This window comes from Poeciliopsis prolifica, unplaced genomic scaffold (assembly GCF_027474105.1).
Source record: "Poeciliopsis prolifica strain line A6 unplaced genomic scaffold, Auburn_PproV2 SCAFFOLD026, whole genome shotgun sequence".
Lineage (NCBI taxonomy): Eukaryota > Metazoa > Chordata > Actinopteri > Cyprinodontiformes > Poeciliidae > Poeciliopsis > Poeciliopsis prolifica.
Genome location: NW_026562401.1, coordinates 2187730 through 2331562, shown reverse-complemented (window position 1 = coordinate 2331562; position 143833 = coordinate 2187730). Strand labels below are relative to the sequence as shown.

The 143833-nt window shown below is 37.4% G+C and overlaps 8 protein-coding genes across 11 annotated transcripts; 7 read left to right on the top strand and 1 right to left on the bottom strand.

The window, feature by feature from the left end:
* The first annotated feature begins 9855 nt into the window (after positions 1 to 9855).
* On the top strand, positions 9856 to 11627 carry LOC129371492 (uncharacterized). Its single transcript, XM_055048094.1, has 2 exons — positions 9856 to 11142; positions 11502 to 11627. The coding sequence occupies exons 1-2, from the start codon at positions 10309 to 10311 to the stop codon at positions 11625 to 11627; spliced, it is 960 nt and encodes a 319-aa protein (XP_054904069.1). The 5' UTR covers positions 9856 to 10308.
* A 37197-nt stretch (positions 11628 to 48824) lies between these two features.
* On the top strand, positions 48825 to 67097 carry dgat1b (diacylglycerol O-acyltransferase 1b). Its single transcript, XM_055047915.1, has 17 exons — positions 48825 to 49573; positions 51681 to 51768; positions 52700 to 52740; positions 53244 to 53329; positions 57550 to 57602; positions 58080 to 58185; positions 61180 to 61308; positions 62148 to 62216; positions 62312 to 62415; positions 62875 to 62913; positions 63090 to 63131; positions 63213 to 63257; positions 63426 to 63538; positions 64348 to 64413; positions 64691 to 64778; positions 64907 to 64969; positions 66012 to 67097. The coding sequence occupies exons 1-17, from the start codon at positions 49353 to 49355 to the stop codon at positions 66159 to 66161; spliced, it is 1503 nt and encodes a 500-aa protein (XP_054903890.1). The 5' UTR covers positions 48825 to 49352; the 3' UTR covers positions 66162 to 67097.
* Positions 67098 to 70087: 2990 nt separating this feature from the next.
* Positions 70088 to 76647, top strand: gpr20 (G protein-coupled receptor 20). The gene is made up of 7 exons (XM_055047916.1): positions 70088 to 70297; positions 73751 to 74022; positions 74262 to 74528; positions 74640 to 74884; positions 75077 to 75161; positions 75730 to 75855; positions 76023 to 76647. Exons 2-7 carry the CDS (start codon positions 73825 to 73827, stop codon positions 76206 to 76208), a joined length of 1107 nt encoding a protein of 368 aa, XP_054903891.1. The 5' UTR covers positions 70088 to 70297; positions 73751 to 73824; the 3' UTR covers positions 76209 to 76647.
* Positions 76648 to 78341: 1694 nt separating this feature from the next.
* LOC129371469 (solute carrier family 45 member 4-like) lies at positions 78342 to 91000 on the top strand. Of its 4 annotated transcripts, none has more exons than XM_055048069.1 (14): positions 78342 to 78479; positions 78918 to 79087; positions 81067 to 81337; positions 83100 to 83288; positions 83383 to 83568; positions 84749 to 85410; positions 85618 to 85767; positions 85911 to 86159; positions 86634 to 86753; positions 86894 to 86993; positions 87145 to 87225; positions 87655 to 87785; positions 88439 to 88507; positions 88612 to 91000. In XM_055048069.1, exons 2-14 carry the CDS (start codon positions 79046 to 79048, stop codon positions 88783 to 88785), a joined length of 2424 nt encoding a protein of 807 aa, XP_054904044.1. In that variant the 5' UTR covers positions 78342 to 78479; positions 78918 to 79045; the 3' UTR covers positions 88786 to 91000. The 4 variants fall into 4 exon arrangements, with proteins under 4 accessions (XP_054904044.1, XP_054904046.1, XP_054904047.1 ...); XM_055048071.1 differs by having other exon boundaries at positions 80613 to 81337; XM_055048072.1 differs by lacking the exon at positions 78918 to 79087.
* A 327-nt stretch (positions 91001 to 91327) lies between these two features.
* Positions 91328 to 106324, top strand: LOC129371355 (DENN domain-containing protein 3-like). The gene is made up of 28 exons (XM_055047919.1): positions 91328 to 91922; positions 93622 to 93707; positions 94089 to 94254; positions 94458 to 94550; positions 95478 to 95593; positions 95837 to 95961; positions 96161 to 96272; positions 96559 to 96678; positions 96762 to 96860; positions 97323 to 97442; positions 97622 to 97737; positions 97833 to 97988; positions 98074 to 98170; positions 98291 to 98394; positions 98874 to 99058; positions 99663 to 99822; positions 99899 to 100094; positions 100195 to 100363; positions 101496 to 101755; positions 101836 to 102006; positions 102119 to 102248; positions 102447 to 102554; positions 103169 to 103308; positions 104664 to 104824; positions 104932 to 105068; positions 105216 to 105334; positions 105504 to 105641; positions 105911 to 106324. Exons 2-28 carry the CDS (start codon positions 93624 to 93626, stop codon positions 106127 to 106129), a joined length of 3801 nt encoding a protein of 1266 aa, XP_054903894.1. The 5' UTR covers positions 91328 to 91922; positions 93622 to 93623; the 3' UTR covers positions 106130 to 106324.
* A 237-nt stretch (positions 106325 to 106561) lies between these two features.
* tbrg4 (transforming growth factor beta regulator 4) lies at positions 106562 to 113737 on the top strand. The gene is made up of 11 exons (XM_055047918.1): positions 106562 to 106634; positions 107511 to 108001; positions 108082 to 108402; positions 108869 to 109043; positions 109196 to 109353; positions 109456 to 109566; positions 109648 to 109792; positions 111062 to 111304; positions 111400 to 111511; positions 111604 to 111718; positions 113243 to 113737. Exons 2-11 carry the CDS (start codon positions 107579 to 107581, stop codon positions 113342 to 113344), a joined length of 1905 nt encoding a protein of 634 aa, XP_054903893.1. The 5' UTR covers positions 106562 to 106634; positions 107511 to 107578; the 3' UTR covers positions 113345 to 113737.
* Positions 113738 to 119455: 5718 nt separating this feature from the next.
* On the top strand, positions 119456 to 127982 carry nacad (NAC alpha domain containing). The gene is made up of 8 exons (XM_055047751.1): positions 119456 to 124141; positions 124307 to 124555; positions 124792 to 124883; positions 125922 to 125990; positions 126969 to 127115; positions 127194 to 127328; positions 127419 to 127541; positions 127838 to 127982. Exons 1-8 carry the CDS (start codon positions 119470 to 119472, stop codon positions 127850 to 127852), a joined length of 5502 nt encoding a protein of 1833 aa, XP_054903726.1. The 5' UTR covers positions 119456 to 119469; the 3' UTR covers positions 127853 to 127982.
* Positions 127983 to 129710: 1728 nt separating this feature from the next.
* glipr2l (GLI pathogenesis-related 2, like) lies at positions 129711 to 133629 on the bottom strand. The gene is made up of 5 exons (XM_055047848.1): positions 133259 to 133629; positions 132608 to 132716; positions 131512 to 131615; positions 130995 to 131072; positions 129711 to 130389 (listed from the first exon to the last, which is right to left on the bottom strand). Exons 1-5 carry the CDS (start codon positions 133269 to 133271, stop codon positions 130223 to 130225), a joined length of 471 nt encoding a protein of 156 aa, XP_054903823.1. The 5' UTR covers positions 133272 to 133629; the 3' UTR covers positions 129711 to 130222.
* Between the last annotated feature and the right edge of the window lie 10204 nt (positions 133630 to 143833).

The window sequence follows — 143833 nt, the reverse complement described above, 5'->3', positions numbered from 1 at the left end:
AAGCAACCTGTTGCTGCAAGTTACTAGCCAGCTGTGTTTGATTGCTTTGTAAAGGAAAAATCTATCTTTCATGGTAGTTAATGGAAGTTTGTCTCAAAATAAATGTTTACAACAAGGAGCAAGAATCTATGCATGCATTGATTAACACTGTAGGCTCGCTATGCTTTTATGGAAGCTAATTCAGCCAGATAATAGCCGACTTTAACCTCGGCAGAGAATACAGAATCCAGGCAGATGTATTTTTAACAGGATATGTATAAATATATTTAGAAACCATTAGATCTTTGAAGGTCTTCAAACGTGGTGTTAAGACGCTTAAGAAAATTTATCATATCTTTAAAAATGACCAAAAGGCTCTGTGGAGTTTTAGTTCAATCTACTATCAATTAAGGAATAAATTAAGGAAATTTTAACACACAATACTACATGTGCAACAAAATAGTTTTAAACCTAACCATAAAGATCCATTAAATCAGAAGTTTAATGGAAAGAAGCCAGTAGCACTTGTGTAAAACTTTTTTTTAATATTTTTTATTTAGTGTTATGTTCTATATTATACCAAGCAAAGCATATTTTTTTATAAAGGAGTGAATAAACAAAGCTGAAGTCATTATAACAATCAAGATGTGGCTTTTCTTAATCAGATGTATTCATCTGATGCACATATAGTTTCCTTCATCTCCTCTCTCAGCTATAGTCTTGATTATGACAGTTTTTGATTAGATATCACTCCAAGAGCGTACACACACATCTGTGCACACACGATGACACGTTCACTTCTTCAGGCCTAATTAAAGGAACTGTGATGACAGGGCTTAAGGTGTGACGTACAGTTATACACCAGGCTGGGAAAGGCAGAGCAGCGATCTGAGACAACTGTCCACAACGTGGCTTGAAGTTCATGAAGAGGTGTGGGATCACTGTGTTTGCTGGAAGAATAAGAAATCTAAATGAGAAGAAAGTTTTAATTGGCAGCTGATTTTTAAACCGTCAGATGAATGTAAGAATTAATTGTGGTTGTTTAAGTGACAGTGATGCATGATTTTGTAAAGTCGACTGCGAAGAGAAGAGTGAGAGATCTCTGCTATTAAAACTGAAAGTCTAAGATCCTGTTTAGAGATTTCTCTTGCATTATGTACAGGTTTTGATTCTCTGCTCCAACGAGGTGTTTAATAATTACTGTGTTTATTGTACAATGACTGCATCGAGGTCATACTGCTTGGTTGTGAAAATGCGTAATGTGTTGTTGCAAATCTGTAATACTACATATCTCCCTACATTATGCAGTCTTTCAAGTAGAGGCATTAAGTATCTGACGGTGAGTGCGGACTACAGCATATTCTCCGTGAGAAAACTATGCCTCATTTTCACAATGCAGAGTGGTGAAACCTTGTCAGGCTCCAAAAAGGGAGAGAAGACAGTATCCAGGCAGAAGTATTTTTACAACACTTAACTATACCTTTGGGTTTTTTTATACAGTGTATGTTGACTTAAATAATCATAGTTTTCTCTTCAATTTCTCTTTCTTTACTAAAAAAAAGGTTATAAATTAAATAGTAGAGTTCCTTTGTTTACCGTTCCTTGCTGGATGGATAAACAAAATCACAAAGGCACCAGAAATGTTCAGGTTTATATCTCCTGTCACTCATTCCCAAATACTTTTTTTCTCCTTTAACTTGATTTGACTTTCTCCCCACACCTCTTGCAAATTGCATATGCAAATTTCTGGTACAGAACCTCAGAAAACTCAGGGGTGATTCTAACTGCGGTCAAGCAGCCCAGAGCGGGGCGGGCACGTAGCATCCAAAATGTTCCCTACATGTTTTGCTTCCAGCATCACTTGGCTCACCACATATTCACTCTGAATAAATCAGTGGAAACAGTTGTGCACCAGACCCTGTGAGTTCTTGAGTTAAAGCCCAGTCCAAAATAACCTTTGGCTGTAGAGCCTTTTTTTTCCCCCTCTGAGTTGTTTTGCTTCTAACCATCTTCCTTACCCGTCTCAATATGACTCAGCATCTCCAGACTGGCACAGATGAGGCATCAGATGGTACAAAGGCATGTTGAAAGGCAACTGTTTCACATCTTTCAACCAAGAATCTAAGAATAATTCACCCAAAAAAAATGTTTCGTAGCTACAAGTCCAGCACAAATGTGCAGGGAAAACTCTCCCTTCCCAAGTAACTTGAAATAGACTGATTTATTAAAAAATGATTGACTGTTTTCCATTGTGGTCAAATGTTATCAGCCACTGTCACCTCAGTTGCTGAGCTTACTATCAATGTAACAGAGATAAAGAGGAAAATGTACACTCAAAACTGGAAAATTTTAGATTTAAATATAGGTTTTCAAGTTATTTGTTTTATTATTGTTTTATTTGACCAACTATAACTAGTCTTAACTACTGGAAGAGCAATAGAACCAATAAATAAAGTATTGAAAAGCAACAGCTTATCAAAAAAATTCATATGAACAGGTATATGTTTATAGCTGTTTATATACAGGTATTAAGATACCTGTATATAAACAGCTATAAACATACTTGTATATAAACACAGGTCAATGGTCACTATAGGTTTGGGACTCAGATGAGTCCATATAATTAACCACAAATCAAGTAAACATTGAACAGTAAATATTCTAAGGAGTGGATGGCCAAAAAACCCAAGTTACTTCCACAGAGTATGAAAATTAAATCAGCATAAATCCCCTAAAATTTGGCTGCACTAACTTTGAGCTACACAAAGCATGATGGACCAAGATGCTTCTGTTGTTCTCTCCAGTTCAGGAGCAGCTTAATAGTTTTACTCTCCATCCTGGATACATCTTTGTGTGGTGACTTTTGATTCCAGTAAACATCTTCCTAGACTCCCCAAAACTTCAACATCTCCTCAAAGTTGAAAAATGTCTAATGTGTTTGAAACACATTAGACATTTTTCAACTTTTTTCAACTTTAACAAGGAGCTCCTTTGGTTTATCCTCAGTGTTGGTCATTGTCTGCTGGACAACTCTTATAGTGTCAGGCAAGTGGAGTCAAAACTTTCCAAAAGTCCAAAATATATGTGTTGTGTTCTAAACTCAGGTTTGGGTTTTCAGAATCAGATGTAAGCTATGATTATCTAATTGAACAGTTTTGAAATTTTATAAAATATGTATCAGTCATTACAATCAAACACTGTAATAAATTGACATTTGCACAATAATCTGAGTTGTTTTTTTATTTTTGTTTTGGTTTTTTCTAGACGTGTCCAAGTAAAGTGTTTTCAAACTATTTGAGATGAGTATTTCTCCTCATGAGTGGCTCTTTGACAACAGTTCAAATATATAATATTATAAATACACAATCAATGCATCCTGCCAGGCCATTCTGTGTTGCTGATCAAGCGTTTGGGTGATGATTGATCTGTGGTTGATTTCAGCAGACAGGTTGGTGGGAAGAGAAAACAAAGAAGACAAAATACTGGAAGGAAGCTGAGAGTTACGATCCAGTTGGGGAAAGGAAAGAACGAGATAAGCAGCATGTGTGAGCCTCTAACCACCAGCTGACACTCTTCATCTGTTGTGTTGTGTCTACACGGCTGTTTCACCACCAGAGTGCTGCAGGTTTGTCTGAATGCAACAAAACAGCCAGAAAAACAGAGAAGGAAAGGAAGACAGAGCGAGATCTTCTTAGAAAGACTGAAGCATCCGCTTTCTGTCTCGCTTTCTGTTTCTTCATTTCTCTTTGTAATATCATTTCCTCGCTAGTCTTGCTTTTATGACTCTGCCCAACCAATTCAATCACACAAGCACACAGCGAGACACACTGTTCTCCACTCAGAAGCTGAGTTGGGAGTTGGGAGCAAAAGGCAGGAGACAGACAAGATAAAAGCCGTTTCCTGATTCTTCAGCTCTCAGCTTCTCTGCTGTCAGGCACAAGACAGCCAGTCAAGATGGAGAATTTCCTGCTAGATGTATCCCTGCACAGCTGCTGTCGCTAACAGGCAGACAGGCAGAGAAGGAGAAGGAGAAGAAGAAGAAGACAGATGGACAGATTCAGCAGCAAACTGTGAGGAGGAGTAAGGAGTAAAAGATGATTTTACAATGATACTGCAGAACCTCACTTTCTGAGCTACTTTTTAGATTGATAAAGAAATATACAGCAAACATACGATCAAACGTCCTGGGGAGTTGGAGAGTTTGTTTCTGAGTCAGCTGGCTGGAGGTGTGCTGTATATAAACGCAAAAACTCAAATTCAGAACTGACACATTTTAACATGTGCTTCTGCCAAGACAGGAAGTTTAAAGACCTAGCCTCAAGCTTGTTGTCTTGCACTCTCTTTGTTTTTTTGTGTAGCATAAAATTGCCTTGAGTTCTCCAAACAGATATACATTTACAGTCATACCTGTCAAGTCTCTCTTTTTGGCTGCGAAAGTATCGTATTTTACCCCAGTTTCCCGTCGTCCTCCTGTATCACTATATGCCCGTAAATTTCTTGTATAATAATATAGCAATTAAAAAAGAACAAAAACATTTTTGTGCCTCTCCAAATCTGTCACTAGCCTCGTGAGAACTACCACTCAGGCTGCTTCGGGTGCTGACAGCAGGAACATATCAGGTGTTGTGCCAAAATGTGATGGTCTGCTCTCCCATGTAGGAGCGCATCGCGGGATCAGACTCGGCCTGAGTCAGTGTCTTGTTGAGAGGTTTTCTTTCTCTGTCTAGTTCTTTTAGTGAAATTATGTGAATACCAGTAGCATGTATATTTTGCGCCCAATGTTGCCACCACGATTTGTCTCGTTTACCCAAATGGCTTTGTTTCATTCAAAGGGATCGTATGTTACTGTTATAATTGAATTCAATAAGTGTCACACTGGAAAACTGCCCGAGAAATGCTAAAAATAGTTGCTTTTTATCAGCCAAAAAGTGATTTATGCCTATTCCCTGCCCAACAAAATGCAATTTCTGCATGAAATGACACTCAAAGGGATTATATCATATAAATATGATCTATATAAAAATGTGCTCCAAATCTCTTTTGTGTTTTCATTTAATCTCCATCATAGAAATTTCATAGAAATGTTCACAGCATTTCAATGCCAGCAAAGGTGGGCCGACCAGATTCTGAGCACATCATTGTAGCATGTAAGTGGAGGACAGATAGAGAATTTAGTCTTGTTGTAAACCTGTCCTATAATGCTACACATACTGGATCAAGGTTGGGTTGGAGGGTCGGCTTGAATCGGGCGTCGGAAAATTTTTCTTATTTTGAAACCCAAAACTTGACACGTTTGCAGAACATAGTGGTGTTGTGATGAGGCTTGTCGATACTGTTAAAATAATGTTGACATGCTTGACCTCTAAAGTTTCTCTTTCAAAGGCATTTTCATTTTTATTTAATACACTAAGGGCTTCGAATAAAGTATTTTAGTGATTCAAGTTGATATAGTGTCTTCTTTCTAGAGTTTTTTTACATCATGTTATGTGACTCCCTCATCAAAAACATACCTGGAGTGTTGCCTCGATTTGTTCTTGCAGGTTTTAGAAAACCTTTAATAGAGGAGCCATGTTGTAACGACTTTTTGAAGCCTGAGATTCAGAAAGACCAGGAGATTTTAAAGAGATAGACGCCCAATTTCAAGGCGTTAAATTACAAAGGTACATTTTCTTTAAATCATCTTTGATATATATAGCACAATGAAGTAACATAGTAACATAGTTATTTGATTGTGCTATGAAATGGTACTCTGTGCCATTTCATAGCACATTTAGTGATTGAAGTGAAGTCACATACTTGAAATATACATTGCATTTTGTACAGTGGGTATGTATTGGGAATAAGGATGTAAAATGCATCCTGCATCAGGATGGGGTGCCTCTTCTCTGTTCTTAATCATCTTGAAATAAAAGTTTAATGCACTAAACATAGAACATGAGAACCACCGGTGATTAAATAATTAAAGAGGGTAAATACTTTAAGTAATTCAGGACTGTCAGTACATCTATTTGTGATTCTTCTCTCATTGTACACTGTGGGAGGACATTTAGAGAGACTGCTGAGGGTTTTTTCAACTGTGTGTGTTTAATTTTCTCATGTGTCACTAAGAGTTTTTGAGTCCATCTAATCAAATTCAAAAAATCTAATTTTATTTGCATAGCACATTTTAGCAGCAAAGCATTTCAAAGTGCTTCACATCATAACAAACATAAAGTCATGCAACATAGAATCAACAATCAAAACATTTCATTAAGTCAAGTGCCATCTTGATTAATCAATTTGTGATTGATTACATTTCAAATACCACTCTAAACAGGTGAGTTTTTAGTCGAGATTTAAAGGAAGTCAGTGTTTCAGCTGTTTTACAGTTTTCTGGAAGTTTGTTCTTGATTTGTGGTGCATATGCAGAGTGTGTGCAAAGCAGTAATCACAGCAACAGGTTGCTACTTTGAAGAAACTACAGTATCAGGAGTATTTTCAGTTGTTTTACACTTTTTTGTTTAGTACATATTCCCACATGTCTTAATTCATAGTTTTGTGCCTTCAATGTGAATCTACAATGTCAATAGTCATAAAAATAAAGGAAACTCATTGAATGAAAAGGTGTGTCCAAACTTTTGGTCTGAACTGTATATACTTTGGTATTTTTCAAATATACTTAAATTGTGTCAGTACATTTTAAGCATACTAAGTATTAAGTGTACTACCTGTAAATATATATGAACTATTCTAAAATTATGCTTGTACCAATTTTGACATTATAAATTTAAACATACTTAATTAATCCTAAGTGAACTTGCAGTATACACATGATAAGTCTGACTTAAACTATGATCAAGTATGTTAAAATTTAACATCGTATATTAATTTTTCACCAGGGTTATCATCACAGCCTGAAGAAGCTTTTCTGTCCAAATGAGCAACAGATTAGGTTTCTCTTCCAATCAGCAAATGTATAATATTACGGCTCAGTGACCTTCTAAGAGTCACATGACCTGTTTTGCTGGTTATGGATGCGACTTTGTGTTCCTCATAATGTGAAGGAACACCACTTCCTCCATGTAATGTTCACTTTGTTCTTTCTTGTCCTTTCTGACTTTCTTTCTTAAATATTTCTCAATGCTGAACATATGTAGAACTGAAAAAAAAAAATCCCAAATTATATGTACCCTTTATATTTTGACATGGACTATTTTGGTAATTAATTGGATAAAATGTTTTGATACGGTGAGTTTATTATTTTAATTTAAAATGAACTGACAGCCGATGGGAAAAGATGTGGACCTGTTCAAAAACTAAAATCAGGAATGAACAAAACGTCTGGATTGCTTTTCACTATATCAATCAGACATAGTGGAGATATCTCCTGTAAAAACACATTTTCAAAATACAGTTTGCCTCTTCAGACACTCTGAGCCCGAGCTGTTAAACGTGAAGAATATTGTTCCATAAGTCAACATAGCCTTTTATCCTCACACACACTTGGTCTTTCTGTCTCGCGTGCCTCTGTATGCCTCTAACCATGGACAGTTCCTGTTTGCCTCTAGGATGTGGACCCTTGTTATCTCTCTGTTTGTGTGAAATGTGAGTGTGTGTGAATCTATTCCATTCCCACAGGGACTGGTGTGCAAGTTTGGCCGTCTCTGCCTCCTATTGTTATGCCAGCTTTGTGCCTTTGAGCAGCTGTGAATGTGTGTTTCTGCCCACGAAAATGCCCATGTGTGTGTCTGTATGTGACCATGCATGTGTGTGCGGTAGTGTGCATTTGTGTGCAGTGATTGTGTGTTGCTTCTCCTTGCCAAGACCTAGCTTCTCTCGGTGCCTGTCCATTGTGTCCAGCACTGTGTTCAGTGGCCCTGGGCATTTGGCCACAGCTGAGAACAATGCAGAATAGACAATAGTCAGACAATGGCACGGATACTCTATGGTCCAATGGGATCAGGCACCTACCTTGTACTTAAAGCATTAGGCGTCTGAGTGCACATGACCATTTTTTCCTCACATACCACGTCTCTAAACCATAATTATCATGCTGTCTTTTACTGCTATGACGCTCATCAGGTGAATGTCTGTGTGGGGGCTAACACTGTAGGATGAGTCTCATGCTGAGTGCCCTCGCTTCCCGTCCAATGACCCCGTCGCCCAGCAGAAGCCAACAGGCAGCCTGACATCCTGTGTCGAAAATCTATTAGTCATTCCTTCTCAGGCGTTCCATTCATCTTGCTGTCTATCTGTGCCATCAGTGGTTTTGGTTCGGATCCAAATCAATCCTGGACTGACACTGACCTGAATCATTCATCTCTCCCCACTGTCTCTTTCTATCTTTATGTGTCTCTAACAGTAGGAGTATGTAGCCAGCTGCCAGCTAGCATCAGTCATCTTGTCAGGGCCTGGCTCGGAGGTGACTGTTGGCTTTGAGGGCAAGACTTTCTCTTCAGCTCTGTCCCTAAGCAGCCTTGATGCTCTGCTGGCATTTAGCTGCGCTGCCACCGGATTTCTGATGCCAAATTTTAGGCTCTGCATGCAGAAGTAGTTCAACGTGTCGAATTTGAGAAAAGTCGTTCCTTGCTTCTCCAATGAGGACATTTGTGATTGTTTAGCAAATAAGGAAACTGTTGACTTTGGCTTTTCTTAGTGTTTTTTTTTCTTTTCAATGTAAAAAGAAACCAACTTGGATCACTTCACTAACCCAGTTCTGGGTCAAATATTGAAGTGGGAGAACTATTACCCCCTCAGAGACAAAACAGACAATCCCTCCTGGGACAAGATTTTCAAATTAATAGCAAAAATTACTTTAATTTCAAAAGAGGACTGACAAAGCGATTTAACTTCTCAATATTTTTTTAGATTACAAAGATGCTTTATCCTATTAACACAGGTTTCTCCTGAGGACTCATAAACGACAGAAACAAAAGTGTGCAAGCATCAAATTTGCAAAAACAAAACACTAATGATTTTATTGCTATTTCAACATGATTTCTATGTAAAGACTGACTTAACAGAATACTGTTTTAGTTTAAGTAATTATTTGCTTGTTTTCTTGCGTAGCCCTCAGTTATTTAAAGAAACCTCCTCTGTCTTTAATCATCTCCTGATGATTAAACACCTCATGTTGTTGAAACTTATAACAATATGGTTAAATTGATTTCTTCAATTAGTTGTTCATGCTAGTTGATGTTTTTTTTTTTTTTTATCCATTTGTATTATACGGAAGAGGATTAGGGCCACTGGAAAAAAAAAAAAATGTCCGAAAATTTTTTTTCAGTGGTTCAGAAAAGGTTAAAAAAGAAGAAAAAAATTTTTTGTGGCCCAGAAAAAAAAAAAAAAAAATTGTGCCGCAGAAAAAAAAAATCTGACAGAAAAAAAAAATTGTGGGCCAGAAAAAAAAAAAAAAAAAAAAAAAAAAAAAAAATCAGTGACAGAAAAAAAAAAAAAATTGTGGGCCAGAAAAAAAAAAATAAAATTTGTGGGCCAGAAAAAAAAAAAAAAAAAAAAAAAAAAATCAGAATTCGGACTGATGGGCGCCAGCAGCAGCCACACAGACGCAGGTTGAGTTACGGCGGACAGCCAATGTTCTGGAGAAAATGTCTGATTTAAGCGACTTTTTACGTGCCAGAGAGTACCAGAAGCGTCCATTGCACTAATGGAAGAACAAAAGGTGAGTAAATCAAATGGGATAGTTCAGTGTCTAAAGCCGAACGGTTATAGCTAGCTGTTAGCATGTTTGTTAGCATACGCGGTTAAAGGAATAAGCTGATTTACAATGTTAAATCACACGGATGAATATAGGATATAACAGCTGTTAATTGCTGGAATTGTCTCTAAAGTGTTTGGGATGTTTATTTTATTGTTCTGTTTGAATGTTTTACAATTAAACTAAGGTTAGCTGTATATGTCAGCCACCTTCTAAATAAGATGTCTGCTGTGTTAAACTGCAACTTTTAGTTCAGTAGAGGACAGAAACTATAGTACAAAGTGACAAACGTTTATAAACACAGCTAATCAATCCAGTCCTTCCTCTTTTTCAGTAAAATAGAGGACTGAACATTTACTGCTGCTATTATTGTCATTCTCCCCAAACAGTAAATGGCTTTAAGCAGAAACGTAAGGATACAATCTTAAATGTAACTTTGACGTTGATTTGCAGACTAAGTAATTGTCCTTTCTCATCTTTTTCTGTGCAGATTGACTGTGATGCCGCAGCAAAGCTGAAAAATCACGGCGATGGATTTGCTGTTTTAAACTTCTACTAAATCAACAAACTGTCCAAGAGGAAAAAAGGCCTTCTGTTTAAGACTGTTCCCTTCTTAAAGTGAAAGAAGCTCGAAAATGTCAGATTTGGATGATATCATTAGGCTTTACTTCAGACTCTCTTTAAATAACAAAGAAATCCTTCAAATTTTAGCGCACAGTCATCATACTATATTAAGTAATCGAACTCTAAAAAGAATTTGCAGAAGACTTGGGCTGTTTCGAAGAAAGAATCAGTCCGACCTTGAAGAAGTGCTAGCCTTTGTCCAACAACAAATAATGACTAATGGACAAATGCAAGGTTATCGGTGGCTACATCTTCGTGCGATTCAACATGGATTTGTGGTGTCACAAGACACTGTGAGACAATTAATCAAATTGTTTGACCCAGAAGGTGTGGAACTGAGACGAGCACGACGGTTGAGAAGACGTCAGTACAATTGCAGAGGACCAAATGCGCTCTGGCATATGGATGGCTACGATAAACTAAAACCTTATGGCATTGCTATCAGTGGCTGTATAGATGGTTTTAGCCGGCATGTTTTATGGATGGAGGCTTATACCACGAACAATGACCCAAAACTGATTGCAAGTTATTTTTTGAAAACCGTTTCATGTGTCAAAGGATGTCCTGAAAGGATACGTGCCGACAGAGGCACAGAAAACATTTGTGTTGAACAAATGCAAATATTTCTGAGGCGAAACCACACAGACAGTTTTGCAGGGGACAAAAGTTTCCTTTACGGAAGAAGTACATCCAACCAGCGCATTGAAGGATGGTGGTCCACCCTCCGTAAACAGAGCGCACAGTTTTGGATGAACTTATTTCAAACCTTTCTGGATGATGGTCACTTTACAGGAGATTTTTTGGATAAAAGCCTTATCCAATTCTGCTTTCTTAATCTTATTCAGGTAAAAAGTATATACTGGTACACTGCAATGTTTTTTTTTTTCAAAAAAGGTATTAAAAGCATATCTTCTGGTATGTTTACTAAAAATAAAAATGGTTTAAATTACTTGGGAATGTGTTCCCCTAAACTCCTTTGGTGTAGTTTTAAAAATAAGTTCTATCCGTAAATTACTAAGTTTTACCATACGTTGGGGAATCATTTTATGTGCAGAATAAAATGTTTTGGAATTGCAATTTTGTTCTTGCTGCTTGGTTTTGATTAGAGGTCACTTTCTATGTATGCTGAGATTAATATATGCCTCATCTTTAGCAAAAGCTACAGTTACAATTTTAGTTTTAAACATGGTTTGTTTTTATGCAGGATGACCTTGATGATGTTGTGAACACATGGAACTCACACAAAATCCGGGCAAGTGGAGGTGCAGTATCGGGCCGACCTGTGGTGATGTACTCATTTCCGAGCTGCACAAAGCTGAGGATAGACTGAAACCTGTTTCTCTGGATGAGGTCACTGTGTGTATGGAAGAGTGTACACCAAAAGGTCCATATCCCTGTGATGAAACAGTCTTTGAACTTTGTTGTCTGCTTATGGTAGAACACAACTTGGAGGCCCAAGAGATCCACTTATTGCTGCTGATTTGTATATAAGGTTAAGAGAAGAAATTCTTCAAAGTATTTAGCAACTTTCAGTGTGCATAAAGATCATTTAAAAAGTGTTGCTATTTATCTCCATCATGCCATTGGATAGTGTTTGCAATGTGATAGGTGCCCTCTAAACAGGGCTCCCTGCTCTACATCTAATTAAAGAATGAAAAGTATGCAAGCAAACAGAACCTTTTTGACGTCATTTTACCAGAACATGAAAGTTTATTGCTGTCATTATTTATTTGTAGAGTTCTGATGACCTGACATTAATGTACAAGCTGTTACTGTTCTGATAAAAATTAAAATTGCAGGTTGTTTGACATGATTTCCTAACCCATAGTTTGTTTCGCTTTCAGTCATTTGAAGGAACAATGCTGATGCAAAGTTATTCAATGATAATCAGTTATGAGCCAAATGTCAGTCCTTTTAAACGGGTATGCATTGTGATTCATATATATCTTTTTGTTTAAAACAAAATGCTGTTCTGTTAAAGATATTGTAAGTGTATGGTTGAGATGTGAACTAAATGGCAGAAGAGCAAAAAGGATGTCATAAATTGAACACATGGAAAACAATTGTCTGTGAAATAAAAATGAACTTCAATGTTTTGTTTACCAAGTCTTTTCATAATACAATTGATGTCAAATATTTAGGAACAGTTGAAAAAAGTCATTTGTTTTTATCACTATCTGAAGTTAGATAAGACAGTGGTCAGACAGGAAAGGGAGCAATAAGAGAGGAAACTGTGATACTAAGGTCATCAGGCCATGACTCGGAACGTCTGATGTCCACATTCAGGACTGCGGTCTCCACACAGGACTTTTGCTTTTCCACCACAGCACCCCAACTGTTGTTTTAAATGTGTTAAAATTAACAAAATTGTATTTGCTAAATTCCAAAAAAACATAACATTTCTTAGTTTTTATAACTATCTTCAAATTCAACAATTTCAATACTTTTGGTTATTAGACCTTTTCAAATAAAAGCCAAGCTTAGCTAACATATTGAAAACCATAACAGAAAAGTATTTGGTAAAGTAACATTTTATTAGCAAAATATAACAAATAACATTTCTTTTGCTAATCCAAAAAAAACATGGTCATTAGAATGACCTAACTTTTAAAACAAACTTTCAGATTGAATATAACCTTGTATACAGCCGTAAATTAGTATAAAACATTAAAGCTTTTGTTATCAAAAACAACATCATCTCAGATGCACAGATGGAATAAGTGCTAATTGATAAAATACACATACAAAAAATCTATCTTGTCGACAGGTGTTAGATCAATACCTTGTTTTTGAACATGACAAAATGGCATTCAAATAACCTCAGCTTTTCCATTGCATTGTTTTTATTTCTAACATTAGGAACAAGTGGTTTTCTTCAAAACATACTGAGAATCACACAGCTTGATTGATGACAGATTAACAGCACATATGCTTAGTGACAATAACATTATAAAATTAAGGAAAATGTAGACGAATGTTTTCTATAACTTTAAATTGTATGTTTGTATTTAACAGCAAATACAAAACACTAACACCTCAATGCTCCTTAACAGATGCGTGGTTTGAAAAACATTTTGCGGACATAAAAAGTTCAAAATAAACTGGCCCGTATTTACAAGTTTCAAGTGTGGACACACTGTACAAGATTTTCAATATAAATCAATTTTTTTGTTGTATTCTACATCTATTGTAGACCCAATTATTAAATAACAAATGAATTTGAAAGTCTTACTTCTTATCTAAGGAAAGCTTAAAAGCAAGTTTTATTTTAATTTTATAGCTCTCTAACAATATTTTTATTGTTTCCATTTAAGGTTTCTATTCAGCAGTTGGAGATCTGAGATCAAGTCAAGATGCTTTTGGATGTAACAAACAGCTATTAATTTGTTTTGTGGCAACTTCTTTGTATGATGTAAAACTAGTGAGAACAAAGGAAACTTGTATATTCTCAGTGAAAAACTGAGCTACCAATAGAAATGGCTAACTTCCATCAATTTCTTTTAAACAACAATAATTTCTCTCTGTTGAAAATACTTTTTCTTTATGTGTCTTTGTAGTTCTGCTGTACTGATTGAACATTTCAAAAGTAATGCATTGCAAGATGAATCAAACAATGTCCATTACCCAGACATTGCTGTCAAGAACTGCATTGAATTCAGATCTAAAATCTGGGAAGTTTTCATAGCTATCTGCTATTTGCAGAGTACTTCCACATGTGTGTCCGACTGGTCTTCTTGTGAACTCTGTCATATCTTGAAATTCCACAAATATGCAGTTTGTCACAATGAGATCAGATCCAGTGCAAAATCTCATAAATTTCTGAAGCTTTATGTCATCCAGCTATCTTATGAATCTTTTGAGATGACTCTGTACTTCCTTTTGCTTTGGAGTTAAATCTAGAGCAAATTTCAGCAGCTGACAGACTTTTTTGGAAGTTGGTTGCAGGTCTGAGAACAGCTTGGTCAGTGCTTCTGGGCTGAGGGACAGATGTGGGTAGATGATCTCCCTCCAGCAGTCAATGACGAACATCGATTTTTGGATGAGCTCTTTGTGAGCTATTTCATCAAGGATTGTAGGGAGACTTTCAGGAGTGATTATTTTTCTACAGCCATAATTGTCAAGAACTTCCACAAGATCATCAAGGTCAACAGCAGAAAAATTCTTAACTGCCTCCCTCAAAACTTCACATTCTTGGCTGCTCACAAACTGTAGAAAATGTGCTTTAAGATCACTGTAAACATTATTGAAAAGCACTTGTTCAAGAAAAGGGATTGCAATTTTATTTGGAAAATACTGACAGTCTTGGTAACCTTTCAAAAGGATTCGTCCAACTGCCTTCCATTTCTCAGCTTGAAAGTCATGGCGGATGAATGGCACTTTCACTGTTGTACCAAGGGTGCATCGCTCATAAAATTCATTCCAGAAGCAAGTGAGTACATCTCTCAGTATTCCTGAGCCAGTGCCTGCTTCTTCGGTGTTGTCTGGAAGTATGCGCGTTACGTTCAGTGTTTTTCTCATAATTTCTTCATCAGAGAAAGCAGTAATAAGGTCATGTAAAGTGTCAGCATTGCGTACAGTGATCATTATTGCATCTTCTGGATTTGCTGGACTGGGGGGAACAACAAAACCCTCATAGATTAATGTGTCATCTGTATCTTCTTCAGCATCAAGAATGGGACCAAAAGTAATTTGGGAATCATCAAAAACTTCTGAACTCTGTTGGACTTCAACAGATGGATGTAATGGATTAAATTCGCTGCTACTGCTTTCCAAAACAAACACAACTTCAGATGCGTCACTGTTATCTTCTTCTGCATCTTTTGGTTTTGTTGCAATGTAGAAGCGCAACATTGACAGTCTCACTGCTTCATACATTTTCCCAATAGTTAGGCTGGTGTCTTCTGTAAGAAGGTTCTGTTTAAAGTCCCAAACCTCAAACTCAAAATCTGTTTCAGGTCCCTTAGGAGATGTTCCATCAGGAAAAAAAAGTGTCTTTCCTTCTTGAAGAATGTCTTTTAATCCAGAATCACTGGCCATTTGAATTTTTCTAGTGCCACCTCCCTGCTTTGCTCTCACCTGTTTGGTAGTTTTTCCATCACTATGTATCCATCCAATCTCAACATTTTTTGTTCCTTTTGGCCTCTTTTTCTGTCTTGTACTTTCATGTGTCATGGTCTCGTGTGGACTTTCCTTTCTGTTCTTCATTTTGTCCCGAAGCTTTTGAAGAAGTCCTTGTTTTCTTTTGGACAATGGCTGTTTGCTTTTGCAGTAGTTGAAAACAGCAATTCTGTCTCCATATGAAGGTAAGAAGTTTTCAAGTGTTGCATCGTCCATGAGACCTACGGCATCACAGTCAATCTGCACAGAAAAAGATGAGAAAGGACAATTACTTAGTCTGCAAATCAACGTCAAAGTTACATTTAAGATTGTATCCTTACGTTTCTGCTTAAAGCAATTTACTGTTTGGGGAGAATGACAATAATAGCAGCAGTAAATGTTCAGTCCTCTATTTTACTAAAAAAGAGGAAGAACTGGATTGATTAGCTGTGTTTATAAACGTTTGTCACTTTGTACTATAGTTTCTGTCCTCTACTGAACTAAAAGTTGCAGTTTAACACAGCAGACATCTTATTTAGAAGGTGGCTGACATATACAGCTAACCTTAGTTTAATTGTAAAACATTCAAACAGAAGAACAATAAAATAAACATCCCAAACACTTTAGAGACAATTCCAGCAATTAACAGCTGTTATATCCTTTATTCATCCGTGTGATTTAACATTGTAAATCAGCTTATTCCTTTAACCGCGTATGCTAACAAACATGCTAACAGCTAGCTATAACCGTTCGGCTTTAGACACTGAACTATCCCATTTGATTTACTCACCTTTTGTTCTTCCATTAGTGCAATGGACGCTTCTGGTACTCTCTGGCACGTAAAAAGTCGCTTAAATCAGACATTTTCTCCAGAACATTGGCTGTCCGCCGTAACTCAACCTGCGTCTGTGTGGCTGCTGCTGGCGCCCATCAGTCCGAATTCTGACTTTTTTTTTTTTTTTTTTTTTTTCTGGCCCACAAATTTTTTATATTTTTTTTTTTTCTGGCCCACAATTTTTTTTTTTTTTTTTTCTGTCACAGAATTTTTTTTTTTTTTTTTTTTTTTTTTTCTGGCCCACAATTTTTTTTTTTTTTCTGTCACAGAATTTTTTTTTTTTTTTTTTTTTTCTGGCCCACAATTTTTTTTTTTTTTCTGTCACAGATTTTTTTTTTTTTTTTTTTTTTTCTGGCACAGATTTTTTTTTTCTGCGGCACAATATTTTTTTTTTTTTTTTTTTTTTTTCTGGGCCACAAAATTTTTTTTTCTTCTTTTTTAACCTTTTCTGAACCACTGAAAAAAAAATTTCGGACATTTTTTTTTTTTTTCCAGTGGCCCTAATCCTCTTCCGTAGTATTACTTATTTAGTTGATTTGAGGGTTTTTTGTGATGTTACCAGAATATAAATGCCGAGAATTAACTATTATTTTCAATTCAAAAGGCACAAAAAGAGATTTTTGATTAATGAGAATTGTTCTTCATTAAAGTCTTCTGTCACTCGACTTAACCACTGTCATATTTTCACTCTGTCAGCATAAAAACCTAAAGAGTTAAACAAATCTATTTTTTTTTGTAAAAGCTCCAAGTCTTCTTTCAATTTAATTGGCCCTGTAGCTAAACTACTCTTCTGCAAAAGTAATTTAAATGGAGAGATAAAGGTCAGAGCCAAAAAAAAAAAATAATAGAGTCAAAAACATAGAAAAGATGGCATCGGTAGCAACAAACTAAAATTAGGATGTGAATTACGACAACTGATTCCCAAAGTCTGCACTGAAGATTGACTTCCTAGATGCAGACTGACAACATCATCAGAGCAGCTGAGAATGGAAAGAAGGAAGGAATTTGCATTTGAGCAGGAGGAGGATCAGTGTGTTCTTTAGATGGAGGTGATGGAGCAAAACAGATGCAACACCAGAAAAACAACAAATTGCAAAACACAGAAGAAAAAAAGATGGGACGAGAACACAATGTTTACAAGTCTCTTTGGGTGTTTTTGAGAAATCGACACGTTGGTAAACAATATTCACATTCACATTTTTGTATTGTCACGTTAACAGCAGCAGTGATGTTAACGTAATCACTGCATTAACATCACTGCTGCAGTGGGGGTTTTCAACAATGTAGAAGTATTTTAGCCCCTAATCTTTATGCAGGCCCACCTTTAATTACTAGTTAATTTGTGACTTAAAAAAAAGATAAAGAAGGTGCAAAAACAAGTAATTTAAAATGGTCCAAATCCTTTGGTTCAAAATGCTGTATGGGCATAAATAGCTCATTATTACCTCCAAGACGAGCTGTGACCTAAAGTATGGGCTATACTCAATGCATTAGGCGGCATTCACATCTGTAAATCTCAGCCACCTGTTTTTTGTAGCCATCAACAGTCTTTGGCCTTGGCAGTGTGTAGAGTTAATTTAAATTGGTATGTTTCCCAATCTATGTTCGATAACTAGAGTTTCTCCTTGGTAGATACCTTTCTGATTGAATTTTGAACTCCAAGCAAACCTCAGTGATCTGAAGCTGTAAAGGAGTAAATCTTTGGCAGCTTAAGGAAAGCTGCCACTTTCTAGTGGAGTGTAGGCTCACATGGCTTTATTTGAAGGTCCATGCTTTCTGAATAAGTTGTCCAACAATCCTGGTGAGAGATAACACTAACCCTGGTACAGTGCTTTACACTAAAATAAAACACTATCACATTTATGTGGTAACATTTTGGCAGCCAGTATTTTACCATAAATAATTGTGGTAAAATACAATTGTTGTTTTACAATGTACACGTGGCCATGTAATTTTCTCAATAGTGTTAGAATTCTGTTTTTTTATTTTGTTAATGACATTTATGGTTTTGAAACAAAGACAGAAAAAACTAAAGAAAACAATGTATTAGCTAGGTCTGTGCGAATGAAATTAATTATTCTCAAAAGTAGAATCTCTGAGCATTAAGCACAGTTACCAGCACGTTCAAAATGAAATGACTGTTTAACTAGCAAAGTAGTTCATGGAAGAAGATGGAAAATTCTGTACTGTAACAATGTAAAAGAAAGCAAAAAGTAAATCAAAATCCATAAAAGTACATTTCTGGGGAAATTTTTTGTATAGAATCAGCACTATTTATGTAGAGTACAAACTGCTAATTTGCTTGTAAAAAAATGGTCAAAAGGTTTCTGTATGTGAGAGAGAAACACGGTGCAATCGTGCCATGCAGAGGTGTTGACTCCGCTGAGATTTGCCGCAACATGGCATCTAATTAGCAGTGTCCTCGCCCAAATGAGGCTGGTTCCCACAGCCTAAGCGGCCGTGATGAAACGACAAAGAGAACGGGAAACTCTTCTTGTCCTCTCCAGCTACCTCTTGGATGATTTCCCCGCACACAATAAGACATCACATCATGACCGGAACTTGGGCTCTTTTAATTCTCCCTCTTGTCGTCCTACTCTGTGACCGAGCCGTTCTCGCTTTCCCGAGTTTCTCTCTTGTTCCCTTCATCTGCATTTTTCTGTTCTGCTCCTCTTTTCCAACAAACACTGGCCCTCCTTCCTTGCGTTCTCACTCCTCTCACCCGCTCTGTATGCCAGGCTTCACATCAAAGCTGATGATTGGTGCCTAACTGTTCAGCAGGCAGTATTTTATCTTGCTTTGTGTGTGAGAGACCAAAATAATCAGCATGAATATGGAAGAAACCTTGCTTTTATGCTAATATCCAGCACAGTAATATCCATATCAGTCAAACTAACTTGGCTTAATTTGACTTACACATGAACGGATGGCAACGCTTAACTCCAACGTCTCCTTGGCTTATAGTCACATCCCAGACGCTGACTTTGACTTATAAATACATAAACTTGTCAAGGTTGTTGGCTCAGTGCTGGGACTGACTGATGCGCAAAAAAGCAACAATTTACTTTCTTTCTCCTTTCAAATTTTCCAAGCAACTATCTCTTTTAACAAATGTAAACACATTTCACCTTTGTTTGACTCTAATTATCTGTGTTGACCACCCAAGGTTGTTGGCTGTTTTAAGAAGTTTCACCAGCAAGGTCTCCAACTCTAATTTAAAAGTTAAGCTGAAATAAATTAGCTTCCTGTCCTCGGGCTCAAATATACTCATTGGAATTTTATATCAGGAATCGTGAGACAATATTTAAGCTTTTTATTGTGGCATAAATCCCACAAACCACATTAATGCCTACAGCGTTGGGAGTGCATTTTGGAATCAGGATAAAGATTGTTGAGATACATTAAATTTCCCATTAAAGGTATAAATGTAGTAATCTTTTTCTTTATAAAGTACATTGCATTTATGTATTTAACTGTTTCTGAGGCTGACTTTTTTTGGTAAAAAGAACAAAAAATCATCAAGAAACAACACCTGTGTTCTTGAGAATTGGATTTAGCCTATGGATCTATTTTTACAGATAGTGCTGTCACTCACACCAGGAACAATGCTAAACCTACTCTAATTTCTACTTCAAATCATTGCAGAAACACAAATGAAATGTAGATATTAGACACAGCCAGAAGTGGAAATTACAGCATGAAAAAGCAGGTAATGAAAAACTCTGGTAAAGTGTGCTGCGGTGATGACACTTTAAATCTGCTTCCTGCAGTGTGACATACAAGCCTGAGATTAGCAGCTATAAATGGCATGTTTCAGTAAATTGCTTCCAGTGTGCTCAGGCTGTACCTCAATGAATACTTCTTTTAGCGGCCCCCTCACAAGCTGTGTTTCTCTTCAATAATTTAGGTTCAGATGACAAACAGGCTGAAAGAACGGAAAAGTATCCGCCATGTCGGGTCTTCACCTCTCCATGCTCTGAGTAAGCATATCTTGATACTGCGGCATGAGGAGAAATCCCTGTGGCTCTGTGGATTAAGCTTTGTGACACGATGTGAATCCTCACAATCTTTGTCACATTGTTCTTTTTTTCTCGTTGCTTAGCGAAATGAATTAAGCAGCAAAGCCTTGATGAGGCAGAAAATCGAGAAGAAAGTGCAGAAGGACTGTAACAGATTGAGGGAGGCAGGGGGGAGGGTGGGAAGACATATTTCTCTCCCAAAGATTGATAAAAGAGATATTTTTGTAACTACGGGCTTATTCAATGAGCAGTCCCTGATCTCACTGGGGATGTACAGGCTGGCTTCAAAACAATTAGCTGGAGAATAAGAGCGATTTAAAAGACAGTGAGATGAGGAGATCTTAATACAGCTCTTGGTATTTCCCATTGGAGGACTCATTTTTACAGCCACTTTCCTGCCTTTTCTACTCTAATACTGATAGTTAATCTCAAGCTCCTGTAGGGAGAAGAAAAAGGAGTGGGGAGATGAAAAGAAGAGGAGACCAGCAAAGACGGGAAGATAGGGACAAGTAAAAAGAAATTGTTAGGGCCAAATGTGTGGTCTGAGATGCTACCAAGACGAAGTAAAAACATAATCCTTCAAAAGGAGAATTGGGAAAACCGAGGTTAGAAATGATATGAGGGATTTTGAGCAGATGTTCCTGCATTGTAGTTATCAATGGAGGTACATTGATGAGTCTGTACCTGCATTGGGGATGTTTGATCAACAATGATTTCTTGGAACTGTTTATGACTTACACATGAACGGATGGCAACGCTAGTTTATTTGCTTGATTGGATGTCACCTGGTCTACATGGTATGAGAATAACAATCTCCAGAAGTCATCTAAATATATATTAAAAAAAACAGAAATAAAGATATATCTATGAACTAGTAGGAGCAAGAGACAAAATGACAAAACATGGGTCTGAAATGAAGGAATAACTGACCTGGAGTCCACACAAACAATGGAAAATCAGCTCAGGTTATTTTTTTTATTTATGTCTTCATAGAAGTTATACCTGGCCCAGCATTTTTGTTGAGCTGTGACACCTTCCTGGAGTCCATTGTCTGACCTATTGCTGCCAACTAAATGTATGTGCTGTCTTTTATCCAACAAGTAGCTCAGGCATTAAAAGCTTAGCTGTGTTTCTCTTCTAGATAATTGCACTAAAGGAGCTTATGCTGCTACATCTGCAGTGACAGTGGAGGTCTTCTCACATGTACCAAAAGTTTAGATTTTTCTTGACTTGTGGCAGTAACTTGATACTGAATGCTAGCTGAATTCACTGGAGCATAATAAACAGTGCAGTACAACCATGACTAATACTATTACAGTGCTTAAGGAAATATTATGTAGGGCCTTGCAAATGAAAAGGATACATGGCTTTCAGTACTTTGCAGAACTCTGTTTTGTAGCAATGACAAGTGAAAGTCTTTTGTCAAGGCAAAGCAAGTTTATATGAAAACAACAAGGAAAACAGAACTATGACCAAATTAGAAACAGACATAATTGATGGTGGCAAAAGAATGAAACAGATGAAAAGTTGAAAACTAAGTTAAATGAGTGATGTTCCAGTTATTATTAATCAAATGCAGCTTTTGAGCAAATCAAGTGTTACCTTTACTTTAAAGGAACTCAGTGTTTCATCAGTTCTGCAGTTATTTTTGGAAGTTTGTTCCAGATTAGAGGAGCATAAAAACTGAATGCTTCTTCGCCATGTTTGGTTCTTGCTCTGGGCATGCAGAGTAGACATGAACCAGAGAACATGAGTGGCCCAGAAGGTTGATTTAACAACAACAGTAGGTCTGTAATGTACTGTTGTGGTAAGTCATTGACTGATTTATAATCTAAAAAGAAAATGTTTTAAGTCTGCTCTCTGAGCTACGGGGAGCCAGCATTAAGTTTGTAGAGCTGATGTAATGTGTTCTGTTTACATAGTTTTAGTGAAAATGCGAGCATTTCACTAAAACTGGTCAGCTGCAACTATCTGACTTTGCAGGTGCACCTGTAGAGTTGTTCTCCAAATTATGCAAAAGTGGCGACCTCTGAAACTGGTCCAACAACAGTATTATAATGCAAACATTACAGAACATCTCTCTTCTGCTGAGTGTGTACTCCTACAGCTTTAGAGTTTAGATGGTGCTCTGTTATGTCTTTTACCTGTTTTGAATATTTCTAAATTAATTCCTTCAAGTTTTTGATTAATTTATTATCAATATATTTTAGATTTAGAGTATACACACGTACAGCGCTTCCCTGCAGTGCAGCAGACCATATCATCGAACTACTCCCACTTGCACCTCCTACTTATAGCATGATGAATGAAGCTCTCCTTCATGCGCAAATAACAAAGTCATCTCACCTCAGAGATACACTCATTGTCATTTCTTGGAGAACAGGTCAAAGGTTACTACAGATGTGAGAAAAGTTGCTGTTAAGACACTTTCCAGTGAAAATAAGGAGCAGAAAATAAATGTGATTTAAAATAACTGACTTGTGATATCTTATTTCTCCTAACACTTTACATGTTGAGAAGTATAAAAAACATCTTTAGAATGTTTTTCAAAGTGAAAGTAGAAGTTGTTGGCACTGGCCAGAGTAAGATTTTCACTCTTTGCACATGTGAGTTAAAATACCAAAGTATTTTTTATTTCAGTGCATGAAAATTTGTAGCTATGTTTTTCCCAATTGTATTGCTTTTACTTAAAGCAGAAAATGTTTTACTATATTATTAATGCATGTATTTATTACTTTGATTTTGATACACAAACTCAGAAAATATAGAATAAATAATGGCAAAGTTTCCTATGGCTCAATACAAAAACCAAGAAAGTCCTCTGGTAATCGCACTGCAAAATGTTTAAAATGTAGAATCTGAATCAATGCAGTTTTGAAACAGCAATAGTTTTAAAGGCTTTGTATAAACTGACATGAAAAATATGCATAGTTTGCTCAAATAGTTTTCATGATGTAATTTGGCTGTTGGCAGCTTAAAACTGATGTATTCTGCAAGTATTTGTTTCTGTACCTGCTGTTTTCTGAGGTCCGTTGCCTGAAGGTTGTGGAGTTGTCTGTAACAGAAACACACTGGGCCTGAAGAGATTTGAACGCTCTCAAAACCAGAGTACCAAAGTTGTCAGCCACTTGTGAATTTAATATCTTCTCTGCTCCTGTATGCAGTTTTACTTCGCAGTTTCAGTATTTCTTTGCATGTTAAGGTGTCTCTCTCACTGGAGACCAATTAAATGATAAAGCAATGCAGTCACAGGTTTATGTAAATACAAGCTGCAAGAGGTTTGTATTGATAAATGGCACAGAGTTACAAAACGGTAAATAACTGCAGGGGGTATACGTTATTTCCTGTTTTTTTTTATTGATAAGGTTGCGGAAGGGAATTCTATGTCTCAGGGTGAGGAAGGGAACCTTTCTCAGTGATTGTTGTGTTAAAGAAAAAAGAAGGAAACAAAATTAATAACAAACAGAAGGTAAATGAGGAAGAAACACTCCAACACGATGGTTCAACAGCTTGTTAATTTCTGGACGTAAGTGAAAAATGGAGTCTCTTACTGTGGCAGTCAGCATCATTAAAGCTGCATTAAGCAATATTTTTTACATTAACAATGTATCAGATGGCTCCCTGAATCAACATTACTTTGCCCTTAGCCATATTTTGAGCTTCTGTATTTGCTTTGCCAAACCACAAGGACCAAAACATTGCTGATTTGCATAAAATCAAGCTCAACTGCTCTCAACACATACGCTCACATTAGTCATTCACATAGCAGATATACTCTAGACTCGGATAAGAAGTGACTCCTTAAGTAGGTTTAAACATTTGGGAAGCCAAAGAGGCCGTAATAATTAAAGCTATAACTTAACACTGACACATCTGCCCAGGGAGATGTGATTTAATTTTTATAAGGATTTGTCATGAAGGCTAACAGAGATTAATACTGGAGTCAATGCAATTACTTTTTTCCTACAAATCACATTTTCAAAATCTGTTGTTTTCAGAAGGCTCAGTACTTTGCTCTGTTAGTTACTTGAAATAGTTGCATGATACTTTCAAAGAGGGCTACAAAATTGTTTGTGCAACTTATGAGGTTTCTGACACATACCAATTTAGTTGTTATAAAAATATTGTATGTATCAAACATGGCATGTCGAAGAAATTTGACATTGTAATATGATGTCAAAGAATTGGCCTCTGTCTCTTTAAGAAGCTCCTACTCTTTTTGACACACCATCATCACAATAATGCTCTTCCTTGATGCAGTTTTACAGCTGTTCTCAGGAGTGTTGGACTGAGAAGTAACTCATGTGCTGAACTCAACAGATGCGCAGCTCCACCAGGTGTTTGCTAATTGCTGCTGCTACTAGTGTGAAGTAGCTGATTGGGGAGTCGCAGGGAATGTACGCCGTGAACACGCTCCCTCAAAGGTGACAAATGGTGATGGCAGTTTCATGAGCCGGGCCTGATTTAAAGAGAGCAGGAAGCTGGCCAGAACTGATGGAAAAATTGGTGAAGCAAAATACTGGAAGAAAACCTGTTAAAGGTAGGAAAAGTCTTGATACGTTGGAGGCGGATAAGCTTCCAGACGGAAATGGCTCTGGAGACGATACCTAAGTATTGCACCTTGCAAAAGAGTATGAAATGGGTTTTTTTTTTGTTGTACACATTTGTGCTTTCTTTTTGTGCTTCATTGTAAGTGTAAAAGATATTTTAATTAATATGATTTAAAAAGAGCGGCAAATATAAAAATAGATTAACTGCATTTGGTAAGACTTCTTTGACTGCTTTTCCTGAAAAAAAGAAAAGAAATTACCAAATAATGTGCGTGAGTACAATAATCAAACACGAGAAAAGATGGGAGTAATTTGTATTTCCTATGAACACATGGGGTGTAGTCTCGTCCAGTCTAGTGCCACCTGTAGTTAATTTAATAAAGATGTGTGTATTCTAGAAATAAAGGTTTTTCCTTTAGGCACATTAACAGCGCAAGTACTTTAAAGTCCAATAAGTCCAATATACTTCCTACTGAATTAGAATCTTCAAACTAAATTGCGACAATTACTATTCATTAATTTTTATGGCAGGTAATATTTTAATTAATATCACAAATAAAAAATGTTACACGTTGTAAAGCTACATTTCACAAATGATCTGGAAGTTTTTCTTGTACAGCCAGGTCAAATGAGCCGATGGTACGAATCGTGCTTTTGGGATAGATTGAGCAGCCACACTTGCCACATTGATCAGGTTTTTATTTAGAAAAAAAATTAAAAGCTGCAGCAGTTTTCCCCTACTTTATAAATATGAGCTACTTTTTATGGGTCTGTACAGGTGTCAAGCTAAAATAGAATAAAAACTAAATCCTAAAGTGAAACCATTGGAGCTGCATTTTAGAAGAGTAGAGAAATGGGAACTGTAAATCCATCTATCTCTGAAGTCTTCTGAGGTGAACAACATGGTTTATTCAGTGGTGGAACATTTTAAAGTTTGCTTACTACATACAGCTTGACATGGGCTGACAAACCCCACTGACACGTGGCCTGAGTGGCTGCCAAAACACAGAGCAAAAACTGATGAGCAGGGATCAGGAAGGACAAAGATAAGAAGAGACTGCCCTCAAAAATATTAAAACGTACATACAGTGTCCTTGAAAATTGTTGCTGCATTAAGATCTACAGAAAATGTGTACAATAAACCTTTAAAGCTGCTCCAGAGACTGTGGAGGTCTTTAAGCTACATGCTTCTGGCTTGTTTTGATGGCACACTGACATGTATTATGCACATTCCCAGAAACTGCCCTAGAGGGCCTGAGGAATGAGAAACCACTGTTTAAAATTTTAGTTTCTTGAGTGACAACTTGCAAAAACTGCACTTTATTATAAAGAAATGCACTGCTGTGAACAAGACAGTCTAGAAGCAAATTAAACATTTCATCAGTCAAAGTTTGGAAATGCCACTTTTTCCATAACATGAATCAACGCATGTAGCAGAGAAGTCAAAGATGATGTAATTAAAGGAAGCAAGCAAGGAGCGCAAACAACTTAATATTAGATCTGTACCTAATGGGCAAAATAATTATTTTACAATTAATCATCTTGTACTGTATTTCCTTTGCTAGCTCCACAAAGAGTCAGTGAGTCAATTTTTAATTATTGAAGCAGATGAACAGTCTTTTACATTGTTGAAAGATGTTAAAATGGAAGCTATCTTGGTGAAATATATTACTCTCCTTTCTTTCTTTATTAACGCCCTCTACTCCCACGGTGATGTAAAACATGCTTGATTGTAGACGAGCGATGTTCCAGCATTTTCCAGCTCGTGAGCAGCTTCAGCCTCTACACTTCTTGAGTTGTTCATCTGAAGGTGACAGTTTAGGTTCGATGGTTGAAACTTTGACACATTATCTAAACAAATCTAAGCTAATTTTGAAAGGCTTACAATACGCCCCATAAATTGTTTTTAAAAGCTTGTTCCTGAGTGCTTTTAAAACTTTGTGGACTGTGCTCGAAAGCTGAATCCATTTTAAATAATTTCTACCAAATTTTGAACCTGTTTGCATTGAAGAAAAACTGAAGAAGTCTACAATAATGTAAGATTTAAAATAACGTTACATTCATCCTTATAATGTTCGTAAACCTCTACCTAGAACTGCATGAGACCCATTTAGTTGACGAAGATAAGTTAATACATAGCATTTATTCACCAAATTACAGCTAAGAGATACAGAAGCAATTCAGAGTTTAATATCTTGCCCAAGGACTTTTCTGCATGTGAAATTAAGACAATAGGACTAAACCAGCAACCTTCTGATAAAAGGAAAACAAATCCATCTCCTAAGCTCGCCGCTCACAGTTCAAGTCCATCACATGATTGCGAGGTTTTCCTATGCCTTATAATATAATATATATGTAAAGAAGGACACATTTGGAAGAATTACACAAGCATTGTTTTTGCCCAGGGCGTCACCTGTGGCATTCCCAGACTGGCAGAGAGGAGGGAAAAGGTTGATGGGGATTTCTCTTATACAGAACAGGCACTTTGGTAAAAGGTAAAAATGAAAAAGGCCAACTAAAGAATTATGAATTCATTAAGTTTAATGTCTCTGCAGGAAGATTTTCTGCTGAAATTTATACCACAGATTCATATGTGCATTTTTTGAAGTGGTGCTTTAGAGTTCTATTGTTTGCAGCTCGTTAACAGACAGGATTTGCTTCTTTATCATTAAACAACTTGATGCATTCCCTTTAAAATGTGAACAATCACATTAAAGGTAACAAACACGCTGTAAAATATCCAACTTTGTGGTGAAAACATGTTTTAAACTAAGGTTGGGTCAAAGTTGAGGTCAGGGTTAGTGAAGCGGAAGCTGTAGTTAGGCTAAATTAGGTCTCAAGGGAATCGACACACTGTGAGTCAGCAAAATGTCCTCTCGAAGTCAGGGATGGACAATTCTCCTTGTGTGTGTGCGCGTATGTGTGTGTACTTTTTTGATAGCATTTTGGGACCTTTTCTTGTACAATGACTGACCTTGTGTGAACCAGTATTCCTCAAGAGGACTGAATTGCAATCCTAATGAGACAAAACATCATTTCTGGGATTCTGGTCAAGGTTAGAGGGTAAGATGTGATTTGACATTGGACTGGGGTTTGCTTTAGGCAAGATCTGGTTAGGTTTAGAGTTTGTGTTAGGATGTCGACAGTGAACGGAAGTCAATACAATGGCCTAATAAGAATGGCTGAGCAAAAATGGTGTGCGTGTGTGTGTGCGTGTGCGCACGCGTGTGTGTGGGTGTGTGTGTGTGTTTGTGTGTGAGTGTCTGTCTCACTAAGGAGGAAACTCAGGCAGACAGTTGCCACCACCATTTCAGCACCCAGCAGTAAAATATTGATTTCTTATCCCAGCCGTTCTCTTTTCCATCTCTTTCATCAGTCTTCCTGTTTCTGTTGTTTATCACTCTTCATCATGCATTGCACTCCTCTGCCATTTTATTTTCTCTATCTTGTTAAACTGAATGACTTCATTTTCAGTATAACTGTATAAACGATATTTACATTTTTCTCACCTCCAAGAGGCCTTATTTGTATTTTTCTTGTCTAAAAATAATATTTTGCTATTTATTTCATCTCTTACTTCCACTCATCATACAGTTGTTATCCTTATCCTCCCTTCTTCTTCTGACTCTTGCAGATGTTCCCCTTGTAGAGCTCTGACTTAAGCTTGAAGTGACACAAGTGGACAGGAAGCTATAAAGAGCTCAATACCGCCACCTGTAGGTGGTGAAGCAAACAGTTTTATCCCCAAAGCTTGAAACTTAATGAAATCAAACCTTGATGATTCATGGATTTTTACCCTAGTTCTGTAGTTGGCTGTAAATCATTTTAGGATATCCTCATAAGCCTGGTAGGGACTCAGCCATGTGCAGACATAGCTGTATGTCACTAGGAGATTTTTTTTGGGGGGGCGTACATTTTCTAAATTTAATTTCCATTTTAAACATCTTGTTAAGCATCAAGTTATAATTGCACCATGCTGTTTTTCTTTAAAGTGTCTCGTAGAATAGTACACATATGTTAGGCCACAAGATGTGAGAATACATTTCTGTAACATCTGTTAAAGCGGCCTGACTCCTTGGAGCTTCTTGCTGTGAGATAATAGAAATAAAGAGAGGACAGACAGGAAAGTGTTTGAGATCCCTGGACATCATTGTTGGACTGCAATTGCTGTCAATTCTTCTTTGCATTAAAATTCTACCTCCAACATTTTGTTATTACTATTCCATTGTTGATCTGATGGTGTGGTGAAGATCCCTGTCCTGCTAAATGTTTTATCTGTTCTCCAGTTTTACTCTTTTGCAGCATCTGACATGATTGCATAATATTCAGACCTCCCATCTGTCCATCAGCTTTCATTAGTTCTCCTGTCCTTTCGTGGTTATGGTTGTTCCTGGATACTAAAATGTTTAAGGCATTTCATTTGTGCTTACCAACACACAAATTTGGAGAATTTAAAACAGATCTCTGTTGGGAATAAATAATTATGTGTTCTCCTGTATTTCTTTTCGCTAGAAATGTCATGTTAGGAATCACCCTCCAAGCAAAGGCTAAAGGAAATGACATTAGGGAACGCTCTCTTTTAGGGCGTAGCTTAGATGGAGGCTAACAAAGAGAATTACAAACTGTTGTTTGATGCCGTTTTGCTCTGTTAGACCATTAGGATAGCAAGAACAAATGGACCAGCTGTAGTTTAGTCTTAATAAATGGAATTCATAAATTCAACTCACTGATTCTTCAACCTTAAACATCAAGAGCCTAAAGGAGAAAGGATAATTCTCCACACCTCGAATCATCTCTTGTAGGATTTCAATGAGTAAAACTGAAACTGCAAACCCCAAAGATGCTGTAGACAAAAAAGTTATCTCACCTCTATATCTGACATACTCTGGGTTAATGTTCAGATTATTAAAAAAAATGTTTCTCTGGCTAAATTCTGCACATATCCAGTTATATCACCTCTTTTTTAGGGATTTGCTTCCATAATTTCCATTATTATTTTTTATTTTTTTAGGTCACATGAGTTTGCTGTGTGGAAACCAGTCAAAACTGAAATAAAAACTTAACAACTTTCACTAATCTTAACACCAGAAGTACATGCACTTATTCATTTCAAATTTAGAGTGGAATCTAGTATCCTTTTGCAGTAAACAATTGTACCTGTGTCACTTTAGCAAACCTCATTACTCTGAACACCCACAGGGAAATGAAGTGTGCTGCTTTTGTTTTCCAAACTCAATTTATTTGATTGAGATTTCTTACAGTTTTTATAATGCAGCAGGAAATGTTGTTCTTGTAAACATTGGATTTCCTTTACTTGTAACACATTCTAACACCCAGCCACATAACACTTTCCTTCGCTGTTCATACTGAATACAAAAATCCCAACAACATGAAAGGCACAGAGACACAAATGAAGAAACATTTTCGCATAATTTCTGTAGATTTGAAGCAGCAATGATGCACAAAATCGTCTGATCTTTAATAAGGATGCCATACCGTCTATGTTTTTCTACTTCAAAAACCTGGAACACACTACAACACGTATACACATACAAAATTTAGACACTTGTAGCCAAAGAACATTTGAACAGAAACAGGTAAAGAAACAAACACACACAAACATAACATGCACACATAGAGGACTCATGCACACACTCAGGCTGGCAGCAGAAGAAAGCTCCAGTCCCTGCATGTGTGTGTCCATGTGTCTGTTTGTATTGTGTCTGTGCTTGTGTGAAAACTAAAAAGAAGCGACTTCTTGGACAAATCCAGTCTAAATAATCATCATATCCCGGCTGTCCAGATACCAACACTGTGTCCCATGTGGCTTCATTACTGTTGCTGCTAATTAAGCTGCTCCAAATAAACACAGTCTTCTGCCTTCATTAACACAAATACGGCAGAATCATCACATGCTTAAACCGGATGCAGGTTTTGATAGTGTTATGAGGAAATATGTAAATACAATATACGCTGTTAACATGAAATTAAAACCTTATTAAAATGATCTATTAACATCACATCCTCAGGTGTTTACATTTTAACATCATTTTACATCACAGTAAAATGTTATTAAAGTGTACATTCATTTATCATTGTTCATTAGAAACATGACTATCATCATTATGACTATGAAATGAGAAATAATTAAAAAAAGAAGGATTGTCTGGACTTTTTGACAGTAGAATAGTGAACTACTCAGGCTGGAAGATGTTCACTGTGTTCATCAGAAAGAGCCTACGAGAAGTCACTGTCTTTCACTGTGGTGGCTGTTTTTCTTGCAAATAGCACTTTATAGCTCCAACCTAAAGGTAAAAATTGAAACGGTTTGTGTCCAAGATGAGTGGGATCCAGAGAGATGTTAGCTGCCCTCAGACTTGTATGACTCCTAGATGGAGGGAAGGTCAGGCCTGATGATCATCTCTGTGAATCTAAATATTTGGTCCTGTTTTGAGGAGGAGTCAAACCACACAGGACAGACTGAATAATGACTGTGAAGAAGATGACCACTAACTCCTTTCCTATGCCTATTTACTGGTAATATGGTACAAAATGAAACAAATATGCATATCAAGCCATTTTTAAACATCACTTACCAGGAAAAGCAACATATTAGAAAGAAAAAGAGGCAGAGGCACTAAAACCACCCAGCTCGTACAGCTCCCCTTTACTGGAAGATAAAGCTGCTCTACATGCCCATTTATTCAGCCCATGGCTGCTAACTCTCTGTATGGATAACAGGAAAGTCACAAGATATCCACCCTGTTGACACCATCTGTGAAGAATACTGAAGGGTTATTTGATTTATTACCAACCAGCATCAAGGCAGACAACAGCTAAAGATCTAGATTAATTATTTGAGTCTGCAGTGAAAATCGTGTAATTAGAGAGGAGCTGAGTCTAGAGAAATCATTGAATTCTGGTGAGTTATATCAGAATAGTTCAAGCAAAACGCCCCATTCCTTACGAATGAGATAAACATTAAATGCTGCGTGTGTATGACACCAAGTAATTGTTCATATGCTTACTGCATTCTAATTCTACATCTGCACAATAGTTTGCATGTGTGTAAAAATAATGAGCAGGAGATAAAATGTAATTGTATGCTGGGAGTCTCTGCGCCTCAACATAGTGCAGCAAAACAAAAGCATCTGATTATGAAGTTGTTGAAAACAGGAACACAATGTAAACAACAGCAAGCTGCCTGATTGAACTAGCACATTTTCCTTTGATCTAAACACAAATGATGCAATATGCATATGATGGTATTTGAATCCAAAAACTCCCTGATATGAGCAAAGACCAGTTGGGATCTTTGCTTTCACTGATTGTGAGCCTGATAAGGTCACCGGATGAGCTGCATTAGTTGAAAGCTTTGATAAAATGCCTCATGATATGGTCACTGAAGAGTCCTTTTCCTCTTTTATGACAACTCTCTGAAATTCAAACCTTCTCCATTTCCAATTTACCCTTGGACACCCTCTGAGGTAAAACTGGGTTAATATCCTCTTTTTGTAATGTCACACCAGACCACTAACATTTATGGATAAAGGAAAAGAAAGTGTCTCTTGAAAGGTTAAAGTATAAATAACACAGTTACTCTATTAAAGGAAGAACATAATGTCACAAGTAGGCACAACTTTCTAAGGCCACAATAAAATATCTGTTATTCTCTTTGGTTAGAATGCAGCATGATTATAGTAGCAAAGTCATCAACTATCTGTCTTTTGTGTAATTAAAGTAGAAAATATTGAGTCAAACAATTACTCTCACTTCAAATGACTCAATGTGCTGAATATTTATCCAATTTCCTGTTCCATAACTATAAATCAAAACCCAAAGTATTTTTGCAAAAATCTACAGTCAGACAATGGGGCACATAGCAATAATGACAGGATGGTATGCATGTTTTTTTTTCTTTTAGTGATTTCATACATTAAAATACATTGCCTTTGAAAAGCATAAATACCTATGACTTTTTCACATTTTGATTTTGCCACAGCCTCTAACTTTAAAGTATTTTAATAGGATTTCATGTAAACAACAGCAATAGTGTATTAGAAATGCTGAAAAAATGGCACAGAGTTTTCAGATCTTTTTGACAAAACTTGAAGTAATAATTTGCTTAGATGTCGATTATTTTGATCATCATTAATCATTTGTTGAAATTTGTTAGATTTGGGGTGTCAAACTCATTTGAATTCTGGATCACATCAAGATCACAAAAAATGTCCTCTAAGGGCCGCTTGTTCCAGAATGTTCTGATAAAACCCAATGATAAACTGTTAAAATATTAATAGATAGCTTTCTCTGAATTTGATAAATACTTCTTAAAATAATATTGCACATCTTTTCACATTAATGCAGTTTGGTGGTACAAAGATTAGAACTGCTTTGATTTGATTGATAAAATAAAATTTAAGCACACAACTTATCTTGGTTTCACTTATGTGTCTCTAGAGTGTAAGGAGCCTCATAAAAACTTATGGTGGGCTGGATTTGGTGCTCAAGCCTCAGATTATATGTGGATTGATCACCTCAAATTTTCTACATTATTTTTCAACTAGCTACCTGCCATAAACATTTTTATTGTATCACTGTACTAATATCTATACAGCATGTTGTATGTTAATGTCTTGGATATGTTCAAAACCTGTCAATATTATTTGTAGAAAATGAAAACAAAGATGCCATACATAGTTTGTGTGTAGACTTTACACAATGGCACCATAAAGTGAGCTATAATTGAAGAATCAGGAGTATAAATTAATGTGTCCATAAAGTGCTTTCTCACCTGGTGGACATATTTCAAAGTAGCATGTATGAGAAGAGAATTAAGCATAAGTGCTTTTATAGTAGACTGACTAATGCTGCCACACAGCAGCAACACTGTTGTCTGCCAGACATCAAGCAGACATTGTGTTTAAATATGCAACTAAAGTTATAGAATATTCCAAGATAATAATACTGATATTACTACTACTATTGCTCACATAATTATATGAATAAATTATTCAAGATTTGGGTCTTAATCTAACTCTAACCTTAGTTAGAGTTAGATTAAGATACTGTCAATGAAACTATTTTATTAAGAATGGTCAGGTCAATGTCTAAGCTATTTTTTTGTCTGCAGAAGAAAACAATTTGAAAAAGTTAGATAACCATTCCTGCTTCCTTTGGCTGAAATAGCATCAGTGAAACACTTCTTGTAGCTATTTGTCATATCAATCTAGGGAAAATGTCCTTCACTTTTCACGTTCAGCTGTTTCAGCATGTTTCATGATGTCCCACAGCATTTCAATTAGATTAAGAGCTGGGCTTTGACTAGGCCAAGGACTTCCTTTTCTTATTTCCCTATCTGTTCTTGGTGGATGTTCAGGGTTCAGTTCTGCTTCAGTTATAGCTTATACTATTTATAGATGGTCTTTTATATTCTCAAAGGACATTCTGTTACAGAATATTTTTAATTTATGATTGATCCAATGCTGGCCAACTCCTGCCGGAGCGAATCATCCCCAATATCATGAGCTCCATGCTTCACCGTTGGTATGAGTCTCTTCCCTGCAACGTTGTATTGGTTTCTGCCAAACATGACCTCTGTTGTCCAATTAATTCAGTTTTAAAACCAATTTTTCCAAAGAAAAGGATTATATAAGGATTCAAACTTCTGCTGTGTGCTGTGATTGTATACTTTAGTATCAATGATAGCTGACGATAGCTGAAATTTTTGGGTTTTTTGAAGACTCCAGTAAGCATTTTGCAATCTGCACTCAGGATGAACATGTTTAATGTCTTCCACCCTGTAGACTATTTTCCATACAGCTGTGGAAGTGAATGTCTGAAGTTTTAAAAAGGGAAAATCTTCAAAATGCATAGTAACACTATGCTCCTATAACACAGTATCCTCCTAATTAAATCCTCCTATAACACATGTACCTATGTAACTTTAAAGTGCAAAACATATGAGGGTTGCCTTAAATTATTTGTCACCAGAAACTTTTATATTTTCTCTTTTCTTTTGAATTGTTAAATTACTTAGTATCAAAATAATAAATACCTGTATGTGTTTTTTAGAAAAACATGCAGGTTTTTGTAAAGTTTCCTAATTTTTTTTACAACTGCATGAGCTCAGCTAAAATAAATGTTATCCCAAAAGACAATGCCTTCACTTCACATTTCATGTGAGGTTTAATGTCCCCTCCAGGAAGACCAGATCCAATAAAAGTCTTACTTTTGGGTGGGGAGAGCAATTTCACTTATTTCACAGAAGAGAAAACACAGATGCCTAAAAATGAAACAGATAAAATGCTTCTCCGTTCAGTCAGTCAGTTCAGTTCATCCAAAATGATTTCTTTTTACATCACCCTCGTATCGTGAATGACATTTCCCCAGGCTAGCTGTTAAACATGCTCTGCTTCATCTACACGCACAGATACTATGGATGTTTCTAAAACAAACCGTCTCATCCCTCACTTTGTGTGCTACTCCCACTAATGCTCCATGTAGTTCAAATAAAACTATTTTGGGATGCGCAAAACCTGCTGCTTCACTTCTAAGCATGTAACAAAAGAGAGAAGCTGCCCTGACTGTAACCTTTAACGTGACGTAATCAGACTGGAATTCTGGCTGGATATTTTGCCTTATTCTTCAGTGATATACAGGCTGAATGAGAGAGAACTGTCTGTGTTACAGAGTGAAGGTGGCATGTGAAAGGTTGTGATTCATACTCGAGTTGACAACATTGTCAACACGATGCATGTGTCTACAATCACAGGTATTTAAGATCAAACACATCGTGATTGTGGACATTGGAGTTACAGAGGTTCACCCTGAAGACAAAAATATTCCAATAAACAACAAGAAGACTCATTAAATAAATTTGAATATTTTTGAAAACTTTATTTGTTTCAGTAACTCAATTCACTAAGTGAAACACTTCATACAAAATATCACAAACACTGATGTTTAGGAGGTTTGTTTCTGTTAAATATGATTATTTTCTGCTTAGAGCGGATGAAAACGTGGCATTTAAGAGTGAATTCTTTTTCACAGAAATGTTGGATTAATGGTTTAATACTGGCTTAAAGGGTATTTTTAAAATATACTTTGAATCAGGCAAAGATAAGTTTTTCAACCAATGTGATTCCATTGAGACAGGTTTGCTTTTTGTTACTAATGTTTGTTATATTTTAGTTTTCATGACGCAGAGCCAAAGCGTTTAGATAAAAAAAAGAAGGTATTCATTAGCTGATGCTACAAGTATTATCAGCTGATGTGACATATAAAAAAACCCAAAAATCTGCTGTTATTCAGCATACTTCATTTGATGAGTTTTCTTTTCCGCTGTCGTTACATGCATATTAAGCACAAGGGATTGCTGCAAAGTCAACAACAGTGACAAGTGACTGTCCTCTGTTGCCACGTGCTCACCCAGGAGGAGTGAATGCAGCAAGTCAATGAATCGATGCAGTCTGCTGAGTTTCCTTATATGGAGAACTCTTTAGCCAACGTAGCTTATAAACTGAACTTGATTGCAGTGTTTGAGTATTAGAATCATTTGGAATGTACATACAATTGGTTTGAATTGACTTGAGATGACGGATTGTGAATTGACCACATGGGCCAGCCTTCACTTCCCATGTGCGTCGTTGAGCCTTGCTTGACTCACCACTGTTCGTTCGCTAACGGCTTTGTCTTGGTTGTTCTAGAACGAGAGAACGGACTGTCTGATCCTCCTAAAAAAACAGGCTTAAGATCATAAAACATGGCGTCCTTTGATAGAATTTCCCACCAATTTTGAAGCGTGTAAATGCACTGACCTGACCACTCGTCACTGTAGTTTTCCATTGAGTTTCTTTGAGCAAAAATGTTTAGCTTCAATGCCAATATTGATCATTCTACATCTAATTACAATTGAGATGATGTCAACAAAGCTAAAGTTTGGTTTATTTTACAACTAGTGCGCATCGATGTCAGTACAACATTTTAAGAGATTATGTAGTCGGTACATAATCGAGTAAACACTATCATAAGTACATAATGTACTTCCCTGATGTTGCAAGGTCAACGAGAACACCTGTGAGGTTAAAAATAAATAATAAATATTTGTTTTCAAAAGTAGCTGGAAGTATGGATTTGTTCCAGATCAGAATCAAAATATACAATTGTTTGGTTGCTGGGGCCTCTAGGTAATATAACTCAAAAATACATATTTTATGAAATTATCAATTCATGTGCAGCTGAAACGCACTTGCAGATCAGAGTGAAAGAGAATTTTTCACTTTCTCTCTCTTTCTCTCCATATATATTCATATATATGTGTATATTTATATACAGATAGTTCATTACACATCAAAATTACTAACAGTGATGTGCCGGCTTTATGTATACTTTTGTTGCTTTAATGGTAGCTATATTTGGGAATTTGTGGCGCTTCCAGCATAAGTATTGGTTATTAAGTCAGTGGAATAAATATTTAAGAATTTATGGCAAACATTAGGAGAGCTGTTCAAATTATGCCACATCAAGATAGATACATATTAGAAAATACAACAAAATGCTGACAGCGCACTAAATAAATCTTCAGATTTATTCCCAGGTAAGTCAAAGAGGAAGGTTTGGAATCAGCCACTCAAATCGCTTTCGCTGATTTTAGCTCTCCTCCTTTCCTTCTTTCCCTCCCTCCAAATCATGGAGATGGATGTACGTGTTGCTTTGGAGTCCTTGGCTGAACTGCAGAAGTGCTGACGTGGTGCCAAGCACCTCAGCAGCACGGTGATGCCTCTATCTGTCTCTGTATCTGCACCTGTGTGCACTTCATGCTCACAGGTGCATGTTTCAATTGATACTTGCCAAAAAATAAAAAAATAAAAAAACTGTGCCGTCATGTATTGATGAACAAACACGAAGAAAAGTGCACACTTGCCTGCCTTGGATTCAGATTTATGTGCATATACTTCCAAATGCACAACAGGCAGTGGAGCATGCAGAAGCACATCCATGTTAACCACAGCACCATGTGCACTTCTTCTTCATTCCTCCCTCTACCTGGTGACACCTTTATCTCTCCAACTGGTCTTCTATATAATCAGCATCAGTCTCTGTTGCCACACACATAAACACACTTGGGTCAGCTGAGTGATGCTAGGCTGTGAGATTCTCCTCTGCCTACGTTAAGAGTCAGTCATCTATCCTTCCATGGCTTCATTACAACCAGCAAGGGCAAACACACATCTCTCGCTCGCTGTGCCTGTCCAGATGGAGGCAGGAAAAAAGATGGAGATATACGGCATGCTGAAAGTGGAATCCTTCTCTCTTCAGATCCACCTATCTTCTTCTTTCTCTCATTGCTCCCTCTTGGCTCTGTATCATGTTTCTTTTTTTCCTATAAGCCAGTATATTCTTTTTTCAACTGGAATGTTTCTCCTCCTCCGCCATCTATCTTTTAGCAACTGTAAAAATTTATAATTATTTGTTACATTCCAGCTAAAAGTGGTAACTCATCAGTGTGCCTAAGAATATGTAAGCAAGCAAGTAGGTACATCTTATCTTTATATATAGTCCCTTTCTAAATACATAAAAGTGGAATAAAAAATATGTGTACGTGAAATAGATGAAATAAACAAAAAGCAAGTAATCACAAATAAAGAAATACATAATAAAGCTCAAATAAGAAACAAGATTACCCCACTATGTAAGCAGATGAGACTTTAGCTACTTTTTGAGCAAAAGTCTTCAGGTAACATATCTGTATGTGCTATATAAAATGTAACATGAGCTTTTATTGTGTAACATCAAGTGTAATGTTTTTAACTGCAAAATTTTCAATTGATGCATGAGAGTAAGTTCTTAGATAAAATCTATATAAATAAAAGAGATATGTTAGAAAAAGTGTAAGTAAAATTAATTATTTAAAAAAAGGAAAAATGTCAACTTTTAAACATAGAAGAAGAGTATAAAAACATTGAATAGTCAGAAATATTAATAAGAAATTTGCTGTGCATTTTATTTTCCTATTGCAGCACCAGCAGACTTTATAAAGCCTCAATTTTAGAGTTCCTACAGAATCGATGAATAATGCATGAATAAAACCTCTTATTCTCTACATTTTAAATGGCTTGCTGTTATCAAAATAACTTGATCCATGTGTGACTCAAAGGCTTGCACGCAACACAGTGTCTTCTGGGAATTGCAGAAGAAAAACGGCACAAAGACCAAGTTCAGCAGACCCTTATTACAAACCTTTTATTTTTAATTTCTTTTTTACTTAATTAGTCATCTTTTAACCATAACTTAAAACAACAATAGTAATGTCATTCATTAATAAATTATGTGAGACAAATAGCGTGGCTTACTTCCTACATTATCTGAGCTGAATTACTAAAATGGGAAATAAAACAACTGACTAACTTCCAAAAAGCTAAAAATAAGATTCAAGCTTTGGACTCCCTCTACTGGCTTACAAGGTGGCCTGACAAGAGACACTGAGACATCCATTCGTTTACTGCATGCTATATAGGACACAAAAAAATTAAATAAGAAAGGACACAAAAAGTAAGCATAGAAGGACAAAAAGAAGGAAGGTAGAATACAAGACTGAAAGGACAAAAGTGAGAAAGAAACAAGGACAGAAGGAAGGAAATAGAGACGGAGGAAAGAGGGACTTTACATCCCATCCCCTTTAGAGAGACTGATAGAGACAGAAAATAAATTAAAACAAATATATTTCCTTACTTCAATTTTTTTTCTTCCACATACCGGTATATCAAGAGTTGGAAAAGCTTGAAATTAAACTCAATACTTTGAGGCTGTGCAGGAACTCTGCCAACTAAGAGTTTTGAGTTAACACACTTGATCAAAAGTTTGCTACTGACTCTTCTCCAAGGTCTCTTATCCAAACAACTGCAGACAGGCTCATTACTCTAAAAGACAGCCTCATAGACAGTAAGAACTGATAAAGTTTGATCAATACTATTGATCACTTCTCACCTTAGTATGGATAAGCATGCACAACCATGATGGACAGAGAGGGCATTCACATTAAACAAAAGATTTTCAGCAACCTTTCACACAAAACCTGTAAAAACACTACAGGGACAACTACCTTTCCAAATGTTTCAATGAAATCATGCTTGAAATTTCACCAGTTTTCTATGGCAAAAGTCATTTAAAACTAACACTTGAGAAAAAGATTCAGCTATGGTTAAAACTGGTCATATTTAATGTAGTTTGGTAGACATTTGGACCAGTGGTGAGTATGTATGAATTGATTAGCAAGAAATATACCCAGCATGGGAATAAGAGATGACACGAGTGCAACTAGAGGTTGTGAAAGCATGTCAGAAGACTGAGGGAAGACAACAAGACACAGAGACAGCATCAGAGACCAGCCCTTGTCAGAATTTGTTGGGTAAAGTGTTTCTAATTTTCATTAGACAAAGTAGTTAAACTGCGCAATTCCTTGACACCACACACTATATGTTGCCACACCGTGTTGTAACCAGCAAGACCAAAATCATTGGTAGCTGCAACCATCTCATCTTGGAAATACAAATTTAAACCCCGTCATAAGATTTTAAATGATTGTGATATTGTTGGATGCTTCAGCAACTTCCTATATCACAACTGCAAGACTGGAGATACCAACATTTATGGTGCTTGTTCAACACTTGGGCTACTTCAAAATGAAATCATTACACTACCTATCGCTAGTCTTGATGTCTACCAACGTGCATCTAAGTCAGAGCCTTCCTTTTGGTGCTCAGCTGTTTATAATCAGTGAGTATGATGATGTTCAGCTATTGCAGATGAAAACAGGGTAATCGTCACAGGAGGGTTGTTCTCTGGTTCAATCCGAGAATGCGTACTTTGGTGCAGACCTCTGGGACGTGGGAGAGAAACACTTATAAGAGTCCAGCTTCATCTGAAAAAACAATAAATATATACTTGTTGTATATAAATAGTTAAGTATTGTTCTCAGTATTGATAGAAGAGAACATAAACAACCCTGTTTCTTTTTAGTACAAAAATGTACGCAGGATCATATCTCTGTGCAGTTGCCTGTACACTCTGCACTATATAATATAATTTTCAGTATCCTCAAGACAGTTATATCACACTAATATCCATGTTAGGCCATGAAGATCATGAATGTGCTCAAAGATATGAAGATCATGAATGTGCTCAAAGATATGAAGATCATGAATGTGCTCAAAGGATCAGTTGTGGCAGAATTTATTCATAAAACTATCCATTAACAAACTGTTAAAACATGCCTTCCTCTGTGTTCAATAAGTATTTCTTAAAATTAACTATATTAAACATATTTTTGGTGTAATTTTGCAGTATGCACAGAAGAACTAATGTTATTTGACTGATAAATTAATATTTAAGCACATAATTATTATCTTAATATTCTTGGCCGCCATATGTGATCATGGAGGCCAGATTTGGCCCCCGGGCCTTTAGTTTGACACACATTTCACTACTCTTCCTTTTGATTTTAAAATGCTTTAAATTAAAAATCTCTATTCTGTTGTGCAGAGATCTAAAAGGGGTTTTTGCAGACTACAGAAAAATCTTCAATGCATCTTTGATTTTTTTTTTCCCGAAATATTTTAGAAGAGCCATACATGTCTAAATGCAAGCAGTTTTTCATATTTGTGGTTGAATGAAACGAGCAAAAAGTGCATTTTGGTTCTTCTTGTCATATTTAAAATGATCAAAACACCAGCAAATAAAAATTGCTACATTGTCCCCTTTGTTGATAGTATCACACTGCCCAGATAAAGTTGAGTTCTTATCACACATCTAAGTGTTTCTAAGAAAAAGTAGCACATATTTTAGTATCGGATACAAAAATATCACCCCCTGCAGTAAATGATGGCTGCAGAGTTAACTGTGACCAAAGCATTAACTAACTGGGCTTTTTTTTTCTTCTTTTAAATCTTTGTAGGTATTATTAATTATTATTACTGTGCTGGCAGTAATTCTTCCCAGCCAGCAGATGGTGGTGTTTCCATGTTGAGTTTGTTTTGATCAGTAGAATGAGTTCAGAAACACATGTATGATGACTGACGCCAGCAGTTATCAGTCTTCATAATCATTCTTCATCCTGTTTTGTTGTTTACAGAAAGCACTGCTTGTAAGTACTTTGTGTTCCTTTATTACTTCTGAGAGAATATTGAGCTGAATTTGCAGGCCTTTATGTTGAAAAAGATTGATGTTTGTAAGGTTGATTGTCACATGTTATTTACACAGTATTAAGTATTTGCATCCTTACTATTTGTATGACTTGACTACTGTTGTATTCTAAATTGTGTTTTTTCATCTTTATTTGTAGTTTCACTCTTTTGGCATTGAAAGCAACGTCAATTAAAGTGACATACGCCTGTCAACCGTCTCAAGAGTTTATCTATCTGCACAACTGTTACTTGGAAACACAGTGGGAGCAGAACAGTGAAAAAGCACAGATCTACACAACAAGCAGTGAATGTTTACGTCGAAGATCTACTACCCAAGATGTCTCAAAAAGCTGGAACGGCTCCCTCAACCCGCTCCAGCAAGACACACCTGTCGAATTCAAGTAAGTTGTCTGCAAGCATGGCTGCTGTAAATGCAAGGGCGAAAGCTGAAGCAGCTCGCACTAGAGCAGAATTTGCTAAAAAGGAAATCGCAATGAAAGTTAAGAAAGCAGAACTGGAAGCTACATTACTGGTTCTTCAACACCAGTGTGATGCAGAGGCAGCTAATGCTGAGGCAAACATTTATGAGGCAGCTGCTAATGAAGATGAGCATATGTCTCAACCAGAGCAGCAAAATGATGATTCTTTAGAACGCACTGGCAATTATGTGAAAGAACAACTTGCCATAAAAGGTAGCCTAGCTCCATTTGACATTATAGAGTACAAAGAAGAACTGGCAGCCACAACATTCTGTCAACCCAAACAAGAACTTGACAGTTCCATAGACACTCTGAAAGACTATGCTCTTCCATCAAACATTTCAACCAAGCATGAAGCTGTTCTTCGACCATCCCAGTGTAAACCTGTACTTAACACGTCACCACGCTTCAAACATGATGTTCAATCAAATGACCAAGTTAACATGTCTGAACTAACAAGGTTCCTGGCTAGAAGTGAGCTACTCACTGGAGGACTAAGGAAGTTTAGTGACAAACCAGGAGACTACTGGTCTTGGAAATCCTCTTTTGAGAATGCAATCCGTAACTTACATTTGTCTGCTAGTGAAGAACTGGACTTATTGATCAAATGGCTTGGCCCAGAGTCTGTGAAGTATGCAGAGCGTCTAAGAGCAGTGCATGTCAATAATCCTGAACAAGGGCTACTTAAAGTTTGGGACAGACTACAAGAATGTTATGGTTCTCCTGAAGCCTTAGAAATGGCACTGTTAGAACGGATGCTACAGTTCCCTAAGATCTCAAACAAAGATCCACATCTCCTAAGAGAACTTGCAGACCTTCTACTGGAGATCGACTCAGCAAAGAGTGAAGGTTATATACCAGGTCTACTCTACCTCGACACAGCAAGGGGGATCCACCCTGTAGTTGATAAGTTGCCTTTTGGAATACAAGAAAAGTGGATGAACCATGGGACTAAATACAAAGAAAAACATTTTGTGTCATTTCCGCCATTTTCTGTATTTGCCAATTTTGTTTCCAGTGAAGCAAAAATGCGCAATGATCCCAGTTTTAGACATTCAGTCCAGCAACCACCAGCACCTATCAAGACGTTTAAATATCAGGAAAGACACTGCAGGAAAGAACCCATCTCAGTAAGTCGGACAGAAGTTGTAAACTCTCAACCAAAACTTACAGCTGAGACAAAGGTTGTGGATGTAGATAAAGAATGTCCCATCCACAGAAAACCCCATGCACTGAAAAGATGTAGAGCATTCAGAGAAATGCCTTTGAGGAGCGAAAGTTCTACCTTAAGAAGAACTCGATATGCTTCAGATGTTGCGCCTCTACCAATCACCAAGCAAAGAATTGTACTACAGAGATAAGCTGTGCAGAATGCGGCACCAACAGTCATATTTCAGCCCTTCATCCTGGTCCAGCAGTTTGGGCAACAACACCATCACCAGCTGTAAAGCAGCCAGTTCACGGCGGGGAGCAAGATCAAGCATCACCCACTGCTACCTCTACCTGTACACAAGTGTGTGGAAGTGAAATTGAAAGCCATTCTTGCGCCAAAATCTGTCCAGTGTTCATCTATCCAAAGGGGTCTCCTGAGAAGAAGCTGAAAACATATGCAATTTTGGATGACCAAAGTAACAGGTCCCTTGCCAGATCTTCAGTCTTCGATGCCTTCAATATTGCAAGGAGATCTTATCCTTACATGCTAAAGACTTGTGCAGGAACGGAAGAAGTAATGGGGAGAAGAGCTCACAACTTCATTGTGGAATCAGTGGATTGCCAGTCACAACTGTCGCTAGAGACGCTTATTGAGTGTGATTCGCTCCCAGACAACCGGAATGAGATTCCAACGCCTGAAACTGCTCAACACCACTCCCACCTACAGGACATAGCTGCAGAAATTCCCAGGCTGGATCCAGACGCTAGCATTTCTCTTCTCATAGGGAGAGATGTTGTCCAAGCACATAAGGTCATTGACCAACGTAATGGACCTTTAAATGCCCCGTTCGCTCAGAAGCTAGCTCTTGGATGGGTCATAGTTGGGGATGTTTGCCTCGGTGGGGCGCACAAACCCGACTATGCAAGTGTCTTCAAAACCAATTTTCTGGATAATGGTCGGCCCAGTCGCTTTCTACCGTGTAAGAATGCCATTCAGGTGGCCGAAGGCTTCGATTCCCCGGTTCCTCAAGGGGTCAGTTTCTGCACTTCTACAAAGACAAAATGGTCAGACGTCACAGACATTGGAGAAACGATCTTTCAACAAACAAGCTCAGATGAAAAACCTGGCTTCTCACAAGAAGAAAGAATCTTTCTTGAGATAATGAACAAGGCAGTCTTCCAAGATAGTTCAAATAGTTGGGTCGCTCCACTACCCTTTCGTTCCCCTAGGCCATGCCTTCCCAACAACAGGCAGCAGGCTCTACAGCGCCTTACTTCTGTTCGCCATATTCTGAATAAACGTCCTAAAATGAAAGAACACTTTCTACAATTTATGCAAACCATACTTGATAACGGCCATGCAGAATTGGCACCTCCTCTCAAAGAACAGGAGGAGTGTTGGTATCTCCCTTTCTTTGGAGTTTATCATCCTCGCAAGTTAGACCAGATTAGGATTGTGTTTGACTCCAGTGCACGTCATGATGGATTGTCGCTCAATGACGTCCTTCTTACAGGCCCTAATCTTAACAACAGTCTCTTAGGTGTTTTAATGCGTTTCAGAGAAGAAAAGTGGCCGTGACTGCTGATATTAAGCAGATGTTCCATTGCTTTTTGGTCAAAGAGGACCATCGGAACTTCTTACGATTTCTTTGGCATGAAAACAATGACATGGAACAACCAATTGTGGAATATCGCATGACTGTTCATGTTTTTGGCAACAGTCCGTCTCCTGCAGTTGCAACCTATGGGCTTCGTTGCGCATCAGAAGACCAGGAGAAACAGGACAACACAACAAGACATTTTGTGGAACGTCACTTCTATGTTGATGATGGCCTTGCTTCCTTCTCATCGAGTGATGAGGCAATCTCTATTGTCAAAAATGCTCAACAAACATTGGCCACATCCAATTTAAAGTTGCACAAGATTGCTTCTAATGATGTTAACGTGATGAAAGCATTCGCAAAGGAGGACCTGGCAAAGGGTCTTAAAGATCTCAACCTTGGAGCAGACCCTCCACCAATGCAAAGCAGCCTTGGAATAAGTTGGGACATCAACACTGACGAGTTTACCTTTCAAGTCTCGAATGAAGAGAAACCTTATACACGCAGAGGAGTGTTGTCGACTGTAAACAGTCTATACGATCCGCTTGGATTTGCAGCCCCAGTGAGTATTCAAGGTAGAGCTCTTCTAAGAGAGCTTTCAACTGAAACCATCAACTGGACGACCCACTTCCAGAGGAAACTACAAGAATGGAATGCATGGAGGAACTCTCTGAAACATCTTGAACAAGTGAGGATTCCCAGAAAGTACACCTCCCTTTCCTTTTATAATGCAACAAACAGAGAATTGTGCATATTCTGTGATGCTTCTACTAAGGCAATGCCGCCGTGGCTTATGTCAAGATTTCAGATGCAAAAGGCAAAAGTGAACTTGGTTTCATGTTTGGCAAAGCAAAGCTTGCCCCACAAAAAGAAGTTACCATCCCTAGGTTGGAACTTTGTGCAGCTGTCCTTGCCATTGAGATTTCTGACATGATATCTGAGGAGATTGATGTTCCCTTCCACTCAACAAAGTTCTTTACTGACAGCAAGGTAGTCCTTGGCTACATTCAGAATGAGTCTAGGAGATTCTATGTTTATGTCTGTAACCGGGTGCAAAGAATAAGGAAGTCATCCAATCCAGAACAATGGAACTACATTCCTACGGAGTTGAATCCGGCTGATATAGCTTCAAGATCCATCCCAGCTAAAGCCTTGGAGAACAGCAAGTGGATCACAGGACCAGATTTTCTGCTGAGGCAAAGTAAGCACACTGAACAAACTGAAGTCTCTTTCAACCTAGTCGACCCTGAATCCGACCCAGAGATTCGTCCTACAGTAACTTGCTGTCTAACAGTACTAACAAACTCTTTCATAGACCCAAGTCATTTCGAGTCATTTTCATCATGGAAGTCACTGTTGAGGGCCATAGCTAGACTGGTTCACATAGTCAGACTGTACAGGAAAGAGAATCAAACAAGCAAATGTCAAGGTTGGCATATGTGCAAGAATCTGAGCCCAGATGACTTTCTAACAGCAAAGCGTGTCATTCTGAGCAGCCTTCAACGCAAGAGTTATCCTGAATTATTTACATGTATCAGAGATCAGAAGGAGATCCCTAAACATAGTCATCTCAGGAAACTGTCACCCTACATTGATGACTCAGGTTGCGTCAGAGTAGGAGGTCGTCTTGCACAAGCTAATCTCCAAAGTGATGAAGCAAACCCATATATCATTCCAAGTCATCATCATCTAACGACCCTTCTGGTACGTCATATCATCAACGTGTTCAGCATCAAGGACTCTATTTACAGAAGGCGCTCTAAGGTCAGCTGGCCTTTGGATCATTGGTGGAAAACGATGCATCAGCTCGATTATTTACCACTGTGTAATCTGCCGTAAATTGAGGCGGAATGTGGAAGAACAAAAGATGGCAGACCTGCCAATGGATCGTACCGCAGTTGCTCCTCCATTCACCTATGTCGGAGTCGATGTCTTTGGACCCTGGATTGTGACCTCTCGGCGAACACGGGGAGGCTGCGCAAACAGTAAACGCTGGGCTGTCATCTTCAGTTGTTTGAGTACGAGGGCCATCATGTCGAGGTGATGGAATCTATGGAGTCCTCAAGCTTCATCAATGCCTTTCGCAGATTCATTTCCATTCGTGGACCGGTGAAGCAACTGAGATCCGACTGTGGAACTAACTTCCTTGGAGCATGCAAGGAACTTGGCATAACTCCAACACACTGCAACAATCAAGCGATTCAGAGTTTCTTAAATGAAAATGAGTGTTCATGGATTTTTAATCCACCTCATGCTTCGCATATGGGAGGAAGTTGGGAGCGCATGATCGGCATCACAAAGCGCATACTAGATTCCATGATGTCAGGTACTCCAGCTCAGCATCTCACCCATGAAGTGCTAGTTTACCTTTCTAGCTGAGGTAACTGCTATTGTGAACTCCCGACCTTTAACTCCAGTCTCTTCCGATCCTGATTGTCCCTTTATTCTTACACCTGCTACACTCCTGACCAAAACTGGGGATTCTCAGTACCTCCTGGAGACTATCAGGGTGGAAATCTTTACAGACGTCAGTGGAGGCAGGTGCAACATCTTTCCAATGTTTTTTGGCATCGTTGGAGGAGTCAATACTTACCTACCCTGCAACCGCGACGAAAGTGGCAATCAGAGAAGCCTGATCTTCAAGTTGGAGACCTTGTGCTTTTAAAGGACTGTCAAGCCAAGAGGAACCAGTGGCCCATGGGTATTGTGGTTAATACCTTTCCTAGTCAAGATGGCCATGTTAGAAAGCTTGAAGTTAGAATCTGTTCTGGAAGTTCATGTAAAGCCTTTTTGAGGCCAGTTACTGGAGTTGTTCTCCTGCTGAAAAACACCTGTGACAGAAGTTAGTTATAAGGTGAATCTTACAATGTCAGGCGGGAGTGTGCTGGCAGTAATTCTTCCCAGCCAGCAGATGGTGGTGTTTCCATGTTGAGTTTTGTTTTGATCAGTAGAATGAGTTCAGAAACACATGTATGATGACTGACGCCAGCAGTTTATCGTCTTCATAATCATTCTTCATCCTGTTTTGTTGTTTACAGAAGCACTGCTTGTAAGTACTTGTGTTCCTTTATTACTTCTGAGAGAATATTGAGCTGAATTTGCAGGCCTTTATGTTGAAAAAGATTGATGTTTGTAAGGTTGATTGTCACATGTTATTTACACAGTATTAAGTATTTGCATCCTTACTATTTGTATGACTTGACTACTGTTGTATTCTAAATTGTGTTTTTTCATCTTTATTTGTAGTTTCACTCTTTTGGCATTGAAAGCAACGTCAATTAAAGTGACATACGCCTGTCAACCGTCTCAGAGTTTATCTATCTGCACAACTGTTACTTGGAAACACAGTGGGAGCAGAACAATTACTATTATTATGATTATAACAAAGAATCTCATTACGTGTACATTTCTACATGTGACCACAAAAAGAAAGGAGGCTTGTTATCTATGTTATTTTATTTTTTCTTAAATACTTGGGAGATCATTTGATAAGAAATATGTCAAATAGTCGCCAAACAGTTACATCTTAAACAGAGCGATTTTCTGACAACACAAACAAATAGGACAGTTTCAGACAGGAAGTGATGTCCAGGAAGTAAAACATGGAAAGCGCCTCGACCCTCTTTCTTCTACTGCATGACATGTTTAAGATGGACGTAAGATAACAAACAGAAAACTTCATCTTACACGTTCAACGCGTAGTTTATTCAACACCCCCAATATAGCGTGCATCCCGTATCTAAACAACATTCCCATCGTGTTTGCTTCACCGCTGAAACTCGTCTCCGCTTGCTGTTTATGAAATGAGTGACGGCCCCGGGACAGGACTCACCTGTTGGTTACAGTTTCCACCAGTCAAAAGAGTTCACACTGCTGGACAGGTTTCAACGAGGCAACCGTAGTTACGTGGCTTCGTGAATCCACTCCCACTTCTAAGCCAACTCTGGAAATCTGAGTCCTGGGTGGAATGTTTTTTTTTTTCTTTTTCTGTCCCTGAAGCTCACTTCCTCCTTTAATACCGAAGCGCTGCAGGCTGAATGTTACTGCATCAACAGGCGCGGTGTGTCCCCGAGCGACGAGTCGGGAAAGGGGGAGTATAGTACACAGGGAAAGTTTTAGCAGTTTTAATTCGGGTCATCATGAGCGACTTGAACGTAAACGGGGCTCTGACTCGCAGAAGAAGGGCGACTCTTACAGCGGGGCGAGCGCTGAACGGGGATTCTGCAACGGGGACGGCGAGCCTGGTGGACGGCGACTCACGCCTCCACCACGGACAGAGGACACGGGAATGTCCCCTGGAGCGGTCCGCCGCAAAGAGCGAGGAAAAGAAACGCAGGGGTGAAGTTGGTGACCGACTGAGGTGAGAGAGACCACCTTAGAGAGAGCTGGACGCTTTCAGGCGTTTGTTTTTAACCTTTAACTACAGAGGATGCAGGAGGTACTTCTGCGGAGATAAGTTTGCTTCATAAATGTCGGAAGTGACTTCAAACTCCACGGGTGTCCAGCAGAAGTAGAATAAGTGGGCCTGGGTGGTCTGATGGACTTTAACACGTCCTCTCTTGACACGCACTTCTTATTTATTCAATGATACTTTGTCGTAAAGCTCCTATGAGATTTATATATTTTTATATATGAATCTAATAAAAATTCTACATACATCACATCACAAAAAGTAAACCTGCCTGTCTGCAGCAACTTTGTTTCTCTCATAGCTCATTAAACGTGAACTAATTCCGCCACACCAGACCACGTGACATAACACTGTTTCCAAAAACAACTTGACTAAATCCTTACCTTTATACTGCTTTACAACTTGCTAAATGGTGAACTGACAAAGTCCTCACTGTTAATTTTATTTAGCTACCACTCCCTTAAGGAATGGCGCAGAAGTTGTCTTTATGTTGTGTCATCCATTGTGCTGCATTAATGTGTTTTGTGAGTGGCAGATCTTGTTTGGCACCTGCTGTTGTAAGATGACCAGAAAGTGGTTTGACGTGGTGAAGCTAAAATCCCTTGTCTGAAACTTAATTAGGTCATATTTTATTTAGAAATGTAACCATGTAATTCTTGATTGTACACAATATAGAGGTCCTCAAGTCTGGAAGGTTGGTGTCCTGCAACCTTTAGATGTGTCTCTGCTTCAACATCGAGACAAATAAGGAGATCATAACTCTCTGGAGTTCTCTATGGCGAACTTGACTACATACTGAGAAGGGAATTCAGCCGATTGATTCTGGTGTGTGTGACAAAAACTGATGGATACATGCACAAATTTGAAGACCCCTGGTCTAGACTTTGATTAGGCCATTCCAACACATGGATAAACTTTGTTGCTGTAGCTTATGTGGCCATTGTCCTGCTGGACTGGGGACAGTCTCAAGTCTTTTGTTGTGTTTTAGGCTTGTCCTGTAGTCTGACAGTTTTTCTTCTCCAGACTGAATAAATGCATCCCCACAGCATGATTTTTTTGCCCATACCATGTTTCTCTGTGGGGATATAGAGTTCTGGGTAATATGCAGGTGCAGCATCCACAAACTGTGTCAACTACACAGGTTGTAGCAATGAGGATGTTCGATTTCTCTAATTCTCCATTCTTATAAGGACCCATTAAATAAATCAGGAAATCACTGAAAAGTTAGTATAGTTCAGTAACTCAATTCACTATACATATAAATTATAATACTCATAGATTGGTGTTTTCAAGCATTTAATTTAGTTAATTGTGTTTTTTATTGTGTACAGCTAATAAAAACACAACATTAAATATTAGAATATTACATCTGACCAATGAAAAAGGCAGAAATGACGGCTTAATGAAAAACATGTATTACCTGCTTGTAGCCTATTTGAATATGTATCTCAATGTATTGAACATGACTATTTTTTTATTGCCTGACCTTAAGTTTCTGTACTTTTGAAAGAGGTTCATAGAATGATTGTTTTATTTCATTGACTGATTTTTTTTTTAATAGAAACTTTTAATGCAGCATTTGCTGGCAATAGTTCCAGAAGTGATGGGTACCCAAAACAGTTTAAAAAAAAATATTTTCCTGTTTATTTTTTTAATGCAGATGTTTGTAAATTGCTGATATATTTTATGCAGTGATTAATGCTGACTTTTGAAATACTCAATCTGTAAAATGTGTTTTTAATTCCATAATGTGACACAGTAAACAAACTAATTGCACATTTTTCATGATGTTATTTGTTAGAGTCAGGTTTGTAGCAAAAGACTTGTGCAGCACAGTATTTTTAAATTATTACATGCTGCCTGTGGTTCTTGTTCAGTTCATTATTTTGCTCTCTACCAAATATGCCTGCACATCTGAGGATGCAGGGTAATGAGACACAAATGTCTCTTCTTCTCTTTAGTAATCAAACTTTGAAACACATTTTAATTTTACTCTAGACTCAGATGGATTTAAATTGCTCTTCTGCTCATCATCTTATTTGTTTGGTTGCTGTAGCTGTCACAAGGCACAGGAGTCTCTTTTGAGTTCTGCCAGTGGTTATAGGAACTACAGAGGAGTAATCAACTGGTGTGTGGTGATGCTGGTAAGTTTTTTTTGTTTGTTTTTTTATCTTCCCTCAAGTACTTTGGCATATACTACATTTAATATATTTCATGGGTACTGCTGCCACTTTTTACTGCTTATGAAATTATTGTGTCCGGTCATACAACCATTTTAGGTGCCAACATTTTCTAAATTCATAACCTATGAGTTTTCAGTTGGTGCTAAAAAATTATATTTCAAACAACTGACGGTCAGCTTCACGTTACTGAAGAATATGAACTTATATTTCTACTCAATCAGTTGCTAATTATTTCCTCTTTAGTCAGATTATATAACAATTGCTTCTATTGACATTTAAATGATACCTGAGTCTGTTTTTTTAATAAAAGCTGCTTTAATATTAGCTTTTAATAGTACTATATAGATAAGATGAAATTATTACAATGGGTAACATGAACAACATAAAAAAAGTACTTCACAATATTTGAAACTAGACTTGATTGTAATATTGAATAGAGAAAATATTCATTACAAAAATAATTAAAGCAGCAAATATATTTTCTGCTCCCAGGTCAATAAATAATACAGATACATTTGTGTTTCTTTCAGTTACTTGAATATATTAAAGCTTCGATTTCTTACCATTTTCTTCTACTGCCATTTTGATTTAATACAAAATCAGAAAAAAGTTCAAGGCATATGCTAATGAGGATAATTTGTACATGTGTACTGCCTCTCAAAAAACTTGCTGCTCATTTTTGTTCTTCTTTATGAGTCAAAGTGTTAAGAAAAAGAAATATTGAACTAGCCACAGTGGAATGAGTAAGTCAGACCAGAAAACCAGTTTTCAGAAGGAAAAGCCTCACAGGTTTTTCTCTGTATTTGTAATCTGTATTACTGCGAAACAATTTGAAACTGTGACAGTGTTTTTTGTTTTCTTTTTTTCCCTGATGTTCTGTGTTTTGCTACAGGTCCTGAATAATGCTCGTCTCTTTTTAGAAAACATTTTAAAGTGAGTATGTTTAAAAAACTTTAAGATAACTTTTAAAGTTGTTTAGGAGTTTTTTTAAACAACTTTTTTGTTGTATTTTTATCTGATGAAATGAGGATTTCCATCTGACTATAGTCTCACAAATGTCATTGAATAACTACTTGATATGTAATTGTCTTAATGTATTTTTCAAATATTTGTGTTGCTCTTAAACAAGATCCTTTTCATCCTGGAAGTACAGATATATTTATTATAATAATTAAAACAATTGAGAGTCAGTTTTGTGCTATGAAACTTTACCTGTTAACTCATTAACAAAACTCACTGGAGCTCTGAATTCACTGCTGCTGTCAGAAGTGGAATCATTTGGTGTTTTTAAAGTCAGTGCTTCAAACTCTCAGTACAGGAATTATTTAAAGTACTTAATTATTTAAAGCTCTCAGTTTTAATCATTTAAATATTGTATGTTTCTCACAGCAATGGAGACACTGTTATTTCAAACATTTCTTTTCATATTCTTCCAGGTATGGTATTCTTGTGGACCCCATTCAAGTGATTTCCTTGTTTCTGAATGACCCGTACAGCTGGCCTGCAGTGTGCTTGTTGATTGGTAGGTTAATATTTAATATTATTGTTTCCCAAACATCTTTAAAGACGAATGCATTTTCTTTGGCAATCTTTTTGTACATTTAATATTGTTGAAAAACAAAGCAGAGTTTCTGGCAGGTTCACAAAATATGCAAAATACATTTTCTAAGTATGTCACTGTTTGAAAACTAAATTAAGACTTATGTATCTGTGTGGGGAAACGAGATCCAGATACTGGTTTTGTATTTCAAAATTTTGTATGTGAGTCTTGGGTCACCAAACCAATAGGTGGCTTGAAGAGTAGTTTGTTGAATGTCTGACATTATGAAGGGGAAAAATCTGAGGAATTTCCTACAGAAAGATTTGTTGTGTTTTGACACCATCTTTGAAATTACTTTCAGTCATAGACACATTCTCTGAAGGATTTGGTGAACTCTTTCAGATCACCATAGCTGAGAAACTTTTCATCACACAGGTCTGTTGAGCAAGTGGATGAATGCATGAGGTAACCTCAGCAACAGTAGGTGAAATATGAGTCTTCACAAAAGAAAAAGAGAGAGAGAGACTTCTGCTAGAGGAACATAGCAAAGTTTTTTTTAAGCAAAATCATATGTCTGAGCTTTTGTTGACTATGGTAATTAGAGACAAAGAGTCGATGATTCAATCATTCAGAAATAAAAGGAGGAATTTAACTCTAGATTTACTGCATTGCAGTTTATTAATGAGTTTTAGTAGTCCTTGCAAAATAATTTTTTAAAATTCTGCTGTTAATAATAATCGTGTTTTTTATTTGTGTAGGCCACTGACACATTTCTTACCCAACTAGACATGAATAGTTTTGTACTTGAAGACAATGGAAAACAGATTGAGGTATGAAGAGTCATAGTTATGGTTGGAGGAGGCACCTAATACAGTCAGGAGATGTTGGATTCCTAAGCTTGGGAACTTTGCTGCATACCTTCCTTCTTCTCTGTCTTACAATTTAAGAGCCACTGGCATTACAAAGATCTATGAAAAGATCTGTCTTTCTTTATTAATGACTTTTTATTCTTGCTGTCTTTTAAATCTGTGTATGTGTCACCAATGATTTCAACCACCTTGTAATGACAAGCAAACATGCACAGCTTGTAGTGTTACCCAAGATGCAGGAGGCACATAAGCTTTTAAGATAAAGCAAAACAGAGTGAAAAAGAAAAGAAAAAATGAGTACAGCAAATCTAACTAATGTAGTAGCTAAGGGAGCAAGAAGGGCATCTAAGAGTCTGTTGCAGGGTTGTTGTATTGATTACTAATGTATATAATTGGAAAATTATTCTGTCAAACTTCCAAGACAAATTAGTAGTCATTTATAATGATTCAGTGGTTCAACTACTGAATAAAGCATGGGTGCAAAAACTAATCAAACAAATGTATACGTTACATGTAGCATGAATTATGTTTTGGGGCCACAGTGAGATTATTTAAGTCTTTTCTTTATAGTTGGGGAAAAATATATTGTGTCTAAAGCATTTTATTAAATTCCTCTCTTCCTCAAGTAGTGCAGTGAGTTCAGCCTCATGTAGAACTTACCTTCTTTGCAGCAGCACACAGGTGCATGCTGTGCACTGCTGCAGTTTCTTCCATATTTATCCTTATGTTACATTGCAGTGAAGGTCTGCAGCAGTGCAGCTCGCAGTGTCTCTAGTGGGACAATCATCTGCCCTATATACTAACACTGGTACTCTCCTGCAGAGAGGGGGGGAGGGAGATGGGTTGTGAGCAACAGAAACTGGAAAGGAGAGGTAAGAGTGGAATGAGGGAAGTGTTTAATGGAAGACTAAATTAAGTGAGTGAAGACAGATGGAGGGCTATGAAAAAGGAAAAGGGGTAAGAGATGGAAAAAGAAGAGATAAAATTCTGCATCAAGACAGGAAAAGAGCTTGAAGAGAAGGGAAAATAGATGGAGGTAAGGCAAATGACTGCAGAGACGGAGGGTAAAGAGACAGGTGAGAATTGGAGTTTCTTAACAGTAGCATGGACAGGAGCAAAGCTCATTCTCCCACAGGGACACCGAGAGTCACTGCAGAAGCTTACACACACATTTTAACTCTCAAATGATGGTGCCTGCCAGCAAAATGGATAAAGTTTGCAAAGCCAGCCTTAAAAAGTTTTACATGTATGGAAGTGGCTTATTAGGGGGATCAGCTTTTTTCATTGCTCTGCAAATGTGTTGCTCTGAAAATACCACACCCAACACGTTTTACACGTAGGAGCTAGACAAGTTATTACAGTTACAGACTTAAATATTTCACTCCAATTATAGGTATCTAACAGTTATTTGTGTTGTGTTCTTTTGCGCAAGAATTATATAGGTTCATTTTATTTGGCTTCAAACAATCCTGTTACAAGCTTTATTTTTGTTATTTTATTACAATGTCATTGAATACATTCTTAAAAATGTGATGTAATAATAATGTTTTATGTGACCTTATATTATTTAAATGTACTTTAATCTGCAGTTCTACACATCTGCATTTATTAACATTGGTGTATTAGAATAATTCTTTATTTGTATTATTTGATCAGTCAATTCAATCAATTTTCAGGGAAAGATTTAAGTCTAACATAAAGTGAGGCATTTACTAAAGACAAACTGATGATCTATCTCCTTTCATAACAAAAGTAATTACCGATATCTACTTTTGTTTACTTGCTTAACAAAGTAAATATCAGTGTGTTACAAAAGTGGCGCACTTTGATATTTAATTTCAAGTTCAAAAGTTCTTTATTTCTCCTTCACTCAATTTAATATTCCGCTAAACACTTCCTTTAGACATCTGTTTTGTTTTAAAGGCATCAAATACAAAGCTTTCAAACGCATATATAGAAACACTACAGTGCATCATATACAAAGTGTGTCATAACAAAGGTCCCAAAGATAAACTAGAATAGAGTTTCCAGCATTAACATTTATATCATTAAGTTGAAACCAAATTAATAAATAAATTGTATAAAATTTGCATCACAAGCTCTCTCAATAGCTTGCTCTGTATTTTGGCCATTCTTTCAACCAGAACTAGTGTAACTGAGACAGCCAATGCTTGTCTGTAGGCATCATTGCTGTCAACAGAATTTCTGTGGAACTGAAATCAGGGCTTTGTGTAGGCCACTCAAAAACTTTGACCAATGTTCGTAAACACTTTTGGTTGTATGCTTATGGTTAGTGTCTGTTTGGAAGACCAATTCACACAAAATTTTCAACTTCTTGGCTGTTGTGTTAAGGTGTTACATCTAAATATTGTAATTTCCTCATGATACTTCCACCTCTGTACTTCAGAATGAAAAGATGGCTGCTGTAAATAAGTCTGCTTTCTCTAATCTGCCGTGCATTTCTTCAGTGACCCCTCAAAGATTCAACATGTTTGAGTGACTTCTTTTTTCAGCTCCAGATGACACTACAAAAATATGTTATCATTCCATATAGGCCTGCTACAATCAGCTGTCATTTGTATAATGGGAGCTACTCAGGATCGTTCTTAACATGATTGGATAATTGTCATTACTGATTGGATCCACCTGTATGTCAGGCACTTCTCAGGAAGGCATTTGCTTGTGTTCTTCTTTTATAGATGTGATCTGTGCTCTGTGTGCATATTTTGCTTCGAACCAGCACATACTTTTTATTAAGAAGTAACAAAAGCTTTTAGGCCTTTATTAATGATTATACTATAGATTGGTCTGTTTAATTATAATGGTGTAGAAATTAACTGAGAGAGATAAATCACTAATTGCAAACAATTGTGTGAAAATTAATCATGTACCAAAACAATTATGGCTGCTTTTTGTGTTGGTTTCAAAAAAGAAAAAAGCTTATTCCTTTATGCTAATGTGCAAAACTGAGTGTCTTTGCTCTCTGGGTTTTAAGCCTAAAGGTGTAAATAGTAATAAAGTGGGTCTCCGACCTTTGACACTTGTTTTGGTTTGTGTCTGTTAGAAAACTGCATGATGAATCCTTGATGGACAGGGATTTAAACAGCCATCCATCGCTCCCTGCTGGTTAAAATTATATTCTTTCTCCCTAACAACAGTGTCTTTTTTTGTGAATTTGGTTTAGTTATTCAGGATTTGAATAAGTCTTTTAAAAAATATTTAATACAATGTGTTAAAAAACAATTTCAGACATTACAAAAACAAAACAACTTCTGTTTATTTTAAACCAATGTCAGTGGGTCTTGACTGCATTGTTTTCTAAATGTGTTTCAGTGTCCAATGTGTTTATTCTGGTGGCTCTCTACACTGAAAGGCAGCTGTCGAAGGTGAGCAAAGAAACTCTATACGCTTCTGAACATTACAGTTTTGTTTATTGTAATTGAAATATGGAAGTCAGAGCTTCTCTATTCTGCAGAAAAAAAATATTAAGACAAGCTGGCTGACTAGCTGATCTCCCTATTTGCATCGGCACATGTTAAATGGCAAACTGTAAAAATAAATAATTTTTCACCATTTGTGTTCAGTTCACTTCTTGGTTGAGTTAGGCTCTGTCTCTTTGGTATCATTGTGGAATATTTTCGGTTTTTCACTCAAAAATCTAAGTAGGCCAGCATTTTTACAAGCGTTATCAGTTCAAAAGTTTATAATATTCATTTTTACCTCCCAATATCAAAGCTGTAACAAAAAATAAAAAGTTTAAAGCAGTTTTTTCATGTAGCGATGCTTAGAAATTTTACAATAATTTGACTTTTTTAAGATTTGATTTAAAAGTGCTTAAATTTCTATTTTTCTTTTTTAACCAGGGTTCATTTAGTGAATTTGCTGGATTTCTGGCCCACTGCGTTAATTTAACAATCCTACTAACATTTCCTGCTGCCATGGTGCTGTGGGTTCCCTCCATGACGTCAGGTAAATGTTTCTCACTACTATCTTAACAAAGACAAATGATGTTAAACAAAACCAAATTGTTATCTAGTTGTTTAGATCGGTAAACAAAACTCTATTCTATCCCTACAAAGAACCGGTTAACATTGATGGCCTGTTAAAAGGTATTTCCCAGAACAAGTCGTAATTGAAGTCGGTTAGCAGCAGTAATGAACCAGTTGGTCATACCTGGATTGTTTCCAGTTGGCTGCAAAGACAAGAGCAGGTCAAGAGGAGATGGAGGAAAGGAAATGAAATGAAAAGAGAACAGATGAGAACATGAGACTTGCCAAAGGGGGCGTGGCTTGTAGCGTAAGGTCATCCAAGGGTCTCTCCATTATGACTTAATCAGACGGCTTGACATCAACATTGGCTGTTTTCCATAAACCATGCAATAACACAATGGGTAGGATTGTTCTGTACAACAGGAAAATGGACAGCATGTTTTTTTATTTTCTCAAATATTTTTTACAACTATGATAACTCTGGAGTTGCCTAAAATGAATTCGGGCACCTTTTTTACATCCCCAAACATGATGCTGCCATACTTCTGTGTAGCGATGGTGTTCTCAGGCATGCAAGCTTGCCCTGTTTCCTCTCAAAGTATATCAAAATTACGGCAAAGATTTATCTTTTAAGGGCATTGGATCACAGGACATTGTGACTGATCGCAGTTTTCTGGCTGCTCTCCGGTTACTGATCTGCCAATTCCCGAATATAGCAAGAAAGTCACAGGCTTGGTAACAGTGGCGTGACTATTGTTAACTTCAAATGTGCAGTCATGACCTGGTGGGTGGGCCTGTCACTCAAACCTCTCTCATGGTAGAGCAAAGAAGGACAGTGGTTGATTTTTAGATTAAATCACTGGATAAGATCAGCTTCCCATGCAAGAATTGGTCGATCTCCCAATAAATGTCTTTGTGTCATTGTCATTTGAAAACTGTAATGTGGTGTCTTGTTTTACCTGGATATTGCAATATATTTTGTATATGCTTGCAGAGTGCAACTGTGAAGGTATTCTATGAAAGGCAAAGTTGTGAAACTTGAACAGATAAATATTTCGCAGAGATTTGCACATTTGGATTTTTCTGCATCCCAAATCTGTAACCAATTTGACACAAACTAGAGTATGCAGTTCTGTAAGTGTTGCATTAGTGCAAAGTTTAGTTTTCTAGATTTTACTATTGCTCTTGCAACTTTACCTGAGTCAATAAACATACTTGAAACTAAGTCTCCTTGTAAAAGCCATTTATATTTGGTCCCCCGATAAATCACTGGTTTAAGACTTTGTTCGCTGTCACGTTGGGTGGCATTCTTTTCTGTTTTTCCTCTCATCTGTTCTCTCCCTGGGAGGTGAAGGAGCGAGGGAGTCGCTCCATCTGTCTGTAAGTTCTCCCATCTCTGCTGCTGCTGTGCACACAGGAAGGGCAGTGGCAGAGGGCAGGTGTGTGTGCAGATATCTGTGTGTGTTTGGTGTATACTGTATTTTCATGTCACAATTTGGGTGAGTCTACCTCCATCATCTCTGGGTTCAATCTGATCCCATTTATTTTGTGTTTAAGTGAATGCTTGACTTTTTTTGCTCCATATTGAAGGACGTCTTGTAATTTATTGGGGAAACTAGATAATGATAATGATTTGTTTTCAATGGTTTCTACAGATATTGTCATCATTAGTGTGCCTTGCAATGACATTAACCGCATTATGTTTTGAAAATAAGAAATGAAAAAATTGAAGCACATTTTTGGGATTGTTTTGAAAAAAATAACATGACTGGTACTGAGAACCACTGACGTTATTCTCATAATAACTCTGAACGCAAGGTTCTTCTCACAAGGATACAAGAAGGCTTTAAGGTAGCAGGAGGGTTAATATGAGCACCCCTGACTTGAAATATTAACTAGAATGAAAAATTTGAGGATACCCATTTCTCAATGTTTACATCATGACACACCATTATAACTATGAGTTATAATGTTATACCATTGATAAGAACAAATCCATATACTGTTTAATTTAAAAGATTTACTAAAACTAAGTGATAATCGGACTCAATAACATTAACGAATTTATTAAAGAGTTGCTGTTTATTAAGAGTGTGTGACTTGTATCTTAGTTCATGAGATATTGTTTAAAACAAGTCTTTCAACTAAATACTTCTCAAATAAGATGTTAAAAAATGCAGTTTTTGTTGCTTTTTTTTTTTTACATGTAATGATGAAGTAGGTTGGATTATTGTTCTTATTAATCTCAAGAAACACGTTTGGACTTGTATGTATTATTTGAGGCATTGCTCTGAGAATAATAATTTGGAAACCTCTGGTGATTTCTTTTGATTTGAGTGGGTGACTGAGAGACAAACTACTGGCTCCTCTGGGATATTTTCCCATTCGAGCTTTGCCCCCGCTGTGTGTTCATGATCACAATCTACAGTTGCTGATTTGGACACGGTCTCACTGTTTAGAGGCCACACTGAGCTGCAGAGGCAGATGGTTAATGGATAAGATCTGTTATGGTTTGATGCCAGGTGTAGTGCAGACCTCCTCTTTGCACTGATGGCACAACAGGAGCGATTTTATTTGTGTTTTTCTGGTGGCACATGAGCATCTGTTTGTTCTGTGACCAGCACTGTCTCATTTTGCAAAACGTATGGTGGCTATTGATAAAGCGGAAGGAGAAAAAACTTCTATTTGTGTGCTCTAAAATGACTGGAAATGTCTGTTTATCTACTTTGAAATCAGTTTTGCCTTAATAACCAGTACTCACAAATTACAATCATAATAAACGTGTTTTCCGTCTCCATTTTTTAAATTCTACCTTCATTCTCAAATGTTCTTTTTTTTTTTTGCCTGTGTCCTGACTCCCTTTGTTATTTTTTTTTACCAAACCATGATTGAGCATATGTATGTTCATGCTGCAACTTTTTTAGGAGAGTTACTTTGGTGTCTCACACTACTTTTTCTCTTCACTTCCTGTCAGTTGGTGGTGCAATTGCACTTGGCATTTACACAATCCTCTTCCTGAAGCTGTATTCATATAAGGATGTGAACTTGTGGTGCAGGGAACTGAGCACTGCCAAGGCCAAAAAACTGTCAAGGTCACTGTCTTGTAAGTCATTCATATACATGTATGCTGTGTGTCTTTTGGAGTCCTCAAAAGTTAGACATATAATATTATATCGATCATATAAGTTATATTTCAGCCTCTTCCCAAATGTATTTTTATATTGTAGCTCACAATGTCACAGTGACATCTACTGGTAAATTGTGTAACCAAAATTACAGTCTTATTTCTTTTTATTTGATAAAATGTTGGATTTAATGAAAAGTATGCTCAATGCCTGCTGAAAGATCATTTTCAAAAGTTGCTTCTAATCTGACAAACTTAATCAAAATGCATATTGTAATTCTTGAAAATGAAGTAGAAAAATATGGAATATCTTGAAAATACCGGATTATATGTACAAAGTGCAATCATATCAACATTATTAATGAAAAGAGCCATTTCATTTCTTCTAAAAATAAATTTTGCATAAAGCCACATTTTATACTTGACTCTTTATTATAAATATATAGACGGTATGGTCTTAGAATATGACAGCTGTTTTTCCATAGCATGTATTGTGAGGAAAATTAAATGAGCCTGGTTTGCTATTACTACATGTACTTAAAATTAAGCAAAAATAAGCAGCAACAAAAAACAATTAAAAAAAATTGCACCTAGAAGGCATCAATGGATAGTAATCATCATCTTTCGACATTAGCAGACCATTGTTGACATTTCCCATAAAAATGCATAAAAACCTACAGAAGAATATTTAAAACGGTCTTTTCTCGTTGTCTCTAATTTCTATTCCCTTTTTGTTCTCAACTATTATAAACCACATGGGCTCTTGAGCTGCAGATTGCAGACCCCTGACCTGAACTCTGTCGTACTGTCTGATGCAGGTCCTTCATCACAGCAGTTTAAAGGAGGCGAACAGAAAGTGTGCTACCCTGGCAACCTTACAATCAAAGGTAATGAAATGCATTGCACTGCAAACTATTTCACTAATGTTTGTGTGGAATGCTTCTCTTTGTCACGTTTTCTGACCTCTCCACCAAATTTGCAGATATGTACTATTTTGTCTTTGCTCCGACTTTGTGTTATGAGCTCAACTTCCCTCGATCTCCTAAAATCCGCATTCAGTTCTTGCTAAGGAGGCTGTTTGAGATGGTAAGACAATGTTTTGCTATGTTGAGCATCTGTCCAGTATATTAGACAAACGTACAGTTCATAAAGTCACAATATTTTAATGATGAATTGAGGTGAGATATTTAATATTCTCAGTAAATATTAAAAATAAATGTTTATTTACTACTTGGGTTTTTTTCTGTCCCTGGTTGTAGACTTTAAGAATCCTATAAAGCTAATGCTTGACCAAAGACATAAAAATAAGCATAAAGTTTTTATTTTCATGTTTCAAGTTTTGGAAAAATAAGATAAATTATGGTAGAACATTTGTTTTCCCAGAGTCTTTTGCATCTTTTAATTGTTTTGCTTTCTTTCCTGTATTATTGATGCTTTACATTCTCTGTGTCTTATACATATATTTTTTTCAGTATTTTTTTTTATTATTATTGTTAAAATCTGTTTTTCACCAATTAGCACTAACTAAATTTTTTCTCCCTTCAGCTGTTTTTCATCCAGCTTTTGGTTTTTCTGACCCAACAGGTACAGTCTGATTCGTATTACTGTTTTGATTTACTCAGAATTAAAGTACAATCAAAACCTGAACTTTTAAAAGTGTTATATCATGTACTAGGATCTGATTGGATTTATCTGCTTTATATTTCTTTTAATTAATTAAAATTCTTTTAAATTTATCGAAACATTTCTTTTTGTATCAGTGGATGGTCCCCATCATTCAAAGTTCAATGAAGCCTCTTGAAGTAAGAAAACTAAATCATTGATTTTAACTCTCACTTTTGCTAACACTGCAAATTTTTAAGTGAGCTTTGAATCTCCACCAGGACATGGATCTGTCCCTGATGACTGAGAGACTTTTACGATTAGCTGTAAGTAAAGTCATTTCAGAAATAAATTAAGGTGGTAAAATGTTGGCTTTTGTTGTCTCCACATCTGCAAATCTCAAATATTTGCGAGATTCACAACAGTCCATAAATTTTAGCATGTATATTATTATTTTTATGTTTGCTTATGTGAGCATTTACTTTGCCTTTCAGGTCCCTAATCACTTATTATGGCTGATGTTTTTCTACTGGTTCTTTCACTCATCTATGAATTTCACGGCCGAGCTGCTGCGCTTCGGTGACAGACGGTTTTACAATGACTGGTGGTAGGTTTATTTGTGTCTGTATATTGTTACTGAATTTTATTGGCGCTTGCAAGCTGTGTGTCATGGACCAGGAGGATTTGTCCTGTTCTGACTGTCGGTGCTACGATCTGTCCGCATGTTAATGGGAATAATTCATGTGAATTGATGTTGAAGATGGATTAAATTATTTTTATTTGTAGGCCTGTCACATTAATCAATAAATCAATTAATCACATGTTAATTTTAAACAAACTCAATCATTTCCATTGGCATGATTTATTGCTTATCTCTTTTTTTCTCTTTTCTTCCAAAAACTGGATGATAAAAGTCTTCAGTTTGGCACATTGGTCTAAACGAGCCCTTTTTTTGATGGACAATTTGAAATTAATTAATTTGAAATTAATTTTATTTGTCGTTTTGTTTATTTGGGGTATTTAAAATGTCTTTTGGTTCCAGTATTAAATATTTATTAGAATTTAAAGGTTTTTTTATGACTATCCCTAATCTCTAGTGTAGAAAAGCCTAAACCTACTGATACTAGTTTTAGTATTTTAGTCTTCTCCCCTCTGTTACAGTGTTCAGACTGAATATAGTGGTAGTTACATAACCCAGTGAAGCCTCTCTATGGTGCATTAACTGATTGAAAAAAGATTTTAATATTTTATTTCTGAAGAGCTTGTTGCCTGTCAAACTTTAAAACTGATCTGTTCTGTCAAAAACTATTTAATCTTTCACTTAATCACAGTATGGATGTTCTTTTATTGCTCAGGTTTTATTCACAGTTCTAAAACCTGTTTTAGGAGATTTTAATTCTTAATTTTTTCCTCCAGGAATTCTGAGTCAGTGACTTATTTCTGGCAGAACTGGAACATTCCTGTACACAAGTGGTGTCTACGGTAAATCATCTTCAGAGCCAAACATATTCTTACCAATATACACTTAATCCTTGGATAGACCTCGCAATGAAGAAAGGATAAATGCATTTTTTCTAATGTTTAAGTGCAATTTATCAAATAATTAAAGGTATTTTCCTTTGTCTGTTTCACTTTGTAAACAGGGAATGAGTGTGTTAAAATTCTAACTTTTCACATTTATTTATTTTCAGTCAGTTGCAACAGACTAAAAATAAACTATGGCAGTATTTGTTTATCTCTGTGTCTGTTCCTCTATTAGTCATTTTTACAAGCCTCTGCTGAGAAAAGGATTCAGTAAAATGGTCAGCCAGTCAGCTGTCTTCTTCCTGTCAGCGTTCTTCCATGAGGTAAGACAATCAGTCTACATGCCTCCTTCTACTTATGCAGAATATTATGTAGCACACACAAATACAACTGGAGCATAGATGTGATGCACATGTTCCACTGATGTTTCCTCCCTCGGTTCTTGCTTCAGTACCTGGTCAGTGTCCCCCTCAGGATGTTCAGACTCTGGGCTTTCACAGGCATGATGGCACAGGTGAGAAACCAGATGTATTTCCAAACAAACACTTATTTTTTTAAAGATTAAACAAAGATGAATATTCTTAATCCAGTGGCAGTACTGTATTGATTTATTTAGCTATTCAGTACATTACAGTAAAGCCAAGTTAATTATAATCAGTATTGCTGATGCAGGAGCTTCGGTATGATTCACTCAAAGTAGAAGCATAATTGCCTTTATTCACAAGGTGGCACAATTTGCTCCATTTTTCCATCTTCCTCACTTTCTTTTACATCATGAAAGAACAATAATAACAATCATTTATCAAGTGATATCAGGAATAGAATATTTGATGTTTGTCATCCCTTAACACTAAGTATCTGACTTTGTGTCACACTACTAAATAAATATAAATGTTAGCAGCCTACTTTATAGGCTTTTAAAAATTTAGTACATTGTTTCAAAATTCATTGTGACCGATGTGTCTTATTATTCATTGAGTTTGGGATTTTATTATACTTGAAGAGCAAGATAAAAGCATTTCTGATTGATGGGAGCCAACATCTAAAAGATTCTCCTTGGAAAAATAACACAGCACTTTTTAGCAGATGTTGGACTTCAGTTCCAGTCTATTTCTGTTTTTGGCTTAAAAATTTAGGTGAATGGTCAATAATTAAGTATTACTAGTTTACTTTTGCTTTTTTTTTTTCTTTTCCTTTTTTTAACCATACCAGAAACTGTAGTGCTCCATTTAAAATCAAATAGTGACTGCTGAGAATTTGCCAAAGAAGAAATTAGAAAAAGCGGAAATGATGCAGTGATTTACATAAAAATAAAAATCTGCTCTGACCTGTGAGTGTGCTCTAGCAGTATCCTGAACAGTTTATTGAATAACATCTTCCCCAACCCGGCCAGATCCAAATGCCTTGACAGAACCAAGGGATTTTTTAGTAATTTGATCACTGAGTTATTTAAGTTTCGGTTCTACTTAGCCTTACAATGCAGACTGCCGAAGGAAAATAAAATTAATTGTTGGTCAGTAAGACACAATGACCATTTATTCCTTTCAACCTCTCAGCTTCCATTAGCATGGCTTGTTGGCCGCTTCCTGCGAGGTAACTATGGCAATGCTGCAGTGTGGATGTCCCTCATCATTGGCCAGCCATTTGCTGTTTTGATGTACGTCCACGACTACTACGTGATGCACTACGGCAATGGAGCAGACTAATACATACACAAACCAGTGTTGCTCGGACATCGTTTTTTTTTTTCCTGATCTCCTCCTTGTGACTCTCCTGGATGAACAAACACATAAACGGTACTAATACACAGCAGTGAACTAATATCACAGGCTACATCTCAGGATAATCTCAGCAGAGTTTTTTTTTAATGATCATGTCATGTTTACGTAAAACGTCTTGTAAAGTTTACAGATGATAAAGAATTTAATAACATTAAATAAATCATGAAGGAACACTCTAACTATAGCAGGGCCATAGAAGAACTGCTAACTGCAGCTTCATACTCAGGTGATCGGTACTTTAGTGTCTTGTTAGAACATATGAGTGGGGGCCAAAACCTCTAGTGTATGCAGAACTTATATTTCAGTGCAGGAAGATATAATTTTGTTAATATCTTTGTGATGTTAATTTGATTCTCTGGCTTTGTAATTACTGAGGAAAATGTATTTCCATCTATCCATCCATTGTAAGGAGGAATGATTGTATGGGGTAGGATTCTGTTGCCTTTCTGTTTTGGGATTTTTTTTTTCACCAGTTTTGTAAAATGAACAGTGCTGCAAAACCTGTTGATTGTGAGATTTATATTATTATTATTTTTTTAACCAAAAGTGCCATCTGAAAACATGTCTAGAGTATTCTAAATCGTTATTTGTTAATCTTGTGGACTATATTTTTAAACCATGTCATATGAAATAAATCTGTAAAGAAACTGGAGGGAACATTTTATTTCAAATTGTTGTATTTTTATTCACTTAGTGGTTATGTAGCGTAATTTGTAAGGAGCAGATTTGTCTATTGGAATGTAACGGAACTGTAAACATACTTTTCATGGCTTTTTTTTAATGGAAATCATATGAAAGTGAAGATGTGCAATGGGTTTTGAATTTTAAGAACCTTGGATTTATTAAAAAGTTTTTTTTTTTTTTTTTGTTTTTGTTTTTTAAAAACTGCAACAGGATTCAGTCCGTGTAGATGTTCACCTCCTGGATGATAACCACTCAGCCTGAGCTGCAATAGAGTGGTTTAAATCAAAGTATAGCAATATTACTGAATGTATTACTGAATGTTCTAGCTAAAGTGCAGACCCAAATCCAAATGAGAATCTGTTGAAAGACTTGAAAATAGCCGTTCCATGACATTTCCCTCCCAGTCAGACACAGCTTTAAATATTTTGCAAAAAATGATGGTCAGAAGTTGATAAGAGTATTAGATTCATACTCCTAGAGACTAACAATTGTAATTCTCTGCAAGGAAAGTTTTTTGTACGTTTTATTGACTTGGGTATAAAAAAACATGCCACACATTCGGTTTAAAAAAATAAATGTAGAATTTTATTATTTAAAATTGTACTTTGTTTCTAATGAAGCCCATTGTTGCTGCAAAGTGACAAAATGTGAAATGTTATTTATGGTGGGATAATATTTATAGCTACTGAGTGAGTCAAATAAAATAAAAACTCACTATCTTTAGACGAAGTAGCTGGAAGTTCACAAGTTTGATATAAGACATTTTCTGTGATTTGGCAGCTTATAAGTTTAAATATAAACAGTGACAAACAATTTCATCTCCCTGTGTTGGAGGGCCACAAAATCAGGTCACATTCTGCTGCTGGTTTAGTTATTCAGAGGGGTGAGAACAGAGCTGCGAACCTGCACTTTGTCAGGTTGACAGAGAATTAAACAGCAACTCTGTGAGAAGCCACAAAGTATCATCAGACATTTGTGTGCTTTATGAAATGTTAACAGTCGTTAATAAGGATTAGTTCACTGATGTAAAAGACATGACTTTAGAAGATGCACAATGCACAGACTGGTTTCTTGTTAAAAATCCGAATGCTGATATCGTAGATGTAAATGAAAAAAAATCTCATCTCCACTGGGAAAGTCATGTGATGTGATGGCTCACATTTCTTTTCTGGAAGAGGAGCATTCTTTTTGATTTTTAAGAGAGTGAATGTTACCCGAGCAAGTAATCAGTTCATCAGTCATTTTACTGCCAAAATAATAGAGGAAAAAAGCCAGGATGGCCACTCTTCTCTCTTATTCTGTCACTCATTTGAGTAAAAAAACCACAAACATCTGAGGTAAATGCCCATCTTTAAATATATGTATTAAGTCATATAAGCAGGTGTGTTTTCCTATCTTAGTTCTATGTCTGTTCCTGTCTTTCTTTTTGTCCCCGTCCTGGGTAACAGGTTGATCCATGGATCTTCTTCAGACATCTGTTATTCCGGATCTTTCCCAGAAACGCTGACAGGTTATGAGTAATGATGATCCTCTTGCCAGGAAACCAGGAGACACAAATCCGTCTCATTTCTCAAGATGGATGTATTCATTGGTTCAGGGACAATTTACGGTGGCAATGTAAAACTCATATATATATATATATATATATATATATATATATATATATATATATATATATATATATATATATATATATATATATATAGGCCCACGTAAACATAAAACATCTTGCAAACCAGTTGTTTCACTTGCATTTCAGATTTAAATACCTTGAATTTATTTTTATACTAAAATCAATCCAATATTAAATTCTTTACTACGTTTTTTTTTTCTTACGTTATAGCAAGCTGTCTCTGTAGTCTTATTAGGAAGCAGTCACTTCAGCTGGGCCAGCACTTTAGTGACTTAGAGAAAAACATGGTTTAAAACTGCTTGTTAAGGGCTAATTTTAAGCATTTATGGAAAACGTTACATTGAATGTTCATTTTTTTATTGTAGTTGTCAGCTATAGTCACAACAGGCTAGAAATAACATGTGTAAAATAAATGTGACCTTTACTGCAGTTGAATAATATCAGGAAAAGGTCACCACTGTTCTCTATCAGTGAGCCTTCATTAAAATCCTCATCATTGTGTGTAGTGGAGTGATAAACACTGGTCTTCACCAAGCCTTATTTCCACAGTTCCATGTTAAAAGTTTTAATCATTACTCTGACTTTAGGCATGGACACATTCACAAAGGTTGGCAGCTTCTTATGAAAACACATTCCTTTCTAGCTTGGCATTCACTGTGTGTTTTCTTGGTTATACAGGACAGTGTAAGCTCTTTACATTTTTCATAAAAATACTTAAATCATTTTTAATGTACAAGAAATGCCAGGGATTCCAATAAGTGTGGCACCACAGATTCTGCCCAGATTTTGCCCTTTCCAGTAAGATTTTTGTAGTTTTATTAGTGTCAGCTTTTACTACTTCAATGAAAGATCAACTTACAAGAGATCGCAATAAACACATCAAGAGCGTTATATAATTTTAGCCCTGCTCTCTGAAAAAGTACTTGTGCAAAACTGCACAAATTGTTGCTCTGTTATTTCTTTGTTGCTCAAATTACAATACCTAAAATATATTCCCTACAAAAACGAATCATACTTAATTGGAAATATCACAAAAGCAAAAGAAAAAAAAAAACGTCGACTATGAACACATTTTTTTTTAACACATTTTTTTTTAAATTACTTTTATGTTTGTGTGTTTTCAGTCTGCTTTTTAAAAACCTTGACGTCATTTATTGTTCTTTGTAAAGCTACGCTTCAACAACGGTTACGCTTACATTGTGTGTGTGTGCATTGTGAACATGTCTATCCAGAATATAAACACTACAGAGACTTCCTGTCTCAGCACCAGAGGGCTGCTTCAGAATTTGAGGAAGAAAAATGAGAAGGCAGGGACACTGAGAGAGACCAGAGACTAAAAATGATGCTAAAACCAGAGGGAACAGAGGAAAAGCAGAAAATAGCAGTAAAATGAGCGAGACTCAAATTAAGAATCTAAGGCAGAAGCATATTGTAAATTTTTATTTGCTAAGAAGTGATACAGTGAGAGATGATCATGTAAGAAAATAGAAATTATATTTTTTTATGCTTAATTTTTTACAGGGAGATACTTTTCATTGCCTCCTTGCAGGATGAGTCAAAATCCTGATAAGTTGTTTGACTTGATGTCAAGTCTTTAGCTACTTAAGACATGATTGGTGTTGAACTGAGAATGATGCTTCCCTGGACATTGATGAAGGATTTTTGGCTTTCGAGGAAAGGACAACTTTATTAGGACAAAGTTTTGAAGAGCCCATAGGTAGCCCGTCGTTTTTAAAACCCTCTGGTAAGTTAACATCAACATGGACGATCTTATTAAGGTATGAAAGTTTTGTGGGTTTTAACAGGAAATTCATCTAGTCACAAGTTGGATGTTAAATGTAGATCACAGCAAGAAGTGTCTTGTTGAAGCGATAATCGGAATACATTAGATCAGCGTGAGATTTCTGTGCCACCATCTCACCGTTTGTTTGTCTTTCTCTCAGTATTTTACTGTCTCTCTGGAAGTTAGTACAATCATCCAAATAAACTGCTGGAGTTTATTTGGACAATGTTGTTTTCAATCTGCCTCTAGGCCTTTTGTTTTCCTCTTAGTATTATTTGACAATTGCTTACTATTAAGGATGCACTATAGCCTGGTTTATGCAGTTCGAATCAAATTTTTGTTCCACCCAAGTTTAAAATTACTAACACAAACTCTGAAATGTTCATAGACCACTAGTTGTATTTGCAAATGCAAACAATAACAAACATTTAAACTTCAGCATGTTTATGTGGTCTTGCTACTATCACAAACTCAGTGAAATTATATCAATAATATCAATGACCATTTCATAGATCTTTATCTGTTTTTCACAACTGTTCTCAAAATGGGCCATTTTTTGTCATTTATTCAGAATTTCCTGTGTTCCACTAATCTTCTTTGAAAGGCCTAAATAATGGAGAGCTGCAAACCTTTTCTTTGCTTGTCACTCATCTCCGTAAAGCCTTTGTTTTTTTGCAGTTGTTTGCCATTTCTCTGTGTCCCAGGACCTCCTTCCTAAGCTACTCTATTCAGCTGGAAAGTGAAATTGTTTTTCAGACTACCAGGCTCCTGTGGGAACACTCGGTCCTTTAGAAATAAGTTCATACCCTTTCCTGATTTGTGCCTTCCCACAATGTCATTGTGAAGGGTGGCGATGTCCCCTGACCTTTTTAATGGGTATTTTTGCAACAGGTCTGTGCTTCTCTATAAAGGACTCAGTCGATTATGTTTCTCAAGTTATACATGTAACAGATTTTAGAGCAGACAAAATGTATCTGAAGAGCTTGATTTAGGCCCAATATAAAATTAAATTCTTGCATCCATATGTAATTATAATAACAAAGATACTACTTACACCAGAGCTTATCTGCAGCAACTTCAAGAAATACTCAAGCCCTTCAAACCTTTTTATATTTCTTGACTTAACAACCACAAAGTTGAATATTTTATTATTTGATATTTTGTGGCAACCCAGCATAAACTACTTCATAATTGTGTGGACTGTATGGTGAGGCAGATTTTTTTTTCACCTATTTCTCCTTGCAAAATAACTAACGCCAAGTAAGTTTGGAAGTAGAGCATCTGTGAACATCAGTGTTCAAGTCCACAGATATTAAACTGGATTTAGATCTGAAGTCAAATTGTGATTATGCTTTATCACTAATAACTATTTTGAAGAGAGGCGTTCCTATAGTATGATGCTGACACCACAATGTTCTTCAGTGTCATTTCAAAGGAGGTCCATTTTCCACATGATAACTCCCTCCAACATGTCTTTAGCAAACTGCAAGCGGGACTTCTTCCAGCTTTCTTTCGACGATGCTCCTCTTCTCAACATTATAAAATAAAGGCCAGACTTCAGAAGATGTTACTGTAACAGTCCCATTCATTTCCTTCATTGGTGTTAATGTACTGTGGCTGGGCTCGTTTTCGTCCTGATAATGAATCACATTATTCATGCCTCACCCTCAGTTGAGCATATTATTCTCATTAGCCTGAGTAACCATATTTTTTATCAGCTGGTGATATTTTGCTGATTATTGGGTAATGGGAATACAAAAGCTAATCACACTCTGTTCTCTCTTTGATTCACACGAGCAATTAAACTGCATTAGTCATGCAGGAACACGTGACATGCTGGCCTTCTCCTGGGGTTTTGTTATTCTTAGAGAAATTAGAATTAATACAAAATTAGAGTAAATCAAACTGTGAAAATGCTAAATGTGTTTATGTTGCATGTTGACATAAGCTGTTCTGTTTGTCTTGCTTTAAATAAGCCATCATTATTATTGTTGGGTGTTTTTTTTCTGTTCTCTGACTTTATAAAATATTATCTGTGATACAATTGGAATCACAGCATAAAAAACTATTTGAGAAGACATTTTATCTTGATAGTAAAATTGTTCTGGAAGTTGCACAAGCCACAGCAATGACTCTTTCCACTGAATTATTGCAAACTAATAGCTTATCAAATTATATTGTGCAAACCAGAAAGCTATAAATACCCTGTCAGCACAAAAACAATTTCTTCTCAATTGCATTTGGTTTAATTCAGCTGTGAGAATCATTTGCCATCTTTCCTCAAGGAAAATAAACACACACAGTCCAACTTGAGATTCACAACTCTGAAAGAGTTACAGAGATGGGTGTTTCTGAGTCTCGATAAGTGAGATTGAAAACACACAAACTTAATAATCAGGGTTTTTTTCATATGAGTTACAGAATACACTGTTTGTCTTTCTGATGAGAAAATGGAAATGCATATGCCAATGGCCCATGAGAGAGTATTCCTACTCTCTCATGGGTAGAAATATAAATGGTATATTTATTTTATAAATAGCTGCACCAAATAGCTCTGATATTGGTTTTAAAGTGGTTCTGTCAATGCAGTTGTGCCAACAACAACAAGCATTCTGAGGTCAAACAAAGAGAGGACACGTCAAGGCAGAGGAATGTAGAAAAAGCTATTCCTCCTCTAATACGCATCTTCAGACACTGAATTCAAAATCGCAGTGACTTGCAAAAGTATTCATAGCTCTTGAACTTTTTTCCCCCTCATTTTTCACATTAAAACTACAAACTTGTTACATCTGGTTTCTATATGACAGATACACATTGTGAAGTCGAAGGAAAACCAGACGATGATTACAATGTGTTTTTACACATACAAAATTGAAAAGAGCGCTGTATATTTGTGTTCAGCCATACTGAGCCAAGACCCAGGAGAATCACCTACAACTGCAAGCCTTTTGGGGGGTTAACTCCTTTGCACATTAAAAGATAGATTCATTTTTGTATTTTTTTGCAATTTAGTCATAATTAAGTAATGCTGGATGCAGAGCAAGTGTGAACCTAAACTGTTGAATTTGGTGTCAAAACAAGCACATGTAATCATAATAAAATATATTGAAGTTTGTGTTTGCAAAGTGACTAAAAGTGAAATAGCCCAAAGGGTATGAATGCTGTAGGGAACAGTTTCATTGAAAGAGCAACAATTTCAGGATAAAAAATCAGCTTAATTACTTTTGTTGTAAGTATTTGAAGTTTTTACTGTCATGCTTGAAGATGGGGGTAAAGTAACACAACAATGGTGAGGAACGACTGAGACTTCGGGTCTGCTACTTAGAGGAATATTAGAAAATGATTGAAAATGTATTAAAAGACATGCATGTTGATATTTTAGTTAATTTTAATGTGTGATCTTCTCTCTTGCAGTGCCGCTTTTTGTCTGAGTTGCCAGTATCTCCATCATCAACTTAACCCTGTCTTTACGCTGGGTCACCACCAACATGATGAACGTCAATAATACTGAATCCTGGGTTTCTATCAACACCTCCTTTTCCACTCTGCCTATAACAAACACACCAGCTAACAGGAGTGGCATGGGAGCATATCTAGAAAGACTGGCCCATTTAGATGAAGGACTGTACAATGATTTCTACGGCCTCTGGATTTCGCTGATGGTCATAAACTCTGTCATATTCCTGGTAGGGTTTCATAAAGCTTCTTTACTGGCTTGTTTTCATAATGTTTATGAAATCCTTCTTATTTCCACTGCTTTGCAAAAAATTGCACACCTTGAACTTTTTCATGTTTTGCCACATTTGTATTCTCTTTGGTGTGCAATTTAAAATACCTTTTAAAAAAACTGAGTTTGCACTTACATATTCTGAAAAAGTTCCAGGGTGATTTGCAAGGCACTGTATCTCCTCCGTTGTTTTTCCAGGTGGGCATGGTGCTCAACACAGTTGCACTTTACGTTTTTTGTTACCGTACGAAACAGAAGACCACCTCAGTGATCTACACCATCAACCTGGCAGTGACGGACCTCTTGGTGAATCTATCTCTGCCAACCCGCATCTCACTCTACTACAGCGGTGGAGCTTGCCTCACCTGCTCCTACATGCACATATTCAGCTACTTTGTGAACATGTACTGCAGCATCTTATTTTTAACCTGCATATGTGTCGACCGTTACCTTGCCATTGTGCAGGTGAGTTATCACCGGTCATTTGTCTTAGTAGGTTTTCTAAATATCAGTGCTCCAACCTGGAGATCTTAAACCTAGATGTTTTAAATGTCCTGATTTCCTGTGTCTTCACAGGTTGAAGCTTCACGTCGTTGGAGGAACTCCAGCGTAGCCAAGCTGGTCTGCATTACAGTCTGGCTGTTTGCCATCGTGGTCACATACTCCTTTCTCTCCACTGCATTCCAGCACACAGGCTGCTGCATTTCAAAGCTCCTCTTCCTCACAATCACTGAGTTCTTTTTACCCCTCATCGTCATTGTGGTTTTTACTCTTCGCATTATGTGGGCCCTGACAGACCGTCGACTCATGCAGCAGAGCAGGTAAAAGGCAAGCATAAGAATAGAGAAAATCAGAACTTTTTGCTAGAGAAAATCAGAACTTTTTGCTACCACTTCACATGCATTAACCGAAGCAAGTGAAATATATCAGAGAATGAACTTACTTCTGAAGCTTTGGAAAATCCCTGATTGTATCGACTTCAGCTTATCACATTTCAGATTATGTTTCTAAAGGAAGCGGAGGAGAAGAGCCGTCCAGCTGCTGACTACTGTGCTAATCATCTTCACAGTCTGCTTCACTCCCTTCCACATCAGACAAGTGAGTATGATATACATCTACCCATCTATCTGTCCATCCAACCATTCATCCATCCATTCATTCATTGCCATATACTCATTCTGTGATTGATGTAATGTCACTTTTGACAATTTAGCATCAGAACAATTTTTACAGTCAAAATCTTATCTTTTTCCAAGTTTAATTAGCTGAACTTAAAAACAGTCACAAACAACTGGTTATTATTTTCTGAGATTTATTTGGGAACAAATACAAAAAAGCTTCAAATCAATAATTATCTTACTGACTGGTCTGGCGATTTGGGTTAATTTTGACAATTCTAACAAAACCTGAAGCATGTTTAGTTAAGACAATAAGAAAAATCTGTATTTCTATGGACACCTCCAATTCAACACCACTTAGACACCCTCTATGATATGGACAAACAGCATGTATCTTTAAATTAAATGTGAAACAGAGGCAAAATATGGGGCTATAAATACATTGGAATCTTAAAGTTGGCAACAAAAATGTTGCCAACAGGTTGCCTCTGCTTAAAATATGACTGCTTGTGACCAGAGCTGACTGGATTTGTCTTTTTTTATTGTAGGTTTTATTGTATTTCTACCCTGACATGCCTCATCAAGTGATTGTGTACCACTTAACCGTCACTCTAAGTAGCTTGAACAGCTGTATGGATCCAGTTGTCTACTGCTTTGTAACAAATAATTTTAAGGTGAGTCAAGGTCCTGTCTGGCCACTCTTCCTCATTACCATATCCACCTTGAAAACTGTGCTCTCTGCCACACGTCTATCCTTCCTTCAAATCATGATTTGTTCACCCATTGGTCAATCATTCACTTTGTTAGTCACTGAATTATTTACCACTATTACTGTCCCCAGGCTACAATGAAGCATATTTTCCGTCGTGCTGAGCCAGAGCAGACGAGTGCTGATATTGTCAGTATGCAGCACAGCTCCAAGGCCTCTGGGGGAACAGTTAGTGCCATCACCAATAACAGGATCATGATGACCAGGATTCCCAGCATACGACTGAGAGACATTTTGGATAACAGTCAGACTCCATGAAACTGTGCAAGCAAGAGGTGTTTGGTTTTATAATTGACAGAGATAAATAATTTTTTAGAACATTTGATTATCAAAAAATGGTTTCCAATGTAATGACCGTGAATCTTCAGCTCAGGACTTATAGTCAAGATATAAGTTTTTAATGTGAGTTCTACAGCAAAAAGAAATATAGGTGGGTGTGACCAATTATGGGCAATGACAAGAGACAGATTTTGTTTGCAACCAACTATTATCATGCAGAGCCATAATCATCATTCTCAGTTTTCATCTGATGATGTTCCTTTTCAGAAGACTAACAGAGGACCTTTGTATCATTGCCTGAATGAGTTAAAGGATATACAATGAAGTCTCATTGAAGCTTCTTCAGATATAATGAAATGTATTGACATCATTGCATTTAAAAATAAAAAAGTATTTGCCTTGTAAGCTAATGCTTTTACCAATGCTTCCAAAGTAAGTTTTTTAAAATCCCTATTCTTGCCCTTACATAGCTATGTAGACAGTAATTGTACTATGTAAATGTCCCTCAATCTTAAATAAGATTGAGGGACAATAAATTTAAATTTAGCACTAAATTTAGTACATCTTTAACAAATTATGTGATTAAATTGACACCTGTTATGCAACTGATTTTAAAAGTAGTAAAGATGACATGAAAAACTGCTCTTGTGAAAATGGTGATGAATGACATCAGGATAAGTTGCACTCTTATGTATTGATCATTAATTTTTAGAGTCCTTAGATTAACTTCTTACAGTAAAAAAATATTGCTCCATACAAAAATATGAAGGACATTAAGTATGGTTTCATAAAACAATTACATTTAGCAGATTATTTTAACACATTATAGACAAACATGTGCTGTTTTAATCATATTATTTGCCGCTTTATACGTTTCACCAGTTCAATTTAATATTAACACAAATAGCAACTCAGTAAAGCACAAGGTTGAAACTCGAAGTATTTAACTATCTAGACGTGAAGACTGATGTTGAAGATGAACATCAGATTATGGGCAAATGACTTTGAATGTGACATGGTAGTTAATACCAGATGACATGGTGTGAGTACTTGAAAAACTGCTGATCTGCTGGAGAAAGATCCAAAATAGAGAAAATATACTGTGTGCTATACAGTGTGCTTCAAATGTGTGGATGAAAATACCTTGATGATGTCAGAAGTCAGATGAGAACCATACATTTCAATTTACATCTTTTTATGAAAAACCATCTCAACGCATCAAACCGAAGCAGTATCTGCTACTACAGCAGCAGAAGACCACATCAGGTTTTCACTTTTTTTCAGTTAAGAACAGGAAACTGAGGTCGAAATTCACACAGGCTCAGCAAAATCAGATAAGACGAGATTGCAAAAGTATTGTCTGGTTGAATGAGTCTTGATTTCAGCTGCAACATTCAGATGGTAGGGTCAGAATTTGTAATGCACATCATGAATGCATGGATCTAACATGCCTTTTATCAACATTTCAGTGGCGTATGGTGTAATGATGTGCAGAATTTTGTTGTTGTCGTTGAGCATGCACTCATTATAACCAGTGGAGCCCAGTTATAAGAAGATCCAGGGATCTCTAAGTTGTTTAAACACCTACTTAGAGAGTAGAGCACCTTAACAAGGGTGGACATTTGTGTCATGAATGTGCACCCCATTCAAGTTTTAATATATTGAAATGATAGCAACTATGTTTTATTATTTCAATATATTAAAACCTAGAAATTATTGCTGGGGAAGAGGGATGTGTGAGTGTCTTTCCTCAGCCTGCTTAGTCTGCTGCAAAGGTAACAGAATAGATACAAAAATATTGGCGAAATAAAGTATCATGTTGACAGGGTCACATTTTTGCACCAGAAGAACTTGTTAAACTATATTTCTGAAAAAAAATCCACAAAAATAAAAGTATTACTCAAAATAGACTCCTCTCCATTTCGGTATACTTTTACATGATCAAACGCAAACTTATTTTGTTTTAAGTGAGAAATTAAAAAAATGAAAACATATCGTAAGTAATTTAATTGTTTGCTTATTTATAATATCTTGACGTCACGGTCAACACCGTTGGCCACACCCCCTCTTTGTTACTGTGGAAACCAATAAAATAGATGAGTGGAGCGCGTGTGTCAGATAGTTACTGAATTAGCTGGAGAAGCTTAGCCATGAGGCTAGCCCCGTTTTGACGTTTTTATGGGCACATTTGCGGAAAGAAATTCAAAATGCTGTAATAGTTCTATGCTCTAAAAAGGAAGACATTCCCAGGTACGTCCTGTCTTTTTGTGGTTTCACAGGAAAGAGTCTTTTGGTTTTAAGTCGTTAAACGTTTGCTGTCGAGATACATTTTAGCCAGCTTAGCTCGCCAAGGTAACGTTAGGAAACCAAGGTAGGGTTAACGTCAGCGTACCTATGGAGAGGTGTTTCTACCTGTTTTCGTGTAGACATCAAAGAGTAAAAAAAAAAAAAAACTCTATAAACTCGTGTGTACTTGGGGTGAGAGACAGGAGGAGCAAATGAAGTTTCCTAAGGCTTCCCCCCCCCCCAGCAAAACAAGTCGTGACAAGTTTATCAAGCGCTACCAATTAGTAAATTTCCACTGACAGGACATTTTTAGACAGCTTTTCTTTGACCTGAACGAGCTCTCTAAATGATATGATATGTGTATGTTATACTTACGGACTCGAGTTTCGTTTCTGCACGCAGCAAAAATAACTATTGGAATGTCGCACATCTGTAGTGGAAAAGTTTAAACATTGACACACAGTGAAAGGGAATGATTAAAAGTGTGGAAGTCAGCAGAAACATTCGCCACAAAAGAATAGAAATGCTTTATGATCGCTACCCTCAAAGCTAAACCTGCACTGCCCTTCCAGGTACGTTATAGCATTGAGAAATCTGTCAATTTAAACAGTGAACACTTGAGCAACGGGGCAGTGTTCTAATACGGGTTTTTGTTTCTCAACCCTTTGATGCATGACATATTGACTATACTTCCACGGGTGGGTCTCTTTGGACCCCTTGAAATGAATGCGACGTGCCTGGAACTTTACTACCCCTTATTGAAGAAAGGGTTAGTAATATAAAAAGTGGATTAATTTAATATAAAACATGATATTTCTTAAAATGTGTAAAAGGTAAATTAAAATTTTGAATTGCATAATATCAATAACATGCTTTTTTGAGGAATACCTGGAATATTAAGTGATGAAAACTTTCCATCTCAAAGATATTGTAAAACGATGACCTCACCGGGTCCAAAAGGACCTACTTATGCATCAGAGGGTTAATCTTATATGTCATATGTCAATTTCATGGTTTGATGCCTATTGTTTGAGGTTACAGTCTGTAGAAAGATAATCAAGTTTATGCATGGGAAAAAAAGCTTGAACCTTTGGAATTTTTCTTTCCCAAAATTGATTTGCATCATATTTTATGTCATCTACTTCAGAGCAGGGCTACATTATTCTAAACCTCAGAGGAGTTCTTGTTTCCGATTATGGAAGCCAAAAGTACAAAAATACTTTGGGCACACTCAGGGACAGTGACTTCCAAAAGTATTCAGACCCTTCGAACATTACCACATTTTGCAACTGCACTAAATGTATTTCTCTCTCCATTCCTTCTCCATTACCTTTGGCAGTCTAGAAATAGAGTTTTTTGCTTGATCTTCTGTACAAGACTACTTAAGAGCAGTTGTATTTGAATATAGTCTTGCCACAGATTTTGAATTGGATTTTGACTCGCAGGGTCATTCTAACACAAATATATCTAAATAATTGTACATTTGGTGGTATGGTTAGCATCATTTTTTTTGATGAAAGGTGAACCTCCCCTGCAGTTTCAAGTTTTATGCAGCCTTTAACAAGATTTCTCTAAGTATTGCCCTGTATACTTCCCATGAACTACCTCCTGTGTTCCTGCTTAAGAAACTGTAGGGATGTTGTCCTCAGTGTTGTTTGCAACTCTGAATTGCTGACAGTTTTGCAAATAGGAAATTGTATTTGTGAGAATAAAATCAAGTCCATGATTACTAATTGTGTGACTTATGGAAGTGATCTTGCGGGATTTCATTTAGGACATCAAATTAGAAAAAACCTGCATGCCACATTTCTCAAATGTTTCATTGTAAAAACATTTTTCTTTTCCTTCAGTGAAAAGAAAAATCACAATTAGTGCATCACAATTAGTGATGTACTAAATTGTATTGGTACATCACAAAGAAATCCACTAAAATATAATGAAAGTTATAATTGCTACAGGAAAAATTTTGAATTTGTTCAGAAATACGAATGTTTTTGTAAGAACCTACTATGGTGTAAAAACAATGTGTTGACAGATTATCGTCTGTGTTACATGTTAACCTTTATTACTGGTTCTATGGACTTTTATCTTTTCCAGACGTGTGCTATTTTCTGTCCAGTTGGATCAGCACAAAGTTGGAGACCCTTCAATTCTTTACCTGGTTTTCTACAAGCAAAACAACTGGAAATAATAAGAATACAACTTCTTTCCAATTTTTTAAAAATTACTATTTTTCTTTTTTTGCAAGTGACCTTTAGGCTCTCCATCACTTTGCAGTAGGGCTTAAGAACCGTCTTTGCTGATTTTATATCAGTGTAATGGCTACATGTCTAATCACTATTCATGGCATATTTATCCCATTACAATGATGATTCATTTCTTTTAACTCAATATTACTTAATGCTACACATGTGTAATTTTTAGAAAAATAAACTATTCCTACTCAATAATTGAACAAGAGTAGGGCCATTGACATGTGTATTTTTAGTATTGTCATTTAAAATTTCTTTTGGATGAATCTAAATGAGTGGAGTTGTCTTGGGATTTCAAGGACGTTGCGAAAGAAACAAACCACAAAGTTCAAATGAAGACAGACCAAATTGAAATGGGAGAAGATGAGGATCATAAGGCCCTGGATCTTCCTGACGACAGAAAGCCCAACAGAGTCATGAAAGATGATAAAAGTGAGGATGAAGAGGAGGAGGGAAAAGCAGTTCAGATTCCCTGGTATCGCTGGGTCATGCATGCGGCTGTGATGTTTGGACGAGAGTTTTGCTACGCCATGGAAACAGCTCTGGTGACACCAGTTCTTCTACAGATAGGTAAGCAGTACTGTCTTTCTTAAAGCCACACTCCTGTCTTGCCATATTACTTAAGTGAGTATGTATTAAAAAGTTGAGATGAAAAATGTTCAATTTACTCAAAGAACCTGTACTCGTGCAGTTTGACCACTGAACTGGTTCAAAAGATGCAAAGCACACATGGTACTTTTCTATGTTTTTCTACAAGTCCAATCTTGCGGTGGGTAAAGTCATTACTCACTCTGCTTATGTAGGTTAGCACAGCTACTTCAGTATAATGTCAGTGCAATTATTTTAAACTTATGCTGACAAAATTTGCAGCTATCTCTTTTTCCTTGAAGGTATTTCAGCGACAGAATAGTGACCAAATTCCTTCAACATTGTCAGGACATTAAACCAATTTGGCCCACAGTTGGCCATGATGGTTGTGTTTGTTCATTTTCTTTATTGGAGTGGTTGGGTTTGAATGTTTGAGTTTTAAGTAAGTCTTCATGATTAACAGTTCTCATGAGATATTGGAAAAACAGTAGTTTCTTGTCATTGGATTAGACTGGATGTTTCCGTCTGTCTCCCAAGCTGCACTTCTGTGTTATGTAACAGTAGTATCCACTGAGGGGCTTTAGCATGGTGTTAGATGTCAACTTTGCCAGCATAGCAGAAATGAAACAAAGACAGCTTCCCCTGCCAAGGTATGCCAAGAATGTGTAACACAGCACATTTCATGTTCACAATGTTCTCCTCTTCTGGTGTATAAAACTTTATTTACTGTATTTTTGTGCTTTTTTTTTTTGGCATTTGCTAAAAATCAGCCAATGCCAATTCTTAAGGCATTGGCTGTGGTACATTTTTCCTCTGTTGGTATTGTCAGATTAACCTTTTACATTTGCATAGTTCAATGTTCATATTGGTTGATTGATAGACTTTTAGGTCACTCTGACAGAGTTCTGCTTAAAATATTATCAATGCTATACATATTTTCAAATTAACATTTTTGATTTAAAATGGTACATCTAAAACTGCCCCAAAATTTTCATTATTTTGTGAATAAGTATAGTTTACAAATTGTACAAAGAAACATGTTCAGTTTTCTTTAGGGGCGCACCGATTACCGACCTTTTAAAAAGCTTAGCCTGCCGATTCCAATTTTGGCTGATACTAATCTTTTTTTGTCTGAAATGTTCCTCAATATACAAAGAACGTTGTTGAGTTGGAAATAGTGGGGTCACTGTTGTTAATTGTAAATGTGAGAATGTAACTTTGTAGGTCAGTCTGTTAGTCAAATCTTTCTCACCGGAGAGCAAAAGAGGACAGTGTTTGATTCTTACACATTTGCCAAGCTCGATAAGATCGGCTTCTTATGTAAATCGGCCAATCACCGATCTCCCAAAATTAAGGAAATCAGTGGACCCCTAGTTTTCTTTCAGTGTTATAAATATTTTTATGTATTGGTGGTTTTCCAAATTAAAATAATAGACAATCTGTACTAAATATATTTTTTATAACTTTCCTCTGAAGGCAGTCATTTAAGGAAATGGGCATCGTTGTGGAAATGAAACACTTCATTCAAATATGATTGTGATATCACAGAGAGAAGCAAAATAAAGAATCTAAATGCAATGCTTTAACACTTTGAAGTGTCTAAAGAAGATGAACATATGTCTTAAGGTTTCACATTAGGTCTTTCCAACAGATAAAATTTAAGCCTTATGTTTCTACTGTGAAGTCTTATTTTGGGCATAATATGAACTGTATTATTTGAATGACTTCACTTTGTGTTTTCTAGGTCTTCCTGAGCAATATTACAGTTTGACCTGGTTTCTCAGTCCCATCCTGGGTCTTTTGTTCACCCCCCTGATTGGCTCAGCCAGTGACCGCTGCACTCTGCGATGGGGCCGGAGGAGACCATTCATTCTGGTTCTTTGCACAGGAGTGCTAATTGGTGTGGCATTATTTTTAAACGGATCATTGATTGGTAAGACAGAGTCTCAGATGGAGTCACCCCTCTGCAAGGATTACAGTTCTTACAGCTTAATCCACTTTGTATTTATTTTGTTTTTTTGTTTCAGGCCTTTCTATTGGTGACAACCCAAACAGCAAGCAGCAGCCAATTGGTATTGTTCTTACTGTTGTTGGTGTTGTGGTGCTGGACTTCTGCGCTGATGCCTCTGAGGGACCAATCAGGGCTTACCTTCTTGACGTTGCTGATGCTGATGAGCAAGACATGGCTCTGAATATACATGGCTTGTCTGCTGGTAAGTCGCACGTTTACATTTCACTATTTTTGGTATTATTGGTGACATCTACTATAAACACCTAGTATGTAGAATTTGTGACATTAAATGACATTAACTTTGAAAATGAAAATGACATAAGTTTATAAGTGATATTAAACGTTTTCTTTAAAAAAAAAAGTACTATAAATAGAAGTAGTACTTGAAGTTACTCTAACAAAACATTTAATGTTTCGGGAAATTGAAGGGAAAAATAGCACAGTTTATGAGCCACAAATAACTAAACAAAAAAAATCAGTGGTGGTCATTTTGTGCAGAAATTGCATGAACACACTTCAAACTGCCAAAACTTGCCTTTTTATAAATGGCTTTATTAAAAGTGCTCAGTTTGGGTTGCAAAAATCTAGGCCCTAAAATTAAAAAGAAATACATGAAAGTTAATCAAATTTTGCATGATGATGTTAAAAACATTATAGTGGTCTGAATTACAGCTGAAATGATAAACCAGATTAACTGTGATGAACCAATTACTGAAATAATTGTCAACTAATTTAGTAATTATTAATTGGAGTATACAGACACAAAAAGGGCTATTTGCTGAAAGAATGCCACACTCAATAATTAAGATATAAAACCTTTGTCTGAAAATGTGTTCTACCCAAAACTCCTCAAGGTTTGAATTCTGCAAAATAAATAGAAATATTTTTAAAAAATAAACTAAGCACCCATTTTTATTAATTATTAATGGGTTAATACAAAAACTAGTCACAGATTAGCCAAACTTGATAAGTCGAGAGACCAGAGCTTTTCACTTGTTGATGTTAGAAGCATTTGTTTAGCTGCAGATGTCTTTTGACATAAATCATCAAATGCTAACTAAAGGAATTGATTAAATGTTTATTTTCTTATTTGAAAAATTTATTTGCATTTTTTTAAATGTGTTTCTAATATAAAAGAGCTTATGTGAAAAGGGTATATATATATTGTCGAAATAATTGATAGAATAACCAATTACTAAAAGAATCATTAGTTGCAGCTTTAGTTTGAATAATATTGGAAGGCCAAACGTTTTGAATATTAAGATTATGTAGAATATTTAATTGCTTTTTAATGTAATATGTCGGCATGAAGAAATCTGAGTGTGAATTTAAGTGACATTTTTATTTCAGGAATCTTTACTGTGCCTTTTCTGGTTTTCCAGGACTTGGTGGAGCAGTTGGCTACATGTTGGGAGGCCTTGACTGGACCGGCACTGCTCTGGGTAGAGCATTTAAGTCACAGGAACAGGTCCTCTTTCTTTTTGCTGGGGTTATCTTTATTATTTCTGTAACACTGCATATGCTCAGTATCCCTGAGAGGACATTTGCTTCAGTCAACCAACTGAAAGATGGAGAAGATGATGAGTCCACCAGTCAGTTGTCTGTAAAACTGCCTGTCTGCACACGACCTTGTCTCATTGCAATTGCAGAGGAAGATGTTTTTGCACCATCCTCTTGCCAAGAAGAGAAAGAAACGAATCCCGAGGAAGCAGAAATGGATTTCCTTGCTGTGGACAGAGTTCGGAGTAAAAGTGATTCAATCCTAGCCATGCCAGATGCTACAATTGAGTTAGACTCTGACCTTCACCTAGACAGGCAGATTTTCTTGCCTGAAATGCCTTCATCACCAGAAGATCTGGACAATGCCTTTAAGCCATCAGGTCTGGAGTTGTCATCTCCTACTAATGACCCCACCTCTCAGACTAATGGGGGAGTGTTTGTAGAGCCTACAAATACAGATGTGCCTCAAATAAAGGATCCAACAAATGGCCAGCTTTCTGTCCCTCAGGCCATTTCTGCCTCAGAGAATTCACACGTACAATGGGTAAGATCATCCACTGTGAATACAAATGTTATTTATTTTGACTTAAAATCAGTTTTAGAACATAGCTAATCTTGTAAATTGTCTGTATGCACTTAACTTTGGTATGTATGACTGCCTAGACAGAAAACGCACGTGCTTGCAAAGTGTAGAAACCTGTGACATTTGTTTGGATTTTTAATTGGTACCTCTGCATCTCTCTTCTTTTAGCATGAGCTCTCTGCTAATGGCACCAGTGCTGTTTTGCCTTCCTCTCGAGCCTTGAATACAGGTAAAGGCCACACCTCCACCAAACCAGGGACCCGCACTGGCAACACTCCGGTCTCATCACGGCAACATCCAACAACCTTCTACCGACAGGTAGACTTATTTTATTTATTTCATTTATTTTCTCCGATTTATTTAAGGAATTTAATTTATTCTTGCATAATGACAGTTACTACAATATCTAATTTGCCTTTGGGAATAATCATGATTGACACTGGTTCTTTCTTCATCTTTAGCCCTCCTTTACATTTTCATACTATGGTCGAGTGGCATTACAACGCTATAGACTGAAACGCACAAGACTCACAGGCCCTCGGCCAATCACCACCTCCCGTAGTCTGACTGATCTGCGAGGCATCCGGGGACCTGTGCACAGAAGAAAGAGGCAGCTGTCTGCAAGTAGCCTTTCATCTGAAGGCTCCAGCAGTGTTGGAGAAATGGAGAGGGGTACAACTGTGAAGCTTCTTTGGCTATCCATGTTCAAGGTGAACTAAACTTTGTACTATTGTACTTAGTACAGGGTTACCTATACAAAATTTGAGGGAATCTTGTGGTTGTACATTAAAGGAACCTGTCTCGTGGAGAAGTCGGTGCTTAAAAGGGGTCTGAAAAGCTTTTGAATTGAGATGAGTACGAACAATGCATAGAAAGGAAATAAGAGCGCACAGGTTGTTCGTTCGTTCATTCATTCATTCATCTATCTATTCTTGCATTTGTACATTCTTTGATGTATTGAATCATTAACTTTCCACCATCTATTTGGTTTTCCAATCCATTATTTCCGATTAATACAGGTTCCGAATTAAAAGCCAGATCATCAGTAATGCTTTTCACTTATTTACACTAAAGTTTTGTTTTTAAATCTTTAAAAATTGGCATGAAAATTTGAGCTCACAAAATGTAAAAACTGATTTAAACTTTAGTCTAATTGTCACTCTTTTTATTTCCCTGTTCTGCAGATGCCAAAGCAGCTCTGGAGACTGTGTGTATGTCACCTCCTTACATGGTTCTCCATTATAGCTGAAGCCGTGTTTTACACTGATTTCATGGGTCAGGTCATTTTTCATGGAAATCCTAAGGTAAAGGCATATGTCTTTTTGGTCTATTTCAAATAGGATATTGAAATTGTGCGTCACATATTATTATTATTCATTTATGTTCCATTCAAGCTGTGCAGTCTCTTTGTCTTGCATTAAAGCCTGTGTTCTGCTTTCGTCAGGCACCAGGCAATTCCACAGAGCTCCAAGATTATCACAGAGGAGTACAGATGGGGTGCTGGGGGTTGGTGGTGTATGCTGCAACTGCTGCTGTCTGCTCTGGTAAAACACAAACCCTGTTTTTCATCTTGAGAGTACTTAGCACTGAGCAAGCTACCAAATTACACAAAAGGAAGTTGCAGAGAATACAGTTAAGCTTCCTTTTTTGTCCCTTTAATGTGTTGAATAACCAAAAACCTCTCCCCTGTTTCAGCCATTCTGCAGAAGTCTTTGGATAAATTTGATCTGAGTATTAGGGTCATCTACGTTGTGGGAACTTTGGGATTCTCAATAGGTAAGTCAAATGGGCTGCATAGTTTCATGTGATGCTTCAAACTTCTATTTGTGTTCATTCAAAATCCTTCAATTTTTGCTAAAGTTCTGAATTGGACTATAGAGCATCCACTTTTTTAAGTACAACATTTTGACAAGATTGCTGCAACAATTACAGGTATATTGTTCTATTCATTAGCAAAGGTTACTTAGCATAACCATTATCAGATTCCACTGTTGAGTTGGAACTCGACATTGATTGGGTTGGGTTTGACATGGTGTTTGATGATTGAATGATCTAATAGTTTCTCAAAGAGACGCATGAAATAATCATGTTGACATTCTCACTTATTTTGTATTTAACCCATTTTTAAAGTCTTCCTAAATTTTGCTGTATTACATTATTATTAGGAACTGACATCGTTATTACATTGTGTTTTTCTTTCTTTAGGAACTGCAATTATGGCATTATTCCCTAATGTTTATGTTGCCATGGTGATGATCAGTACCATGGGAATCATCTCCATGAGTATTTCATACTGTCCCTACGCTTTACTTGGACAGTACCATGAAATCAAAGAAGTAAGATCAGAAACAAGTTCACCACACGTTGTTTTGATTCTACATTTTAAAAAGCAAATGTAAAATATTTCACTTGCTGTTTTAGTTTCAACCTAAAAACTCAGTGGATTTACTTTTGTTTTGAAATAAAACAAGATTTTTTTTCTTTAAAGATTGGCAAGGCAATTTTTTTTTCCTATGGCACGTATCAGCAACGTAGCAATTCAAATTACACAATTAAAAAGAAAATGAAACAACAGGCAAGGCATTATGTTGCTGTGAGAGGTTAAAAACAAACTGCATGTCTGCATGAGTTGCTTTCCATGTTATTAATGGAAACCAACTGTAAACAATTGGGTTTTATCACTTGATTTGAAGGAACTGAACTCAGTTTCAGAATTTTTGCAGTTTTCTTCAAGATTGTTTCAGTATACAGGAGCATAAATGCTGAATGCCGCTTTCATGTTTGGTTTCAATTCTGGTGTTGTAGACTTTAATCATAAGACTCAAGTGACCTCGTAGATTGATACAATGACAACAGATCTTTAATGTTTCTTGGTACTAAGCCATTCAGTGATTTATAAAAGTACTGTAAAGTATATTCTCTGACATGCAGGAAGCCAATGTAAGGATGTCAGATAAATATTGACCATTTTTATTTTGTTCTTTCTCAGTATATTAACCATAGTCCAGCTGACACTCGAAGAGGCTTTGGTATAGACTGTGCTATACTAACCTGCCAGGCAAGTCCAGTTTTTACTTTCACTTAAAATGATCAGAATTTAAAATAAAGATTTTGCTCTTACAGTTCTTAATCTGTGATGTTGTGATTTTATTTCATTTCCAGGTCTACATCAGTCAAATTTTGGTTGCATCAGCTCTTGGATCTGTAGTTGAGGCTGTCGATAGCGTACGTGTCATTCCAGTTGTTGCCTCCGGGGGCTCCTTCCTTGGATTCCTCACCGCTTGTTTCCTAGTAATTTATCCTGACCCAGAGCCAAGTAGTTCTGTAGATTATTAGGACTCTGATGTTCTACTGGAGAAGAGGATCAGAATAGTAAAAGGATCAGAATAGCAACTAGAGATGAGCTCTGCTCAACCTCACAGATCAGACCAGAGAAGACGCTGTTGCCTAAGGGTAGAAAAGGACTACCATGATGGATTAACTCAACAACCAAAAACTGCATCATGAGTAAATTATACCAAACCTTGCTGGTGTGCATATGTGATGAGCTGTACCATGTGTAGCAGAAAAAAAAAACAAAGAAGGAAAACATGACTGAACAATGATATTCCATCTAGTAAAAACGTAGATCACTAATGTAATCTAAATGTGAATTGGAGGAGATTGTATATTAACAATGCCTGCTTGTGCTGCTCTGTTTGTGGAGTTGCTACCTCAACACTAAGAAAAATAATGTTTAGCCAGTTCATCACAACAACCAAGACTAAGCTTGAGCTGCTGGTAAAGCTGTTGAAATTTATTTAGTTCAGACTACTGGAAGCACAAAGCACTTTGATTTTTTTTTAGCAGTGCTGCCACTCGGATGGTGCCAAATATCACCAATATGTCACATTGCTGCTGCTTCTAAACTGCCAAATGGACAATCATAATGCTGTAGAAGGGATACTTGGTGCAACCGGCATATTTTTAGATTAAATACAAATGTGTATATATATATTCCACTTTTTGGTGGACTTCATGACATTTCACTGCCATTTTACAAAGCCAAAAAATGTCAAAAGGTACAAAGCTCTTGAGTTTATTCTAGTTGCATAGGTGTTATACAATCAAACATAGGATTTTTCTTTACTTACACTATAGTTAATAAATGTGTCCATAATGGTTCATTCTAGCAACATATTTCAGCCTCAAGAGAGTTATTTCCAGTTTTTAAATCAAATTTGTGATGATTAAAAGTTTATCTCTCAGGGTATTTTGTAAAACAAATTGTGACTGCTGGGCTATTTTGAACAGTTTGGATAGAAAATCAAATGTTTAATGTCGATTTCAAATCTGTGAAGCGCATTCTTGAATATAAGCAGGAAGGAAGTTGAGAATTGGAGACGAGTAGGGACTTATTGAAGTTGTATCTTTGTGCCTTTCCTTGAAAGCAAATTGACCTTTACCCTGTTGTGCATGCTTATGAGGTAAACTGTAAATCTGTCCTCTGTTAGAGAGCTACACCAGGGAATACATTGCTCCAGAATAATGAGTAAGAAAGTTTAAAAAAAAAAAGAAAAAAAAGTGCACAATTACACAGAAAGCATGTCTGGTATTTGGGGCAGATTAAGCTTCCAAAGTGCATTTAATAGTTGTGGAGCTACAGCAGAATGTCATTATGTGGTGTGAATTCAGAAAGCAGATTTTTAAAGCCTGATGTAGCGTTTGTGTCATTTGTAACATCCCAATCATCTGTGCTGAAGGATCACTTTGGATGGCTCATTTGCAAAATTTAAAGTATCATTATTACTCAGCTCAGGAGGAACATCAGACCTGTCTTATGATGTTGAAGGGTTTTCTGTTTTTCTGTTACCTTCTGTTGCAGGAGTTTACTGTGCTCCCCAAATGTATCATCTTTGTCTTGTTTTCTGGCAGTGTCAGCATGTTGAAGGAAATAATCAGAAATGAAACTGAGGAAATTTCTTTGTAACTTCAAACAAATGCCATACACCTGTTTTCAGATGCTTTTTTCCCCCCAGTCGGCTCAAAACTAATAGTGATGAACATTTCAGAAACACTTTTTTCCTACTTGGGTTATATCACACCTTTGTCAAAAGTAAAAAATTCTTAGTAGCTTATCAGTAACAGAAACTGGGACTTAAATTTTCTTTAATCTGAGAAAACGGAGCAATGTGTTGAATGCTTTTAGTTTAGTTCAATTATTGATTTTTTCCAAATATTTTTTTCATATTGCCTTAGACCTCCCATATTAGGAGGTCTTGCATTGTATATGTAGTAGTTATTTTTTGACATGGTTTGTATTTTTTTTTTATCTAACAAATGAGCACATTGTGTGTTCTCTAAGACAAATTTTTGGTTCTGTGTGTTTGTGTACAGAATTTTGTAAATTGTCCTGTTAATTGGAGATTAATGGGGAACATCTGTCATCAGAAATGAATCCAACAGTGGTCCGGTTAATTCTTGAGTTTCTGTTACACCAGAACTCAGACGGAGAAAAATATGGGGCAAAATAAATTTTACAATTTTCAAAAAATATCTTAACATTTCTGACTCCATAAGTTAAAGCTGTTCCAAATCTTTTTTTTTTTTTTTTTCTCCATTTACATTTTTTTTTTTTTTTTTTTTTGTATTTTAGATTTTTATAGTGCAAATGATCGAACTTTGTTTTTAATTTAAGAATTGGATGCAAAACCTTTGATTTGTCATGGATTTTCTTTCATCTCGTCAGGTCAAACTTGTGCATGCAAACTCAAACATATGGCTAAACATCCCTCAGCCAGTCGCAGAGAAACGTAGTAATTTTTTGTAGCCATAAATGAAGTAGTCTAATTCTGACCAAACTTTTCACGACTCTGGCTTTTACCTGCATGTTCTAACTGTTCATCAGAAAGTTTTAGACCAAAAACTGATTTGCGTAAAAAGAATATTTCTTCGTGGCTTGCTTCTATGTCATGAAATGCTTTGTTTGATTTTCAGCGTGTTCACATTTTATTCACTTAATAGAAAGTGACCAGTTCAAATGTAATTGATAAACTGTCGCCATCTACAGGCCACATTCAGTCAGTACAGCCAGCTGTTTCGATAAATCATCAACACGGGGATCTTGAGGCTGTAAAATGATTTATGACGTGAAACGTCAAATAAGTACTATATTTTGCAGCACTAACGTAATACGTATTATTATACATGTCTTATAAGTGTTCCCTTTCTAATAATTTACAGACATAGGATTTTCTGTAGTTTGGCGAAAGGCGTTGTTTGTTTTCAATATACGGCGCCATAAAGCGTCACTCACCTCACTTGACTGATTGACATGCATGTTTGCGTTTTCTCGGGGGAACAGGAAGCAGGCTGTAGGAAACTGAGCCGAGCTTCTCATGCAGGGTTCACCGCGGCTCGGAGTTGTTCTGGAGGTGCCGTCAAGAATATGAGGAGGCAGAATTAAGAAACAAGGAAAAAAAGCGTGGGAGACGGTATGTAACACTGAAACGACATTAGCGAGGTAAGGGGCATGAGGAAACGCATTTAGAAACTGCCTTGCAGGTAAACGGGTACCTGATCAGCTGTGCAGCGTGACAGTCATGTGCAGCGACATCAATAAAAACCTTTTTGATTTTTTTAAACTAGCAAAGAAACTTTTTAAGAAATAAACTAGACTCAACGACTTGTCAATGGTGTCTTTGTACACTTATTTTGCTCTTGTTTTTTATTTAGTCTCCTATAGGACCAGTGTTTCTCTACTATGGATTTCACTGGCCATTCTATCACTCGCATCGATGTTTTTGTTTTCAATGATTTGGATGCAAAGATCCATGTGTTTCCGAGAGCTTTTATGTATTTACTTTAAATTGTATTGTTAAAGGCACCTCTATTTAAAGACTATTAGAAATCAAAAGTCTGATTCACTGCTACCATGAACAGTGGATCAGATTGTTCAGACTGATGAAACACTGCATTATTCCTGGAAAGCAGAATGACGATGGCAGCCATGGTCTTCAATTCATACCACCCTGCATGTTTCTTCATGAACACACCTGATTCAGTTATTTGCAGTTCAACAAAAGCCTGTAAATAAGCTAGCAACTGAAGTCATGTTTGCTGAAACAGTCAAACATCACAAACAAGCAGTGTGGTGTGTTTTAATGAACAGGGTTGGGGGAAGACTGAATAGTGCAGCCTGTTACTGCTGCCGCAAAACATTACCATAGCACAAGGGTGCCCAAAGTTGGTCCTCAAGGACCAGCATCCTGCATGTTTTACTTCTCTCCCTGCTGGTAGTAATAACATTTCCAGCATGTCAATGTTCTTCTTAAACCTTCTAAAGAGCCATTATTGGATCCATGTGAGTTAAACCAGGGAGAGAATTAAAATATGCGGGATGCCAGCCCTCCAGGACCGACTTTGGTCACCACTGCCATAGCATGATGCTGTCACCACCACGTTTAACTGGACAGATGGTATTGTGTGATAATGAACTCTGTTTCCTCCAAATGTGACGCCTGACATCCACACCAGAGTTTCTTCATCTTTGTTTTTACATGATCTAGTCATCAGCATCTTGGCTGTTTTAGAGGTTGAAATGTTTGAAATTGGACCAGGATTGACATTTTAGAAGATTAAAAAGTTGCTGTTTTTGAAGGATAATTTAGTGAATTTTTCGGATCTCTAAAATGTGACTATTAATGATGTCCAGCTTTTCTTTTCTATTTTCTAGTCACAGTTAGTGACTGAAACCTATTCAGTAGACTATAGAAATGAGGACAATTTTTTAATAAGTTGTATATTTTGCAGCAGTTGCATGTAGAACAAATATATTTTTCACACCATTTATTCTGTTGCTGTAAATTGAATTAAAGGTCCTATTCTGGTTCTGGAAAGTTCTAAATATAATAAGGTCCAAGAGGTCAATTCTACTCTGGATTAGTTCACTGATGGGAACATAAAATCATGTGACATGAGGGTTTTTGCCATATGATTAGCAAGAAAATGTTGATTCCACACAGCATAATGTGTGACGAGTAATGATAAAAGATTTTGTCACAGTTTGGGTTTTTTATAGCAACCAGTAGAAAATTTTATTTTTACACTCTTTTTGTTTATATGACTTAATTTTCTTTTAATATCACTCGTTTCACATTTGATCCATTTGATTATAATCTTTTGTTTTCCCAGTGATGACTGACTGTTTGCTGCCAACTTTACTGGAAGCCTGTGTGGTGGTCGGAGTGTCCAGTGAAAAACTTCAGGAAATCTACCAGGTTTCTGTGTCTAAATTTAGTTTATTCAACTGCCTTTTGCAGTGTCGCTATCAAACTTGGGGTGACATCGTTCTTATTTTGTTGAAATAGAGGTTAACTGTTGTTGCATGTTTATAAATTTGACCACATTGGAAAAATATGTGAGTATGTTAATGACAGATAACCAATTTTTACAGAAAATAGCAAAGGTTTAATGGATGAAACGGCATAATGGATACAGGAGGACAAATTAAACAACTGCCATAAAATCAATCAGCTTAACATACAATCATGGAATCGATGGTCTAATAATTGGTGGATAGATTATGCCAAAAGTATATTTTATATTCTCAATGCATGCATAAATGTTAATGCAGTATGTTTTTCCTCTGTCTTATTCAGGCTGGTAACAGCAGTGTAAGCTCTGAGTCTCTCCTGTTGGAGCCGGAGATTCTTCATGTTCTGGCTCCTCCTTTCCATAGCAGGTCAGCTGAGAATGAGACATCAAAGTTGCATGGAAAAAGACACCACTCGTTTCTCAGAAAGAAGAAAGAGCATTCTTCTTCAGGTAAAAATAAAAACAAAACAAACAAACAAACAAACAAAAAAAACAACCAGTCAAGATTTGATGCATACAACGCAACACTAATCATTTCTAAAGAATCATGTCTCCTACATTCTTCAGGTCCCTCTTATTACTTTATTTTAATGGTTGTGCTATTTTGTGGATTATTTTAAGTTTTATTATTTTACAAATTTACATCTTTCCAGATCAAAGTGCATCAGAGAAAAAAGGAGGAAGCAAAGATGTGGGTCTACCAAAAAATATCGACCTCATGGCATTGCCACAGCTCTGTTTTCCTGGTGAAGCATTTTTATTTTCTCGACTTATACACAAACGCAAAAACAATGCCCTGATTACGAGGCAATCCTTCTTCATGCAGAGTACTAACTATTGTAATGTCAATAAAGCACTTAGAGCAGCAATATTAGAGTAAATACTTGCATATATTTTTTGAACATGCTGTGTGTGCTAATGACCTGACCTATGTTTAAGTATGGAACAAAATTAAAGTTGCGTAATTTAGCTCTATTTTAATGTACTTCAAACATAGAAATAGATTTCTTATCCCAAAAAAAAAGTATTATGATAGCTAACTATTACAAAATCACTTGTAAACCAATAAAAAAGATAAATGGTAATTCATTGTCATGTCCACATTTAGAGAATTTCTGGCATGTACTTGCAAATGTAAAAATGAATTGAGCATAAGCATATTTCATTAATCAATTGGTTTATTATGCGAATGGCCTGCCATAAAATACTGGTTCTGAACTTTTAAATTTCTTCATCATTTTTACTGTTGAAGATAACCTTTGCTTTCAGTCAACAGCTGATTTACATAGTTCTGCTGGAGGAACTGGTGATTGTAATGTCTGTCCCACAGAGGAACTGAAATTGATTGTAGTTCTCTCTCACAATGGTCTTGTATTTTTTTGTTTTAGTTTGTATTTAAGAAGAGACTAAACAAAGCTGATCCATTCATGTGATGTATGACTAAAACACCAGCAATTACGCCCAAAAATCTAAAACGTTCCTTCGAACTTTTTGAAAGAACAAAAAGCAACTCCTGGAATCATAGGGGAAAAGTTTTGAATCCCAAATTCAGTTTTTTATCTGTATAATGTCTTGTAGAAGTCTTACTCAATTAAAATCTGTGCTTTGAGTGAGGGGATCACATATGCAGAATGTAATATTAAGATGCTGTATGTTTTTGTTTTTATCCCCAGGCGGTGTGCTGGTCACTGGGGAGGAGAAAGAGGAACAGTTCCACTTCCTGGTTTTTACCGACATCTTTGGCAACAAGACTCATGGGGTAGTGATGCAGTACTATCGATCAATCCTGGTACGCTGAGCAGCACGCAATATTTCAGTAATAATAGAGCAACATAATTTCTGAAAACTCTAAAACAGGAAATGTTATCATGCTCAATAAATATCTATAACTAATCAACATCCTCAATCAATGGGAATTAAGAAATGTTGTCTTTGAAACCATCAACATAATTTAAGATAATAATATAGAATTAAAATTGGGATCTGAAATGAAAACTAATACATTTTAAATTTCTTCTATTTTCCATCAAAGGAAGGGACGACTGGTTATCAGCATGGAGCTGGATCTTTAAAGTTCTCTAAATGTTTCTCTGCTGTCGGTGTTTGTGTCATATCCAAGTATCCTTATTTCACTGCCCTCAAAGACTGCCTGTCATGGTGAGAAACTGAAAAACCTGAAGCATATGACATTGCTGAAATTATTTTATATCTGTGCAAGTATAATATATTTCCTGTATTTATGGCTTGTAAATCAGTCTTAACATTATTTTATGACAAAATCATACGTATTTTGATACAATCCCATCGTTTTACCGTTTTCTGTCAGTGTCTCATATTTCTTTTCATTATTTGCCAGTCTTCTGTTTCAGCTGCGTTCATGTCACTTATCAGAGATGGAGGAGAAACTGAATGAATTTGCAATCAAGCTGAGCCTTGTGCCAATTCCACCTCCTGGGCAGCTTCATTTGGTATGTGGACCAGTTCTAACTGGACTACGTCGTCGTAATAATAATTTTGCTAAACATGCTTTACCACATTCATTACTCTTAGTAGTCCAAATAAACATCCATGGTTAAACATGCCTTCATTTGAACCCTAAATGTTACATTTCTGGGCTTCAAGTCAGGAAAATCTAATAGATCCACACCGAGAGAATGGAGTTTTTCTTATGAGTCTCATACTAACATGTGCAGAGGATAATTTTCTTTTAGCTGAAACAGTAAAACTGCAGAGTCTGTGCTCCATTTTATCCAGATGTTTACCTTACGTCCTTTGACTATCGTGTTACCGTCCAGAGAGGACAATAGCCTTCCAGCTATCGACTTGGACCTCCACCTGCCTTTCCTTTGCTTCCGACCGCAGCAACTACTGCTGGTATTTCACACTAATTTAGCATTTAAATGCAACAAGAGGAGGTTCAGATTAATGGCTACATCTCTGTGTTTCTCTTTCTGTAGGTGCTTTCTTCTCTTCTGCAGGAGCAACGGGTGGTATTGTTTTCTGCTGACTTGGCAAGACTGACGCTAATAGCAGAAAGCCTGTTAATTTTTTTGCAGGTCTGTTACATCTGCTGATCTGTCAAATGAAAAACAATGTTTGTTTTTTTATCCTGGTTTGTGTTGGACTACCTTATCTAATTCAAAATTCATGTTGATGATTATTATGATAAACGATAGTTGATTTTAGAAATCCAGTGCGATATTGAGATGAAGAGATGGCCAGTTGGAATCCTTATAATTAAAATGTAATCAAGTAAAATGTAATAAAATAAAACATCTTCTACTGAACAGTCTCTGTGCTGAGTAAATTCAGCTTAGTCGACTTTCAAAGAATAAAATAAAGAAGGCCAAACTAATAATCCAGTGATTTTATTTGTTGTATTTTGCTGGTGAATTTTGAAAATGTATTCTGTTTAAAAATGTTGGTTATAAAACACAAAACTCTTAAGGGAAAATGAATTTTGTATTGCATCTTGTTCGGCATGTGTTTTAACATATCGTTGCTTTCATTTTCCACAGCCTCTGACATGGCAGCATCCTTATGTTCCTGTGCTGGCCAGAGGAATGCTGGACTTCCTGATGGCTCCGACTGCCTTTCTAATGGGATGCCATCTGAGCCATTACGCTGAAGTTGCTGCTGTAAGTTCATTACCTGCCAAAGTAACATTTGTACAAAATGAAAGTAACACCAAAGTCTCAAACTCTTTGGTGTTTGAGATTTAAACTTTTAAAATAAAAGTTTAAATGTTGCTGCCTTTAAATCATGTTTTATTTACTCTCTTTTCAATATATATTTTTTTATTTTTTTGATTGTTTAGGAAACTGATGATTTGATCTTGGTGAATATTGATGATGGGACCATTTCCACTTCTTTGTCTGATGCTATTGACATCCCTGAAATTCCTCTTGCTGCTGCAGGCTATTTCATACAGAGGTGCAAAGTGTGCTTTAAGATCAGTAATCAAAGCTGAGCTACACCAAAACCCCATCTTACACTAACTGAAAGAAGAGATGTTTTGCCTTTTATAGGAGTCGCTCATTACAGACACATTTTGACTTGGACCAGTACCGTAGTGCAAGCTGCATGGACATCAATGAGCAGCGTGCACAAAGAAGAGCATGGCAACACAAACTCAATCATGAGATCCAGAAGATTTCTCTGGAACTGCTGGTCAACATATTCAGGTTTTATGGACACTTAGCTGCAGGTTGATCATTTTCTCAGACATACTCTGTTTCGAAATGCTAGAATATTCTGTGTTTCAATCAGGGATGTTTGCAGTCATCTGAACTATGAACATCGAGTGTTTCACAGCGAAGAGTTCCTGAAAACAAGAGAGCCAGATGAGCTCCTTTTTTACAAAGTGGTATTCACTCAATTTTTTGGCTTTTGTTTATTTGTAGTAGAAATGTTTGGCTATAGGTTAAATAATATTAGTTAAAACATTTAAAATATCGATCAATATATTGATATACCTGTGTTGCAGGTATTGGACACACACATCTTCCATTCCTTCTTGAGGGATCGGCTCAACAAAAAAATTGACTACTTTGCGCGAATGGAGCTCAGCACTCGGGCTGAGATGCAGAAGTACGTCATTGTATTAACTGAACAGGCCTAAAAATTCTTGTGAAATTTCTGCACTTAACAAAACCATTGATACTTCTGAAACTGTTTCACATGTTGTAATATTACAACCTTAAAAATAAATATTTTCGTAAATTGTATACTTCCGAGTTTTATTTATTAAATAAATACAAAGAAATGTAATAGTGATTTTTTTAAAAAATAATTATTAAATAATTGGTCACATCATCTCAATAATGTGACCAAAGGTGAAGCTATTTGAAGGAAATGAAAACCTTTTCATGACGCTGTGTTGTACAGTACCGTAAACAACTAGAACCAGAAGCAAAAAATACAAACTCATATGTTTGAGCTGATCTGAATCAATTCAAAGCCTGAAAATATGAAGATTCAACAAGGAAATAGTTTAGCATGTCAGGGTATTGCTTTGTAAAGTCATGGTCAGTCTTCTGACCTTGTTTCTTTTCCTGTGTGTGCCGCAGAACGTCTGTTGTTGAGGTACCACGTAGGCCGACCATGCAAGCAATCCTAACCCGGAGAAAGAGTTCTGTTGTTGGGAACAAGCTGAGTAAAAGACTGGGGAGGAGTCTCCCTAACTTAGGAGGATACCAGGTTATCAGTTTTGAGAAAAACCCTCTGTTCATGAAGGGCATCATGTCTGATTCAGGTGAGAGAAATAAAACTGTCTGTAAGGCAGGACAAAGCATTATTTTTCATTCAGTATATGAGCATTTCTGACTTTCTGATGTAACATATTTATGTGTTAAATTTGCAACTTTATTTAAAGTGTCTGATAATCAGTGTCATATATAAGCTTTTAACTCATGGCTCTTTTTTAGTTTCCTTAAGTGAAATCATTGATTTACTTGTGCAAGGTGTCTTCTTGCTAAAGTTATCATATTAACTTGGACGTTAAAAAAGTTAGATTTTGATAACTTAACCATTTTTAATTTGAGTTATTTTATTTTAGTTTGTCATGCTTTATTAACTTGCAAATCTACTGCTTAACCATTGAGAGACCAACACATTTTGTGCAAGTGAGATCTGAAAATATAATATTGCAGATATTTCATAGTTAAAGTTAACATTCAGGTCAAAATATTTTTGTGTTTTGCATTGATTTACAAAACAGTCACTCTGTCGTCCTACATAGTTAAGATATATACTAAATACATTTATGAAACTAATGCTCACTCAATGTTTTTATTTATTTTTTGCTTTTATATTTACTTCCTCATCTCTTTCCACATTCTCTTCTGCTCTTCTTCCAGCGCTGAAAACACCACCCGACCCTGTAAAAGTTTTTAAACTCCCAGAGTTCCCAGTGTTTCTGTCTTCTCACTCTGTCCAAACTTATTATAGTGAGCTCATCCAAATGCTGGGAGATGCTATTTTCTCTGTCCAAACTGAGAATTCTTCTCTTCTGGCTAGGTATTATGTCTTGATCTTAGATTTAAACGTAAAACTTTAACCCACCAATATCACTCCAACTATTTTGCCCCTCCAGATTTTACTACTTGCGAGGTTTCATCAACACGCTATGCTCAAGGCGACTGGATGCTTTGAGTGATTTCCAGAGTCTCAACAAGACTGACACGGCAATCTTTCCCACACATTTGGTCACGTGGCTCGTGGACTCTCTGCACCAAGATGAGCTGCAGCAAGCCCAAAAGAGACCCGAGCTTAAGAGTCTTCTTTTCAAGGTCTGTCAGCAAACTCATGTTGATGTCATGTTTATTGGTCGCAGTTGCAGCTTGATGTCAGTGGGTGAATGAATCAAGTCATTTTGTTTGCCTTTGTTAGATAAAAACAGATAACGAGAAGCCGGCTGTTCGGACGGATATTCACATCAAGAAGTTTAAACTTCCTCAGTCTCCCTTGGATCAGGACGAGTTTGTACGCTGCATTCAGGAATGTGGAGTTGTAAAGGATGTGGCAACAATAAGTCGCTTATTTGATGCACTCACTGATGGTAAGAGATAAAATGCAAATTATAATAAGCCTACAATGCACAAATCATAATACCCAATAGTCAAACAAATTTGACATTTCTAGCTAGAAAAGGTCTTCAAGTAAATCTTCATAAGAAGCATATAAACAGCTAGTTTATTTTGTGCAAATCAGACTATTTGCCAGATAAGCCCAAGTAGCTTTTGTCTGTATGGTTAATCATTTAACTGGATGACTCAATTAATTAGGATATTGATAGAGACTTACTGTAAACTTGTGTATCACCATCTGTTGTCAAAATCAAAGGGATGCTTTATGTCAACATCTTTGCTAAATTGAACCAAAGCCTTTTACTGACACTTTTGCAAGCATATTAAGCAATGTTACAATAATATTTATTGCAAGAAATTCACAAATTCCCTATTTTGTATTCTCAGCCACAAACTAGGATTTGTTCAGAAGTATTAAGAGCTGTTTAAATCTTTCATAAGAGTAAATGGCACTGATAATTAATTTAGTAACCTCTTTGATGCTTAACTGATTGAATAATCTGACTAGCGCTGTTTCAGCTGTCAGGAAGATGGAGATCAAACTTCCAGTTTCAGTGTCACCAACTTTGTCAGCTGAGTGTGATGGTACATTGCTGTTGATGTCATGTTTATTTTGAGACCATAAAAACTCCAGAATGGGTTATTTGTGGCTTGTAAATCAGTCTGCTCCGTTACTAAACGAAAGATGAGGCACAGTACACATCTTCAAAGAAGAATGAGGATGAGAATGAGATTAAGTGTATTTATTGTTAGAAGTCATCAGTGGATGACATTGAATTCCCTCCCATGACCCAATTCTTAAAGAGTCTTTGTATGTGGGACAAACATTTATTTTCCTCTTTTAGTTCAGCTGTAAAAGGCAGTCATGCACAGCTAGATGGAAGAAAATGCACCAAAACTTTGACAGCAGTTAACACTGGAATCAATGTTTTGTTGCAAGAATGTTTTGTAAGAGCAAACATAAAGCAAGCTTTTGTGAAAAGTGGAACAAGTTCAAATCTTCAAAATGTTAATACACGTTTTATTATTATTATTAATATTATTATTGTTTTATTCAATTTAATGATGATTCTACCCTGAAAACAAGTGTTGTCTTTTTTGCAGAACATCATACGAAGGTGGACCCAAAAGTCTTTAGAATGTTTTACACCTTCTGGAAGGAGACGGAGGCCGAAGCACAAGATGTCAACCTCCTCTCTGAGGTCATCAGCCGCCTTGACGACGGCGAATGTGTTTACAAGTTGTCCTCACGTGTCAAGACCTCGTATGGTGTCGGAAAAATTGCCATGACGCAGAAACGCTTGTTTCTGCTCACAGAGGGACAGCCGGGTTTTCTGGAAATTGTAAAGTTCAGAGACATAAAGGTTAAACATATTTTATTCAGGTATCTCATTCTGAAAGTTTCTACTTTGCTGCTATTTTAAATCCTATCATCCTTTTTTAGGAGGTAAAGATGGCCTCCGCCCCCTTTCTTCTTGTCCGTATTCTCAGTCTTCGGATCAAGACTTTTAGCAGGCCTGAGCTATTTGAAGCAAACCTAAAGATGGAGACTCAACTCTGGAACCTCATCATCAAAGAGATGTGGGCTGCACGCAAGATGGGTGACCAAGATAAAGTACAATACAACAAACAATAAAACTCTAAACGTTGCTTTCTGTTTTCAGAATGTGTTTAGAAATTATGTATTTACCTTCCATTTAATTTACTTTTTTTTTGTCTTTTCTCAGGACCCGCAGTACATGACTCAAGCTCTGACTAATGTCTTGTTGATGGATGCTGTTGTTGGCTCCCTGAACCCTCACAGATCCATATCTGCAGCTTCAAAGCTGGTTTACTTTGATAAAATCTTACATGAAGGTTTGCTTCTCTTACCTGGTTTCTCTACTTTCGGATGCAGTGACATTGTGTTTTACGACTGTCCCATGATAGATGTTGACTCTAAACAATTGGATTACCTTTTTGATAAGTTTTTGTCAATTGTGTATTACCGTTTTATGTTACTGTACATTTATTATGTGTAAGTTAATGTATAATTTTTTTTTTGTCTTTCACCAGTTCATACGATGGTTCCTAATTCTACCTCAGAGACTCTAAAGCATAAAATCAACCCATCTTTGGACTTAGCAGAACCTCAGACTGTATGTGTGCTGCTGTACACGCCAGGTATTTGATTAACTTAACGTGCAACTATTTTTCTGAAATTTGCAACTTTATTTTTTTAATGTGTTGGGAAATGGGTGTGCATTTTCCTCGACATGTTTTTGACATGTTCACGCTGAGTTCTTCTAGTGAACAAAGCTGGTCTGTTCTGGAACAGTATCTTAGATGTCATGTGAGACAAAAATGGAAATTCCCTTAAGTCACTTTTCCCCAACTCTGATCCTCAACTAAGAGGTTTTTAAGAACTGTCCTCAGGAGCCAGGAGATTGCATGTTTTATTTCTCTCCCTGGTTCAACGCACATAAATGAAATAATGGCTCGTCAGCCACCCTCTGCAGAGCTTCGACATGCCGAGAACGTAGCAAGCACCAGGATGATGAACCAGGAAGAGAATTAAAACATGCAGAATACCAGCCCTTGAGGATGTAGATTATTTTTTCAGTTTCTAGATTATTTCCCAGACACTTAAAAAACTGGTATAAACTAATATAATGTAAAACAACATAACAAGGCACATGACTAAAATATATTTTTTGAACAGTCTAATGTTCTGTTTTATTTTAGAATCATGAACAGCTTTTTACTTACAATTTAAATGTTTTTTGTTACAATTTCAGGTCAGCTACGGGACAAAAATTCTCCTGTAGTGATGAACCCCAAGCTGTGGGTGGCACTGAGTGGCGGCAGAGTGGTTGTATTTGATGCAGCCAGCTGGTCAATGCTGCAGGATTGCATTCAGACGGGAGAGTTACAAGTGGTGAGGGCAGACTGATGTCATACAGATGCATATGATGAAATGGCTTAAAAATGATTCAAAATAATATTAAACCTCATTAATAATATAATCCTATGGGTGGGAATTTTAGTACTGCTTAAAACACAGCTTGTGTAAAAGAAAACAGTTATCTTTGTTGCTTTGTTAATTCACTAAGAACAAAATATTTAAAGATTATTTGATAAGTTGCTTTTTCTGGGGAAAAATGAATAGACTTAGAAACTGAGGAAGGAAATTAGAGTTAAGTTAATGTTTCTTGGCTATAAATTTTATATAATTAGCAAGCCTGCATTTTCATCTTTACGTCACACAGAACAGAAAATGCATTTGCAAACAGTATTTTTGTTGTGACTTCGAAAATCTTCTGCAAATACCAAAGAACATAATCTATTGACTCTTGTTTGGTGCAGTTCCAAACAAGAACGGCGCATTTTCGCTTGCTAATGTTTTAGGAAGGTAAAACATTACCTAGCTTACATTAGCTGGCTAAAACATTTAGCCAGTTAATGTTTTAGCAAACACTTCAAACTAATGTTTGAAGTTTTAGCAAGACATGTTGTCATTCAATAATTTAACATAGTGGCATCATTTGTGCATTGGAGAACAGTATACAGCCACAACTACCTGGCCTCTCGTTTTAATGATGGTCTCATGCTAGATGGAGGATGCTGTTATTTTTTTACTGGTATTGTTTTGGGAAGTCTGCCAGCTTGGCATGACCACCACATCCCACAACTGTTATTCCTATAAGATGAACACTTGATGACCAAGTGTTTGTTAGCAGTGTTGTCTGTGCCATCACACCAGCTTCATCGAGGGCTGTTTGGTTTTTACAGACAGGATTTGGCAAGTTTTCTGTAGGAGGAAACTATGTATTCAATTTTGCCACTCTACCCACAAATGCCCTTTTATTACAAATGTGACACCTTTCTAGAAAAAATAAACTGCATTTGTAATATATTGACTACATGTGTTATTGCCAAGCATTGTTTGAGAGAACATCTCACTCTTTCACACATTTCCATTGTTTTTTGATTAGGTTTAGTTTCTATAGTATAATATAGTTTTTGTTGAATAAAAAATATGCTGATGTTATTTCCAGTTTTTGCACTTTGAATTTAGTTCTTAGAAGTTTTATTGATTATTATTTTTTTTTTGAATGTTTGAGTGACTGTCCTAAGCATTCATCGGCTTATGGCTCACATTAATAGTATAATGGTTCTTCATAGATAAATAGTAACATTGTACAGAAACATATGAAAGGCATTTCTTGTGTTTTTGTACACTGCTGGTATTTTTCTGAAACAAATTTTTACATAATCTTATTCTCTGTTCAGACATGCATGATGGGTCTGGTTCATGATCAGGTCTGGATGGGTTCTCAGGACTCTGTTATTTACATCATCGACACCCACGGTATGTCCTGCAACAAACTGCTGACTGAACACCGACATGAAGTGACTGGCCTCTGTGTTGACACCACAGATCATAGCAATGGGTGAAGATGTTATTATTCTCAGCTAACTAATATTTCTCAAATAGCAAGTTGATGTAGTTTTGCAACTAGTGACTTTCTCATCTTTCCTTTTTTTTTACATTTTTTAGGCAACTTGCTTACTCCTGCAGTTGTGACGGGACAATCCTGCAATGGGACTCGGCTACTCTGAAGGTGAAGCACCAGTTCTACCTCAGCTGTGATCGTCTCTGCTCCATACGATTCTATGACGGCATCCTTTGGTGCTGTGAGTACACACTGTTGATTCTGTCGGCTATTTCAATGTGATTTGGTGCATGTTTGTCATCATACCTGTGTAGGGACAGTGTCTTGCGATAAACAAAAAGACACTTAAGTATTTTCTTTTTAACTTGAGTGTTTTTTCCATGTGCAGGTTGTGGTGACAGCATTGTGGAACTAAAAAAGTGTGGCGCTCCACAGAGGAGGATAGTGCTGCCTGATGACCTACGGAGCATGCCCAGTTGCTTCAGCTGCTTTATTGTTATTCCAGAGGTGACTTGAATACAGGAGTCTTTTTCACAAGTTTATATTACATTTTATCAAGTGGCATTGCTTAACACTGAACCTTTCAGATAAGTTGCTGCTCAAACTTTTAAAACTGAAAGTTTAGGATGTTTTCCATATCACTCTAAAATCTAACTAAAAGGTCGGTGTGTTGCAGCGCGGAGAAGTTTGGACAGGCTGCTCTGACTCGGTGGAATTGTGTCTCTGGCAGACTGACAACCTCAAACAATCACCCAAAAGAATTTCTCTGCCAGGCACTTCAGGAGTCACGTGTATGATTCGAGTCAAAAACCAGGTGAGCTCTGCATACATGTCTGTTTACATGTGGCTTATTGGCTTATCTAATTAATATTTATTCACAAAATTCTAACTTCTTTGCCATTAATATATAATGTTAATAATCAGAAAATCTATTTCATTTTGATTTGTTTAGTCAAACTAAATGGGAAATCTAATCTGCCATGACTTACATTGACCCAGAGCCTGATATTATTCCAGAGTGGCTGTGGTTGAGTATTACTGGTGTGGACTTATTTAATACTCTGCTTCATTTCCTATTCCCAGATCTGGGTTGGCTGCAGAGGATGGAGCAGAATCGGAGGTCTTTGTGACGGTCAGCTGAAAAGCCTGGTGTTGGTGTTAGACTTAGACAGCCTCACAGTGACTAAAGAGCTACTGGCTCATTCGGACAGTATCCAGACTCTCTGTTCTGCTGAGGATCGTTATGTCCTGAGCGGCTCTGCACGTCGGGATGGCAAGATTGCCATCTGGCAGGTTGCATAAAAACAATTCAAGATACAAAACAAATTTCAATATGTAGAATTGTATTTCGGTGCAAAGACATCTTTTTACATTTTATTTATTGGATTCTATTAGTTTATAACAGTGACTTTACTTTTTTTTTAAAGGAAAAATGTTTTGATTTCATCTTAATTAAATAATTTTAATTTGCTAATGATGCACAACGTTTAAGTAAGATATCTGTCCCTCATGTTTTTATGTTTTAGTAGAGTACTAAAAGATTGTTTGTTTCTATGTAAGAATTTATAATAAATGTTCTTTATTTTACTGAGATGTTTGAATAGAAGTATCAATTTCATATTGTTTCTGTTTCCTTACAGTACAATATTTTATCATTCTGAATGTATGTTAAAAAAAATTAGCCAATCGTAGCCTCATCCGCTGGTCACGTGACGGTGTCTCTGACATCACTTTCCTGCGACTACTACCGCTTGCCAGACATTTTGTCATGCGGTTGGTTTTCTTCCAGAAATATCCATTATTTTAGGTAAGTCATCAGTGGGAATGTAATTATGGCATTCTTTAGATGCGGCCAGTGTTCAGGTTTTATCGTTTTAAATCTGCTGGATGAGGAAAAACGACCGGTGTTGTTTCAGTGCGTCTCCTCGTTTCCACACAAGGTCAGGTTCTGATGTTACATGACAGGAACATGTTCAGTGTTAGCTTCGGACAAAAAAATAAATAAATTGGAAGAAACATTTTCGGACACAGTCACAATGACATTGAAACAAAATTCGATATAGTTTTTCCATTCTGCGAGTCTCCGGGAAGAAAAGCCGGGTTATGAAACTCGCACACAAAACTGGAGGTTTTTCTAATGTTCTGGCCTTTATTTTGAATCCAATAGGTGACTTTCACAATACTTAGACCAGCTTCTCTGATGCAAAAAAACAGTTTTTAGACACTTAAATCACCTTTATTTACCATTGATTCATTTTGCACAACATTTATGTGTCTAAATGCATTGAACTGCTGCTTAGTGATTGTGTGGTGACATTTACATTTAATCAAAGACGAGGACTTAATATTAATTGGCTTATCAGTTTTTGAGCTTAATTGTCTTTTGATCAAGACAATTAAGGCAGATTTCGATTTTCCTTATAACGACACAATTTTAATGTAGCATTTTAAAAACTGACGAAGTGGAGTTTTAGCCACATTCTATCATTTGATGCAACAAATGTTCAACATTAAAATGACTGGAAGTTAGTCAAGGATGTTATTTAGGTCTTAAACTATAGCAATGAAACTGTTCAGGAGCATAAAGGGTTTATTATAGATCACAATCGGTGGGGAAAGGCATCTTGACAAGGCAACACAACACTACTATCCAGATTTAACTCTACTGCTCTGCTTCTCACAGATCAACCGTGGAATGTGTGTTTTTGGATTGTGAGGACATTTCCTTTCCAGTCTCACCTCTGTGAGAGAATGGCCAACCGCCTGCTGGCCAGATGTGCCCAGTTAATCTGCAAGTCTTCCTCTCAGGCTGCAGTGACTGCCACTGCTCTCCGCTTTCATCCACCCTTAGGTGGACCTGTCGAGGTACCGAGGGTTAGAAACTGGTTATGGGTCACTGAGAGATTGTTCTGTGAGCAGACAGCAACCAAAGATGATCCATTTCACATAGTTCTGGTTCAAACTCATCTGGATGAGATGTTGGCGAAAGCATTGGCTCCAGAGGACGTTTTGTCTGCTTGGGAACAGTGCCGAGGGAATGGTAATTCGGCGGCTAACTCCCTGATGAAGTGGACTTACCTGACGGTAAAGGGAAAGGGAAAGTTTACAGGAGACCAAGATAAAATGCTGGCAGATTCAAGGCTGGTTGATATGATGAATACTCTATCAAAAGATGTGAGGGTTCCTCTGCTACTTACTTCTCATTTAATTAGGTAATAGTCCCTCTTTTATGTCAATATAATTGTTTTCTCCAGGTGTCATCGGTGTGGAATGGCAATCTGGTGAGTGTTTTGCGGACCCTATGGATCATGAAGATTCCCCCTTCCCATCCAGTACTCTGTTCAATCCAAACAGAGGTGCTGTGGAGAGTCCGAAGGCTTTCCTACAAGCAGCTAGGCTTACTGATAGACTGGGGAGTGGCGAGGAAAACCTGGAAAGATGAAGCGATAGTGAACTCTGCCTTAAAACAGCTGGAGCTGCGGTGGACGGAAATCGCAGATGCTAAAACTATCAGTGCTTTGATCTCCAAAGGAGAGCACATGGCACCTACTTTGGTGGACAGACTTGAAGATAAGGTATCAACTATTTTATTTCCATTTAGAAATACTTAATAAGTGCATGCCAGTTAATTCGAACACAACTGAAAAGTACATTCTGGTAATTCAAAGAAGTAAAACTGATATTTTTCTCAGTGAATTGGAACATTTAATAAAAGTTATATGGTATTTGCATGAGAAAACCGCACACTTGACATTAGACCAGCATGCTCCTTTTGGTAAACCTCTCCCCATTCAGAACTCAAATATGTCAATAGAAAGTTAAGAGGAAGGAAATGCAGCTCAGTGGCAAATAATAAATCAAATTTCATTATTATTATTCTAATTTATTGGGATGCTGCTGTCACTGAGAACCACTCCATACCAGTTATCTACCCTGCAGTGCTCCCATCATGAAATTGAATCCCACTGAATGTTGTTGCTAAAGATTCCCACTTATAAACAATTATAAGGACCTCATTAAAAAAAAAAAAATCTTTTGCAGGCATTAGAGCTCTTGGAGGGCTTTTCGGCTGAAGATATCAGGAAAGTCTGTGTAGCTTTGGCAGCTCAGAGTCGCAGAAGCATCCCATTACTTAGGGCTGTGTCCTACCACCTCCTCCAGAAACCCTCATCTGAGTTCACCACTCCATTAATAATGGATCTGACCTTCGCATACGGTAATATCTCTGAAAATGAAATGCAGATCCACTGAAACTGAAGCTGATTCTGTTGGTTATAAAAAAAAACTAATTAAGCTATAAAGTTCAATGTTGATTTAAGATTTGGAGGAGAACAAATATGAAAGTAACAAATTTTTCATTGTTTCTAGGAAAGCTGAATTTCAACCATTCTCAGGTTTTTCAACGAATAGCCAGCGAGTTGTTACCCAGAGTTCCTGAGCTCAGCTCAACTGATGTCACACGCTGTGCCAAGTCTTTGGGCTTCCTCAAATGGCTCCACATTCCTCTCTTTGAAGCCTTTGCTGAGGTCAGTTGTCCAGGACTTCATCAATGACCTCAGATTAACTGTTTGTTTGTTTTCCTCACTGATTGTCATGTTTTGTTTTGTTTTTGTTTTTGTTTCCCCCAGCATTACACAACGAAGAGTGACAAGTATAGCACTCTTCAGCTCTGCAATCTGCTCATTACTTTTGCCAGGCTTGGCTTCAAGCCCAGCAAAGGAGAGGAGTTTTACAGAAAGGTATTAATGAGTCAAAGGTCTGCAGATCTGCTGACGGTGCCCAGTTGGTTCAACTTCTATGTGTTCTCTGCTTCTTGAAAGGCTCATGTTGTGTTGAAGGAGTCTCTTGATAGTCTGGAGCCTTTCCTGCAGACAGATGTGGTGTGGTCCCTGTGTGTATTACAGCAGGCCAAGCCCGACTATCTCATCCCTATGACTCAAACAAGTCATGTTATCAAACTGCAAGGTAAACTCTTTACCTGGGTGGCGGATTATTAACACCTTTAAGGGAATTGGAAATGCTCCAACAGTGGAGTTAAAAAGTCAGCATCCAATTTTCTTACATGCACTTTCAGTTATCCTGCAGGATGTTAATTGAAGGTTTGAAAATAAATTTGAGTAGATTAATTCTGAAAAGGACTTATTCAGCTTTCTATTCTTTTTGTTCTCTGTCTGGGCAACTGCACTGTTTCAATACATGTTACTAGGTTGCCATATATTGGAAAAGTCATCAAGAATGTTAAAAAATTATTGCCTTCTGGGTAGGAGGGCTGACTAATCTATGAGCATCTTATCTACTTTGTAAAAATATAATTTGTCGACAAGGAACAACAGCCACAAAAAACACAATGCGGTAGTGTGAAAAAGTTCCTGATTTCCTATTTTCTTTACATGTTGGTCACAATGCAATGTTTGAGAACATCAAATCATTTTAGATGTTGGTCAAAAAATGTTCAGAGTGCACATTGCATTATGTTAGAAGCTGCAGCTGTAAACTCCGGTCAGCACATGATAGGAAGTCCGATGAAGGTAATATTGAAATCAGAGAAGTAGAAGCCAGCATCCAATGAGGGAAATAAGTTACTCTAAAGCTTCATGACACAGAACAGGAATTAAATTGGGGAACATGTGCAGCCAAGGTTTTCTAACAAGTCAAAGGATAATAATAATCTGTGTCAGACACATATTTAATGGGTTATTTAGCTTACTGTGAAGTTAAGTTTTTCTTTCAAAACAAAATGTGTAAAGCAATACACTTATATCCTTTTATTTTTTTAAAATAAAAAACCTAGCATATTATGCAATTAGTTGCAAAATATAAAAACATCTGTCTGGATTGTGCTGCTGTTAAATGATATAGAAATACTTACCTTCTGCTCCTGAATGTCACATGCTGCAAAAATAGATACTTTTTAAACATTTGCATTCCTAAAGCTCATATTTCCACCCAGAAGGCCCCTCACTGACACAAACTGCTCATGTTAGTAAATCAGCTTATTAAATCACACCCAGAGAGATTTGTGTCTGTCAGATCTAATCTAAGTAGCTGTGAAGTTTCTGGTTTTGGGGCCAAACGCCAAATTCCTCCTATGCCTCACAAGATGGCAGCATAGCTCTGTAACGTTTCTGCTCCAATCGTCACTTATACATTTTCAAAAAAAAATAAATTCCTAAAAGCTTCTTTGTTTTTTAAGTCATTTATCAACCTTGATCTTTATGTTTATCGTTTTTGTAGAGGGCAGCCCAGCTCGAGTGGAGAACTACAGACTGAAGCTGCTGCACATTGCTGCCACTCTCCTCTTGGAGCATAACAGTTCCTCGGATGCTGTCCCCTCTCTTAGTGTCCTGTCTGTCTCAGCTACGAACTCGCCCTTATCCAATCTGCAAAGAAGCCTGAGAGAGGCATTGCAGACTTTGTTTGATAAGAATACGGGGGCCCTTCGCACCAGTGTTGACACTGTGTATGGATGGACAATTGGTAAGAGGGGGGCCAATAAACGTCTCCAATTGTAGAACTTATTACCTATACAAACTGTCTTTTTTAAAATTTGAAACTACTTTTTTTAAAATCAGATGGAGAGATTGTTGTGGATTGTGACAATAAATCAGTTGACATGACAAATCTAAAAGCCCCTCATCTACCAAGTGGTGGAGGAACCCAGGATTTACCTGCACAGGCACGGCGGTGAGACATGGAGGAGAATAACTGAATCACTGAAAAATGACACTTTCCGTTTCGTTTTATGCCTGAAGTTGTTTTCCCCCTTTTTTTTTCAGATTAGCTTTTTTGAGTTGGGAATTTCCCAACTTTGGCTCCAAGAGCAGAGACCTTCTGGGGCGCTTTGTCATGATGAAGAGGCATCTCCAGTTGGCTGGTTTCATCCTAGTGGAGGTATGGTGAGGCTGTGGCAGTTTGTCTACCCTAAAGCTGCTTGTGACAAGGATCAGTTGTGTTTGCCCTGGGAAAGTAGTATTTCATCATAAAGCGGCAAGGCAAACAGTTTTGCTGCAGCTGCACCTGAAAGGTTGAGAAAATTCGCACAATGGAGCTAAAGTTTTTCTAGAGCTGCATATCAGGTGGGCCCTTCTGCAGTCTGTGGTATAAATAGAGCTGCAGCCACAGATTTGCCTCATCTAGGCCAAGCCAAGCTCTATCTCTTTCACATGTAGGACAATCTCCTTGCGTGTATGAGAAATCAGGGTGTCGGCTATAGGTCAGTTTGATTCAATTCGCTGGGGGAAGTATTTCCAATATGTTGCTTATTATCAAGTTTATTGTAGATTACTAAAAAGATAATTGATTTTCACAGAATTATTCATTTATTTTTTTGTCAGTTTTTTTGCACATTGGGCCTCTAGAATAAAAAAAAAAATCAATTTATATAACTACTTGTCTAGATAGAAATACCACAGCTGAATTATAAATGTCAGGTCTCCTTTAATTTCCAAACCACAACAGTCTGTGCTTTTTTTACTGCCTCTTGTTTCAAAACTGACAGAAAACAACAATAAATGAGGAACAGCTCTATAGAGCTGAAGATCAGTCCAGAAACTCTTTCTTTCAACTTTGTACCCTTAATAGAAACATTGCAGAAGCCTTAGAACATAATTTGATGAAAACCTTGTTTGCTATGGTTTAATACAAGGGTTGCACAATATCAGGAAAACATGCAAGATTTATACATATGGTGACCATAGAAGAAGCCAGAGAACTTTCAATTTGCAAACATTAGCTGCAAGCAAAGTGTGGCTGCATGCTTGGAATATGACATTAAACCAAATTTTGCATCCAAGCAGCCCTTTGTTACAGCAATACTGCAGTTATTAATATTGTGATTATGAGCTTATATATTATGGTGCTCTACTTCATACTGGCTTTCAAATCTTCTCATTAAAAAGTTGTCAACAATAGTTATACATTTGTGTAAGGAAAGCTCCAGCTGACACCTAATACTTGGTGTTGATTTGCCAAACCATAATATTAATAAATGAGAGTTTTGGCATTTGTCTTGTTTCACTTTTAAAGGTGTAGTTTTAAAATTCTGTCAAGAAAACCAAAGTATCTTCCTGGAAGAATTTATCACTATTTTTTTTGAGCCTGGTTGGCTTATGGAGGAACTCGGGAAGTTCAGTTAAAGGTTGGACTTGAGTAATACTATAGTTGTGAAAGTTGAAAAAAATTATTGAAAGGTTTGGCTGTTGTGCAAAACGTCCTGGGTATGACTGAAACACATAAGACTTTCTGATAAGCACATATCAAATAAAAAGTGAGGAAAAGCTGAGATAAAATCCACATTTGTTTAATCCCTGTTTCTTGTCTTGTTCCAAGAACTGAATGCTTTTACTTGTCACCATGTGCTTAAAATCAGATCACACGCAAACTCATTTTAAAACATTCCTTTATCCTCCTTTTAAGGTGCCATACTATGAGTGGTTGGAGCTGAAGTCCGAGTGGCAGAAACTGGCGTACCTGAAGGATAAAATGGGGAAGGCTGTGGCGGAGGACATGGCCAAGTGATCAGAATGACTCTTCCGAAGCTCAGCTCGATCAGAGCTTTCCCAATCCGGAGGGACACAAAGGGAATGCACGCTTCCACCCACGTTCACGCTGGGGTCGGAGCAGCATCGCATATTTTTACTCGTTCCCCTGGCAACATGTGGGGCTTTCCCTGTTTCCAAGGTGACGACGAGTAAAGAGTTTAGGATGAGGCGAGAGATGTAAATAAAGACCACAGAGATATAATTTAACCAAAAACTTTGTTCTTGCATCTGCAAGGAGATTGTTGCAACCGAAGCTCTGGAGTATGGGGAAATATTTGGTCAAAGAATGCTTCTCATTTGGATGTAACTATCAGAATAACTTATATCTGTTTATGTGTCATCATCTGATGGAATAAATAGTTTCTTGCAATTCTTCCTGCTGTTTTTAGCATCTGAAGGATTATGGATTAAATGAAACTGGGAGGTACGCAGACAAATGGAGCTGAATCAGTCACATTCTTATCCTTTTACTGTTTCAGTATCATTTATTTTATCCAAATTTGAATCTGAATAAATATTTATTTTAAAGCTATAATTATTTATTTGAAAAAATATATCTTCACTGGCAGCTTGATAATATTTCAAACAAGTGAAAACTTGCTTCATTGTAAATGCTCAGTTACGTTTTTGCAAACGCGTCAGTAAATATGCATGTCGTTGAGAGAGCACTGCATTGGAGAGCCGGCAAGGGCAAGAGATTCAGAGAGGAACTGTGCTGCCCTGAAACTGCTTGCACAACCTCATGGACAGCAGCAGCTCACACATCAGACGCTGTGAGGCAGAGAAAGGAGCGTGACCTACAAAACGTCAAGAAAGACCAAGGCCGAGCCAAGTCCTCCGCAAATACGTTTTATTTTTATTTTAAATGAAGCTTAGTTTCTGCAAAATAAATGAGACAAGATACATTTTAAATGTTAAAAGCACACATCTAATCTCACCTATAACAGATGTCCAAAAAGAACGGCAAGACACAGACAACCTGAGGTGAATGCTAGAGGGAAAAAAAAAAAAAGAAAAAACGAGTTTCAATTTAAATCTCCAGCTATTTTCTTGCAGGGCATGCGTGCAGCATGGAGGCTATTAGATCCCATCCAGAAAAGCGTCAGTCTCTTCTGCTGAACAAGCACTCAGGCCGTGGGAAGTTTTAGGTTGCCATGGAAACTGCAGTTGCAGATCCTTTGACTTACTGCTGCCACCCCATCCTCCTTTTTATGTTTCATCGCTCTCAACCTAGTTGTTTTCATCCAGTGGAGAAAACCAAGTGGAGGTGTGTTGATAATTTACAGATCTGTATCGAGACTAGATTTGATCTACCCTGAAGTATTCTTGCTTTATGCTATAATGTGCATGAATAATTAGCTGCAATTTCAGCATCATCTACGAAGGACTTTATTCAAAACAGCTGTCATAAGAAGAAAAAAGTTAACTTACAGAGCATATTAAAGAAGGATAAAGAAGATGAATATAATTTTAAAAAAATCTTTCTTCTGTAATTTGCTCTGCATGTTAACTTTTTTGTTTCTAAAAAAATATATTTATATTTACGTCACAAAATGTTTACACTTTGAAGCTTATCTAGATAAACTATGTGTCTTGAATCCTAAGATTCAATCCTGGTCCTCGAGGCCCGGTGTCCTGCAACTCTTAAATATCTCCCTGGTCCAACACACTTGAATCCAATAGCTGAATCACCTCTGACTGCAGTCACGCTCTCCAGAGTCCTGCTAATGATCTCATTTGACTCAGGTGTGTTGAAGTAGAGATGCATCTAAAAGTTGCAGGTGGTCTGGAATTGCCCACCTCTGATATAGACCAAACATATTAAAAGACTATCATTTATAAAAAAAAGAAAAACGTATTGATAAAAAAGCTCCATATTTGTAATGCCTCGTGTTTCTATAATTAAATGAGAAATCAGTGCCAGAGCATGTTCATGCACATTATCAGTTTATCCTAAATGCTACAGATGAAGGGCACTTTGCTCTGACAGCGCTCTGAGGACATGTCCTCCCTCTTGTCTCCTTTTGGACATAATTAGCGCAAAAGGCACAAGGTTTAATGAGGGGAATACTTCAGGGTTTCACATGCATCTTGTGGACAGTTTAGAGTTTTGGTTTCCATTTCTCCTCTTCAGTTGTGCTTTCCCTGAAATCCCCCACCCTCAGCATCTCTTGTTTTTGCAGTACTGGTCCTTTCCTTCAAGCTTGGGGGCAGCACTGAGGAATTAGCACAAATCTGCTGACATCATCTTCTAAGATCCAGTCATGGCTTGGCTTGAAGCAAAAAAAAAAAAGAGAGAGAGAGGTAGATGGGGGGGGGGGGGGGGAATCAGGGAGGAGGGTGATACAGGAAGGATGGAGCAGTAGGGTGGGGGGAGAGCGGGGAGGAAAGCAGGAACTGGGCATCAGGAGAGAATACTGCAGCTACCTCTCAGATTCAACACACATACACGCATATTCAGATAAGTGGCGTGAGGAAGCTTTAAAGCACACACCCACCACAGCAGCATTACTGTGCTGCACCACAGAAAGAACCTAGCACACACACACACACACACACACACACACACACACACACACCCTTTATCTTTGACTCTCAGTCTTTCGCTCTAGCTGTCTGCCTCACTCCATCTCACACACGTGCTGCAGGGAAGATTTGAGCACAGAATTGCACTCGGATCCCTCCCCTCCCTTTCTCTATTCTCCTTTCTCTCCTTCTTCACTCTCTCTGTTCACCTTGCCTGCTCCAGCTACATGGTATATTGTTGCGTCAGAGCCGTCGAGAAGGATGCCGGGGGAGAGCACGCACAGATCTGTCCCCGACGACAAGCATCGGGACCTGGGAAGCGAGGAGACGGGACTTCCAGGACCTGGTAGGAGCTCTGGGAGAGGGGAGAGGATACGGATGAGGTCATTAAGCTTGGAGATAAATGTTGAGTGTGTGGAGCAGCAAGTGTAGCAGGTGAGAAGAAAGAGCTTGTAAGAGGGATGGAGAAGACTTATTTAAGGACTGGATTATCTCTGACATGTGGAGCTTAAGAAAGATCTTATTTAAATGGATGTTTGCCTCCTGACTAAACTGCATGTTGACCATCTTTCCAACTCCAGGGTGTTAACATCCTCCCAACTTACCTCACTTCTTTTATCAAAAATATCAAATATACATTCCACTAAATTCTAGCTAAAGTCTTTCGAAACCTTTGTGTGGTTGCCTTACTCCATCATATTAGAGCCCCAACTCTAAAGCTCCCTTACTCAGCCTCATCCCTCCTCCCTCTACCATCTCTTTACATTCACCCATCCATTGCTTCAGAGGCCTGTTAGAGTGAAGCAGTGCCCAGTAGTTCCTCCCTTCCCCCAGCCGTATCGGGAACATGACACAGCAGCACGACAGCGCACTCTGCAACACACAAACACCACCTCACACTGACAAGTTCTTGGACTATTTAACATTTTGAACTTGAAGCAAATGACGTGCTGCATATGATGGCTCAGTGGGACGATAACGGAAGCTACATTCAAGCATTGTTTCTTATTATAGATATACTTCGTATAAATTATTCTCCTGGTTACACTTTTTTTTTTTCTCAACATCCAAAAGATAAAGGAGCCTCAGACGTTTGCGGAGTGTCTACATTTCATCTCACAACCTCAGCAGCAGCTGAAATAGAGGCTCCCCTTGGGGGGGCGGCGCTGCAGCCTATGTGACGCAGCTTCAGTGTGCTGCGGCCTGCTTTTCATATGGCAAATCTGGAACACGGTTTACTGCAGACCAGGGAAAATAATGCATTAAAAAAAACAGTTGTAGTGTTTTATGAAGCAGAACAACTTCTGATATTCTTTCTAGTTCAAAGCCATTGCTGCATTCTTTCTGCAATGTTAATGTTTGTTTCCTGTAAGTTTGACATTGCTTATTCATTTTATGAACAACTTATAAGTACACACACTGTATTGTTGCTATGTGTCTCCTTCCTTCTTAGGCTACGACAAATTAAGTTCTCACTTATCCACTTTTGAAATTTGTGTTTGACAAATAAGTGAAAACTACCTGGCCAATAAAAGCTACCACCTGGATTTAGCTAAGTAAATTGGTATAAACCTTTTTCAATTTGATAATTACTACATTAACAATTATCTTCCACCTGGCAAAACATTATTTAACCCCAACTGATGGAACAAGTGGCTTTTTATTTCTTAAACCACTGTCAAAAGATACTTGATGGTGGTAAAGATATTAGTTTGTTTTAATAAGTAGAAGGATCAAATCATTGGCATTTATCAACATGAGAAAACATCTAAAGACCATCGTCTTCTAACTAAGCATTGGTAAAAAATCAGGCTGCAGAGCAAATTAAAATGTTGCACTGGGTTTGCCTTTTTGTGCCTGCTGTAATGTGCACCTTTTTCACCAGTTCTGTCTCTGGGGGATGATTCAGCACAAACACAAACACACATTTCGCATAGTAACGTGGCAACAATCAGGAAGAACTGCTAAGGGCCGATGTGTGCATCTGTGACAATCCTAGGGATGGAAGGACGGCAGCATAAAATTCCTGAAATAAAAGACCAAGAAAATAATATATTATGTTTTTTGAAGAACAGAGGTCGATTTGATTTGACATGTGTGCTCCTGACAGAGAAAGTCCCAAGTGTGTGTGTGTGTCTATGACTGAGCAGAACCACTTGTATGTCAGGATTGAGGTCACTGTAGCAATAGCACACTTAAGAGAGAAAATGAACACTGTTATGTTCATTTGGAAATTAATTAGTAATACTTTCTCAACTAAAGATCTTTCAAGATACGCAATAGCAAAACCGATACGGTTCTTTATTTTGCTAAATTTTTACTTTCAAAATTTATTCTGTTCATGAACATTCAGAAAATCTGTTGGCTCAGTCGTCTCTGACCCAATTTGCTTTACTCACCCTGGCATTTCATCTCACTAGTTTTTGAATCCTGATGACACTTTAAGACATACCGATAATATCATTGATCTGGAAGGATAAATTTTATCTGAGAAGAACACTTAAACAACACAAACATCCATCTTTCATCAACACCAAGTAAGTTGTGTTTGTTCTAATTTTCAGGCTAAGTCCTTGGTTTTCTCAAAACCTCCTAAAATTGGATTTAGATTTATTTCTAGTTAAATCTTTGTTTTTCCCATTAATAACAATGTGTGTTTTGAAATTCTTTGTTTTTTTCAGGCATGGTAAGACATCCATCCACAGACTCCCCTCCAAGTGACAGTGGTTCCTCACCAAATGACAGTGGATCGAGTCCTTCTCCTAGCACTCCACAGAAGCTTCTCCCAGGGTCAACTTCTCCATTTGGTCCACGAGTGTTTCATGTGAAACCTAGTTCCTCTGGTACTCCAAGACCACAGCCTGAAGGGTCCGATAATCGCATCAACCCAGCCAGACTGTCAGGAAAACTGGGAGGTCATGGTCCCTGTGGCCGTCACATCTCTGTTAAGATGGAAAGAATTAAGGTACAAGCCCTGTGAGTTTTTCTAATTTTACAACATGGATCCTGTGAGATACCTTTGTGACCTGTAGTTTTATATTTAATTTCTTATGAACAGGTCCTGACTGGATCTGAGGTGGAAAGTGACTATCCAGGGTCACAGACTATCGACACCAGAGTGGTGATGGGTGAAGAGACGCTACTCCAAACAAGAGAAGTCATGAAAGGAAAAATCACCACTGAGCTCAAAGCTCAGGCCATCCCTTTGCCATATCTCCCAAGTTTTCCATGTCCTCAACTGCAGACTAAAGAAATAAAACAGGAAACCAACAATGAGGAAATCCAATCACAAATTCCCCCAAATCCAGAGAATCAGGAAACACAACTTGTACAGGCATCAGTTACAAACACTTTTCCCTCTTCTCCAAAACCAATCACAACTGATGACGAAGTAACAGGCAGTAAGGAAGACAAAGAGACCCTCTCTGTAGATGAAGTGCCTTCACTCCCTTTTTCAGATCTGTCTTGTCCAGTTGCTCTGTCCTTCACTGAGCCAGTCTGTCCTGTTGACCCCCTACGAGTTGGCATTCCCTCATCTCTTGAACCTACTTCCTATCTCCATCCACTCCAATCAAAATGGTCACCCGCTGTTCGCACCTTAAACATCATTCCTACCCTGGCTCCCCAGCATCCCCTCTTTCTCCTGGTTCTCCATCTGACAGTGAGGACCTCTGTTCCCCTCTCACTTCTCCATCTGGCTCTTACATTACAGCAGAGGGAGGCAGTTGGGCATCATCTTATACATCCTCCACCTCCCCATCCACTTCTCCTAACTTGCTCCTTGTAGAAGAAACGCAAGAGGCGCCTGCTTGCTTTGTGAGTTCATTGTCAGAAATTGGAGATGAGGTTGCAGAGGAGAAGGGTCGATCAGCCCCAGAACGAGAGGACGATAGGGCCAGTGACTTCAGCTTGTACCATCCTAGCGATTTTGCTATGAATTCACAGTTAGGTATAGCAGACACAGTGATTCCTGAGGAAGATGAGACTCTAAAAGGGGAGGAGGTCAAGATTTCCAGGGAAACTTGTCGTCCGTGCTGGGTGACTGGGAGTTCACTCCCAATAAGAAGCAGTAGCAGCAGTGACTCCCAGGATGATGAAGGGGAATCAGAAAGTTCATTTTACCCATTAGAGGAGCACACTGTTGAGAGAACAGAGTACTCTAGGCACATGCAGACAGGCCTAAGATTAAATCTGGAGGGATGTTTATCAGAAGAACATTATAGGCAGATGGAGGCCAACCCAGATATTTCCCCCACCACTTTGACCTCTGATACTGAGAACATGACTGTGGCATCTTCCAGCTTCAGCCCAGATTCACCGCTGCTCCCCATGGATGCCTTCTGCCCTGGAGCCTTTGATAGGCTTGGCCCAAGCTCCTTCATACTCTCGCAAGCTGCATGTTCTGATGATATACCAGATGAGGAAAGGATGATACCTGCCTCCCTCATCTCATTTCCCCTTCACACTACCCTAATCTTCAAGGCTGACTCAATGGAAATCACCCTTTTCCCCACAGAAGAAGAAAATGACATAGATGTCAATGACAGAAATGAAAGAAAGGATGTTGATGCATATGCAGCAGGAGAGGAGGAGGCAGATGTAGAGGATGATGATGAAGATGATGAAGAGGATCATGATGATTACAATTATAATGATCAGATTGCTGACTCCACACCTGATAGTGATGAAGGGGAAGATAAAGTTGAGGATGCAAACATGCAACACGAGGAAACCAAAGTAGAGGTAAAGGTTGTGGAAGAAGAGGAAGAACAGGAGAAACTAGAAGAAGAAGATGATAACGATGATGATGTGTGTGATAGCAAAGCTATGGAAGATGAGGCTGAGGACAGCTCAGCTTCTTTCCTTCATTCACTTTCAGAAACATCAATCAATGAAGGGTTGGATGAATCTTTCTGCTTCCAAGATGATACAGACGACTCTTTAGATTCGGCCTCTTATAATGGGGAGGAAGATGAACGTTTATACAGCACTGAGAGGCATGCACAATCCCTAGAACCGCTGCCCGCAGATGGTTCAAATCCAGTTGAAATCCAACCAGAGGCTGAACAGGGCTCTATGAACACACAACTATACATGGATACACAAATGGATCAGTCTCAAGCTACCCATCAGTCTAAAAGCTCTGTAGCCCACCCAAAAGAAAACTACTTAGAACCAACACCCCTGGAAGTGCCTATATGCCCTGAACGCCAACCTGATCCTGATGTCAAATCTGCCATTAAAACAGATGAAAGAAAAACCTCAGATAAACCTGCACATAACCAGCAACCAGTTCAAACTTCAGAACAAGTCATTGAGAATGAAGGGAAAAGCCAGATAAGTACTGGTGCTATTTTAAATCCTTTTGTGGAGCCTCAAGAGAATCCCTGTTCTAATCTATTCTCTACCCTTGTTGCAGTTCCTGCATCACCTGCTTCTGAAACTGATTACATCAACGTTTCTCAATCTACCACGCCTGTGGAGGAGAATACAAAAGATGTACCTGAGGAAAATCCTAAAATGAAAGTTGTTGCCTTGAAACTACCTTGTGATCAAACTGAGCAGACAAAAGAACCTGAAAGGGACTCTTTCAAATTGCTTATAAAACCTCGTCATGGCCATTCTGAAAGTCAAAGAACTGTTGGAGCAAGCAGAGTTGCACTGTCAAAGTCTTTCTGTGGTAAATATGATGTGCTGGTAGAAGGGAGACCTATGTGTAGGTCAGGTCCTAACAGCAACTCTGACACCAAGCTTGGCCATAGTACTGAGTATGCCCCAGCTGATTCTGAAAGTGTAGAGTCTAAATCAAGTGACTCTTCTCCACCACTGAATATTATTACTCCTACCAATGATTTGAATAAGGGTGTTGTTGTTCTGTCCTCTCCTAAAGATTCAAATTCCAACCCCAGTAATATCCCTGTTTCCACTTCCACAGAAATCATTTCAGAACTTGGTGACAACTTCCCCCTGACTCCTGAACACTGCCCGAGAGACTCTTCTCTGGAGAACCTAAGCGAGAACACTTTGGGTACAGATGATGGGGTACTAGGAGCTGTTGGATCCTTACACTCCCCTCTTGCAATATCTCCCAAAAGAGAAAATTCAGAAACAGATACAAGCAGAGACATGGTCCCTGAATCTGGGGCATGGAGTGATGCCAGGGTGGGTTTGGGGCTTGGCCTGGGATTTGGGTCAGGGTCGGAGTTTGGTGTCTGGGGAGCAGGTGAATCACTGTCTTTGTCCCTGGGTAAGAGGTATGAATTAGAGGCAGAGAGTCTTCTAATGTGTGATACAGAAGGCCAAAGGACAGAGACAGCTTTGGTTTCCAATATGAGCAGCGAACTGTGCGAAAACTATGACAATGTTCTCAGTTCTATTCTGGATGAGGAAGATAACAACAGTCAGAGTGGAAAGAATGACCAAATGTTGGATAAAGAATTGGTTGAAGAGGGGCTCTGTGAGTCCAACCTCGCTCATTGGAAATCTATTGAAGAGATTTCAGAAGCAGGGGGAGGAGAGGATGGAAGTGCCAGGTTTCCAGATGACATAAGTAATTTGAATCCAGACAATGACAACAATAACAAGGAAACACAAATGCAAGACAACTGGAAGAGTTCGACTGACTTTACATGCTTGAATGAAGGCATGTATGGGAGTCTGAATGCTCTGTCAGATGAAATGAGACCTCAGAGCGTCAGCGTCATTATCAAAGACTCTGTGTCTAATATTCCACTTGAAGAGGTGCCTCTTCAGACTTCTGACAGAATTCCTAAAGAACAAAAACCAACAGAGGATCACATAAACCAAGCGCCAGACACAAAACAAATGCTATCATTCAAAGATAGCATTTGTATTTCCTCATCTGACACTCAGCCTAATGGAGCTGCAAAACCCAAAAACCCTGATTCACCATGTAAAGCTGAGTCAAGATGTGATTCTACTACACAGTATCAGTCAATCTCTCTTGGGAATAAAGCATTTTCTTTGCCAGAGGGATCGTTTGGATCTTTCCCTGCAAAATGCACGTCTAACATCGCCAGACTGAGAAGCACCTGTAAAGATGGCACGGAGATGTCAGAACATCAGCAACACAACCAAAAAAAAAGTGATGTCAGTGCTGAAATTACCAGAAGTATGAATGAACCAAAGACTAAAGATGCCTTTTTAGGAAAGCATGGTGTTGCTTGTAATGCAGGGGAGGAAGGGCTCAAAGTCGAACAAAAACAAAGAAGTGATGAAAAAAATAAGATGGATGAAAGTCAAAATAGGTTCTTTTCTGCACTGAATGACTCAGATCCCTTTGATAGGCTCACACAAAAGGTAGGACCTTGCACAGATACCCAAGCTGCCTCTGCAAAAGGCAAGAGAAGGAAGCAGAATAGAAATAGGGCGTCTCAGACGGGTGGTCTTAATGACTTTAGCCCAGAGCCTGTTCAAGAACCAAAGAAAGCTCCTGCTCTACCAAACATTTCAGGAGATGGATACTCAGATTGGGTTACAAAGATGACTGAAACTAAGAAAGACTACAATGCTAACAACTTTTCATCCTCTGACTTTCAGCAGAGGACATCTGGACTAGACAAAGTTGAGTCTGTTGCACAGATGGAGAGCTATAATCATGGCAGTCCTGATGGAAAAGTTTTAAGGCAGGCACAATGTAATTTAAACAGACGTACAAGAGATAACCTCAGTCCAATTATGGCAACGGACCAAGATTTACAGCAGAAACAAGAAGTACTTGATAACAGACCATCAGCTGATAGTCAGACACAAATTACTGTGGACCTTAATGATAACAACATAGATACAGGCCCCAGCAAACCTCAGAAAAGTATCTCATATGCTCAGGCTATGAGATCCCCCTCTTCCTCCCTACCTTGTGCCTCAACAGAGTCAATGGATGGCCTTTCCACGCCTGTCCAGGAATCCCAACCTGTTCTTTCCACGCAACAGGAATCTTTACAGTCTATGACTCCTAAGTCTGCTGGTTCTGAAATTTCCTCCAACAACAGCCCCCCAGAAGTCACTGATGTCTTTTCAACACCATCATCTAAAAGTGTCTCTTCATCCCAATTGCCCACTGTCATGCTAGGAGTCTTGTCCCAAGCCACCCAAGAAACTGGAAATCTAAATTCAGAATATGTTCCAGAATCGTCATCTCATCAAAATTCAGAGTGTACTTTCAACACTCAGTCTCAGAAACAGATAAAGGATGGTTGTACTTGGTACACCCAAGACATTTCCAGAGGTGAGTGCAGACGCTGGAAACTTAAATCTTCTTGGCCCTATACTTGTAGACGGCCATTTTTCAGAAAAGAGGGAAACAAAATCGTCCTCTGGTCTGATGTGTATGAATTAGAAAATGTTCAAATGATTGTAGAATATGCATATTGATACATTTCTTCCCTGTAAGGTGCTAGTGCAACTGAAGAAGAATCAGACAAAAAGCATCATGGCGGACGGCTCCAGCGGGGTCACACGTCTAAGCATAGGGAAGCTGAGGAAGACAGAGATGGATCAGTGAAAAATGAGTCTGATCCAGCAGATCAGCGAGAAATCCAACCCTTCTCTGGTCGCCAACCAACCGGCAGACAGTCAGGCTGTTCAATCTCTCATAACCTCAACGTTTGTGAAGAGATTGATCTATCTGTTAAAAATAACAGTGAGTTTCTTTCTTATTTTTTCTTTTTCTCAAGTGAGATAAAGAGATACCCAGAATTCCTTAGTTTTCTGCTGCACACCCAGATTTTCTGTCTGCCTTTGGTTTTGTAGTTGCTAATTTAGTTGAATGTTAAGAATTACATAGCACCAATAACGTAAAGAACTAATTTAATTGACAAATTATATGTAGTTTGCACTACTATGACAGAATATTTCCCTGGGACATGTTGCCTTTAGGTTCCGCTGTGGCCTCCTGTAATGAATCTGAGAGTGAAGGTTCGATGCCTGACCTGGAAGAGCTAGAGCCTCTGAGACCATCAGAACCACCCGTAAGTCCATCTAAAGACTTTATAAGCGAAAATAACTTCCTTATTATTATGATATAAAAATGGTTTTCTAAAGGATAAATAACATTATTCTAGAACAGCTTAAATTTGTAATGATGGGTTTGTTAAAATTTCTGATAACATCTGATAAATTTTGTGTCTTTTTTTGTTGTAAGGCAATGTTGTTTTATGGTATTGTGTATTTATTTACTTCATCTTTATATCCCAAACTATGTATGGATCCCAAAATTAGCATAATGCTCTCGTCAAACTCTAAGACAAAATATTTAGTTTTGTCTTAAATTAGTTAAATTAGTTTTAAATTTATAGCAGATATTTGAACAGGGACAGTTACAAGAAATAGTTATTGGGGAACAATAACCGAGGGAGGAGACGGTAGTGGAAAGAAGAAATTAGTACAGTTTGCCAGTACAACATTTTTCATTGATAGAAAATATTTGATCCGAACTCCATACTTTTTCAGACTTTTCTTGGCCTTCCAGATTGTGTAAAAATATTTGATTTGCCTGTCCTGGTACTTCATATATAAATTAGCAACTGTCTAAAAACAGTTTAGATATGAGCTTGCATACTCCCTATGTGTTGAGATGAAAGATAATAAACAAAAAAAATCTACAGTTAAAATCAAAGTTAGAAAACCTCTAACATATGGTCAAATTACCTTAACATAGGTCACAATATGCACTTACATTTTCCTGCTCTTGTCCTACAAATCTTAAAGTTTTGAAGTTTGATTTAGCTATGAAAGCTCAATATAGACTATATTTGATTGCAAACTGTAATAAAAAAATTGCACTTTGCAATTTTTGCAACCAACAATTGTAGTTTGCAAAGAGCTACCTTTTCCTTGAAGCTCTTACTACAAGGAATAGGCCAATCTGTTCCTATTGGCTCAAAATAAAAACAGTAGTTTTTCTTGCTGTATTAACAAATCTGACATTTTGTTATGAAACTGATGATCAAAACTCAAAAGCTTTCTAAGATTTTTAAAAGTAAACATTACTGATTTTTTTCTTCCAGTGTGTTTCTGCTGCAGATGATGGATTGAACAGACCAAAACAAAGCCGCAGTGAGAAGAAGGCACGCAAGGTCAGAGTGATGCTTGTATAGATGAGCGTAAAGCTGTGATCAAATGTTTTACCAGTGATAAAAATATGTTATTGCCTCAGCTTTCACATTATTTTAACAATATTGCGCAGTAGGATCAGATGCATATTAGCAGTTTAGAGCTTACAAAGTTTACCTTAAACTGAATTTTAAGGTAATGAGCAAAAATTTTTTGCTCATTATCATTGGGTCATGAAGACAAATGAAGCAGGAAACTCTCAGTGTGCCGCTTCTTAATATGTTCCCTCTCTAAGGTACTTTTAAAAGTTCTCCAAATCTGTCAGATCTATTGTCCTCTTTGGGCGACTCCAGATATTTTTAGTTCTATTCTTGGATCCACAAATTCCTTTGGCGAAAACACGTGGTTGTTGATTTTGTGATATATTTTGGCTGACTGTGACGCTGAACAATGAAATCCATCTTCATATGGAAGGTTTTGGATCAAAACTGTCTGGTTTTTGGATCTGTTTATTATTGCACGCATGTTGAAAAACACTTTGTTCAATTTAAAGAAATGCAACCCCAGAACTTGATACTACCACCAAGTTTCATGACATGCAACATTCATTTTACAATTAAAATTAATTTTAATTGGCTTTTTTTGTGCCAATTGTCATTCATCAACACATTCATCAGAGTCATTTTTATACTATTGATTTTTTTTAGGTGTGTAAGTCTGTTCACCTTGATTCAGCTCTTAAATAAAAGTTTTATGTTTCTTCCTAATAAATTTGTTTTTAAGTCAAATTGCACAGGTTGCTGGTCAAGTGAAAAATTTTGCATCAAAGTTTTTAGATCACAAACACCTGCCAATTATACAGGGATGAAATTTGAAGATCTACAGTGTATGATGCAGAAAACTCTTTTGGTTTTTATTTATTTATTTTTTCAAGTTTAAGATTTAAGTTTAAGTAAAACCAGTGGTTATTTCAGTTCCTAACCCTGAAACTCTGTCTGTAGGCGATGTCTAAACTGGGTCTGAAGCCAGTCCATGGTGTGACAAGAATAACTATCAGGAAGTCCAAGAGTATCTTGTTTGTCATCACCAGACCAGATGTTTTCAAAAGTCCGATGTCTGACATTTATATTGTATTTGGAGAAGCAAAGGTAAATCTTTTGTGTTTTGATCATAAAATCATCTTTATATTTCTATCTTCTAACCTCTTCAATTCTTCTTTTCTGCAGATTGAGGACTTATCTCAGCAGGCTCATAAAGCAGCAGCAGAGAAATTCAAGGTGCCTGTTTCCCCCTCTCCATTAGCCCCACCTGTCCCACCAAGTCTCACAATCAAGGAGGAGAGTGAAGAGGAGGAGGAAGAGGTAAATAAGATGAGTCTTGTCAAACTGGCAGGGATGTTTCACTGAATCTTGAATGCAACATTGCTTGCTTTGTTCCTTTCTGCACGTCAGGTGGATGATGGCGGTCTGGAGCAGAGGGACATTGAACTGGTGATGGCTCAGGCCAATGTGTCACGAGCCAAGGCCATCCGCGCACTCAAACACAACAAGAACGACATTGTGAATGCCATCATGGTAAGGACAAAGGAGGGATGGAGGAAGGAGGATCCGGCTGGGAGGGGGCGGGCAAATGATAATCAAAACAATGAGTCATAGCCAGAGAGCAGAGGGGGAAAGGGAGAAGGTTGATAGGAGAAAACGGAGCACAAATTAGTTTAATCCCAGAGTTGTAGCTGAGAAACTGCTTTGTTGTTACGTTCTATGTCCACTAGATGGCAGCAATGGCTAATGTTCAGGTCAATGACGCATTTCTTTCTGGATTTTCTGGAAATTGCCTTGTTTCAATGTTTGTTCTTTATTTTTCTTCATAGGAGCTGACCATGTGAGTGAGCACTGAGGACAATTTGATTCCCGGCTCCCTTGTTCCTGCCTATAAAGCCTAAATACTGCGTACTCTTCTGTATCGCTGCTGCTGTATGTTGCATCCCCAGTCTGCTAAATAAAGTCTAAGACAAGTTCCAGTGTGGACTCTGACAAAATACTGAGGATGATTACTATGAAGGGACTAAAAACCAACCCACATTTAGAAAAATGGGTGCCTTGGAGTCAGTATTTTGTCACGTTTGAACCGCAAAACAATGTACTCTATTGGGTTTTATGTGATGGACTAAGTATTGTGCAACTATAAAATGGAAAGGGAAGGATATTTGACTTAAAATTTCTTTCCAAGCCTAAACCTGAAAAGTGTGGTGTGCATGTACATTCTGGCCTCTGAGTTAATGCTCTTCATTCATTACGATTATAGCTGAAATGCGATATGCCTCTACCAGCTTAACCACGTTGTTTATTCAGATTTTGGTTCTAATTCTTGCAGTAGGTATTGATTTGAACATACTACAATCTGAAGTCTAAACTTGGGTTTGATGTTGCGCCCAAGGAAACAGCGCTACAGTTAAGAAGTCAGGATTTCAACAAAGCAGAGCCCAAATAGATAGTTCACAGTAGCATGAATATTGTTTTAAGTTTTACTTTCTATTAGAAAACACAACTTTTAATTTGTTCAGTTTAGAACTGAAGGTGCTACATGATTAATTTTAGACCTTAAGATTAATTTTAGACCTACTCGCAGAAGTGTGTCTTGTATAAATATTTCCACCACAGTGCTGGTGTAAGAAGTGGCCCATATTGAAATCCGGCCACAAGCGGTAGCTGTGAGTTTCTCACATTTTCTGACTTGGAGATCAGAATTATGGAGTTCCGACTGCAGATGGAAAGCAACATTTCACCCGTCTCACGTGTTTTACCTCCTTTCACAGGTTTTCTCCCAGAAATGTTCTGTATTTTGTTTAGGTGGAAAACGAACCCACAGCCTGATGTTTCCACCACCATGTTTTACAGTTGCGTTTGGTGAATGCAGTGTTGGTCTCCTTCCAAAACAGAACGATTTGTATGCGGGACCAAAACATTTTATTTTGGTTTCATTTGTGCTGATAAAGGAGCTGATAAAATGACTTATCAGCTCCTTTTGTGATAACTCTTCCACAAAAGGTCAGATTTGTAGAATGTATTTCAAAAGTTTCTTAGCAGTGCATCCCTGCAGCTGCACATGGAAACTAGTTTAGACCATGCCTTGGTAGCTTTGCATTTTCCGTTCTTTCCACTTTTCCATTCTTGTCACTCTTGTTCAAATAATGTTTATAATCTAACTTTTCTTAAACTTCACATCTTTCTGAATAACATGTCTGCTATGTTCCTAGACTTTTGTTATGATCTCTGTTAATCTCTGAGCTTTCAGGCATAATTCAAACTGAATTATCAATCAGTCAATTATCAATATTGTTAAGAGATCTCAGAGTAAATGGGGCTTAATATGAATTTATGCCACACTTTTCAGACTTTAGTTTGAAGAAAGTTTATAAAAGTTCATCTTTTCTATTTCACTAATTTGTCATGAGTTCTGTTGGTCTATTACATAAGACTCCAATAAAATACAAGGTTTGTGGACATTATTGCCTTCGTAGAGCACTGTATTCTTTTCTGATACCATTTCAATGCAAGTTAATATGCTTGCTTGAAAGCATATACGGTGTGTGTGTGTGTGTGTGTATATATACAATATATATACAACCAATATATATATATATACAACCAAACAGACTCTGAAAATATTAATAGAACATTTGTGTAGTCAAAACCAAACTAACTGGACATTTCAAGTTATCACAAACTGTTTTGTTATGACAATCTTTCAGCTTTATTGTAAAAAAAAAAAAAAGTTAGAATATGAAAAACAACACAAGCCCTGTCTTGTCTAACAAGAAGGGGCAATAACAAGAACATTCCTAACATGTACAGCCATCAGCTTCAAATCCAGGTAATATGTCAGCATGTCGGTGACTATTTCTCCATATTAACTCATTCTTACAAACAGGACTCATTCTTACAAAAAGGAGAGAAAAATAAATGAAATATTACTTTAGTGTACAAATTTAGGAGAAAATTATGTTTAGACAGCAAAAATCTAGTTACAAAAGTGTTAGGCAATTTGAAGATTCTGCCCTATAAAGATCTTCATAGGTGCAGAAGTCTGTGTGTGTTTTATCTTTTGAAATTCTGCAATATTGCAGTTTGGGTTTTTAGCCTGCACAATGTGCCGCTGTACTGTCCAGAGCTCTGCAAGGGAGGTAGCTTTTCCCCTTTAAATCTAATCGAATGTTTTTGGGCCCCGAGTAAAGTCCAGGGGGATCAACATTTCTTCAGGAAGCAGTTTTAGATGGGAGGACATTATTCTCAAAGTGTCCCTGGTTCGTTATATTCCCTGCTGGGAAATATCTGGCCACGACAAAGGAAGAGCCATCTGACGCTGTGGCCTTTCCCACACCCAGCTTCTTGCTGCTCTTCCACACCATTGCAGTGAAATGACCTGAAGGTGACACAGAAAGTCAAAAGAAAAACATGAACATGCAGCAAGAGTGAAAAACATTTTGTTTGAAAATTGCTGCAGCTGTGCACTCAGGCACTTAAGTTTCCCAAAACATTTATAAAAGGGGGAATTTTCTTTCCAGCATCACGCAGCCCTAAATCAGTCTCCCTTCCCTCTTTCAGTTCTTATCCCGTCTTTCTCTTACAGGAAATGTAACATGAATCTTCGTGAATCACTGCAGTGGCTATGAGTGATCCACTTTGTGTTAGTAAGTTACACTAACCCGCACACTGTGTTTGAAGATGCGGGAGACCATGTGTCAGAATTTGCGCAGACTAGATGAGGCATGTGCGTCTGTCATCTATAAATATGACTGTGACTTTCCCCTTGGTTTTCCACTGGAGGGACACCAAGTCACACACTGACTATATTAGCTCAAAAATAACAACCAGCCACCCAACGCCTGCGCAAATGTGACAGTGAGAAAAAGCGAAAGTGACAGCATGTAAACACAAAACGACATCGCAGGCGAAGAAGCTGTTGACAAACTGAGAGAGAAAAGAAAAGATGAGAAGAGACAAAACATTAGGCAGCGTGAATCTCACCAGTGCCAGAGGAGAATCCAGGGCGGCTGAAGTTGTACTGCTTGACTTCTTCATACCAGCGATCTGCCACATCCTTCCCTACATCAGCAATGAATTAAACAAAAAAAAAAAACATCATTAGTCTAAAGGGCAACCATATTAATAATGCCTCATTAAAATGCAATGGATGTAATTTGGAGCAAATTCCTCTTGGTCTCATGGGGCTTATATTGATACTTTTTTTTTTGTCAGTAATTGCTGGGCTGTTTTATCAATATTTGTCCTGAACTGACATTTTTCTGCAATGAGTCATAGTGTCTGAAGTGGAGGGAAAATAGAGTCCAGCTGTTCAGCTGCACCAACTGGCAGTCAGGACACAGCATTTACTTTTGGTTCTACATACAGATCCTGCTGACATGTTTTAGTTTTTTAAACCAAGGGGAGAATAATCTAATGCATAGATTTAACTTCACCAGGAATGCTCCAAAGCTTAAACATATGTGCAATGTTATAAAAATGAGGTTTTATTTGTCTTTACCCGTTTGGTCATAAGAAGCCCAAGCCAGGTTTTCTCCACAGCTCCCCCTGCTGGACTCCATACTGTGCTTCAGGATTCTTGTGCTAGCCAGACTTTCAGCATAACTTACAAAAAAAAAAAAAAAAAAGAATTCAGTCTTTTTTCATTAAGCTTAGTAACAAAAAATATCATTGCCAAAAATGTTTTGTGACAAAACATTTTGTGACACAAAATTATTATTTATTTGAAACAAAAACAAAAAACAAAAACACACACACACAAATAAAGTAGTGAGAAATAAAGATGCATAGTTAATGGGTTATTGCTGCAATGTTTGGTAACAATGTACTACCATTGTTAGTACATTGGTAGTACTAACATGTGGTACATGTGGTGTATAAAGACGTTTCGCAATTTTGATTCTCGTTCAGTGCAATTTTTTTACAAAAAAATGTGTACCTTTTGTATTATATACATATATTTGTTTTATTAACAGAGGTTTCTCATTGAGCTCCAGGATCTCATTTACAAGAGAGACCTGTTTTAATCAAACGAAACTAACAAAAACTCCATCTGACAGATGTACAATACCGGCTATAGATGCATCAGACAAATATGAAGATAATCATGGAAGATTGTTGTTTTACCTACAATTCAACATCTTCCTACCCCAATGGTATGACATGGGAGTTGTGCAATATTATTGGTTTTTGATTGAAAAAAGTCTCACAGCCTGACATCTAAAAAGCTATTGGGATGAGACTCTCAGGACAAACTGAGTTTGTCTCTCATACAGGAACACAGACTCCTCTGTGTTTCTGTGTGTGTGAGAGAAAGAACAGGTGCAGTTCAGCTGTTATGCACACAAAGTCTGTCTTTGCTATCATGCTGGGGACTTGATATTGATAAAGAATGCCTCCTCTCACTTTAAACATCAGTATATTCCCTTTAACCTTTGAATCTATACCAAACCTCTTTGAATCGGAAACACACGTTGGATACATTAAGTTTGCATTTAATATGTTTTTGTTTGAACTTTGGCAATGACTGATAGACAGTAAACCTTTTCTCTTTAGCTTTGTAATTTAATCTGTGTGTGTTGTGTGCTGTATCTCACCGAGCAGCATCTCTGCTCAGTTTGCTGCTCAGCTTTAGTGGAGGAGCCTGGTGCTTCTTCCTGTACTCATTGTGGCATTGCAGCACCTCCTCAGCAAATTGCTTGGAGGCTGAGAGAAGGAGACAGATCAGAGAGGGGAATGGTTAGACGTCTGACGACAGCAGGAATATAACAATACCACAAGGAGACTCATGCATGACCTCAGAGCTGTGATGGTGAGACTGAATGACCTCATATCGTGAGTAAGAAAACGTCTGCTAGATCATACCCAGCGACCCGCTGTCACCCACTTCTCCACAAGGCTACTCAGTGCCTATCACTCATTGGCCCAATCCCCAGTGCTGACACAATAGGTACATTCAAATATGTACACAGACTAAAACAGAAGGACAGATTCTACTATTGTTTTCTAGGAATCTAACAAGAATCAAAGTAATCAAATTAAGAGCAGAAAAACAGCTTTTAGTGTTCTTTTTTTTTTTTTACAGTTCACAATATTTTTTGTACTGCATTATGATGAAGCTTGAACACCAACAAACTGTCGAGATCACACAAGTGATTTTTCTGTCTTGGAAAGTTGTGAATCAATGAGTGAAAAAACCCAAAACAGAACATTTGTGTTACAACCGTCAGACTGCAGTCTCTTCTTACCGGATTTTCCCATGGTGCTGAATCACTCAGTCCTCAGTGAGATTAATAGTGCAGAGTGAAGTCAGCCTGTTTTGTGCCTGCTCTTCTTTCCAATTTGCTTTCGCTCTCCTCCTGCTGCTGGACCTTTCAAGCCGACCCTCTGAAATAGCTACCAATCCATTTGTTTCAAGCCTTTCTTGTCTCTCACACTTTCACAGTCTTCATGTTACAGAAAGTTTGTAGTTCCTGTTCAGACATTCCTCTTGTTGCAGTGATCATTGCACAACATTTGCTCTAAATCAACATTTTTCCTCACTCAGCATAACCTGGAGCTCTTTCCGTCTTGCCAAACAGTCCAGTATCTACAGGTCATCAGCTATCTTTATGGACCAGAAGAGAACACACCCACCCCCTTTCAATTCTGCAAATGAAAGAGGAGGCCGTTCAGTCATTGATGACATCATCTTTACGAGACACACTCCGTCTTTAAGCTTGTTGTGGCCTGAACCACATGGCCATTCATTTAATTTTCATTGCAATGATGCAGCATTGTACTGGATAGTATATAGTGGGAACAAATAAGTAGTTTCCCTTCTGTTGCTCTGTTTTTAGGTTCTTTGCTATCTTTTAGCATTTCTAAGTAATCAACAATATTCTCAAATGAAAGTGACAACCTAATTTTGACTCTATATAAAAAAGTCTGTGATTGAGCTACTTGCCGTCTGACTCTGATATTCAAGAAGAAAATGAGTCACTATCAATCAAACTACAGAGCAGGATGAAACTATTTGTTTTGTCTCGATGAGGTATGCTACATTTTGAGAATAAATGACATTCCCAAGATCCAAATAAAAAGTGACAGTGACAAATCAGAACTGAATATGTTATTATTCACACAACATCTCATTACTCAGATCTGCTAAAACTGTCTATGTGCCCTTTTTGTAAAAGTTGAGACTCATGTAAACAATCAATATTAAAATAAAACACAAACGCTTAAATTTTAAGATGACTAAACTCTTATGTGAACCAAACACAGATGAGCCATGTCAGCAGACAGCGGTTTTAACAACAACAACAACAACAACAACAACAACAACAAAACAGCTTGAAGCTTTTAACAGTCTGGAGAATTTTCCATCTAACAACAATATCAAAAACAAATTGGATGAAACACTCAAGAACAAATTGTGCTGAACAGTTTGGAGCAAAGAATGCAGAGCACTAAAACGCAAATGAAACGACAGCTGCACAAATGGATGGAAGAAAACAAACCAGTTCATTTAAACAAGAATAATTGGTCAATCAGCATCCCAAAGACAAGAGACAAGAGACAAATCTTCTTCACTTTGAAGACAAGGAAAATAAATCCATGTGGTGGTGCAGGCTTGAATACTCTCCCACTAGTAGAATAAAGAAGTTATTTGATTACAATTCATATGACAACATGGAGTAGGCTGAAAGATCCCTCAAAGCAACACTTCATGCCCAGATCTAAAAAGTTAGACCTGGGAGTGAATAAACTTTGGAGTGTTTATAAGCCTCTATGCTTGGTTTTGCATTTTGTTTTAGTTTTTCTGAGCCTTTGTCAGGTCAGTAAACGCAACACAGCCCTGGAGACAACATTAGTATCGTAAAATTTATTAGTTCTGTGTTCTGTGTTGTGGTTATGGCTCTTGCAGCTCGCTGCATGTGCACTACAAAACGCCGTTTATGCGAGAGCCAGAGGGGGAAAAAAAAAACCCAGTTCTTCAATTAGAACAACTCAGCTGGCATTGCAACTTACCCATCACTGGATGAAGTAAAATTCATGAAAGAGATTCTTTTCTTGTTGTGTATCTTCACATACCCACACACCTGCATCACACCGGAAGGCAAAAGCGATTCAGAAACCAGTCTTCAAAGGGTTGCAAAGTCATTTCTAAGGTTTATGGAATCCAGTGATTCACAGTGAGAGTCATTATTCACAAAGAGAGAAATAATGAAACAGGGATGGACCATCACAGGAGTGCTAGCCTGCCGAAATCACCATGAGATCAAATTGACAACCCATCCTGGAGGTCACTCAAGATCCTCCATTATTCCAATACCAAGACAGAGATTTGTCAAAATAGCATCAACAGGAGGAAAAAAACCAAAGCTGATTTTAAAAAGAGCTTAAGATTAAGGAGAAAAAAATTATTGATGATCCTCAAGGATTATGATTAAGAGTTAAAAATCGATTTTTTTGGGAAGCCCCCTGTTACATCTGATGGTAATAGCATTTTAGAATAACAGTCAAACATTGTAGTGGTGTTATGATGGTTTAGGGTTACTATGCTGCTTTACAGCCTGAAAACCTTGCAGTAATTTTTTTGAGCAGAAAATTTGCTCATTTAGAGAAAGTGTGGTCTAAAACAAGTAAGTGAAGGATGTATAATTTTTGACATCACAGATTAGTGCAGTTTGGAGTCTTTGTCCAGGTTTCCTGCTCTTCACCTCACATTTTGGCCTCATTCGGAATCAGAAGCATTCCACTAATGACAAAAAAATGTAAAGTTCCAAAAAATATTAAATATGGATGTGTTCTAATGTACTTTTGTCATTTGAGTTTGACACATCCTACCTTCAGATATGTACAATTTAAGTGGCACTTTCTCACAACAATATAAGATAGCAGCAGAACATAGATATGCAATAAAAATGCAGTGTTGGGTGCGATGTCATATTTTGTTAGGAGATTCAAGGAGTAATGCTCTTTGTAAGTGTTGCAGCAGTTTTATCCTCCATTATTAATAAACACGTGTTGGATAAGATTAAAGCAGGTTCGTTCCTGTTGTTCAGTGAGGCTCACTTGAATAAAATGGCGCTTCTGCTTCTTCTTCCATTTTATTATTGCTAATCGCAAACAACTTCAAGGTGCGTACTGCCGCATACTGTACATGAATGCGTAACACACTGCTTATAGACAGCTTTAGTCGTTCAGGACTGAAATCCTGTTGCTCAAGTGCAACACCCAGTGGTTTTAGAATGAACTGCAATACGATGTAGAATGAAGCCTGGGAGCAAACTAATGGCTTAACTAGTTTCACCTGTGCGTGAGTACAGAGACAGAGCATCGAACAGAGGAGACAGGTGTGAATTGTATGTGGAGCAGAAGTTGGAGAAAGTGACCAGGCAGGAACCCAGCTGTGATTTCTGCAGTTTACAGATCTAGATCAATCCAGCAACAGACCATAATTTTGATGTGGAAGCTATATGGAAACCATATTTAGCTCTAGATCAATTGTATATTTATTCTAGGCTGATCTAAAAGTTTTCTAAGCTTAGACTTAAAATTTGTAAAGTTAAATAAAAGCAACTGCGACAATGTTTTGTGTTGAGATTGATGCTGAATTTGCAACAAAGTTCAGCGAAGAAAAATGTTTGTTTATGCACTTATGTGTTTGTTATGGTTCTTATGTTGCTTCTAAAGAATAATTTTTGTTGTTTGCCAACATTTGCATTTACATGTGCCTTTATGTGCTCTGCTTGTACTCAGAGCAGCTTTTCATGAGTTCTAGTTGCAACAGAATTTTGTTAGATTTTCTTGCGCTGTTCTTTAGTCTTCACATAATGCAACCAGGAAGTCTGGTCAGCCAGTGAACATAGGCAACTTTATGCTACAATCACTAGAGACATACTTACTATGGTGTCCATTTAATTCATTTTGAGACCACAATCGGCTCAACTTCCATTGAATTAGGTCTATGCCTTTGAATGAGGTAAATATTTATGCAATCACTTATTTTATGTTACGTTGGTTTTTGTTTAAATTGTCATTATTTTAAAATAACTTTTTGACTGGTTAACTTTATCAAAAATAAATTTTGTTGATCATGATTAATTTCTCAAAACTAAAAGGAAAACATATCCAAGGAGTTGAATATCTTCTATCGGCACTGTTATAAAAACAACACAGAACAAAGGAACATGTATTTTTATTCTTCTGATTGGTAGCTGATATTTTTTACTGAGCTGTACTTTATTTTCAATACATAATCACAACTCATAACATTGTTCTCAAGTGAAACATCAAACTTTTGTCTTGGTATTTTGATCGTGTGGCTTCATAATTTTGCACAGTACTGTGCAAAATCACACAGCATGTGTAAGCTGTTGCTGTATCTTTATTTCCTTTTGGCAGTTTTCTTGTCCTGGCAGCTGATGTAGGAGTTCATGCTGTGAATACAATAAGTCATAATCTCAGCGACAGCCTCAAAAATGAGTCATCCATTAAACTGCATGTAGATTTTCAGCAAAGGCATCAGGCTTAAAGAATGTTCCTCCTCCGATACAGTAAAACCAAATCATGGATAATTGATGTGTCAATCATTGTGTTAATTCATGCAAGCACCAGTCTGGGTGCAAACTGAGATCTAATTGTGTTATATACATGTAAAGGCTAATATGGCTATATGTTCTCATCTGGATCGACAACCTTTGTTATTTACTGTATTATTGGTGGAATATAAACCTGCCAGGTGTAATTGTTCGACTTACCACAAGGTGGAACTGTTAGCAAAGACACCACTTTTAGAATACTACTGGTCTCTGTGTTAATGGCCTCTTGGTTTCATAATGTGAGTGACACGATGAGATTCATGTCAAAAGTCAAGCCACTTGAATTCTCATTAGCCTGATATTGCTATCTTAACAAATTGATTTCGTCCTCGCCTCCCTCTACCATCTGCGTGGTGATGAGACTGGACAGCTGCAGGAAGACATTTACAGAGTGGTCTTCAGATACTCCAACTTCACAGCCATTCATCTTAATTCTTTCTAATTGTGGAAGGTGTGTATTTCGGTGTGAAAGTGTGTGTGTTTTTGCACGTAGAGTTGGAGCAACTCTTGTGAAATTTATAGAGAGAGCCCCTTTTAGAGAGAAGGCACCGACATTGATCCATGCAGATATTACATCATTTATCTTTTCACATTGGCTATATCTGCTGTAGTTATTGCCTGGCTCTGCTCCCTGTCAGCTGTCACAGCATTCCTGCGCTTTTCGTCTCCTCCCAATGACTTTCCCCATGCCTCTCATTCCTCCCTCCCCCCTCCAATCAGTAATTTTCTTCTTTTTTTTTTTTTTTTTATTCTCACCTGAAGCTCTTCATAAAATTCTTCCTGCAGATGTCTTATGAAAAGCACTCAAAAACATTTCCTGGGCTAAAAATAATTTTCCATTCCTGCCACGACTGTAGTGGAAAGTGGATTTATTGCAACAGAAATGTGAAATAACGCTTACGCGTCCTGTAAGTGCACTTGGTTGCATATAATTCCTCTTTAACGGTCCCAGGGGGGGCGGTGAGGACCTTTTAATAACTCCTTCCATTCACCTCCATCCTCATAAGGAGGCCCTCATTGAGGGATTTAAAGTAAGAGAAAAAGAAAATGAGTGAGATGCACAACTTTTGGAGGGAAGAAGCTCTTCTTCTCTCTCTCTGGAGCTGCACTCAAGAATTTGACACATCAAGAAGCCTTTTATGGTGTCATTAGTGCAACTGTTCCACGGAGGACAAATGATTCAGTGGGTTAAGAGGAGTTAATCACCTGTCAGTCAAAGCTCAACACGCCGCCTCTGCAGATGAGCCGCTATACAAATCTCATCATATTAACAGAGCCTCAATTAAGCAGACACAGGCTGGGAGGCGCACACAGAAACAAGAGAGCGACGGGGCGAGGAGAGCTGCGGCAGAAATAGGAGACAGAGACAGCGAGCGGAGCTGGACGACTCCTGTCTGACACTAAGAAGCAGAAATGTAATGTCTTAAAAGGCCATCGCAGTCAATAAACTTCCTAATGTGCTTAAAGCAATTACAGTGTCCGGAGAGGAGAAGAGTGCATGCAGGATATTAACCTCGGTAACCCGCTCTATCTGGTTCGTAATTAAATTATCCTCACATCCTCATTCTCCAACAGATACACATGCACACACCCCAAACCCCGCATTTATGCAACAAGGCGTTTCTGTGTGGTCACAGGAAGTTTTGAACTGCAACTCTGCTGAAGGCCTTCTTTAAAAAAGGGAGAAAAAGAAAAACAGAAGATTGTGGATAAGAACACCAGTAAAACCACAAGTTAAAACAATGTGGGTTTGAAACCTTGTAAAAGGTTATTTCTTGAACATCTACATATAATAGTACAAACAAAAACTCCAATGCATTTTGTTGATATTTTATGTAGTAGAGCAACACACAGTAGCACATTTGTAGCACATCTGGTGGTGATAGCATCATCCTGAGGAAATTCTTTTCTTCAGGGAAGTCTGTTCAAGAGTGTCAAATACTGGGAACTGGGATGGAGGGTTGAGCCAATCCTAGTGATTAAATTATATACATGTGTCAAAATGGCCCAGACAAAGCCCAGGCACAATCCCATTAAGACGCTTGAGAAACTGTACCAAAAACTGTGGGAATGGGAATACATTTCTGTCTATAGATGTTAAACTTACCCTTAAAGCCTTGATTCAGAGAGGCTGGATGCAAATGCTTGTCACATTTTTATATTTTTATTTAGAACTGGTTTCTTACACCTCATAATTATGTTGATCTATCACAGAACTCTTTCAGGGATGTCTCAAGAAACATCTCAGGAATATATGAATATTCCCAGCAAACATCCTTAAAATACACTTGTATTAAAAACATCAAGGAACAAATTAGTCTCGATGGCTGCATGGCATTTTTACCAATCTCTCTTTGTAGAGGTTGCCAAATACAGTTTTTGTGGGGGGAAGGGTTTGTGGGAATTCCTTGGCATATATAATAATAGGTGTCCTTTTGGTTGGTTCCTTGTTACACAAACATTATGCTAGAAGTAGAAAGAAAACCAGCACTTCATCATCATTGGAGAGAGGGCACATAGTAATCTATTTTAACCAGGGTGGAGGGCAAGATGTTGAGAGTCAAAGAGCTTAAGTTTCAGAGAGCTGTTGTTGATTTTCTTGTAATAACTGGATGTTTGTTTTAGATTTTTAATCTTGTACTTTCATGCTAGACCCCTGACTGAAAGCAATGAACACTCTATCTGTAGCTTCAGGAATGATCTTGAAGTGACATAGAGCGTAATTAGAATATTTGGGAAATATTTTGTCTCTAGTAGCAGAAAAGCATACATATTCATGTATGCCCTTTTTTTGACATTGACCATAAATACATATATAAAAGCCATTCTGCCTTTGCTCTTTTCCACGTGTATATGCCGTGTCCTTTCCCCTTTGCTGCTTTCTGCAGCCTTGGGGTCAGTAAATCTTTCTGACATTTGACTCTACTTCTCTATTTTCTTTCTCCATCTCTACTTCTCCTTAAGTTATGCATATTTCAATTTAAATGTGTCCGAGCAGTAAAATTAATAAGCTCTCCAAGCTGATTTAATGGCCTTTAATAGTTGTCTAGCTGAATGTTTTTTGAAGGGGCGAAGGGAAATCTTGACACTCAGACCCTAATTATTGCTTCTGAAAATAACTACCACCCCTAAGCAAAGTGCAAGGGCCTCCCGACGGACGCTCCTTAGCATCTGGGGCAGCTTTTGTGGTGGGGATGGGCAGCATGCTAATTCTCAGCTCCTGGGTTTTGTCTCTTCTTCTGGTTGGGTCTGTGTCATCAAATAATGTTTTCTGACCTTGCCAACTGTAAAGTCACAGTCTTGGTTTAAAAGCTGTAAAGTACAAGCTTGATTGTTTCTGTCTTTTCATTGTATGTGTCTGTTTGACTGAGTTACGCGGGTATTATTTTTCCAGGTGTGGATTGCTTATTATGCTTAGGAGGTTTCAGCTGCTGTTGCGAGACAGTACAGAAACATAGGCTGTCTGGAAAGAAGATATTTGCCCATCAGGAGACTGTCAATGACACTCACGCACCAAAACCGCCAACATCTGCAGATGGAAAGTAATATTTGCTTCCAGTCCATGTGAATCCCATCTATCTGCATGCGTGCGTGTACAACAGCACCCTCTGCATGTGGATGTACTTGCAGGTATGATTTTACATATGAATTACAGTTTGTCACCCTGCTGTCTTTAGGTATGATATGGGGCAGCAAAACAAGCATTGAATACAGTCAGATGAACTCCTGGCAGGAATTCCACCACTTTACAACCACTTCTCACAAATTCATGTTCATGTCCTTGAGGTGTTTGAACATCACGTGGCAGTGATTATTTAATAATTAATGTTGAAGCCATTGAGCAGTCTTAATTTTCAAGCATAGATTGTTGCAAATCTGAAGTGGTTTCTCAGTGTGTTAACCAGTAGAGAGAGATGATATTAATCAGTACATGTCGAGCTCTATTCATGCTTCACTTTGCAGCGGCTGTGCGCTGTAAACTGATTACCTTCTCAAAGCATTGAGGTAAATTAGGAAGGCATAGATTTAATGAAAAGTATAGTTGGTTCTCCTGATGTAATTTACACAAGAATTTTAATCATATTGAGGAAGATGTTATCTTTCTTCCAGCTTCCAGCAAGTGCAAACATGAACACCTTGTTGATCTAGATGGCTTCTAGTGTGGACAGCAACGAAGTAGCTTCAGTATACTTTTTTTTTTTTCATTCTTGAGCATGGATTTAATCTGTGTGGATGCATTGCCTTGGTGACACCAATTAACCTCCCTGAGCCATAGGGCGTTATGAGGGAGTTAATTTAAGTTGAAAGGATGCTCATGGCAATGAGGAGTCAAAAAAAGGGAAGGACAAAACTATGAAGTCATTGCAGAGACTTCATATTGCCTCATCTATTAAAAGGGTTTATTGTAACACTGATGTTCCTAAACATGTCAGTAAAAATTGCATAATTCATCCTTCTAAAATGCTGCTCCAAACATTTTCCCCTAGAGATTTGCCTCGTCTTATTGTAAATAATTTTAGACGTTTAAACATGGTAAAGTTGGGGTAGACAGTATAATAACCTTGGGACAAAAGTAATTGTGTTAAAAATTTTAAACTACCCCTCTTTTTATTTAACATAAAATAACCTGTAGTATTATTTCAGTTGTAAAACAATGTCACATCTTGATTTTTGATTATTTACCTCTGATAATATTTAGTTATTTTATGCCAATACCGAATTTATCTAGAAGTCATTTCAACAGCACATTCAAAAAACAGCCAATCAAAGTCCTTTACAAATTCTTCCTGACATGAAAGTGCAAACATTTCTAAAAAATGCATGAAAGAATCAAAGCAACACTCTGTTTTTGAAGAGGGAATAACTATAACATGGACAAAAAAAAAAAAAAAAAGCTTTCTCTTTTCTCCAATTGGAAAAGTGCTACATTTATTTGTAGCAACTAAATTTAGCAAACTAAATTTTTTGTGAAATTTAGTTCCTATGAATAGGAGAGCAGGACACCTACTCTCCTATTTTTGACCTTTATGCTAAATATCATAAACCCAGTAAGTTTTATACTTGGACTCAATTGTCAGTAGTAATTAAAACCACAGCAACTTGTACAACAATCTGCTTTATAAAATGCAATGGTACACCTTGTGTCCAAGATTTCTTTTCCTATGCGGTTGTTTTCAACTTTGTGTTATGTGGATTTGAATGGAAAGTTCTGTGTAAGTAAAGTTTAATTGATAGACGTTGAGCGACAGCTTTTACATATGCAGCACAATAAAGGGGCTGGCAAAGAAAAACTTCTCAAATTAAATGTCCAAATGTTTGTCCTGACAAACACATATTGTCAGAATTTGATTACATGCTCCTACAAAAAGGAAATACTGAAAGGATGTGTAAGAGGAAGGAGGGTCACAAAGTTTAAAGAGGAATCACTGATTATTCTATTGTGCAGATATACAATTTAATACACTGGGGATGTAGTTTTAGTGTCTGTTTGCTAAGGTTCAACGAGGCTATGTTATGGTTTTAATGTAAGGATAAAACAGTCTGCAGTAAATTGGCAGATAAGCAGAGCTTGATTTTTCTGCTCCTCTAAATGATTGACCATTACTCAGTGGTGATAGTGCAATCTCGTAAGGCTAGAAAAGATGAAACTGTATTTCTTAAGTTTAACACATTACTTATCTCAACAGAATAAAGTTCAGCTTAAAATACATCTGTAGACCTTTGTAGAGAAGCTAACATCATTATTCTACAAGACGTTGATGTTTTATTGGTGGTGGAGAGCTTTTTAAGGGGTTGGTTTTAACACTGCAACATGATAGGATGATACATATCTCTATTCGGCTCATCATTAAGTGATCCCTCATGTCAGGCCATAAATTTATTTGTGCTATACATGCATTTTCATTTTTATTGATATTGCAATAAATAGTGCATGGCTAAATGCACATTTATCTGTGTATAAACAGGTTTGTGAGCTGAAACCCCATTATAATATCTATCTTCTTGCAAGCGGTCTTGCTGACACAGAGAGACCACATCCTGCACAGTCGTCCGACAGAGACAGAGAAATGAGTTTTCTTTCTGTCTGGCTTACATATTACATAAAATGCTGGAAAACCATGATCAAATATTCCAGGTCAACCTAAATTTCTGTGCTACCTTTTGTCTCTCCTTTTGTTAAAGTGAGAAGTTGCTTCACTACATCTGGCTTGGCAATCTGAGAACAAATCTCAT

Excerpts from the sequence above, each read along its gene's own strand:
- LOC129371492 (XM_055048094.1), top strand. The coding sequence starts at position 10,309 with ATGTCAGATTTGGATGATATCATTAGGCTTTACTTCAGACTCTCTTTA. Across the intron at positions 11,143-11,501 it reads GCTTTCTTAATCTTATTCAG|GATGACCTTGATGATGTTGT; the intron begins GTAAAAAGTATA and ends GTTTTTATGCAG.
- dgat1b (XM_055047915.1), top strand. The coding sequence starts at position 49,353 with ATGAGCGACTTGAACGTAAACGGGGCTCTGACTCGCAGAAGAAGGGCG. Across the intron at positions 52,741-53,243 it reads TTTTTAGAAAACATTTTAAA|GTATGGTATTCTTGTGGACC; the intron begins GTGAGTATGTTT and ends ATATTCTTCCAG. Across the intron at positions 62,416-62,874 it reads TAAGGAGGCTGTTTGAGATG|CTGTTTTTCATCCAGCTTTT; the intron begins GTAAGACAATGT and ends TTCTCCCTTCAG.
- gpr20 (XM_055047916.1), top strand. The coding sequence starts at position 73,825 with ATGATGAACGTCAATAATACTGAATCCTGGGTTTCTATCAACACCTCC. Across the intron at positions 74,023-74,261 it reads TAAACTCTGTCATATTCCTG|GTGGGCATGGTGCTCAACAC; the intron begins GTAGGGTTTCAT and ends TTGTTTTTCCAG. Across the intron at positions 74,529-74,639 it reads GTTACCTTGCCATTGTGCAG|GTTGAAGCTTCACGTCGTTG; the intron begins GTGAGTTATCAC and ends GTGTCTTCACAG.
- LOC129371469 (XM_055048069.1), top strand. The coding sequence starts at position 79,046 with ATGATCGCTACCCTCAAAGCTAAACCTGCACTGCCCTTCCAG. Across the intron at positions 81,338-83,099 it reads ACCAGTTCTTCTACAGATAG|GTCTTCCTGAGCAATATTAC; the intron begins GTAAGCAGTACT and ends TGTGTTTTCTAG. Across the intron at positions 85,768-85,910 it reads CAACAACCTTCTACCGACAG|CCCTCCTTTACATTTTCATA; the intron begins GTAGACTTATTT and ends CTTCATCTTTAG.
- LOC129371355 (XM_055047919.1), top strand. The coding sequence starts at position 93,624 with ATGACTGACTGTTTGCTGCCAACTTTACTGGAAGCCTGTGTGGTGGTC. Across the intron at positions 101,756-101,835 it reads TAAAGTTCAGAGACATAAAG|GAGGTAAAGATGGCCTCCGC; the intron begins GTTAAACATATT and ends ATCCTTTTTTAG. Across the intron at positions 105,335-105,503 it reads GCTTTATTGTTATTCCAGAG|CGCGGAGAAGTTTGGACAGG; the intron begins GTGACTTGAATA and ends GGTGTGTTGCAG.
- tbrg4 (XM_055047918.1), top strand. The coding sequence starts at position 107,579 with ATGGCCAACCGCCTGCTGGCCAGATGTGCCCAGTTAATCTGCAAGTCT. Across the intron at positions 109,793-111,061 it reads TCATGTTATCAAACTGCAAG|AGGGCAGCCCAGCTCGAGTG; the intron begins GTAAACTCTTTA and ends TCGTTTTTGTAG. Across the intron at positions 111,719-113,242 it reads CTGGTTTCATCCTAGTGGAG|GTGCCATACTATGAGTGGTT; the intron begins GTATGGTGAGGC and ends CCTCCTTTTAAG.
- nacad (XM_055047751.1), top strand. The coding sequence starts at position 119,470 with ATGGTCACCCGCTGTTCGCACCTTAAACATCATTCCTACCCTGGCTCC. Across the intron at positions 125,991-126,968 it reads GTGAGAAGAAGGCACGCAAG|GCGATGTCTAAACTGGGTCT; the intron begins GTCAGAGTGATG and ends CTCTGTCTGTAG. Across the intron at positions 127,329-127,418 it reads GTGAAGAGGAGGAGGAAGAG|GTGGATGATGGCGGTCTGGA; the intron begins GTAAATAAGATG and ends TCTGCACGTCAG.
- glipr2l (XM_055047848.1), bottom strand. Across the intron at positions 131,616-132,607 it reads CTGAGCAGAGATGCTGCTCG|TTATGCTGAAAGTCTGGCTA; the intron begins GTGAGATACAGC and ends TTTTTTTGTAAG. Across the intron at positions 130,390-130,994 it reads TGGATTCTCCTCTGGCACTG|GTCATTTCACTGCAATGGTG; the intron begins GTGAGATTCACG and ends TGTCACCTTCAG.